Source organism: Colius striatus, chromosome 1, assembly GCF_028858725.1.
Source record: "Colius striatus isolate bColStr4 chromosome 1, bColStr4.1.hap1, whole genome shotgun sequence".
Taxonomy (NCBI): Eukaryota; Metazoa; Chordata; class Aves; order Coliiformes; family Coliidae; genus Colius; species Colius striatus.
This window is the reverse complement of record NC_084759.1, coordinates 10527176-10644655: the sequence shown is the minus strand read 5'-3', so window position 1 is coordinate 10644655 and position 117480 is coordinate 10527176. Positions and strand designations below refer to the sequence as shown.

The 117480-nt window shown below is 43.1% G+C and overlaps 5 protein-coding genes and 9 non-coding genes across 33 annotated transcripts; 10 read left to right on the top strand and 4 right to left on the bottom strand.

The window, feature by feature from the left end:
• Positions 1-8512: 8512 nt before the first annotated feature.
• Positions 8513-28039, top strand: VSTM5 (V-set and transmembrane domain containing 5). Of its 5 annotated transcripts, none has more exons than XR_009818311.1 (6): positions 8513-8852; positions 11975-12304; positions 12407-12547; positions 14755-14881; positions 22511-22650; positions 24854-28039. XR_009818311.1 is itself a non-coding variant. In XM_061991384.1 (4 exons), the coding sequence occupies exons 1-4, from the start codon at positions 8768-8770 to the stop codon at positions 14796-14798; spliced, it is 600 nt and encodes a 199-aa protein (XP_061847368.1). In that variant the 5' UTR covers positions 8513-8767; the 3' UTR covers positions 14799-15682. The 5 variants fall into 5 exon arrangements, 2 of the variants coding, with proteins under 2 accessions (XP_061847368.1, XP_061847359.1); XR_009818310.1 differs by having other exon boundaries at positions 22504-22650; XR_009818312.1 differs by lacking the exons at positions 22511-22650; positions 24854-28039 and adding an exon at positions 15248-15682.
• On the bottom strand, positions 11121-34096 carry MED17 (mediator complex subunit 17). Of its 2 annotated transcripts, XR_009818307.1 has the most exons (13): positions 33818-34096; positions 33356-33522; positions 31644-31863; positions 30191-30327; positions 30005-30089; positions 28672-28824; positions 27744-27874; positions 26561-26745; positions 25888-26025; positions 24888-25005; positions 23490-23649; positions 21361-21684; positions 11121-12960 (listed from the first exon to the last, which is right to left on the bottom strand). XR_009818307.1 is itself a non-coding variant. In XM_061991359.1 (12 exons), the coding sequence occupies exons 1-12, from the start codon at positions 34047-34049 to the stop codon at positions 21479-21481; spliced, it is 1932 nt and encodes a 643-aa protein (XP_061847343.1). In that variant the 5' UTR covers positions 34050-34096; the 3' UTR covers positions 20230-21478. The 2 variants fall into 2 exon arrangements, 1 of the variants encoding a protein (XP_061847343.1); XM_061991359.1 differs by lacking the exon at positions 11121-12960 and having other exon boundaries at positions 20230-21684.
• A 588-nt stretch (positions 34097-34684) lies between these two features.
• Positions 34685-46851, bottom strand: C1H11orf54 (chromosome 1 C11orf54 homolog). Of its 3 annotated transcripts, XM_061991348.1 has the most exons (10): positions 46763-46812; positions 45704-45794; positions 43960-44083; positions 41352-41450; positions 40318-40391; positions 39445-39546; positions 38335-38511; positions 37488-37637; positions 36815-36931; positions 34685-34970 (listed from the first exon to the last, which is right to left on the bottom strand). In XM_061991348.1, exons 3-10 carry the CDS (start codon positions 44015-44017, stop codon positions 34797-34799), a joined length of 951 nt encoding a protein of 316 aa, XP_061847332.1. In that variant the 5' UTR covers positions 44018-44083; positions 45704-45794; positions 46763-46812; the 3' UTR covers positions 34685-34796. The 3 variants fall into 3 exon arrangements, with proteins under 3 accessions (XP_061847332.1, XP_061847326.1, XP_061847318.1); XM_061991342.1 differs by lacking the exon at positions 45704-45794 and having other exon boundaries at positions 46763-46851; XM_061991334.1 differs by lacking the exons at positions 45704-45794; positions 46763-46812 and adding an exon at positions 46579-46750.
• Positions 46852-47781: 930 nt separating this feature from the next.
• TAF1D (TATA-box binding protein associated factor, RNA polymerase I subunit D) lies at positions 47782-62761 on the top strand. 13 transcript variants are annotated; one of them, XM_061991257.1, is made up of 16 exons: positions 47782-47873; positions 48288-48379; positions 49982-50236; positions 50341-50785; positions 51061-51236; positions 52710-52761; positions 53301-53581; positions 55181-55227; positions 56732-56878; positions 57219-57266; positions 58050-58087; positions 58606-58672; positions 59278-59334; positions 60222-60307; positions 61123-61195; positions 62361-62761. In XM_061991257.1, the coding sequence occupies exons 3-7, from the start codon at positions 49995-49997 to the stop codon at positions 53427-53429; spliced, it is 1044 nt and encodes a 347-aa protein (XP_061847241.1). In that variant the 5' UTR covers positions 47782-47873; positions 48288-48379; positions 49982-49994; the 3' UTR covers positions 53430-53581; positions 55181-55227; positions 56732-56878; positions 57219-57266; positions 58050-58087; positions 58606-58672; positions 59278-59334; positions 60222-60307; positions 61123-61195; positions 62361-62761. The 13 variants fall into 13 exon arrangements, with proteins under 13 accessions (XP_061847241.1, XP_061847294.1, XP_061847277.1 ...); XM_061991293.1 differs by lacking the exon at positions 47782-47873 and adding an exon at positions 54857-54925 and having other exon boundaries at positions 48091-48379; positions 56761-56878; XM_061991230.1 differs by lacking the exon at positions 47782-47873 and adding an exon at positions 54857-54925 and having other exon boundaries at positions 48091-48379.
• Positions 54970-55041, top strand: LOC133624745 (small nucleolar RNA SNORD5). The gene has a single exon (XR_009818094.1). It is a non-coding gene; the product is annotated as a small nucleolar RNA SNORD5 (small nucleolar RNA).
• LOC133624736 (small nucleolar RNA SNORA40) lies at positions 56497-56622 on the top strand. Its single transcript, XR_009818086.1, has one exon. It is a non-coding gene; the product is annotated as a small nucleolar RNA SNORA40 (small nucleolar RNA).
• On the top strand, positions 56974-57112 carry LOC133624728 (small nucleolar RNA SNORA8). Its single transcript, XR_009818079.1, has one exon. It is a non-coding gene; the product is annotated as a small nucleolar RNA SNORA8 (small nucleolar RNA).
• On the top strand, positions 57477-57608 carry LOC133624729 (small nucleolar RNA SNORA1). The gene has a single exon (XR_009818080.1). It is a non-coding gene; the product is annotated as a small nucleolar RNA SNORA1 (small nucleolar RNA).
• Positions 58244-58317, top strand: LOC133624726 (small nucleolar RNA Z40). Its single transcript, XR_009818077.1, has one exon. It is a non-coding gene; the product is annotated as a small nucleolar RNA Z40 (small nucleolar RNA).
• On the top strand, positions 59096-59227 carry LOC133624733 (small nucleolar RNA SNORA18). Its single transcript, XR_009818083.1, has one exon. It is a non-coding gene; the product is annotated as a small nucleolar RNA SNORA18 (small nucleolar RNA).
• Positions 59968-60106, top strand: LOC133624727 (small nucleolar RNA SNORA8). The gene has a single exon (XR_009818078.1). It is a non-coding gene; the product is annotated as a small nucleolar RNA SNORA8 (small nucleolar RNA).
• LOC133624730 (small nucleolar RNA SNORA32) lies at positions 60759-60881 on the top strand. The gene has a single exon (XR_009818081.1). It is a non-coding gene; the product is annotated as a small nucleolar RNA SNORA32 (small nucleolar RNA).
• A 584-nt stretch (positions 62762-63345) lies between the features above and the next one.
• On the bottom strand, positions 63346-110786 carry CEP295 (centrosomal protein 295). The gene is made up of 31 exons (XM_061991206.1): positions 110728-110786; positions 110563-110598; positions 110360-110392; positions 108909-109042; positions 107540-107740; positions 106698-106822; positions 105932-106025; positions 100695-100808; positions 98719-98859; positions 97445-97628; positions 96401-96592; positions 95238-95462; positions 93873-93979; positions 92135-92344; positions 91263-91360; positions 90045-91137; positions 88455-88626; positions 88157-88309; positions 85114-85338; positions 78594-78688; positions 76289-76418; positions 74536-74769; positions 73084-73226; positions 72562-72718; positions 69397-70034; positions 68348-68521; positions 67322-67439; positions 66376-66570; positions 65719-65827; positions 65163-65262; positions 63346-63729 (listed from the first exon to the last, which is right to left on the bottom strand). The coding sequence occupies exons 4-31, from the start codon at positions 109014-109016 to the stop codon at positions 63682-63684; spliced, it is 5583 nt and encodes a 1860-aa protein (XP_061847190.1). The 5' UTR covers positions 109017-109042; positions 110360-110392; positions 110563-110598; positions 110728-110786; the 3' UTR covers positions 63346-63681.
• LOC133624735 (small nucleolar RNA U2-19) lies at positions 76668-76751 on the bottom strand. Its single transcript, XR_009818085.1, has one exon. It is a non-coding gene; the product is annotated as a small nucleolar RNA U2-19 (small nucleolar RNA).
• Positions 110787-117480: the final 6694 nt, after the last annotated feature.

The window sequence follows — 117480 nt, the reverse complement described above, 5'->3', positions numbered from 1 at the left end:
CTTTTGATTTCTTGGCCTCACTACTTGGTTCCTAGTTGTAAGCATAAGAACTTTATGGACTGGGAGACACAGGGCACAAAACAGACATTTGCTTTCCAAAAATGAGTTGGTTTATGCACTGCTGGTGTGTAGCTTCTCATTGTATGGACGTGGCTGGTGAGAAACAGCTGTCACACCACTACTCTGGACAAGAGGAGAAGGAATATGGAAAGTAATTGGGTCTGTGGCGAGAATGTAGCTAGGCTGTGTTAACTGTTTCCTCTCTGAGGTGCTCAGACACATTATTCTGACAATTAAGTCTTTAATGTCTATGAGCTTTGGTGGCCACCTGAATGGTAAAGCATAAATGAAAAGATGGCAATGCAAACTCCTGGTGCCAAATCTTGATTTGCATGGCAAGAAAGGAGAAAGAGGTTTCTTGGGAGGCTGGGAGGAATAGGACCAGCAGCAGCCCTTGGTCTGTGAATCTCTAAATATCCCTCTGGTAGGAATCTCAGGCAAAAATTTTTTCATTGGATAAATCTGGAGTGTCTCCTGCTCTTCAAGTTTCGAGAAAGTACTAAAATGCTAATGCCATTTAAGATTGCTTTTCTTTAAACACTGCAGCTCTAGCATGTCCTGTGAGATGTGTCCTACTGAGCGGCGATGAACCCACCCAACTGCCGTTTTCCACACGTTCTAGGGACAAGAGTCGCTGCAGATCCCACCCAGACACCCATATTGCTGAGGTTTAAAATATTTACTCTCTAGCACCACCTAAGCGCAGCCCCGAGTACCACAGAGCAGCGTGTCCCTAGCAGTGTCCCTCCCTGCACCCTGGGCGTGGCTCTCCCAGCACCATCACAAGTGTCTTCACCAGGAGACGCAAGCGGCCACCCAGCACCATGCCACTGGTCAGCCAGTTACACATCGCCTCAAGTGCACCATGGCCTTTGGGCCCCGGCAAGGCACTCACAGCCCATCCCAGGTCACTGTGCCTGGGTGCCTCTGTTAGGGCTGGGAGGCCTTCTGGTGTCAGCAGTCATACCACCACTCAGTTCTGGTGCTGTGTGACCTCCTTCACCAGTCACTCTCCCATAAGGAACTCCTGAAAATTAGAGGCAAAAAAAATCATAGAATCAGTTTTGTTGCAAAAGACTCCTAAGATCATTGAGTCCAACCACTCACCTCACTGCCAAGCCCACCACTACACCATGTCCCTCAGCACCTCAGTTACACAGCTTTTCAGTATCTCCAGGCATGGGGACACCACCACTTCCCTGGGCAGCCTGTGCCAATGTCTAACAACTCTCTCAGGGAAAAAGTTCTTAATATCCAATCTGGTGCAACTGATTGGATATTAAGAACTGGTGCAACTTGAGCACATTTACTCTTGTCCTATCACTCATTAATTAGGAAAAGAGACTGATCCCCATCTCATTACAACCTCTTTTCAGTTAGCTGTAAAGATTAATGGTCTCTTCCCTCAGCCTCCTCCAGTCTAAACGCTTCCAGTTCCCTCAGCTGCTCCTCATCAGACTTGTGCTCTAGACCTTTCACCAGCACCGTTGCTCTTCTTCAGACATACTCCAGCACTTCAGTGTTTCTCATGGAGTGAGGGGCTCAAAACTGAACACAACACTTGAGGTGAGGTCTCACCAGTGCCAGTTACAGGGTCTTGGTCCTGCTGGTCACACTATCTGTGGTACAAGCCAGGATGCCGTTTGCCTTCTTGACCACCTGGGCACACTGCTAGCTCATGTTCAGCTGCTGTTGATCAACAAGCCAAAGTCCTTTTCCAGCAGTTTATAAATGAAGTTTCCATCTCTGATATGTTTGGAGCAGTTCCTAAGTACTCCCCGCATACAGGCTGAGGTGGGGAGTGAAGACAGGTTATAATTGATGTGACGTCTGTGGTGTTCCAGGAGGAAACCACCCATGGTACATGTGGAAGGGTCTGAGCTGTGACTGAATTACCCACACTCCTTTCCACAGGAGACACCATAATTACACCACCATACCTCAATCATGGTTATTATTTGAAAGACAACATGCCTAACATGCCTCAGCAGTCATTCTGCAGGGCCAGATGGGTTTGACTTGATTTACCCAGGTGCTGTGTGTCCCCAGCTGCCCCCCAGGAGCTGTTTCTGGACATGGGAGCCAACATGGGCGGCAAGGCTGCCTGCAGTGAGGAACATCAAGCCTGGCTCTCTGGAGAGAAACTGTGGGCAGCCCTGCTCAGCCCTTCTTCCAACCCAGAGCGAGCCTACATCAGTGGTAGGAAAAAAAAGGGTTCTGGCTTTGGCAGCACAGTTAGACCATGTGAGGACACCTCTGTGCTGACAGAGCAGGTCAAAGTAAATTCTTTGCACCAAATGAGTGAAATGGAGACTTGCTCAGACAATCCACATAAAAAAGCGCTGTTGGACCTAAAGTGCAGATATTTAAATGGTCCATTTCAACTAGACCAGCTTAATCATCCTTAATTATTGCCTTGCTTAATTATTACTCATGTTTAATTCTATTTAAGCTCTCACCCAATCTGTACATATCACTACTGCTGCATCTTAGGACAGTGAAGCAAACTGGAGATGAAAGACAGGTTTGAGTGCCTGGAGCATCCCAAGATTTGAGCTGACAAAAGCTCATGCTATTCTGTTAATGGAAAAGATAAAACTGAACCTCAGAGGGAAAAAATGGAAGACACAAAAGTCCCTTTGTATTTGCCACTTTTTGGCATTGTTCTCATCTGCACACAGCGGACAGATGTGCCATTTGCTCTGCTGAAATCTGCAGCTGAATATATTCACAGTGCTACTGTTCAACAGCAAAAAGTACCACGGGTCAGCAAAGCAGAACTAGAGTAACTTGGAAAACAAATGGTCAGATGTGATAAAAGCTCCTTCTATGCTTTCTTTGTATGACGTAACATTAAGTAAACCCTTTTCTAGACGACAGATATCTTCAGGCCGGTGTGAGGTGAAGGGTTATATGAATGACTGACCTTCTCATGTCCTGGACAAATTGGAACAGAAAGATATTTATTTAATCAGAAGTGCATTATTATTTTGCTATTATTTTGTAACAAACATGTAGTCCAAGGCAATCAAAAGAGACTTCAGAGCCTTGGGATAGTTGTTGAGGGAATCTGGAGCACAGGTTATTTTTCCCTCTCTCCTTCCAGTTGCAGGCAGCAACAATGTAAGAAACAGACAGACCCAGTCTACAAATACATGGCTCTGTGACTGGTACCACTGGCACATTTGGGTTTTTTTTGATGATGGGATAGTCTACATGGCACCAGGCCTGCTGGTGCTGGATGGGATTCACCTTTCTTCAAAGTAGGAAGAGTCTTTGCTCATTGGCAGAGCCTTAAACTAGACTTGAAGGAGGAAGGAGATAGTATCAGGATTGCCCATGACAAGCTGTGGGACAACGTGTCAGGGTTAGAGGGAAGGAGCACAGGAGAGCCTTCAGCCTGCTGCTCTGAGACAGGCTGGCTGCACTGCAGCACACCTGAAGCCTCACAGACATGAGCCAGGGGCTCCTGAGTTATCAGGAGACAACAGGGAAATGCCAGGGAAATACCCCAAAGGAATTAAGGGATGTTCCTCTAAGAAGGGGACACAGCTGACAGCCCAGCTGAAGTGCCCCTACCTCAATGCACACAGCATGGGGAACAAACAGGAGGAGCTGGAAGCCACCATGCTGCTAGAAAGCTACAACCTAGATGTCATTTCTGAAAGTCAGTGGGATGAATCTCGTGACTGGAGTGTGGCTGTCAATGGCTACAGGCTGTTCAGAAGAGACAGGTGAGGAAGCAGGGGCAGAGGTGTTGCTCTCCATGTCAAGAGAGTGTGAAGAGCTACCTCTGAAGAACAGCCACAGCCAGATTGAAAGCTCATGAGTAAGAACTAGAGACCAAGGCAACAAAGGGAACCTTGTGGTTGGTGTCTACTGCAGGCCACCTGATCAAGGGTGATGGATGGATGTTTCCTTCCTTTGGTCTCTGGGAGGATCTTGGTGGCACAGCCATACCAGAGAGCCTTTGCAGCCAACTCTGCAGACTCACTTCTAATTCTGTAGCACCTGAGTATGTTTTCATGGCTGTCATACCTGCCCTCACTGGTGCCATAGCTGCTTCTCTGGGTCAAGCTGCTTTTCTTGGCATTGTGTATGGTACAAGAATTGCAGTTGGTGTTGATAAACAATATCCCAATGTCTTAGGCATCCTCTGCACACATGCACATTAAGCACTGATGAACTGGGCAAAAAAGGAGAAAGGAAGACAGAGAGAGAGAAAATGCTAATGAAGAGCTCAGTGAACTGCAGCACTCATACAATGTGTCCTGCTACCATAGTGCAAGCCTGCTGCCACTGTCCCTATGCTGTGTGTGCCCCATGCTCTTGTCACACCGTTGGGAAGGGATGAAGCCCATCTCAGAGACAGAAGCAGCATGGATTTTTTTTTAATCTATTGACATAAACCTCCTAGCAAAAAGAAACTTCATGCTTTGGTTTCCCATTGAAAGAACATGGGGGTAGTGCACTCTCTGTAAATACAGGAGGAAGCTGGAACATCTTGGAAGAGTTTAACTATCAAATAGCAAAAGCCTGTTTTATTTCTGACACTGACCAGTCCCCTGTGGGCAAATGCAATCACCCAGTTATCCTCACTCTAAGGTGTGCTTTGAGTACCTCCCATTTGATAAAAGCTGTTTCCAAATGCGTCCCTTCTACTAAGCATCTGAGCACCCTCAGATAGACATTTCTGCATCTTTCAAGGTTGAGTTTCACTTCATTTCATTTTTGCTCTATTTTCCTAACCCCTAAAACCACAAGGAGACTCAGACAGTCTGGAGTGCTTAAAAAGTGGAAGAATGCTGACAGACCAGGACTCCCCATGGTCACTCTTCTTACAGCTATTGATTGATCTGGAGTAAGAGAAGAGCTTTTTGTACTGTGCCTCACCCAAAAAAAAAAAGGTAAAAAGAAACCACTGACAAACAAAGTGCAGATTTGGCCAGGTTGGAAGGAATGTTTTTACACATTGAGACCTCCCAATGAATGTTATTTTCACTTCTGGAAGACTAGAATAAGGTAAACCTGAACCACCAACTTCATCTGAAAGAGGATCCAGCAGGATGTTAACTATTTTTCTTCTACTCCTGTGCCTGGTGTACATTTCCATTGCTGGTCTAGAAGCCTGCAGCTCTTCCCTGCTCTCTGCCACTCTTTGCCAGCTCACTGCATCAACCAAAGGCATCTCAATGCAGTGGCGAGCAGCCCCTGCAGCCTTCTGGCCCTGCAGATGCAATGCCCTGCACTCCCTGTCAACATTTCTCTGCTGAATTTTCTCCCGTGGTTTCTCACAGGATGAAATTACCTCTAAGTGTTATTGCAGTCCTGGAAGCTCTGTGAATTTTTAACTCAGAGATATTTTTTCTTTTCTTCGCAAAAGACAAGGTCAAGCACTTTGTTGAGTCCAAAAAGACATCAAAGGGAAAGGGCAAGAAGAAAAAAAAAGCAAACCCTTTGTATAAAGCATTTCAGAGAACTCATGCAGCATATCAGAGAGCAAAAGGAGCTTTCTGGCTCCTATCTGGCTGTTATTGCAATTGTTAATGTGGTTTTGTTCCATTATTAATGACACCAGAAAGAGAAATCAGGCCTTCCAGACAAACTTGAGAGACTCTTAGACAGCAAATAGCAGGAGGGGGTGGGGGGAAACACCCTTAAAATAATGGAAATAAACAGAGAAAGGGGAGAGAAACAATATGCCAAGCATGCAGCAATAAAAATCTGCAGATGTCTCTAGCACTGTAGGGATGGTGAGCTGAATCTTTGACAAAGGTTGTAAATCATTCCCAGACCCTGCTACTTTAAGGACATTTTGTAATTAAACTAGGAAAAATGAATTTGTTTGTTCTCCTGCTTTAGTAGAGGGTTGGTCTAGATGATATCCAGGGGTCTCTTCCAATCCAAATCATTCTGTGATTCTGTGGCCCTATGATTTCTTACAGCCTATGCCATATTGCTTCATACATTCATGTTTCTTAGACCTGCTGTTTGACAAGCAGAGAAAAATAAAACCAGAAAAGCAACATGAATGGATGAAACGTCTGTAACCCAGAGCAGTGTCTCATCAGCCCCATCTGAATGTGGTTGGACAGGATTTCCATAAAAAGCTTTGTTAAGAAAATACATTGGGAATATGCCAAGGGAGGTAATCTCAGGATTAACACTCAGCATCCCTGCAGAAGAGCCAGACAGGGTGCACCCCTGTGCTCCCACCCAGCAGAAACAGCTCTGCTGCTGAAGCCTTGCACTGTGCTTTTAAGTGCAGAAGCCCAGGACCCACCGCCACCCCATCCATAGCATCCCCTCCAAACCTTGTCCCAACAGCAGGAAAGCTCTGCTGAAGCTCATTCCCTGTTGCATTTGGGGTGCTGGGAGGCAGATGGTGTCAGGACTTGGAGAGGCCAAGCATCAAGGATAAATTTGGTTAGGCTGGCTGCTAACCAACAACACTGCTATGATGGCACTCCCTGAAGTCAAGAGATTTACTCTGCACTCACCTGTTGATGGGGACCTTGTGGTCCCCAGCCTGATTGAATGCTTTCTTAATACTAGGCATTTTGTCATAAGTGCCCCTGTATTTCTTGAAGGTGCAGTTTATATTTTAAAAACTCAATCTCCAGACATTTTATAATTTTCCCTTTAGACAGAAGGAAGCTGAAAGCTCTTTGCTCTTAATTATCAATGCTGAAAACAAACACCTGTTTCTTATCCCAGGACTGAACATTTGACCTATACTGCAAAGCCAAAACTGCCAATATCTGGGAAGAAGTCCAGACCTATATTTCAATTTCATGACTAACATCTGTCTTTCCAACAGAGTAGATTAAATCAATGCAGAGAGATACATTTTAAATTCCTCAAAGTTCATTTCATTTTATATGAGTGTATGCCCCATACATTGTGCTGCCAAAATAGGTCACTGGGCCAAGAGTTCAAAAGCAATTTAAAGGTTTAAATAAATGAAAAAGCAAAACAATATAAATTTACATTACCGTGAGACCTTCTTCAATGGTTTAAGAAAGAAAATTGCCACAAAGCAATGGAGTCAGGAAGAAATTTTGCCACTGAGAACTTCATTTTCAGCAGGGACACTCACATATAATGTTGGTCTGATGTAGCAGAGGGTACTTAGCAAGGCACAGGAGCTGTCAGGCAGATGGGATGGAGAAGTATTTTGTAAGCTGCCTCTGCAAATGAAGTGCAGTTATGCTTTTAGGCATCCCCAGTACCATGGCAGGCTGCAAAACCTATGTGAGATCAAATATTTGGGCAGCATGTCTTCACTGATCTGTCCTCCCCCTGTCCCTTCTGCTGATTCTGATGAAGTTTCAGAGATATACCAGAAGTCAAGGAAGTCAGTGATTTTACTACTCTCCAAATAAAAGATCGACTCCTGAATGCATGTAGGCTGCAGCTTCCCTGACCTAAGTCCTAAGAGGACTCCCTCTGAAGTGTGCAAGTAGGAAATCGTAATGTCATGTGGAAGCCTTGTCATGTACCACACTTGGAAAGCCCAGTGGAAGCAGGCCCCCTGCAGCCAAGCCCCAAGCAAGCCCAGCCCTGCTCCAGTCCAGACCTTTGCCCAGGGCTATGCTTTGACCATCCAGAGCCCTGCAGGACTCACTTGACATCCTCACAGACAAAGCAGTGTGTAGGGAAACCTGCAGTAGTCCCTGCAGTGCAGTGAAGACACAGCTGCCCAGTGCAGAGGGCTCCAGCAGACCATGCCTCCTCATGTGGGTTATCCCCCTTCCCTCCCACCCACCCCAGGAAGTCTGTGCTGGCCAGCGGACTGAGATGTTTCTCTTTCAGCCACACTCCAATAAAGAAAATTTGAGAGGGACACACAAGGAAGACGGGTGGTTGATCTGCAAAAGAGCAACCTCAGGCGTGCAGTGCTTTTGCTGGTCAGAGGGGTGGCTCTCCTGGGTGTGCATATGGCTTCTGACAGCATCCCCACTGGCCAGGGATGAGGTTTCAGGATGAGGGCACGTAAATGTTTGCTCATCATGTTTTGTCCTAACTCGTGCTGTTCCATGACTTCTGGAACAAAGGACAAATATTCCTTGGGATCTCCCCTTGAAGACATGGAAGGGAGAGAGGGGCACCGAGCGCTTGTGCTGGGTACGGTGGGGTGTGAGCCCAGCTCCCTTTGCAGCGTGGTCATCCGAGCTGACCCCTGGGGACACAGCCATGCTGCCCAGCCCCCCCATCCCACCCACAGCCGCATCGGGCTCCTCGGGGTGAGTGCTGTAAAATACTCCAAAGGGAAATTTCCCTTGCGAATGCGTGTTTCCTTAGCAATCACACAAAAACACCTCAAACTCAAAGCACCCCGGCCCGAGAGTCCTGACCGTGCGCTCGGTTCCTCCGCCCCGGCCGGGGTCTGGGCAGGACCGCGGCCTCCCGGCCGCCCATTACGGCTCATTTCCTGCCCGGGCCGATGGCAGGCGGCCGGGCAGCACTTTCCTTTCCTCAGCCAATTGTATCTCCCATCCGTATCGGAGGATCGCGGGGTGTGAGGCGCGGGAGAGCCCGCGGCCGGTGCGGAGGGCGCCGGCGGGCAGCGGCCCCCAGCCCCGGCACGGCGGCAGAGGAGGAAGAGGGGCGAGGCGGAGGCCCGGGGCGGGCAGACCCCGGGGTCGGGCCGCGCTGGCCGGCCCAGCCCCTTAAATGCAACCCCTGAGGCGGCGGCTTCTGTCTGATGAGACCGCCCCAGGGCTGCCGGCGGCGGGGCGTCGTCTTGGGGACCGTCACCCTCTGCCTGGCCGCCGGGTGGGCTCTGCAGAGTAAGTGTTTCTTTCTCCTCCCCGCTTCCTTCCCCCGGCGCTTTCCTCCTTCTCTTCCTCGCCGCGCTACCCCGGGCTCGGTCCTAGCGCCCGGTGTCTGCGCGGGGCGGTGCGGAGACCCCGGCTCTCCCCGCCCCGCGGGCTCCGGCCTCCCCTTCCCCGGGCACGGGCCCCGGCCCCGGCCGCAGCCGCTCAGGCTGGGCAGCGGCCGAGCGGCGAGAGCTCTGCCCTGCCTGTCCCAAACCAGGAGCGCCCGCCGAGCTGCCGGGGGTGGAGGCCGGGGCCGGGTCACTGTGGGGCTCCGCAGGCTGGCAGCGGTCTGGGAAGGCTGGTCCCGCTCCTCAGGGGACGCGGAGGGCGCTGACAGGGCCAGCCCCGGGCACGGCCCAGCCCTCAGGGACGAGCCCCGCGGCAGTTCCCGGCTGGGCGGCCCCAAGCAGCCGGCGCTCCGCGATGCGATCCCAGCAACGGGACGAAGGAAGCAAGGGAGAGGGAACAGATCCCTGTTAACCGGCCGCAGAGGGCTCGGGTGGCGCTGGGAAGCGCGGCAGTGAGGGCAGGTGGGCTTTAAGGCGGCAGCCCACGGGGGCGAGCGGGCGGGGGCAGCGGAGCAGGGAGCCGGGCTGCAGGAGGCTGCAGCCAGCCCCGCGCCCGACACTGGCGTGGGCAGTGCCACTCGTGGGCTCGGCCTGGACACCTCACGCCGCCTTCCTTCAGGGTGTCCGCTAGCAGAACACGGCAGGCTGGAGGAACTGCGCCCAGAGTTTCACAGCCCTATTTTAGAGCGGACCTCCCCTCCCCAGCCACCCTTCTGATTGCCTCTGGCCGCCAGCCCGTTGCCACCCGCCCCCGGCACGCTGCGGGCCCGGCCGCGTTGCTACGGCCGCCTCTGGTGCACAGAGCCGTGTTTCCAGCGCTCACTCTCGGCCGGGCGAGTACTTTGGAGCGCAGCAGCGTGCCGGGGACAAGCAAACTCACCGGTCCCCTCTTCCCAGTTTTACTGGGCGCGAAGGATCTGGTTCTGCGAGCGGCAGAGCGCAGGGGCCTCGCGGCGGGTGGGTGTGATGTTTGCTCGCAAGGCCGATGCGGCTCTGTTTGGATTAGCCCCGATGAGGCTCTGTTTGGATTAGACCGGTTCAGGTGATCTAAGCGGCCGGCCCATTAAAAATATTTTTAATGGTGAGGTGATCGCATTGCCTTTTTTGGCTTCGTGTCCTCCATCGGGACAGAACGTGCTTGCAAATAATTTAATAGAAGGGGGTTTGTTTTGGTTTGGTTTTTTTACATTGACTTTGCAATCACATATTCAAAGCAAAGCCAAGCCCCTGTCAAAACAAAAAAGATCACTGTGGTGAGACACTCAGTTCCTCTCTAGTCAGAAACAGTGCAAAAGGTTTCAATAAACACACTGAGCTGAAAACAATTAGAACAGTTTGCAGCGATTACCAGAGGTTCCCATCTGTTCTGTTTCTCGAGCTAGCACAAGTCTCTTTTTCACAGCCCTGGTTAGTCTCTCCTGCATGAATGCTGAAGAGTAGACTACAGTTTAACTGAGGACTTCCCTGAATTGTGTCCCTGCAAGGAGTCTGGCCAGTGCAGACGTGACAGGATGCTCACAGAGGGAGAATCCAAGGAGTGTTGTCGTGGAAAGACCCTAGATCCTATCTGTTAAAAATCAGGGTGACTGGGGCTTTCTCCAGTGCTGGTCCCACTGATGAGGACTTGGGAAACAATCTGGCTTCTGGAGCCTCTCTGCCTTACCCTGACCAGCAGACTTAACTGAATTCTGCTAGAGATCCACAAAAGAGTGAAGTCAGCTTGTAATTCATTGACTCATCTCTCCCCATTGGTGTTTGCTCTGGGAGTTTGTCCATGGAGTGTTCTTATTTTTTTATAAGATCTTTAAAAATAATTCATTTCCCTTGGAGGTCTTTTTTTTCCTGTTGCCTTTTATAACCATTCTTTTCCCTGAAGCCTCCACAGAACCTCCAGGAGCATTCCCAAGGGTGCTGCTTTGCACTCCTTCAGCACAGCTGAGGGTCTTGTCCTGTCTCCCCACTGCTTTACAGACATTTGCAGCTCAGCATTGTTTTTTTCAGTTCTGCTTTTGCAGTCAGGCTGTTCCCACAGTATGAGAGAAGAGCAGATGAGCTGCTCCAAGCCAAACCAGGAAGAGGCATTCGGTGGTGAGGCTTACTCTGTGTTTTATTTGCCTTTTGTCTGGTTTAAGTTTTGCAGGTAGATAACAGGATTTCTGTCTCTGGCCAAGTGTCTCAATCACGCCATTTTAATTATAAAAAGAATGTATGCCAATAAAACTCAGCAGTTTGGTGCTCATCCAAATGTTCATGCAGAAATAGCCACACACACACACGCAAAAATGATTGCAGTTACACATTAAACTAAATGGTCAGTTCAGTTTCACGGTGTTATGAACAGCTCTGTAATCACATCAGTAGGAACTAGGTGAGAATTAAATATTCATTCACATGCATTTTTTGCCTGGAACATGAAGTCTCTAACTTTGCATGACACACTGTACCTTTGATCACATGGAGTTCATCTGCTCTGGCACATCACTGGCTGCCTTAGTGAAGCTATTGTCTCAAATGTTGATTATGCATCCTGAAAACATGATGAAGTCCCTGCCAAATCTTCACATATTTAAGCCTTCTGTGGTTCTTGCTTTTGGAGGATGGTTGTTAATTACTGTTACCTTGGCCATGATGATTACACTTTGCATTTAAATGCTGGATTTTAAAAGAAAGCCAGTTACTGATGAATACAAAACCTGCTCAGTTTTCAGAAAAAATGTTATGCTCCCTTGCCCAAAAAGACTTTTCCAAACTCCCTCTACTTGGGTAACAAAACACTGTTTCATACGCAGTTACTTGTCCTGTGTGGTGGAAGTATTTCTCCCATCACCAATTAAAATGTGTATTTAATATGCCTGTTCCTTTTATGGTCAGCAGAAAGGAAGAGAAGCTGCAAAGCATAATCTATCCTCTCTTAAAGCAAACCACTGAGATAGGTAGGATGAATCACACCCCAGAGGTCCCATCCTGCCCTGGACAGTGAGTGCTGCATCACCTCCACACTCATCACCCTCCTTTGTCTTTCAGCTCCCGGAGGAGTATCATTAGTTGTCCCACAACCCAACATCAATGCAACGGTGGCACAAAACATCCTCCTCTCGGTTGAATACTCTTGCAGAGGCGTCGCCACGGTTGAGTGGAAGCACGTGTCGAGCTGGGGCACCACCAAAATTGTTGAGTGGAGAAGTGGGAATGATGTCAACATATCCACGGTGTACAAGGACAGAGTGACTACCTTTGAAAATGGCTCCATCCAGCTGCTGAACGTGGGCATGAGAGATGCTGGCTACTACTTCGTCACTGTAACGGAGGAGTACGGAACCAACACCTACGGCACCATCGTAGTCAACATCTCCGGTACAAACTAGATGGGAGTTCTTGGCTGTATCCCGTGTTTAAACATTAATCTGCTCATAATCCATTTTGTAACGTTCACTTCCTTTCTGTCCCTCCCTGCAGAGATTATCTATGAAGATTTACATTTTGTAGCAGTTCTCTTTGCATTTCTTGCTGGAGTGTCGGCCATTTTGATCTGCTTCATGTGGCTGTGTAATAAATCTCTGCATCTGTTCCAGAAGACAACGACACCCAAACTAACAGGTATCTCCCTAAGAGTGCAGTCAAGCCACAAAGTCTTGAAGTCTCAATTTTGAGCCTAACATTTGGAGCCTAAATTTTGGCTAGCAGGTCAAGGGAGGTTCTGCTCCCCGTGTCCTCTGCTCTGCTGAGGCCTCATCTGGAGTCCTGTGGCCAGTTCTGGGCTCCCCAGTTCAAGAGTGACAGGGAACTGCTGGAGAGAGTCCAGCACAGGGCCACCAAGATGATCAGGGGACTGAAGCATCTTTCTTATGAGGAAAGGCTGCGGGAACTGGGGCTGTTTAGTCTGGAGAAGAGGAGACTGAGGAGGATCTCGCTGATATTTAGAAATATCTAAATGGTGGATGTTAGGAGGTTGGGGCATCACTTTTTCCTCTGTTGTATCCAGTGACAGGACAAGGGGTAACACCATAAAGCTGGAACACAAAAAGTTCCATTTAAACATAAGGAAAAACTATGTCACTGTTCAGATGTGGGAGCCCTGGCACAGGCTGCCCAGGGAGGGTGTGGAGTCTCCTTCTCTAAAGGTTTTCAAAACCCACCTGGACCGATTCTTGTGTGACCTGACCTAAGTGGATCTGCTTTGGCAGGGGTTCAACTGGATGATCCCTAAAGGTCCCTTCCAACACCTACCATTCTGTGATTCTGTAAGTTCACTTGTGATTTGAGCCATAATGATGCTAAGCAGGGACCAGACTGGAAGGGCTCAGTTCAGTTATCCTGTTCAACCGTTTACCAGCTGAGGCAACTAAATAATAGGTATTTAGTTACAGAACAATCCATAGGACATCTACCTTATACATTTTACATCAGAAACCACCATACACTTCCTGACATTGATAACTGCAAAATTTAAGTAGAAAACCTTTAGCAGAGGGTTGGACTGGATGATCTCTAGAAGTCCCTTCCAATCCCCACCATCCTGTGATTCTGTGAAAAGGCCAGAGCTGCAATAACTCCCCATCAGAGGGCAGGAGACAAAGCTAAGAGCATCAGCAGTGCTCTCAGGGTCTGCACCAGAAGGGTGTCTCCTAGGGGAAAATACTCTAATAGCCCTTGGGAGCTGCCCCCACCTCACTCCATGGAGGACTTGACCTCTCCCTCTCCTCTCAGCCACCCCTGTCATCTGTCCTCATGTTGATCCACTTGTGGACTCCAACAAACGCTGATATCCAACCCAGACTCCCCACAAACACCAGAGAGACCAGGCATGAAAAGCAGACCAAGGGAGCATAAAGCTGCTCTGAAGGGGCCATTCATGTAGTAAAGAACCACCTTCCAAGCCCCAGACAGGGATACAGAGCCTGGGCAGCCAGATAGAGGGTCATGCTACAAGGGGTCTGGGCTCAAGCTCTGGGCACATCCTTGGAACATGAGGTTGCTTTTACTGCTTTAAAACATTGCAGCTGTTTACCTCCCTTCTTTGTAAGTGCAGATACACTAATGGTTTCTTACCCTGTAGGTAGAAGGTCTGCATTTTTTCTCTAATAAGCACTGCTTGAGCTGTTAGATTAAAACAACTGCCTAACCATTGGTATTTCATGAGACCAACACAGATACTCCAGAATCCTAAGCCTCGTGGCTCAGACTTTGTGTCAACTCTGCAAAACCTGACATGAAAAGTGATCAATTTGGCTTGACCTCTCTCTTCCTTTCTGCTGCTCACCTACAGCCCTAAGGGCTGCTGCTGTTTTCATGGTGCACACATTGCTCACAAGCTTCTGTAGCTACTGGAATTTTTCCTATCACACCAGAATATACATGGTTTTGTTTGAATAAAGCCTCTTCTTCCTCCAGTTAAAGCCAATCTTCCTACAGAGCTGAATCAAATACAGTTATTTGACAGAATTCAGGAAAGTCACAGTTCTGGAGATTTTCTCAGTCACCCCTAGTCCAAAGCAGGGACCTAACTTTGTCCCAGTTCCACCTTAGGAGAGCTCTCCTTTCAGAAGAGAGGTATAAGGACAGGCCCTATGGACTTCAGCTTTCCTAGTTCCTTTACTCTTTGGAAGAAACCAGTCACCTTAAAAGACTGTGAGGGACTCCTAATGCAGTTAAAAGATGTATTTAAAACTTCATTGTAGATGAGTAGGCTTGAGCTAATATTAAAAAGTTCAAAATGTCTCAGCTATTAACACAGTGTTGTTAATTTTGGAACACTGTCCTTCCAGTCCATTCACCAATCAATAACAATATCCTTTCATTTGCAGCAAGTACAACTGAAGAGATTGAATTGGAAACCATTGAGTGTTAGCCAAGGACTGTCTCATAACAAAAAAATAACAACTCTACCTCAGGAGAAACTATGGGCACAGAAAGCAAGAAGAAACCTAAAAGGTAAAATGTTTGTGACTACTGCAGAAACATCCTGGCTTGCAGACTAATTAGATATTAAGTCAGCAGTGTCTGATGGAGCTGTTGTGGCCTTTTCAGTTTTGAGCTCAGCTAGCCAAGGCTAGTATGCTTTCCTGCTGAGCACAAACACTTTTTTGTGGGTAATTAATAAAATCTACAGCCTCTGCCACTCTTAAAAACAACCAACCAATCCTTTCAGATCAGCCCATAAGGGAAATGATCCTGGTCTTGAAGGATACCTGTGTTTTGGCTACAGCAAGTCTCCTATTACAGACCAGCCATTAGCATCCTTCCACATAGTAAATTTAATGTCTAATTACAGTATTACATTAAAATATTAATTTCAAGGATTGAATCCTGTTTATTGCACCTCTGCTGCTACTTTTGGGCACAAGGAATGTCCTGAACCTCTGAAGACAAACTGTAATTCTTCATGAGACAAAATTGACTTTGAAACAACACCAAGCTGGTCAAAGTTCCCCAACTTACATTTCCAATTGCTGACACTGCCCCAGGATATTAACACACAGTTTATGACATTTCTATAGAGAAGGCTGGTAAACAAGGAACCCTGCACAGGCATGGAAGAGGACGCTGTCTGTAGTGACTGGAAGGGTTAGTTAGAATACCGACCCACCCCACCACTGCACATCTGCTTGGTGGAAGAACATTGGCTTTTGTGAGTGAGAAAGCACTAAACTTAGCAAGCTTTAAATTATCCTGTTTTGCTTTTGTAACAAGATTACTGTAGTGTGAAATAAATTTTGAGAATGAAAGAGACAATGGACTGGTCTGTGTCTGCAGATTGCCACGTGGCTGCTTGAGCCCAGCTGCTGCTGACGATTCTCTCACACTTCATCTCACGTGTTTGCAAAAAGCTTTTACAGAATGGGCTGACAGAGATTCCCCTTTGGACAGGAACTGCAGTGCTCAGGCATGAGGAGACTATGGGTTAGATTTGGAAAGGCAAAGAACTTCTCAGTCAGTACAGAACGATGCAGGTCACTGCCAAACAGGCTCTGCCCAAAGTTCCCTGGACACAATACCTTTAAAAAGTCATCCCTGGACTGACCTGGCCCTTTCTAGTGAAAAGGGCCTCTCACCTACTTAGAAATTTAGGGACCAAATTCAGCTGGTTGCTTCTTCCTGCATCTAGCAGAACAGGTCAAAAAAAGTGAGAAATTGAAATAAATAAATAAATGGATCCCAGCTATAGCACAGCTCCGAAAGGTAACATCTTGTTCTACTTCTTCAAGAATGTACTACAGTTGAGTGAACTAAGCTTTGACAACATAGAAGTTGCAAATGCATCAGTTTCTAACACCAAGCTCAAAGTACTTCCTAAATTATCCACATAGCCTGTGGAAAAAAGTTACTTTTTTCTGTTGATTTATTCCAGAATTTTTTTATTCCCTAAATATTAGCACTTGAAAGGCTGCAGAACCAGGCAGAGGAGACTGGGGGGAATCTCACTCATATTTACAAATATCTAAATGGTGGGTGTCAGGAGGTTGGGACCTGGATGAGGGGACAGAGTGTACCCTCAGCAAGTTTGCTGATGACAAACTGGGAGGACTGGCTGATTCCCCAGAAGGCTGTGCTGCCATTCAGCGGGATCTCGACTGGCTTGAGAGTTGGGCAGAGAGGAACCTCATGAGGTTCAACAAGGACAAGTGCAGAGTCCTGCATCTGGGAAGGAACAACCCCATGCACCAGCACAGGCTGGGGGTCAAACTGCTGAAGAACAGCTCTGCAGAGACCTGAGAGTCCTGAATGATAATAAGCTAAATATGAGCCAGCAAAGTGCCCTCGTGGCCAAGAAGGCCAATGGCATCCTGGGATGCATCAAGAAGAGTGTGGCCAGCAGGTCAAGGGAGGTTCTTCTCGCCCTCTACTCTGCCCTGGTGAGGTCTCATCTGGAGTCCCGTGTCCAGTTCAGGGCTCCTCAGCTCAAGAGGGACAGGGAAGTGCTGGAGAGAGTCCAGCACAGGGCCACCAAGATGATCAGGGGACTGGAACATCTTTCATATGAGGAAAGGCTGCGGGAACTGGGGCTGTTCAGCCCGGAGAAGACTGAGGGGAGATCTTATTAACATTTATAAATATCTAAAGGGTGTGAGTCAGGAGGTTGAAACATCCTTTTTTTCTATAGTAGCTAGCAACAGGACAAGGGATAATGGGATGAAGCTGGAACACAAAACGTTCCACTTAAATATAAGAAAAAACTATTTCACTGTTGAGGTGAGGGAGCCCTGGCACAGGCTGCCCAGAGGGGTTGTGGAGTCTTCTTCCTTGGAGGTCTTTAAGAGCTGCCTGGACATGTTCCTGTGTGACCTGATCTAGGTGACCCTGCTTCTGCAGGGGGGTTTGACTAGATGATCTCTAAAGGTCCCTTCCAACCCCTACCATTTTATGATTCTATGAGTGTGAAGTTTTTCATTAGGCTGAGCTGAATGAACAGACTTGTTTAGAAAGTATGAAGAGCCCAGCTTGCATTTGAACACCATTGCTACCTGTTAACATTGACCTGAGTACTGTAACTGCCAAAAGAAAAGTCAGGACAGTCTAGACAGTGTAGCTGTAGCGATCAATTACACTTTTAAACTACAATATTTGAAAATTGAGATGGAAAGTAGGAAACGACCACTTAAAATTCTTTCATTTTAGATGCATTATAACAGCAGTGACAAGTTTCCAGCACAGTTGTTCCACCTCTCCCAGCCTGGCTAAAGACAGGACAACTTAAAGCATCAATCCTTGGCTACTGGTGCTGGCACCAGCCTCACTTTTAGGTAGTTATATCCTAGATGAACAAAAGATTCAAACAATATTGAGTGAGGACACACAGAACAGTAAGCGAACAACCGTTCTTACTCCACACGTAAACTCCATACAGAACAGCAGCAAATTGAATATTTAGAGCATTCCAATTGATCAAAGGGATTCAGACATTTTGCTTTTAAACTTTAATTAAAGAGTTGTCCAAGTTCACAAGATTGCTTTGGCAATCAATTGCGAAGGTTTTAATCATCCACTAATGTCTTCATTTCATGTTCAAAGATGCACTACCAAGAATTTCAACACTGTCCCTCTGGCAGAAGCCTAAAATGAAAAAAAATGAGGAATCCCTGTGTATCCAGCACTACAAATACAGACTCCAGCTACCTAATCATTCTTTTTACATTTTTATTATGTTTTTGCAGCTAGGCTTGGAAGTCTTGACAAATGTCTTCACTGCTAACATGCAGTGCTTACACTTTTGCAACACAAGAGAAATCCTCTTGCAGAGAATCATAGAATGGTAAGGGTTGGAAGGGACCTTCAGAGATCATCCAGTCCAACCCCCCTGCAGAAGCAGGTTCACCTAGATCAGGTTGCATCTGTTGTTTCTTTTCAGGAGACAAATCCTGCAACTATGAGAGCCTACACCTTGGTAACAAAGAGCTTGTTTGACCACGAGGCTATCACTACATGCAGACCTATGAATTTAGGTTGACAACAGTGAAGTGTAAAGACACACTCATCTTCTACTTATTAGTAAGAGAAGATTGGTTGTGTTGCCATGAGTCAAAGCAGCCTCATATCACTGGATGCACAAACAGATGCATCAAGCTGTTGGCTGAACATTCACCAAGGAGCAAAACCCCTCTCTGCCTGTAGCCATAAAAAGTCTGCTCACCAAGCAATGCAGGACCTGGCCTCACAGCTGTTCCGTAAGTGTAGTAGTTTTGTCTGGGCCAGGTTTTGGTAGCAGGGGGCTACAGGGATGGCTTTTTTAAACAAAGAGATGCCAGAAGGTTCCCCTGTAGCTGACAAAGCCAATATCAGTCAGCTCCAAGATGGATGTGTTGCTGACCAAGGCCTGGCAATTGGTGTCTGAGGTAACACCTCTGTGAATAATGTATTGGAGAAGGGGAAGAAGTTGCTGTGCAGTTTCTGAACTGCAGCAGCAACACGGAGTGAGAATGTGAAAACATCTCCACAGACACCAAGGTGAGTGAAGGAAGGGGAGGAGGTGCCCAGACACTGCAAGAGAGATTCCCCTGTGACTTGCAGTACCTGAAAGGAACTTGTAGCGAGGTGGGGGTCAGTCTGTTCTCCCTAGTAACAAGCAATAGAACGAGAGGAACCAGCCTCAAGTTGTACCAGGGGAGGTTCAGGCTGGATATGAGAAGGAATTTCTTTCCTGCAAGGGTTGTCAGGTATTGGAATGAGCTGCCCAGGGAGGTGCTGGAGTCACCGTCCCTGAAGATATTTAAGAGACAGGTGGATGTTGCACTTAAGGAAATGGTCTAGTGGTTGATACGGCTGGGACAAGGGCTGGACTCGATGATCTTAAAGGTCTCTTCCAGCTGAAATGGTTCTATGATACTATGGTAAGGCAGCTGTGCCCCTGCAGTCCATGAAGGCCACCAGGGAGCAGAAACCCACTCACAGCCCATGGAGGAGCCCACGCCGGTGGATGCCTGAAGAAGGCTGTGACTCTGTGGAAAGCCAACACTGGAGCAAGTTCCTGGTAGGATCTGGAAGTCCATGGAGAGAGGAGTCCAGGCTGGACCAGGACTTGTGATCCTGTGGAGACTCACATTAGAGCAGTCTGTTCCTGAAGGACTGATTCCCATAGATAAGACTCACACTGGAGCAGTCTGTGAAGAAGTGCATCCCATGGGAAGGACCCATGTTGGGAGAAGTTCATGGAGGACTATCTCCCATAGGAGAAACCCAGCGCTGGAGCAGGGGAAGTGTGAGGCCTAACCCCCATTCCCTGTCCCCCTGCACTGCTAGGAGGGAGGAGGTAGAAACTTGGGAAGAAGGAGGGGTGAGGGGAAGTGTTTTAAGATTCAGTTTTATTTCCCATTTCCTTGCTTTGTTTTGATTGTTCATTAATAAATCAAACCATTTCTCCCCAAGTTGAGCCTGTTTTGCCCATGACACTAATTGCTGAGTGATCGCCCTGTGCTTATCTCCACTTACAAACCTCTCGTTATATTTCTCTCTCTCCCCTGTCCAGTTTAGGAGGAGGAGTGACAGAACAATTTGGTGGGCACCTGGCACCCAGCCAGGGCTAAACCACCACACTATAACTTATCCTTCTTTCAAGATCAAAAGACCATTTTCAACTACTATTTCTTCATTTTCATAAGTTGTCTGGGGTAACTCATCAGACCCTGAAAGAAAAACCCTTTTTCTTACAGTTCAGTTATGCAGAAACAACTACTTCAAGGAATTAAAATGACAAGGTGTTCTACACTGGCAAACACCAACCAAAGAACAGCTGCTTTGGACAGACCCTCAGCAGCAGCTTGCCACAAGCAGTTGTTTAATACATATTTCCTACAAATATTCTTTATTGCTCAAGAATACAACAACATAACAACTGTCACACATATGACGTTCGACTCAAACATCTCCTACGTGCAAGAAATTCATATATATATACACACATTCCCCCCTCCAACACAAAGCATGGACACAGGTCTGAAGTAGTTCATATGGACAGGCTTCTAAAGACCTTTAGCAATTAACCATCAAACAAAAGAAAAGCTTTGTACAATACTTACTAGAAGCATCAAGAAAGCTACAGTTACAGGCAAAAAAGGCAAAACCACGACCTTTTTATTTTAAAAGGACTCAAAAGAGCTGATCTTCAGGAGGATATTCTTGTTTCTCTGGATCATAATTAGTAACAGTGCAGAAAAACAAACAACATACCAAAAAAATCTATAGCACAAATGTGGAGATCCAAAGTTTCCTGTGTAGGTCACATGCTTTTATCCAGACATGAATTTACACACCTTCCCCACAGACTCAACTGGTCAGAATGTAACAAGCATTTACCCTTTCCTCTACCTGCTTGCAAAGAACATGGGCAGAAAACACAAAGTGGCTCCTCTATAGCCATCAGAGAGGAAAAATGTTTGCCACAAGCTGTGACTCCATAACACTCTCAAACAAATTGCTAAGTAAATATATCTCTCAAAAAGAAATGGGTCACCCAGAAGCCACATCAATGTACAAACTCCAACTCAGGAACATCATGCAGTGATAAATGTTCCTTGATTCTTAAGTTCTCTTTAGCCTCAATTCGTGACAAGGGAGCTCAACTTCTCCTCTGTGGTTCCACTTCTTACCAAATAAGCTTCCCCAAAGAGAAGTAATTCCCTGGCCTGTAAACCACTAAAAGGCTTATGAATAGCACAATTCAATCCTACTAATTTTCTTCTTTCAGAAATACTTTCAAAGATCTATTGAGAAAAAGCAAGGGTATAAGGGGAAAAGAAACAACTCTTGGAGTGTAAACTTTTCATGTAGTGAAAGACAACTGAATTTAATTTTATAGAAGACAAACACATGAATTGCTCATCTCTGTTACTGCTGATAGAGCAATGTGCAGGGCTACAGCTGAAAAGAGCTTTCTCCAAAAGTGGTACTGCACATGTCATTGCAAAAAGTTTTCTTACCAACACTACAGTGGACAGATCTGTACAGGATATCACTTTGGGTTTGCCTCCTTGTGCTGCCCCAGGGTTTCCATCTGCCTTTGCTGCAGAGGCAGTGGTGGCTCACAGCAGAGAGACCTCAGCACGGCGTCAGGGCGGCCATCAGCAGTTCCATCTTGTAGACAAAGTTACGCCCTTCCATTTTATTCCACTGCACTTCCTTGAAGGGCCCTCGAAGATGGTTCCACTTGTTGTCTTGCAGCACATCACCTTTGGGGAGATCCTTGCACTGACTGCGTGGAAACTGAACCATGACTTTGCTGCCGCTTTCCGGCCCGTTACGTACTGTGATGAACAGAGATGTTTATGAGCATCTGCACACTGTAGGAATTCCTCACACTGAATATCCTTCCTTGTGTATGTTACACATTACCCCTACTCAATTACAAACTTGCTGAAAACAAACAAGGGAAATTACTTTGCTATTTTTTTAATAGTTTTTCTATTTTGTGTCTCTCATCTCCTGCTTCTCTGGGATTTTGCTGCTTTAGCAATATGCATTCTTGGTTAGGGCAAAGCAGAGAAACATTTGACAAAAAAACCTCCACAAATCAACCCCTAGATGTACACCTTTACAAATCCATTTCTTTCTCCCTAATGATGTCAGGAAGGGCAAAGGTTTTGTTTTCTGATTCTTACCTTGGATGTATTCCCCACCTTTCTGTTGAAAAATGTGATGAAAAATGTATTGTTTCTAGTGCACTTATCTCAAACAGACAGGAATGAAGTCACTCAGGATAGCTGCTGCTTTTAATCACAAATTCTGCAAGACTGGTGGAGCCATGGTGGTGATCTATTGGCCTGAATGGGTTCTCTGTTTTGATTTTGGTTGGTAGTGACACGTGTTTGCTTTTAAATAAGCAGATAGGGAGATAACACTTGGCCTTCTCCTCCCCTACCAATCTAGTCTTCTACAAAGAGATGACCATCAAGCTGAGGGAATGTCATTTCTCCTTCATAAATCCATGCTGACTATTCCCCATCACCTGAAAACTGCTTCCGGGACTGTTTTTTTGCCTCATCATCCCAGTAATTGCAATAAGGCTGACCAGACTGTAGCTCCCCATGTTCTCCTTCCTAAATGTGACATCTGCCTTCTTCCAGTCCTCAGAAACCCTTCCTGATCATCATCACCTTCCAGAGACAATCAGGAGTGACCTTACAATGACATCAATCAGCCTCCTCAGCATTCATGGATACATCCCATGACCGTGTTCAAAGGGTCTTTAACTCAATCCTCTGCTATCCAGGGTAAGTTGTCTTTGGTCCAAAATCCCCCACAGGGCTAAGAGACCTGGGATTCTTGAAGGTCATTGAGTACCTTGACCTTTCTCCATGTCCTGTACCAAGTCTTCTCCCCACTTAACAGTAGGCCCACATTTTCCTTCATCTTCCTTTTGCTGCTAACAGACCTGTTGAAGCTTTTCTTGTCCTGTACATCCCTCACTGGATTGAACTCCAGATGGGCTTTAGCTTTCCTATCCCCCTGTCCCCATGCTTGGACAGCCTCCCTCTCTTTCCCCCAGGTCAACGGATCCTGCTTATAATCTCTTACAACTTCCTTTGTGTGTCAAGTTCAGTCAAGAGCTCCCTGTTCATCCCCACAGATCTGTCACCTTTGCATAGCTTCCTGCACATAGGAATGACCCTTCTTGAGCCTGAAAGAGGTGATCCTTGAAAAAAAAATAATCAACCATCTCTCTTGGACTCCTCTCCATCCCCCAGGTATCCCAGAGGATTCTTCCAAGCAGACCAAAGCCTGTTCTCATCAAGTCCAAAGATACGATACTGTTTGCCTTGATCTCTTCTCTCTTGTTTGCTGTAACCCATTTTTTCTATGCTAATTCTAGGAATATTTTAAAGCCTGTGTAAACTCCATTGGGTTTCTATTAAGTGCCTTATAGGGCTAAGTATTGCTTCTCTTTAAGTGTCAATTCTACACATCAAAGGATTATTTCTAGAATATTTTGCTATAAATTGATGTTATTTTAGAAAAGTCTAGACACCATCTCAGAAAGACACTTGCAAAACCAATACAATTCACTTAAGAATATTAAGATTTTCCATACATTTGCAAGAGACCACAGTACCTGAGATGGCATAGTCCCCATTTGGTGACGCTACAGTTATTGCTGATGCATTGCCAATGCTCTCCACTGGCCCCAGACCAACGTGGTTACTGAAACTCAGCACGTGCCAGCCCATAACTTTGGCAAGCTGCTGAACTGCATGTACTTGGTGCTGTGACATCTGAAAGACAAGAGGTTCATCTTCTGTTCAGTATTTGCACACCACATAAAGAACTGCTTGCTTGTCTTACCAAACATTTAATCTTCTGCTGTACAGTAGTTTTTCACAGTTACTTTGTCTTATAAAGTTTTCTAGCTTCAGAGTAAGGGTTTTTTTAAAAAAACATATATGCTATATGAATGCCAACAGAGCTTTGTGGTGTTTGAATTCAGAACTAGTTCCTCTCCAGATAGAGAAGACCATGGCATTAAGCACACTATGCAGTTAGTTTGATTTTTCACAGCTATATGGGCCTACGCATTTTATTAAGGATTGCTTTCAATTTACAGAAATCTTTATTTAATTCTCAAGAACTAATTCAAGTGGTATGAACAGAACTTTAAAATGATGAGTTTTTTGAATAGAAATAAGACTCCTGCTGTAAAATATATAAAATAGGTAAGGGTATTATCACGGCAAACTCAGGACAAAAAGAAGTTGAGGTTCTCAGATGCATGATTATCTCCACTAACGCTCAAGTGTAGGCATTGAGCTTTAACAGCTTCAAAGTTTAAATGCTAATGTTTTCCTGTATCACAACTGAACAGCAGTTCTCTGTAAACAAGTCTGAAAACACTTGACCACAACCAGAATCTGTTTCAACTTGTTTTCTGTGTCGTGGAGTTTTGTACAACTGTGGCAGACCAACCACTGTTATTACAGACCTGCATTCTGACTACTTATAATGCATAGTAGGGACACTGACACTTCTGAATAAAACTAGCAGCTTGCTCTAAGCAATTAAGAAAACACAGTTCATTCAGGCATCAGCTGATTTAGTAATGGCTGATGCAAAGTGAACATTAACAAGACAATGTTGAAATGGCACTAATTGTAGGCTCATTAAGATCTCTGCTCTAGACAGGACATGGTTACAGTAACACGTTACTGTGTGCTATGACTCTCAGACTTGTTCTGCAGTAAGCAAAAATCTCAGTGCTCTCATAATGAGTAGCATAAAAAAGTATTTTAAATAGAAGGGAAAAAATACTATTACTACTGGTCCTAGTAAAAACTGGCATTAGATTTTAGTAAGAATTGCTAAAGTTACTATACAAACACACTGAAAAATTCAGTCATCCACCTTCCTATTTTCACTATCTTTACTTGAAGTTTTCTAACATTTTCTACACAAAAGTGAGATGCTAACTTCTCTTTCTTGTAGTGTCTGAGAAACAGAAGAACATGTATGAGTCTACCTGAGATAAAAGAAAATCCTGTAGTTCTTGCTCTTGATGGGACAACGTAATAACTCTTCCATCTCTGTGCACAACTCTGATCTGCTCAACTCCAATGTTCAGCTGCAGTTGAATGGATCTTTTAAGACAAGATGCATATTGAATCAAAATGCATTACAACAGTGATGAAAATGAGACTCAGAAAACAAGAAACTAAGAACACAAGATCCCTCCCATTTGTTGACAAGAGCCTTAAGATGAGGATGGTGCAAACCCTACAGAACACAACAGCAACTCCAAACACTTCAGTTTCACCACTCACCACAACAGCTCCCGGCCTGACACTGTGCCCTGCCCAGAGGCAGGGTGTGTGTTCTCAGGACCTGCTCTGTCCTACAGCCAAGATTTGGGCAGCACCTGTACCCTGGAGTGTGACTGCGCGTTGCCCCCGTGACCACAGTGTGCGTCATGCTGTGGGCACAGCCAGAGCACTGCTTGAAGTGGTCATCCACTGTCAAGGCTTCACTTAATTCACTGTGCTGAGCACACAGACGTTTCTGGAATGAAATCTCTTATTTCAATGACAACTAATGGCATGAATGACAAGGCCCACATTTCAGTACCTATGCAGCAAAGCTAGTGCTGAGCACTGACCAGCCTATAGTTTAGAATCCAGCACAAAGATACTTCTATTCAGTGATCTCTGTCCAAAGTGAATCCCTTCTTAAACAGACACTTTCAATTCCTTCTTTGAAGGGAAACTGTGCTAGACTTACTAGGTTTCTCCATTGAAGTATAACATGGATGAAGAGTTTTCTTAGGGTGGCTGTTCTCCCTCCCCAACTCAGAAAAACAAACACACACACACAAATAACAGGCTCCTACTTCTCTTCCTGAAGAGAATATAACACACAACTGAATATACTGTATTCAGTGTAAACCTGTAAAACACAACCTGAATACACTCTGCCATTGCTGAATGTTTCTACAACTAGAAGGGCATGTGGATTTTCATACTTACTTGCATATCTGTTCATATCCTTGAGATGTTATTAGAACTTTAACACTGGATTCATAAACATCATTTATATTGGACCAGTGGGCCTGAATCTGAGGATCCTCAATACGACTGGCCAGACTGTCAATGGTTCGAGCAGTCCTACAAGACAAAGACACATTCTGTGCACAATAATGTAAAGTTTTGGGCTGTGATCTCCTTTAAAGGAAATGAGCAGGTTTAGTTGGGATTTTGGGGATCTTTTTGTGTCACACCAGAAAATAAAAGGCAAATTTAACAGAACCATGTGGATCAAAGTTCTATTTCAGTATCATTCTGGCACTAATGTTTACTCCATACATTTCACATGGATTCTACAGCAGAATTCAAACGGTATTGCCCAGTACCAGCTATTGCACAGCAAAAGATACTAAAAACTATTGAGGCAGTTTAAGAAAAGTGGGGACAATTATCAGCAGCTACATCAAAACTGTTACATAGATCTTGAAATCTGAAGGGGTTTTTCTTACTAGCTGCATGTTGCCTGCTCAATTTCATGATATCAGTAAATACTTAAAGACTATTTTAACAGTGAAGGAAGAAGCAGCTGGTTTTAAGAACAGTGAAAAAAGATCAATGGTATTCTATATAATGGAACATGTTATTGTCCCTTTAACAAGAACAGCTTGTGACCTACCTGCGTCTCAGAAAGATATGCTTTGCCTGCTTTATTATCTTTTCCAGAAGTCCCTCATTGGACTGTAAAGAACTGATATCATTTTTATCAAAAGCCTGAGGTCCTGCAAGTCTCATTCTCTTATGGCCAAAAGGTGCACTAGCTGGATGGGGCATCACTGTTGAGCTCAGGGTTTGTTTGTGACACTGCAACAAACAGATGTTACAAAGAGATCAAAGTATCTGTAAGAAATAACGTGTAAACTACAATCTGCCACTCAGTTCACAACAGGTTTTTTGAAGTGTACACACTTTCAAAAAGCACAACTTTTTTACTCTATAAACTTGACAGCACTTTAAAGCCAGCTTCACATTCATACTTTGCCTCCCGTGTTTATGCAGGTCTTTCAAACCTTAGCGCTGGCTAACAAAAATGTGGTGGCATAGCAACAGCTCCTACTAATAAATCTGCCTGTGGATACACAGACCTCTGGAGGCAGACAGAACAGTCAAACAAAAATAAAGAAAGCATTTATGAGATATGAAGTTGAGCTCCAAAAAAGATTTAGCATCATGTTCAAGGTCAAGACAAGAAATTGACATCTGAGCTGGGCACCGAGCCAAAGCTTCATGTTGAATAACAGCGGACGTGACTGCATGACTTGCAGACCCACGCTCTATGGAGATGAACACTCTCTGGAACATGGTTTCACAACTGCTTAGACATGTAAAATTGTGCTTCTTTCCTGAACAGACACAGCCTCAAACTTCCATCCCTGGTCCTTCTGCTAGGCTACATGAGAATCTAAACACTGAAGCAGAGAAGTGGGCTCCAAAGAAGCAGAGTTATTACTGTAATTTATTGTTCTTCCTTCATGAGAGCACATTCTGAACAGATGCTCACTTGAGGTACTGGACAAGCACTAAGTAGACACAAAGGAGAAAGGGAGGCTGATGGGATGTACAGGAAGAACCTTGCACACCTCTTCTGAAGTGAGCAGCTGGGCGTGAGGTTAAGTAAAGAATTCGTGTCCCACGGAACTAGCACTCCTGGCGCACCTGCACACAACAAAACCGAACGGTCTGTTGCATGACAGATAGAGACTGGCCTCTAGTGGCCCTCTGTAGTTACAACAGGGCTGCACGATAAAGAAGATTTAATGGAGGCCCAAAAATTCTTCAGTACTTGACCATAATTGCATTACCTCTCTGATAAGCTGATGCAAATTATGTTCCAGAACATAGAGATGATCCTCTGGATTCTGTTTTTCAGAAGCAGACTTCTGTGATTTTTTGTCGTTGGAAGAGTGACAGAGGGAAATAGACAACTGCAAACCTGTACACAGCAGATGAAAAAAAACCATTAAAATGAGGATCATTATACTTTTGAAGAAGGCTACTGAGAACTGCTTTTCTTCATGTTTCACAGTCAGTTTTACAATCAGTACTCACCATATGAGAGAAAAATCCAAGACTGATATTGGAAAGCACAGCATCAAAGGTGAGTAACTCACTGCTAACTAACTTCACACCAATTCCTATGACTCCATTCCACACATACAGAAAAAAAAACAAGCCCCCAGGACTCCGCTCCTTCCCCAAAGAAGGAAGGAGTTTTAAGCAATCCAGAAACATATTCTTCACATAAACATATTCTTACTCTTGTAAGAACAAAGGATTCAGCAGCTGACTCTGAGTCATCTTCATGCAGTTTAATTATCCTCACTGAAGACCCTTAGCTTCTGTTCTTCTGAAGCCCCATGAACTCACATCTTACATTTTACCCATGTGCAACCCAGGAGCAGCGACTTATGCACAGCTCCAAACTGCAAAGTGCACACAGCATTACAGTTGACTGTTTTAACTGCTACTGACAAGGAACACAAACAATCCAAAACCCACACACTAATATATGAGTCAATTAGAAATCAAAGTGTGTTAGTTGAATGTTCCTAAAATTAACCAGCACATTTCCAATTCTAGGAAATTCTGGTGTTCAAATCTTTGGAAAGCCAAAGAGAGTGCTCTTTTTAATTTAAGAACAGAAAGTTAAAAAAAAGTCCCATCAAACAGAATTTCAGTTCAAGTTTAAGCAAATAATCATAGCTTAAGAACTCTTTAAAAGTTTGGTACCTGGGAAAGGCTGAGAGATGATCTGATTTTTCACAACAATGTGAGGAATTTGTGATTTAATTTGAACAGCTTCTCGTGATAGTTGGGCAAAAATTTCTTTACATAAGAGAACATTCTGTGCTGTCTCCAACTTTGTCTGCCAGTGTGGAGAACCTGAAAAAACAGAAATCAATGTTTGTTCTGGTACCAGATAGTGTCCAACAGCTGTGAGCAACTGCTAAGACGTAGTAGGGAGTATCTTCTACCCAAATTATTTCCAGAGTTTTATCTCTGTTAAGTAAGCACTTAAAGTAAAATACACTAGTGTTATCTTAGATTTTTACATATATGTATATTGTGAGCTGCAGCTCCCTTCTGCCTATTGCATTCCTAGGCCATTTGGGAACTCTGCTTACCAACCTCTGCTTCTTAAGTTGCAATGACCATCTCTAAAAGTCCCATCCCATCCCTACTATTCTATGATTCTATGAATTTACTTTCAATGATAGCTGTAGCTTTACTAAATTGACTCTACAATTAACTGCCAAATAATGTTAAGTTCATGTATATGCTTTCACAGGATTTATACATTCTTGGGAGATTCTGGTCTGAGTGAACACACAAACTCTATACTATACCCTAGATACCACATGGAACATCTACATAGCACGTATCTACATTCAAAACAGTACAAGCACTGTGCTACAGACCAATGTGGAATCAAATCCTGCCAGTCTCTATGAATTCTAAAGAGTAAAGGATGGAATTTTAATCACAAAGTTTCAGAGTTTCACATACTGGCATGTATCAAATGAATCAATCTACTCTCTGCCAGGTGAGCTGTTGGGAAGGAATGTACATACTGCCAGCATAGTTTCAGATCCAGAGAAAACATACAAGCCACAGAAACAAACGATGCATTTTGGGCAAAGTTAAGAGTGAATGGCCAGCCTCTCAGTTCAGTTGAGCTAAAAGGATGTAACTGGCTGAAACACAGCACCTTGGCTTGCTTTCGGTTCTGCTCTGCAGGGGTTTGGACTAGATGATCCCTAAAGGTCCCTTCCAACCCCTACCATTCTATGATTCTATGACTAAAAGGCGCTCCAGAATACTTCAAACACAGCTCTAGCAATTTTTGTTTCGGAACCTGAGTAAACATATGAAAACTGAAGGAGTATGTTTTGAAAGCAACATATGCACAGCCCAAGCAACGCCTGACAGAAAGTTTCCACGTCAATAAGAATATTCTTGGTTACTCTTGTTTCAAACTGCATGCTAAAGTTTTAAAATAAACATTATATGCAAACTCATTTCTTGAGAACATGCTCAAAAAACAAGATATGGCCAGCTATACCTGGTTTTGATTTTGGCATGGGTCTTTTGAAGAGATTGACTGTCCCAAGGTCACCAATGTCTGGAGCTTGTTTCTGAATAGAAACCTAGGCCAAAGAGAATGTTATTTGATGTTTGTTCTTTGTTGCATTGCATACAAATACCAAAACAAAACCTACACTACATTATTAAAGTGTCTCTGGCAAACCTTGATATAGGCTGATCCTTCTAAATCACTTGGAATTTGAACATCCAAAGGACAGTAGTCCTCGGGTATCTTTTTATCCAGGTCAATGTCAGTGTTCTTTATCACCTCGAATGTGCCATGATGAAGAAAAAGGGAGCCTAAGAAAAGAAGAGCAGAGACATACATACAATATAGAAAGCAGCCTCTGTAAATAATGAAGCTCTTACCTCTGTTTTGGAGGTCGCACTTCACTCAAATTTCTTTAAAAAAAACAGGTGAATTAGAAGGTTCATTGGAGCACATAAGCATCTCAGTTCTCCAGTGTGTGATGTGCAATATTTTACAGTAAGTTAGCAAGTACCATTTGATAATTATGGAAGAAAACCCACTGTTTCAAAATGGTGTTAGTAGATGCAGGGAAGGAGAAAAAAAAAAAGGTATTTGGTTAAAACGAGACAAAAACTTAACTGCCTAAAGTTTTGCAAGCGAAGTAGCTTAAGGTACAAGACCTTCAGTGATTTAAGGGATGATATTTGGCTTGCAGTATCAACACTATGACACTGTTCTGTCTAGAAAAAAACAACTCTTCATGTAGGACTGATATAAACAGATGCCTACAGCTGTCCTAGCTGCATCCCTTCACATCAAGGGCATGGTTCATCTAGTTTACGATAAACCACCTAAAAAGAGATATATACTGGGTTACATCTACAGGTTTTTCATGAACACAAGATGAGTACCCCTAAATCTGTCCTTCTCCTCCTTCACTGATGACAACGTGAGCCCAACATAAGCAGTTCAGGTGCTTGTTTTGTATCTACATCTTAAGTTTCATGAGATTCTGTATTCCCCCTTTCACTCACTAATTGGATCTAGAAGTCTGGGCTGGTTACTGTCTCTTACTGTAATCCATCAAATAATGCATACTCTCAGTATCATTTCTCACAAGTGTAAGAACAACAGGAAAAATGAATCTGTCCTTGACAATGCACTTCAGACATATGGTTTAGTTTTAGGTAGTCCTCAGAGGAGTAGGGAGTACACAATTATGAGTCCCTTCCAACTTGAGATAGTCTATGATTCTATCACCTTTGCTCAGAGGAAAACACAACTCTTCTTCTTTAAATGCTTTACAAATCAACTGTAGACAAAACCCCCAAATTTACAAGGTCTACCTGTCAACTGATCAACTACATCGTCAATGCAGAATGTCTCTGTGTAGCAATATTTACTACAATCCTGCAGAGTTAAGTTTTTAAAATCACTGTTTAGGTTGAAGATGGCAGGGTATTTTTCCTGATAATAAAGCAATTTCCTCTCTTTATAATCCTATCTCATTATTACAATAAACTGTTATTAAATTATATTATTTACTATTTGAGATATTTTATCTCTTTTTCCTGTTACAGCAAAAAAACCCCATAAAAATATCCACTGCTGAGAAAAACAAAAGACAAAACACAAAAGTGTTTACCTGCACTTCTGTAGCTCAAGTCACCAAGAATTTTGTCTCCCACCTTCCTCAGCTTCCAGTGTTGCCTCAGCCTCAGCAGCTCTGAGTTGAAGTCTCTCTGCCGCTTATTTTCCTGGTTTTCTGCAACCGACTTGGATAACCTTTCTGCGCCTTTCAACAGGATTTGAGCTGCTCCAGCTAATGACTTCTTTTTTGAAATCAGTTGGAGAAATTGAGGATTCTAGTAATAATAAAAAAAGAGGAAAAGCTACTTGCACCTTCATGATAAAAACCTTACTATTAGTGGATACGAACTGACAGTGACTTGTAACTCATCTTTTGCTGAATATTCAGCAAATTAAATTATTTACAGTTATTATTACACCAGCATTACATAGCCAGAAGTAGCATTTCTGACTTACAAGTTCAACAAAGAGGCTTTGAAATCATCCTCACCATTCTCAGCGATTCCCTGACCTCTTGTCTGGGGTTTGTGGGGAGCCGCGTTTTTCTTGGTAACAGGGGACAGAGCTGCAGTACATTCCCCACCTCCAGTCCAACTGGGCAATCTGGCACCTCTGCCTTCACTACTTAAGAAGTTATTTATTTACTGCAGCTGGAAGAAGAGGTGCAGGAGTAGTACAAGATGGAAGCAACCATTTGCACCCCACAGTCAGAGGAGGAAGGAAGGAGGAGTGTCAGACCGGAGACCCTCTGCAACCCATGGCGAGAACACAGGCTATACCCCTGCAACCCATGGAGGGCAATGGCAGGACTACCGGTTGCCAGCAGCTCCTGGAGGATCCTGTGCCAGAGGAGATGATAGTCCTCCTGCCCTGAGGCAAGAAACCATCAGGAAAAGACTGACTGAAACCCCCATTCCCTGCCCCCATAAACCATTCAGGGAAGGAGAAGGCAAAGACACCTGGATCAGGGCTCTGAGCCTGGGAATTGGGGAGGGGTGGGGAAAAGTTGGTCTTAAAGGGCTGATTGTGCTCTTCGTCATTGTACTACTCTGTTGTTTTCTGTTTGTTATATTTTGGGGTCTTAAGTTTTCGGCTGGTGGTGGATTAAATGAACCAGCCTTGGGTTTTCTTCCCCAAGTTGAGTAGTCTTGTCTGTTTTGCCTGGGACTATAGGTGGTAACTGATCCCTCCCTGTCCTTAGGACATTTTAAAGGCCCTTGGTACTTGTGGCTTATCATGGTCCTCTGTTCCTAGATGGACCTAAACCTCGACACCCATAAAGCACTCTACCAGCACATCACTGAATGATATAGGTTGAGGGATCTTTAGTCCAACCCCCCTGGCAAAACAGATCCACCTAGGTCAGGTCACACAAGAATGGGTCCAGGCAGGTTCTGAAGACCTCCAAGGAAAGAGACTCCACATCCTCCCTGGGCAGCCTGTGTCAGGGCTCCCTTATCTGAACAGTAAAACAGTTTTTCCTTATGTTTAAATGGAACTTTGTGTTACAGCTTCTTTCCACTACCCCTTGTCCTGTCACTGGATACAACAAAAAAAAGTGCTGCCCCAACCTCCTGACACCCACCATTTAGATATTTGTAAATATTAATAAGATCCTCCCTCAGTCTCCTCTTCTCCAGACTAAGCAGCTAAAATGAACATTTTAGTGAATCCTGTATTTATCATAAACCAATCCCCCCCGCCAGTGAAATAAAAAACCTTATAAAGTATCAAGCCATGTAAACCACACAGCTCAGGACAATGTACCTGCTTTGGAGGAAGAGGATCTTGTACAACTGGATCTAGAGTCATGAACTTTTTATCTTTGACGATGCTAAGGACATCATACAGCACACACATCTCAGTCAAGGCGCTTCTTAAGTTGTTCCTCACTGAATCCCAAGGCCAGAGGGAGGGCTGAAACTTTACCAACCCTGAAAATAACCAAAAAAAGGGAAAAGGGTGATATACACATAGAGTGCAAGGCTCATGCCTAAGACACAGAAAGAGCCTAGTGACGTGAAATCTCGATCTGTCCTTTCCCATTCTGCCGCTGTGAATTGCTGGGACTCGGTCACGAATGCTCGGACCTGACCCACGGGGGCCGGCTGGCCAGGCCTCGGCGCCCGCAGGTCGCGGGCCGGGCTCCACCGCAGTTCGGCAGGCCCCGCCGGCCGCAGCCCGCCGACAGCGCGGAGGCTCCGCGTCCGACCGCGGGCCGCCACTCACCTTCCTCATCCTCCGCCTCGCCCGGCTCGGCCCAGGCGCGGCCCGCCGAGCCCGGCTCGTCCTCCTCGGAGCCGGAGCCCTGGCTGAAGTCGATGCGCTGCGCCAGGCGCGCCAGGTTCTGGGACATGGAGAGCGGCTGCAGGTAGGTCTCGCTGCCATCCAGCCCCACCTCCTGCACCTGCTTCTCGCACGCCGACTCGATGCTGATGCGCACCGCCGGCACTCCCGCCATCTTGGCGCGACCTCCGACCGCGGCGGCCCGGCGTGCGCGCGCACCCGCCCCCGCTACGGGAGCCGCGAGGGGGCGGGGCCGGCGCCGGGCGGGAGCGGCTGCCTCCGGCGCGCGCGCGGCACGGGGCGGCTGAGGGGGCGGCTGAGGGGGCGGCTGAGGGGGCGGCTGAGGGGGCGGCTGAGGGGGCGGCCGGCGGCAGGTGACGGGGCGGCCAGCGGCGGCACCGCAGGGCTGCTTGGAGTTGCCGCTGCGCGGCGATGCCGCGGCCCGTTACCTTACATGGCCGCGTTCTTTCTCCCTCTGGCGTCGCAGGCGAACACCATCGGGTTCGCGCCTTAGAGCTGCTCCGTTTGCTTTTGCACCGTTATGTTTGACCAGAAGTTGGTTTAATTCCTCGTCCTAAACAGGTTCCCTCCTCGTTGCCCATCATCAGCTACGACCACGGAGGAAGCCTGACCGAATAGCAACAAAACCTCACCCAATAATATTGCAACGAAATGAGCGTTTGAATTGAGTCACGACAACTGAGCGGTTGAATTGAGGCACGACAACTGAGCGGTTGAATTGAGGCACGACAACTTCAACCACACGTAGGGTCTGAACGTCTCACTTTCACAAAATCAAGAAGCCAGCACTTCACCGCTGTGATATTTATTATTGATTGATAAATGTGCATAATTAAAAGCATTATAAAAATCATCATTTGCATTGCAGAAGGTCCGAACAGCTCCGTGGAGCCTCCGCGCCTCAGTCCCTGCCGACGAGGTGCGTCTCGGTGGGCCGGTCGATGCGGAAGAGCAGCTCGGCAGGTAGGAAGTAGCCCAGGTACTGCACGCTGTCCGGGCTGGTGTCCTGGTGGTAGTGGCCCCCTTCCCCGTGGTGGCTGAAGCAGTGAGTGTGCTCCACACGAAGGTCAAAGCCCTGTCACCAGAGAAAGGCCCGTCAGCATGCAGTCATGTGGCCCATGGTTAAAAGTCCCTGCCTAGCCTTTCCTTCACCCTGTGTTATTCCCACACTTCTCGGAGCCTGCTCCAACCATTATGCAGTGAAAACTTGCAAGATGCTTGTAAAAGAGGAGCTGTGCAAGACTTCATCATTGGTCATCAAAGAGAAAAAAAATCAGAAACCCTCAGGTTATGGTGTCAAGCTCCTAGAGATTTCCTTTTTAGGATTTTTCTTGGGGGAGGAAGGGGAGGTGGTTGTTTTTTCTTTCCATTGAGGTTAAATAAAGCAGTTACACCAAGGAACCTCTCTGTTAAATCATAACCTCTTTGCACTAAATGGCACAGACCCATATGATAACAGGACAATCTCTACTCCCATTCTAAGAATCAGCTTAGATGCAAATAAGAAGAATAAAATAACAACTAGAGTACTAAACCATGATATCACACCCATCGGTTCTAGCTATCCCAGAATCATGGAATGGTTTGGGTTGGAAGGAAACTTCAAAGGTCATTTAGTCCAACTCCCTGCCATAGGCAGGGGTATCTTCCACTAGACCAGGCTGCTCAAAGCCCTGTCAAGCCTGACTTTAAACACTTCTAGTGATGAGGCATCCACAGCTTTTCTGGGCAACCTGTGCCAGTGCCTCATCACCCTCAGCCTAAAACATTTCCTCCTTCTGTCCAGTTTAAATCTGCTAATTTAAAACTGCTGCCCTTTGTCCTGTCGTTACAGGCCATTGTGAAAAGTCTTGTTTCTTTCTTGTTGGCCTCTTTAGGTACTGGAAGGCTGCTATAAGGGCTCAGCCTTTCTTCATAGGAGAGGTGCTCCAGCCCCTTTGTGTCTCTCCTCTAAACTCTTTCCAACAGGTCCATATTGCAGAATCACAGAGTCCTTCCTGGGGCCCCAGAGCTGGACACAGCACTGCAGGTGGGGTCTCACAAGGCCCAGTGCTGTTGAGCTTACAGTAGACACAGGCAGTAGTAACCCTGCTGCATCCACTGCACAATTTGCATTGGCTCTGGATGGAGCAGCTGTTGATGGCTGTTTTCAAAGTACTTATCAGTTGATTCTGGGAAGATGCACGTGATTTAGCCTTTGGCCAAAGGCTGTCACATAATGACACAATAAAGTCACACCACTGAACATATCCAAGCCTACAGCATGTCTTACTGAACTCTGCAAAAATGGTTCTGATTTTGCTTATGACTGTACTGTTATATAAAATAGCCATTTGCACGTGTGGTTTCCTGGTTACTTTTCCTAATGATGATCATCTTAATGGCTTTTGAAACAGACTGCTTTTTAGCCTAGATTGTCTGCTGTTGAATTTAGTGCTTGTGAATTTAGTGCTTATGGTAGATAACTTTCTAGCATGGGGCTTTGCAGGCTTTAATTTGCATCAGCAGTCCAAGACACGTGCTTCACAGACTTCCACGCAACATCAGCAGAGACAGTTTCTTATGAAATGAACCAGATGAACACATAGCTGAACAAGCTTCCATGCCCTTGATGTTTCTCCTGGTGTGGCCAGCAGGGAATGCAAACTATGCTGTTGGGTTTGAGTCACAAACACGTGTACCCTTCCAAGTGGAACTGAACCAGTAAATTCTACCCACTCTGAACAGCCGTTACGTTTCAGAACACAGGGACTGAGCCTCAACTCAAACTGGTGACAGAAATGAGAAGCTTCTGTTTCATTACACCAACTCTGGAAGGTGTTTTACACAAAATATACCCACTCCTGTTCTTCAAAGGAAATTCAAGACAAAAATTGTTACAAGTGTCAGTTTACACTTAGAAATGAGAAAGAAACTCACTGGGTCTCTGGAAACTATAACTGGCTGACAAATCAGCGGCGCCTTCATTTCAAAGAACTTGAGCCAGTTATTTATATCCTCATCAGTATTCAACGGACAGGTTGAAAATTCTGGAGGCTACAGCAAAAGTAAAAGCTTTAAGTGAAAGGAAGGCATTTGTATCAAGGTACTTTTTCTCTAGCAACTTTCTTTCACTTTTCCTCTCCCCCCTGACCTGTTAACATTCCCTGCTGCCTAAAAGCAGCTCACCAGTGCCCATTACTGTGTTTCTACCAGAAACAAAAGCAACTAGAATATAATTTTTTTCATGGCACAGGTAGTGGGAGAACTACCAAAGTGAGGGTTCCACTTCTTTTACAAGCTCAGTTATTTTAAAGAAGTCTATTGCTTTTTATAAGCATCGTCTCAGTTCATGGATGTTACTCCAAGTCATTTCGCCATAGTTCAACAGTTCTACAGCTGCCTATGGATTTTAAAAGAAAAGGTGACAGTATTAAGGTCAAGTGATACAGCATCTCTAGTTTTGTAACATCAGCTCCTTACTTTAATACACTGCCAAACAGGTTTTTTTATTTAAAAATACAAAGCCAAGCCAAGGCACTAAGATGTTACACCCTGATTTATAGTTCTGTTTTCAGAAGGATGAAGAATGTTGTACAAATTGAGAACTTACCATAATGTGGATCTTTGCCTTCCCCTTCTGAATGATAAACGTACCACCCATCCCTACTGGCTTTTCTCCATAGTGCTTCTCCAAGATTTGTCTCAGACAAGACACAAAGTTAAGTTCCCCAGTTCTTCCATTGGCTTTCACCTCAATGACCTGGAGAATGAAGTTAATTTGCCACTGCTGTCTCCTGCTGCAAAGGTCTGTGAAAGCTGCTCCGAAATTCTCCCAAGCTTATAACCCAAGACTACTTTTCAAAAATGTGAGTTCCATGCAAGTGCTGCTCAGCTTGCATCCTTCCAGTCCCTGACCTTCCCTAACCTCCTGTTCCATGCAAGCTTTGCCTGTGCAGGGAGCAAATCATTTATTCACATATGAGACAATGATACATGCATCCTGTTTCTGTCCACCAGCTGCCTTCTGCTCTGTTCCAAAGAAACTGTTAGAAGTGGAGAAGACTGCTCAGTTTCCACTCAGCAGTCAGGTTTTTGACTCCTCTGCCAATACCTCTGTGCTGTTTTCTACATAAAACTAGGCAAGTGCCCACACCCAATTTACACAAGTGCATTGCACAACCACTACCTTAAATGACTGCTAGTTCAGACTGGATTTGAATGGATGATTTATGATGGAAAAGTTTTAGTAAACTAACACTATCTCTCAAAAATTCAAATGCCTCTGTCTCCACCAATTACCTTCTTCACCCATGTTATTTCCTTATGTTTGGATATTTCTTTCATGCAATTACTACTCATCTATAATCACAGAAAACTGATAGGAAAACATTGAACCATGAGTTTCCCTTCAGTCACAAAGCTCTACAAGCAAAGTCACCTTTGATCCAAGTACGTACCTTCCCCGGTTGGCCCTCACTGGCATAAAGGTTGGCCAACAGCCCAAACTCACAGTCACTATATTTACTGCTGTACTTCTCGAGCAGGCACCCTTTATCTGCAGGATTTATCTGAGCAACGTAGCTCCCATTTACAGCAGCCTTCTTTTCACTCTTAGTTTGAACAATAGGGATAAGCTGAGAAAAAGGACATGTAAGAGTGAGTCAAGTAAGTCAGTAAGAACATGTAAGACTCAGTCAAACAGAACCCATATTAAATGCAATGTAAGCTTTGGACCATGATGCCAAGAAATATTGCCCTTTGTCACACGGCTCTGTCTCAGGATGAGCTCTGTACTGGTAAGAAAAATGCACTATTATTGTAATGTAACTGAAAAGTCCAGAAAGAGGTTTACTTATTTCTAGACAGTTAAATTTAACGTTATGTGAAGATGAATGCTGGTGTTAAAAAGCAAGCCAAACCGCTGAGATCTAAGGCCTGCATGCAGGTATTTGTGTTCTGTGTAATCCTTTCACAGTGTACAGTAACAACCACTATTACAGTGGCCCAAATTTAATGCTGACATGGACTATCCCATCTGCCAATAAATGCATCAAAAGGAGAGACCAGAAGTTTATGGTTGAAAAGACTCTGACCAACTAAAGCCTACACAGACAGTAGTTTTCATCTCCTGCCTCTCCTGCAGATGATCATATTCTATGTGGCATCTTTAAAAATTACAGTAGTAAATCAAAGCCACCCAAGAAGCAAAAGACAGGGAGTATTTCAAATTTACCAGTAACTTTGACATGCATCTCTAAGTCTTGTCATTAAGACCTCTGGTCAGGTTTTTGTCAATCAGTTTCAAAACCTCCTGTTTCTTGCATGCTTCAAAGCAATCACATGCTTCCTGGAGATTTACAAGTTAAACATTAATCTTTGTTATCTCAGTAGCAGGCACCTCACTGGATGGCTCTCACCTGAATTCTTTCTGATGTGTTTTATGTGCTTTTGGCACAAATGGTGTTTATTACATGTTTTATAGTGAATGGGAAATACTCAGCACAATATGCTCTACTATTATGATACTTGCATGAATTCATTGAGGACCATCACATTTATTTACTCACCTCAGCATTTACTCCAAGGACCTTGGATGAAACAGCTCCAGCTCCTAGAATGAAAGCTCCAGGCAGCTCTATGTCTTTTGCAACAGTATTGAGATCATAAACCTGCAAAAGAGAGAAAAATCCTTTGATTTTGGTGGTGCTTTGTTTCAGAACTGTCATTCTGTCACTCCAACCTCTGGATGCATTTAATTCACAACACTTTCACTAATATTTTGGGTAATTAGGTTGAACACAGTTTCTGAACAACACGGTCTTCGGTAGTAACAAAGTGGGTATGTGTCCATTTGTTTCCTGAAAGGTAGAGCCTGCCTGTATGTTCCTCTGCCATTTTACTCAAAAACTGAATTACTGTTCTTATTGAAATTTATATTTGTCTAAGAAAAAAATGAAAGGGAATATCATAGAGACAAAACAGGTGAGGAGTCAGAAAAGAGGCATGATATTGTTGGAACTGGACAGTAATGTGAATTCAGTGTTGACCTGAAGATGCAAATACAGCCAGTTTTCACAAAGAACTGTGTCTCTGACTTGAAATCACAGGCATGCAGCAGGCTACAGGTAAACATGCAGACAAGCCCCTTCTTCAGTAGTTCCTTCCATGGCTGCTGTCACAGCTGGTGTGTTTCAAAAAGACCTTGTATATGAGGGCAGGAGAAGATGATCCATCAACCACGATCTGCTATTTTTACTGCAATATGTAATATTTTCTGACATAGTCTATGTTTAACACATCTCATAAATCACTGAAAAGTCACTTTGACAAGTGGAATCTTAGAGTATCCATCAGCCCTTAGTTTTGTTTATATTTCAACAAGATAATGCTTTTCTTTTAACAAATGTGTTAAACCCCACAGCTACAATAAAAAAACTCACTTTTTCTTTCTGTACAACAGGTATGAGGTAAGGAACACCTCCCACGTCTGCTATTCTAGGTTTCCCACAGATTCCTGCAATAATAAAGCCAGTTAGCTTGGTAAAAGATTTTTTTCCTAATAATCTTAAATGAGCACACAGTCTAACTCATCAAAGAACTGGTTCCTCAAGCTTCTAAAAGCCTTTGAGAACACTAGTTCTCTAGCACACTTAGATGTAGTGTTGTACTTTTAAGAAGTCCAAGGACAGTAAGCTCTAAAATGATTCACAACAGGATTTAATGCTAGGCAGCCTGCTGTAAAATTCACATTCTCATTAACATTCACAAAAAAAGTATTACAGTAGGCAACAACTGCCAGTTGCAAGTTCTCCAGTCAGATGCCCTCACCACACAGTGGATACCTCCCACTCCCACTGGGACTTCGCTTGCAAAATTTCAGCAAAGCTGGATGTCCAAGTCTCAGGATAATTCACCCCACTTCACTGGACATGTATTTTACAAAGGGATGAGTCACCTTCTAGAGGTGCTTCTATCACTACCTTGATGACAGAGATCTGAGTAGCACAGATGATATGTCTGTCTTCCAGACAGCTAATGTCAAAGATGAATCCCACTCAGAATAATCAGTTTCACTTCACTGACACAGAGGAACGGCAGGAATTTAAAACTTAATGGAAGTGCTTCTCCTTAGGTTCAGATAGTGACTGGCATGGATCTAAAATATCTCTCCATCTGGAAGATGACAACCTCATTTCAGGACCTTTTCAGTACACTAAATCAAGCTTATGAAATAAGTGAGTATTGCAATCACAGGGTAAGAAAAACAATTACAAGTATTTGGTAATGACTTGTCCTTGTTCACCCATCAACTAGCAAACAAATCTAGAAATCAAATGTCGCTGTCCTCTCATTCATAGTCTTTACCTGAAAAATTATTTAAGCTCTCCCAACATCTTTAGAAGATCAAAACCAAGAAGGATCAGGTAGAAAGATCTGGAGAAGTCTTAGTGGAAGACAGGTAATGGTAGGTTACCTTTAGCAGGAAACTTGAAGGGTTCCTGAGTCAGATCAGGACAGTCTACAACAGAGACTTGAGCATCAGCAAAGTTTTCTTTAAGCCCTTTCTGCAAAACTGTAACAAACAATAATGGCAGAGTTATTCACAGTGAAAAATTACCAAGTGTTTGACAAGCTACTAACAAGACAAAATATATCTGTTTGGGCTCTGCTTCAGCAAGGTCCATTACAGGACTTATGCTGATCCAAAGTAACTCAATTGATTTAAATGTTACTGTGTGTAGGCACTTGTTTCCTGAGTCAGAGCTTCAGAGAAGATCAAAAGCTTGTTCAGGTAACTGTTATAGCTACCACATTAATTCATTTTAAGAATTTTAAAAACCTTTCAATTGAAGTACAATAACTGACTGCTCCCAGTAGCACCAGGAGCAGCACCATGTGAAGTAACATAGGTAAACCACATTCAGCGATGGTTTTGCTTCACAAGAGCAGACAACTATGATCACAGGCAAATATTTTGTGACAGCAAAGGAGGAAGTTTTAGCTGAAGTGACAATCAGTTCCGTAAATATATTAACTAGGCTGTGTACAAGAGCTTAATTATCATCTGAAACCATCCCTGCTGTCTGGAAACTTCTGCTGTCACAGAATATTGCCTGTTGTGTTTACATTCATGTGCAGTGTGCATGTGCATGTGCCACTGTCAGTACAGGACAGAGAATAAATGGTGCTGATGATAACAAACAACTCCACATCTAAACTTTTGGGTTTGCTTCATATCAATGTTTTTAGGCTCTAAACCTGCAAAGTCACTCAAACAACAAGGAGGATTCTCATTCAGACAAGCACGCTGTTAGGAAACAACCTCCAAACCTTACTCAAGTTGGTGATTGCCTTCACATACACTGTTTCAAATATTGTGTTAAAAGGTCCAAGTTCCTTCATGCCTGGGGGTCTGCTTTGACCGATGTTTTGAACTGAGGAACAGAAAATCCAGTCTGGGACCTAAAACCAGGCAGTTCTTTAATTACTCAGAAGACTTGCCTGTGCCTTTTTTTCCTCCAATCAGGATTTCAGCTGTACCTCACTTCTTGAGAGCAGATTTACCAAGCTGTTGACCACAAGGGTCAGTAGAAAGTACTTGGCAGGTTTCTAAGTACATCTCAGTACCTCCTGGTAAGAGGAATAGGACAAGAAAAGGGTATTCCTCAAAATATTCAAGAGATGAACAGCAACAAAATTCACAGTGTACAGGAGGTCCTCAGGACAAATAGGGAAAAAACAGCAAATTCTGCTTCATGACCCATCTTTTCTGCTACTTCTTTAAGCTGTTGCAATGTGGGCAGCAGGGCGAGGGAGGGGATTCTGTCCCTCTGCTCTGCTGAGACCCTACCTGCAGTGCTGCATCCAGCTCTGGGACCTCCAGCATAAGAAGAACATGGACCTGTTAGAGTGGGTGCAGGGGAGGCCACAAAAATGATCAGAGGGCTGGAGCCTCTCTGCTATGGAGACAGGCTGCGGGAGTTGAGGTTGTTCAGCCTGGAGAAGGCTCGAGGGAGACCTTAGAGCAGACTAAAGGGGTCTAAAGTACCTAAAGGGGCCTATGGGAAAGATGGAGAGGGACTTTTTACAAAAGCATGGACTAATAGGACAAGGGGTAATGGGTTTGAATCGAAAGAAGGTAGATTTGGATTCGGTATTAGGAAGAAATTTTCATTGTGAGAGTGATGATGCACTGGAACACGTTTTCCAGAGAAGCTGTGGATGCCCCATCTCTGGAAGTGCTCAAGGCCACGCTGGATGGGGCTTTGAGCAACCTGGTCTAGTTGAAGGTTTGGAACTAGATGATCTTTAAGGCCCTTTCCAATCCAAACCATTTTATGATTCTATGATTCTTAAAGCATAGAAAAATCAAAATCAGATTTGGGAAAGTGGCAGATTGAACTTGAGGACTTCTATGAAAGAAAAAAAAACCCAAAGAATCTTTAGTACATCTGCTGCAGAAGACAGACTACCAGACTGCCTTGCTACTAGGGCAAGGAAAGAAGCTCATAAGCAGGTGGGCTGCACCAAAACACCTCCAGAGGTCACTTCCAACGTCAGCCATTCTGTTATTCCAAGCACATTTTGTGAAGGCTTTGGAAAGAAACTAAATAAAATGTTTCCTGCAGCCTGGTTCTAAGGCAGTCAACAAAAGAGGAGACAACTAGGTTCAAGCAAGAGGACCTGCCATGCTATACTGCATCTTGTAGGCTGTGTTTTGAGTAGTCCTGAAAAAGAAAGAAATGCTGGAGGGTAGAGGAAAACAGATGATCGCATATGTCAATGAGTTTGTTCTGTCAAACTTTCATAATCCATGCAGAAATCTGGAAATGCAGCAGACAGTTTCAAAGGGTTTGAGAGCCTGTTTGTGTGCTTAAGTATCACTGGGGTGTGAGAGGGAGTCAGTGTTTGCTCTAAGGAAATATTAGTGCATAGAAAAATAGTGCTTTTCTTTACATCTGTGTGCTAAGAGCAGGAACATTCTGCATGTACTAGCCGTAGAAAGGTTTTGATAAGAGCCTTAAGATAAGTTTGAAGAGTACATGATAAGTGTGTATGAAGTTCCACGCTGGGTGACTTACCCCCAGCAAGCTCCTCCAGACTCGGAACGTGAAAAGCAAACCTTTCGACTTTGGCCATTTCCTAAGTGGAGCCAATTCCCTCAGGCGAGAAATGACAATAGATCACGTTGTAGGAGCCACTGACCTGTCAACAGGGATCATAGTTTAATGATTAAAACAGGTTGTTTTCAATATTACTTATTTCAATGTTTCACTCAAGAACACACAGACAACAGCAGAACTGTAGCTCTACAATCCAGGAAGGATCAACAGCTTCAGGACTGTTAATTTTCTTGTGAGCTCTGTCAGAAAAGGTGTCTGTGAGCTCCACAGCTGGCTCAGAGCACTGCATGTGCTAGTCCTCAAGCTTACAACTGGGTGTGGGCAAAACACATCCCATGCTGAATCCAGTTCAAGGGACTGGTCAGGAGATTTATCTGCCCTTTGTACACCTGGAATTACAGTTTGGTTTTGCAAGAAAACTGGGCTGTTCTGAGCACATTAGCTGCCTCCTCAGGTCTTCCCTACCTTAATGTTTACCTTTGCAGCATTAGCTACAATGGACTTTCAGACTCAGCTGGGACATGGGCTCCAATTGATTCTGGGCATGTTTCCTCTTCCAGAGGGAAACAAGCTTGCAGCAAAATAGAAAACAAAAGCAGCAGGTTCTGCAGATGTAATGAAAAGTTTTGTTTCAACATAAGTTAAAGAGCCCCTTTACAAATGAACTGTATTTCAGTCAGCCTGGCAACAGCAAAGCCAGCTACCAGGGCAAACCACTAGCTAGGGGCAGAAACAGTTGGTTACACACTACCTACAAATCAGCCAAAGCAATGATTAACTCCTTAGGCACACACAGCTACAGCATACAGCAGAAAAAGAAGATGGGTCTCAGTTATCTAGATCTCAGGCCTTGGAGGAAAAAGCCAAAACCTTAACTACACTCTCAGAGCTGACAGAGATTTTGTTAGGAAGGACTATGGTGTGAGCTAGCTGTTCATGTATACTTTTAGCTGCTGTTTAAAAAAAATCCTAGCTTTTACCATTGCCAGAAGTAATAACTGTCCTTACACCATCAGACTCTTCAGTCTGCACAAAGGAAAAAAACACAGCACAAAAAAAGACATAAAAATTTTTGTGAGGCCATAGCAGTCACTGTAGTCTTTCAGCTCAAAGTTCAGCCACTCCAAATTACTGCTGTAGCAAGCAGTACAGAAACGGAGAAAGACAGATCCCATGTGCAGTAATTCTCATCCTAGTTGGTCTTATCCACCTCTCTGGTCGACTTCCTCCCTCCTCTGGCTGTGGAGGAAAAAGTTACAGGCTGGGGTTGGTTTCTCCGGTAGAAGACTGTTGTCAGATGGAGTGAACCATAGCCTAAGACTTTAAGCGTGCACCAAGCACAAGAAAGGGACTCAGAGAGAGAAAATGAGAAGATGCCTTTGGCAGCATTGTTTTAGATGATCCTCATCCTCTCAAAAGCCTTTTGTCTTGTCTGGAAGGAGGTTGTGGCAGCACTCAAGACACTGGTTGAGAAAGTCCTGGAACAGCCTGAGAAGATGGGCTAGGACTGTTGTGCAAAAGGCAAAGGCGAGACTTGGACACAGTTTGAATAAGCAGGCTCAGATATAACACCTAGATCATCACTAGCTGTTTAAAGGGCAGTAGTCAGCTTCCCACAATTAAGAAAGGAAGGAAAGACTGTGGGGAAAAAGCTTGATGTAGCATAATAAACCCAATCTGATCACTAGACAGGAGTCCATACCGGATACACACAAAAGAGAAGTAGATCCCTGAGTCACCACTGTGAGGAAAGCACTCACAGGGGAGTTTGTGTGGCACGGGAGAGGGAGAACCTGAAAGGAGACAACAACAGACAATTAAGATCTATTAATGGAGGGGTGGAGAGACATGAAATTACTACAGAAGACTTTCAAAGAAAATCCATAAATGCTGAAGGGATGATAAATTATTAGATCTGGGATGGTGCCACAAGAATGGAGAGAACAAACAACTAAAAAAAGACTTTAAAAATCTGTCTTTTTGAAGCAGGAAGTAAAACATGAGGAGAAGGCAGATAAAATGGGAATCACTATGTTAACGGAGTGGGTGAGTTGTGTAGTATCAAAACCTGAATTAAAACTAGTTTGGAGCATACAAGCTACAAAGGAGAGGTCATAGGCAGGCGACAGGTGATTCAGATTACAGGGAAAAAGAACTATGAGGGGAATAAAGAAGATGGCAGTCAGTGAGAGAAATTTAGCAATGACACCAAGAAGAGCAGTAACATCTACAGATACATCCGCAGAGGTTGCATTCCTCAACTGGGGTGCTGTAAGCAGGTCTGTATGAGGCAAAGGGAGGTGCAGGACAGCAGGGGATCTGCTTGAGTGGCTGGGATTTGAGGAAGGGATGGGTAACAGCAGGACAAGAAAAGCCCGGCAAAGAGAGATTGAGGTCCTTAAGAAAGCATCCAGGCAGGCAGAGGCAGCAAACGAGTGCTGGAGCCAAGAAGCGCCAAAGCTGACGCTGCACTTGGCAGTGCTGCGGCAGGAAAGAACGGACTCAGGCTAGAGCCGCCAGCTCCGAGGAGACTGAGCGGCAGGGGGAGAGGCAGCACAGCAGCAGCGACAGGCCGACCTGGAGCAGCTTCTCGGAGCCCCGAACCGAGCGGGATGGGCGGGATCTGCGCCCTGAGGGGGAGCCCGGACTCCCCGGGCGAAGCGGACAGCGGCTGCAGCGGGACACAGCCGGGAGCTGCTCCGACCCTGCAGCAGCGCGGGCGGACGATCCCTGGCTCCTGCCGACGCCTGACCGCACGTACCTGTCCCCTCGTCCGAGCTGCGCGGCGGCACCGCCTCCGGCTCCGGCACCGCCAGCTCCTGCGGCGAGCCAGCCCGGGGGCCGGCCGGACCGCCCTGCCGCCACCCCCAGCATGGCAGCCGCGGGGCCGGCCGGACCGCCCTGCCGCCACCCCCAGCATGGCAGCCGCGGGGCCGGACCGCTGAGCCCGCCCTGCCGCCACCCCCAGCATGGCAGCCGCGGGGCCGGCCGGACCGCCCTGCCGCCACCCCCAGCATGGCAGCCGCGGGGCCGGCCGGACCGCTGAGCCCGCCCTGCCGCCACCCCCAGCATGGCAGCCGCGGGGCCGGCCGGACCGCTGAGCCCGCCCTGCCGCCACCCCCAGCATGGCAGCCGCGGGGCCGGCCGGACCGCTGCGCCCGCCCTGCCGCCACCCCCAGCATGGCAGCCGCGGGGCCGGACCGCTGCGCCCGCCCTGCCGCCACCCCCAGCATGGCAGCCGCGGGGCCGGCCGGACCGCTGCGCCCGCCCTGCCGCCACCCCCAGCATGGCAGCCGCGGGGCCGGCCGGACCGCTGCGCCCGCCCTGCCGCCACCCCCAGCATGGCAGCCGCGGGGCCGGACCGCTGCGCCCGCCCTGCCGCCACCCCCAGCATGGCAGCCGCGGGGCCGGCCGGACCGCTGCGCCCGCCCTGCCGCCACCCCCAGCATGGCAGCCGCGGGGCCGGACCGCTGCGCCCGCCCTGCCGCCACCCCCAGCATGGCAGCCGCGGGGCCGGACCGCTGCGCCCGCCCTGCCGCCACCCCCAGCATGGCAGCCGCGGGGCCGGCCGGACCGCTGCGCCCGCCCTGCCGCCACCCCCAGCATGGCAGCCGCGGGGCCGGCCGGACCGCTGCGCCCGCCCTGCCGCCACCCCCAGCATGGCAGCCGCGGGGCCGGCCGGACCGCCCTGCCGCCACCCCCAGCATGGCAGCCGCGGGGCCGGACCGCTGCGCCCGCCCTGCCGCCACCCGCAGCGCGGCGGCCCCGGGCCCGCCCTCTCTCCCGTCGCGCTGCGCACCTCTCGCGAGCGCCCGGCGCTATTTAAGCCCGCGGGCGGCCATTTCACGCCCTTTGCGGCAGCGATGCGTGAGGTGAGGTGTGGGAGTGCATGCGCGGGATCCGCCACCATCCGTGGCCCTGGAGCGGTGGCAGCGGGGCCCGGCTGATGGGGGGAGTCGCGGCGGTACCGAGCCGTGCCCGCTCGCCCAGAGCCTCCCCTGGGGAGCCCGGCTGCGGGGAGGGGCCCGGCCCGGCCCGGCCTGGCCTGCCGCGGCGGGGGCTGCCCGGTGGGCGGGCTGCGTGGCGGGCGCTGCTGAGGGCCGCCCGGGAGCGGGGCCGGGGGACACCTGCAGCAGCTTAGTGGGTGCTCACGTACCAAATGCCTGCGGGGCAGCGAGCGGTGTGTCCAGTGCCTTTCGCCTTGAGGTGAATGTTGGCGAAGCAATCGATGTCTCTGTCGGAAGAAGTTTGTGTGAAGTAGTTACATTGGTGGTTTTTTGTCGCAGGGGGTCTGTGTGGCTGGTGAGAACAGAGCTGCAGGCAAAGCGGTGGCTGATGCTGAGCTGCTCACCGTAAGCGCCCGGCGCAGCCTGTGTGAGTAAGTGCCGTCGTTGCACGTGTCCTGCTGCCCCGCTTCTGGGTGCTGTGTTTGTGGGGCATGGGCAAACCACTGCTAACGGTGTGCCCGGGGCTCACTCAGGGAACGGGTGCAGGTTGCTGTCAGAAATCAGCTTTCCTCACAGTTAAGGGCAGATTTGGCTCCTGCTGTTATTTTAAATAGATTCAATGCTTAGTGCAGAATCATTTAGAATTGTAGAATGGTAGAGGTTGGAAGGGACCTTCAGAGATCATCCAGTCCAACCCCCCTGCAGAAGCAGGTTCACCTAGATCAGGTCACATAGGAACATGTCCAGGTGGGTCTTGAAGACCTCCAAGGAAGGAGACTCCACACCCTCCCTGCGCAGCCTGTGCCAGGGCTCCCTCACTTCAGTAGTAACATAGTTATGTTTAAATGGAACTGTTTGTATTCCAGCTTCATCCCATTACCCCTTGTCTTGCTGCTAGCTACTATAGAAAAAAGGGATGTCCCAACCTCCTGACACCCACCCTTTAGATATTTGTAAATATTAATGAGATCCCCCCTCAGTCTCCTCTTCTCCAGACTAAACAGCCCCAATTTAATGCAGTTTTGGGATAAAATGGAAACTAATCTTGTGAGCAGTCGTGGCTACTTGTGTACTGTAGCTGTTTGTTCTGGCCTGTTATCCTTCACTGCCAGTCTGGATACATCTACTCTGTTTTCAGACTTTTGCATACCTTTGTCTTCCTTTGTTTTCGGGAAACCTTATTCCTGAATCTGTGCAGCAGTCTGTGCTCTGAAGCATGAAACACTGTTAACCAGATAATAGCAGATGATCTGAGGATGGTAGATGTCTGCTGTAATGTCTTCAAGTGGTTAGGTGTGTGAAATATCAATGGGTATGATGATGGGGTGTAAAACTAAGAAGCATAGTAAAATTGCAAAGAGAGATCTCCAGGGTTAGTAAGTGACTAACAAGCATGTAAAATATCTTAAGGGTGTTACATAGGAAGGCTGGTGGTGGTTCTCTGCGATATGTTTCAGTCCCTTTTGTATAGACTTGTGCAGCCGAAAATGTAGAAAAATAACATTTAGGGCCAGTTTCCCTGTCAGTTGCTAGAAGTGAATGAAGGGCTGATAAGATTGTCAGAGCTGGAGGCTTTAGGTGTCGTATAGATAGCAAAGGGAAGATGTCATTGCCTCTGAAGGAACCCTATCTTAGTTTAAAAAGGCTGTAAATGATAGTGATAAATGATAGTGTTCTGTGTGTCACTTAAAGCTGTTGGCTACATGTATGTGTGCTTATTGAAGGGAAAAGTTATTCCTAGTAGGGAGAGGATTAAAACATGAACTCGTTTGATACAAATTTCTGAGTAATCTGAAGCAGGAGTTGGACCAAAAGAGCTGTAAAAATCGTTTTTGTCCAAAATCATGCTGTGAGTATGCTCAGGCCAGTGCCTGCAACGTAATTGTTACACTGCAGGGTAATACATTTGCTCGCAGTTCATAGGAAAATCTGTTGCTCAAAATTGTTCTTGTAAGTTTACCCTGTTAGCTGGAGTGGTGGAAGGATTGACATAGATTTTTCTTTTAATTTCTTGAATTCTGATTGACTTTTAGGGCAGAGTGAACCATGACTGACACAGATGAATCCCAGGCTTCTGGCTCTGATGACTCTGATGCCCAAGAGCTCATACACAGTCGTCAGGAAGCACTGTGTAAGGTACCTGTGAGAGAATCAAACACACAAATGGAGTGTTCGCGTTCAAGACAGAAGGATGCAGCTCCTGAGGGGTCTTCAGATGAGCCTAACATTGTGTGTATGTCATCAGTTGCTTCAGCTGAGGTTGTACTGGACAGCAGTGATTCAGAAATGTGAGTTTTTCTCCAGTTTAGACTTTTTCCACGTGAAGCACATGTGTCATATAGCATAAAAGTATATATTCTTTTGAAAGTAAGTAGTTTTTTTTCTCCTTCAGTGACATTCCTGCTGGCAGTGGCAGTGAGCAACATCCCAAGTGCTCCGCTGCACAGCAACAAAGGAGATCTCGGTCCTTGAGGCAGCAAGCTCAGTCTGCTGCACAACTGCCTGACACTGAAAGCTCTTCAGACTCTTCTCTGTCCCCTCAAAGTCCAGTGAAATCATCAGAACCTTCAAAGAAAAAGTCAAAACTCAATTTGAAGGCCATTTTTGCCTATCACTTCCGAGGAAGGAAGTTTAAGGCTGCTGCACACCGCAGATACCAATGGCACTCCAGGAAGAGAAAGTATGTGAGCACACAGATGCCCACGGGCAGGCCGCCGCTCACAGCCTCGCCTCAGGAGAGAAAGAGGAGGCTGCTCCACAGAGGGGTTCCCTTCCCTTTTGTTGAAAAACATTATGGGAAGAAACATATTCCCTTAAAGATGGTCCTTGGCTATGAGGTGAGCCCACTTTTGTGGGGTGAATGTGGGAGGTTTTGTTTTCGATCTAAGAACAGTGAATTTAAAGTGATGATGTTGGGCTTGGATGTGATGTGCTGCAGTGAAACAGTCTTCACTTCCGTTAAACAGGACGTGTGATGTTGCCTGTTGGTGTAGTACCTTTAAGGCAAATGTGGCTAAAGTGCTGGTGTCAGTATAATACCACAATTCAGTTTGTAATATAAATGCCTCACAGTGGTATTTTAAGATCTCACCTAATGTGTCATCTTCTTTAGCAAGCAGCTGCAAAGGGGTATTTCCAGTATGTTGAAAAGCTTAAATATGAAGAACATCTTAAAAAAGCTTTAAAAGCCCTTCAGGCTAGTGAAGACTTGGAAAAAGAATGTCTGGCTGTACGGAAACACAAATATTTGGATGATGAAGGCCCCATTTCCCCTATTCAAGAGACAAAGTAAGTCCCTCTTTGTGTTTTTAGGTGGTATAAAGCTTTTTAAACCAAAATACAAATTTATGTGCATAGAAATAGATGCATGACACCCTACCCCTCCAGCTCTTGGTCACCTCCAGCCTTTGTGCTGATGTGGGGAAAGCATCCAACACTGCTTTAGTTGCAAACCCAAACCACCATACAGGATGTTGCAAAGAATGCAAACTCCAGACCAGCTGCTCTTACAGTTCAATTCAGGAGGCAGTACAGATGCTTTGTAGCAGCATATGATATTGTGACAGTTGTAGGCATATTAAGTTCAGTTCCCATCTTGTCCTTTTATCCTGTTCTGCATGGTGCAGTCCAAATGTGAATTTCTGGTTATGCAAGTGGTGTTTATTTGTGGAACAAAGCTTCCAGCCACTGGATTCTGTGCTTGCAAATGGGATTTGGAAGTTCACATAGACTCAGGAGACTTTTAATCTGAAGACTGATAATTGCTCCAAGTGTTGATTTGCACTGTCTCAGTAAAATGTCAGAGGGGGAAAACCCCTTATTTCCTGAAATTAGTAGCTCTGTGGCTATCCCAAAGAAAGAGGGGTCGTGGATTAGGGCAAAGATTAAAGGATACTTTAAAATTGTCTTTTTTAAGCATTGAAATAGAACCTTAGTTCTTTATGGTCAGATAACTTAGATGCAGTAAAGGGATCAGTAAGTCAGCAAGAATACTTTCATCACCTTCATCCTAGAAAGCCTAAAACCCAACGCAAAAGTACAAAGCTGTCTTTCAGCTACTGTTCACTTCAGTAAGAACAATGCTAATTTATATGAGTGGAAGTATTCAGGTGAGCCTGTAAAATAACTGATGGTAATTAGTTGACTCTCTTGCAAAAGAGCAGAAGCAGCAAACAAGTTCTGTAGAAAAAAGCAAGTTGGCTCATGTAGATGCTCAGTTTCTTACATGGCAGGAGTGCTACAATGCTTTCTAGGCTTTGGTAACAGTCCTGTGCTGCTTGCTGAAACCATCATACATACTACAGTGGTTTTGTCTCCCTTGGGAGTCATTTCTGTCTTCAGAGAAACCTGCAGACAATAGTGGAATAAAATTCCATACTTGTGCTTCGTGGCAGTATGGAGGGAATTTCTCTGTTAGAGTACTGGGGTGGAAGCTGAAGCCTGTCCTTATTTTATTGATTGTGTTCTGCTTGAAAAAAATTTTCAACTTGCTTTCCAGCTTGTTTGCTAGTGCAGTCTAAGTATCTCAATACTATGACTGAGGTATTGCTACTCAATCTTTGTTCTGCTGCTAAACACGGCTTCTGTCCTGCCAGTGTTGCTAGTTAGGGTGTAATTCTGCAGTCTGAAACTATAATTTCAGAACAACCTTATATAGTAGTGCTGTCTTACACCTACAGGCTGTAGCATGTGAGAAAATATTTGACACATTTTTAGGCCAATAACAAAGTACACAGCTTGATGGAGATTTTTGTATTCCAGTGATGAGGATGACAGCTTGAACAACCAAGAGGACCTTGATGCCAGAGTAGTGGTGAGTAAATATTCCTTAAAAAAACATAACCTTTGTCTTCTGAGATTACAGAATTAGTAGGTAATGTGCCAGAGCTAACTGTGATACCTGATCTGTAATACAGAAGGAAGTTGTTCTGAGAGTCCATATTCTTTGAAATAATGCTGGAATATATACGAATTCTGGAGTTCCCTGAAAAGCTCTTAAGAGTTTGTAAAGGTTCAAGAAGATGGAGCCAAGCTCTTCTCATTGATGTCCACTTATTGGACAAGGGGCAATGGGTACAAGCTGGAACACAAAGAGGTTCCAAAGAAACATAAGGAAAAATTTCTTCACTGTGAGGGTGAGGGAGCAGTGGAACAGGCTGCCCAGGTGGGTTGTGGAGTCTCCTTCTCTGGAGACATTCAAAACCCACCTGGACAAGCTCTGGTAGGGGGGTTGGACTGGATGATTTTTCAAGGTCCCTTCCAACCCTTAAGATTCTGTGATTCTGTGAAAATCTAACCATTTAAGTTTCTCAAAAGCAGTCTTGTGACTATTTCTGTCTTCTATTTTCTTAGGACAACAGCTCTTTCATTATAAGCAGCAAAATTCCTAGTAAGAAGAAATCAAAGGCAGAAACAAAACGTGCAAAATCAATTGAAGTTATTGAAATAGAGGATGAAGATGACTGTGCTGCTGAGGACTGAGCTGCTGCAAGGTTCACCTCAGAGAACAGAAAGCTAACTGAAAACTAACAGTCACTCTTCAGAGACCTTCTTCATGGTTTACTTGCTTTAAAACATGGGTCTGAAGTCAACGTTGAGCTACCAACGACCAGCCTAGTCGGATTTGGTTTCAGGTGGGTGTACTGGGGTTGTGTCAGAGGTGATTACAAAACAAGTGTAATCTTTCTGCAAAGCTTTTCAGTGTGTTCTTTGCTGTCCTATGTCCTTGATTCAGTGTCTGATAGTCTTGCTGAACTGCTGGCTTCTGCAACTTAACCTCTGTTAATGAGCAAATCATAGAATTTATGTAACTAGGAAAACCAGTTCCAAATACTGCACTGGGACAGTATAGGGAAATGTATGCATTTCCATTTGTCCATACACATCTATATATACTCAAGTTACCAAGGGCCATTTGGATGCTTTTGTCTTTAATAACTGACTTTTTTGTGAATGGTACTAGAGCTGATTTTTCTGTCTCAAGGAAATAGAGGTTATGCTTTGATATACTTCAACAAGTGAGTAAGGGTTGAAGACAGAATTGAAGCTTAGTGCAAATCAAGTGCTAACAGTAAAAATGCAAAGATTGGTTGGCTTAGACAAAAATCTAATCCAAAAGCTGGTGATCATTTGGGTGATCAATACAATTTCTATGACTGAGCTCTACTCCACGCAGAAAAACTTCTCTGAAAACCAATTCTCTGCTGCTGAATCTAGTAGAACGATCTAAACTTACAAGTTATCTTAAAATAACTGTGACAGCATAGTGAATTTTAGATTAAAAGATCTCTTTTCCCCTCTTGCCCTCATCTGTCCAGAATGTGACTAAGCAGAAGGTGAAAGCTAATGACAAGTATTGCCCCAGTTGCAAATACCTTTCTCAAGGTGTTACAGAGAGTTGGAAACATGACTGGTGGATGTTTAGAAATGGTCAGAATATGGCTTGCTCCTAGATGATAAGAGTGTCTTGGTAGTAGTATAAATACAAACTGGTTTAGAAAGTTGACTCATGAATTAACAAAATGTGATTTGCCTCAGTCAAATGCTCTGGTAACCCAATTGCCATCCAGCAACGAGCTTAACAGCTGTTCAGCAGGTAGAAGTGGTCTGTGGAACAGCAATGTTGTCAGAGAGATTTAATATCTAACTGGTGTAAGTTTCTTCAAAATGGAATTGACAGTCTGAGGAGATTGACAGTAACTGCTGGGTATAAAGAGAGCCAGTCAAGTTGTTGCATTCCTTAGATGCTTGGAGTTAAGGTCCCAAATCTCTGTAAAGGAAGCTGGGGGCTTCCCAGTTGCAACTTGGTAGCTCTAGGGAGTAAGACTACAGAAAACCCCGGTCTTCAGTAGTTGAAGATCACCTCTTTATATTGGTCAAAAAGTAATGGCTAAATGTAATTCTTCTAGGCACCTACCTGAGAAATACTCTATGGCTTGAAAGACTCATCCTGGATCTAGGAGTGGGGTGCTTGCTTGGTAAGGCATAGCGAGGTGATCTGTGGAGTCCTGCTCATTCTGCAGTTCGTGTGATGAATTACTCTGTTCAACTGCTGAGTGACTCAGAAATGAACTAAATTTCAATTCTGATTAGAACTGGATAAATACACCTGAAAATGAAGCTTTATACAGATGGCTACAATTGATTGCTGAAACCTAGCTTTGCACTTTAGGAATTTCCGGTTATTTGACCATATCTGAGAGTTCTTATGCCTTTCCTTTTCTTTCTTGTAGTTTATGTTGCTTTTGGAAGATGAAGCTCAGCTTTCTTGATGTGCAAGGTAAATTGTTGCTTGAGTTTGAGTTCTGTTTTCTTTGTTCAGGTAGCTTTTTTGCTTTACTTTGCTTAATGTGTCAAAAAGCCCCAGTATTTCGTAGTGTAAGGGAATTCATCTCAGCTGTGCAGATTTCTGTGTGAAGCTTCGAAACTACAGACTTCAGTGCAATGTCTTTCATAAGTCTGACTGAAATAAAATCCTGTAACCTCATCTTGAATTAAATCTAAAACTTCTGATTTAATACTGTATATTAAATGCAGGTTTTGTTAGAAGTTATACCAGAAAGTTTTATAGCAGTTTACCAGAAGGCTGTGCTGCCGTTCAGCAGGATCTTGACCAGCTTGAGAGTTGAGCAGAGAGGAACCTCATGAGATTCAACAAGGAAAAGTGCAGAGTCCTGTATCTGTGGAAGGAACAACCCCATGCACCAGCACAGGCTGGGGATTGACCTGCTGAAGAGCAGCTCTGCAGAGAGAGACCTGGGAGTGCTGGTTGATAATAAATTAAATATGAGCCAGCAATGTGCCCTCATGGCCAAGAAGGCCAATGGCATCCTGGGATGCATCAAGAAGAGTGTGGCCAGCAGGTCAAGGGAGGTTCTTCTCTCCCCTCTACTCTGCCCTGGTGAGGCCTCATCTGGAGTCCTGTGTCCAGTTCTGAGCTCCTCAGCTCAAGAGGGACAGAGAACTGCTGGAGAGAGTCCAGCGCAGGGACACCAAGATCAAGATGATCAGGGGAATGGAACATCTTCCTTAGGAGGAAAGGCTGAACCTGCTTCTGCAGGGGGGTTGGACTAGATGATCTCTGAAGGTCCCTTCTAACCCTACCATTCTATGATTCTATGATATGTAGTAATACTTTGTTTTTACCTGATATTGGATGCTACAGGGCAGCTTAATGTATCAGATTTGGTTTGGACGCTGCCTCAGGTTGTCTTTGCTGAAGATGCTGAAGAACCACTGTGTACTGCAGTCTCCTGGCAGTGCCTCCCCCCAGTTTCTGTACTGGGCTGTATCAGACAGCTACAGCTTCTGATCACTTCCCTCTGGTACAATTTCATCTTAAAGCATGCAAGAATGGGGAGGCAGCACAAAGAAGCTGGTAGTCTTGCCAGTATTCCTTTAGTCCAAACTACACCTGTCTCTAAAACTAGAAGACATAGTAGTGGAAGGTGACAGTTACTAAGGTAAGTGTATAATAAGCTGAGAAACAGCTTCAAACACTGTTGTAAAATGAGTGGAAAAACGAAAGCTGATGCATTCAGTCTGTTCCAGCACGTGTTCAGTTTTTGTCTGTCACTGTAGACAAAAACCTGGAACCTAGTGCTTAGAAAAACCCTTCTTTTGCAACCCACAGCTGATGAACATATTGGTTGTGTTACTTATATGAAGGGACAACATTTGCACATATTCAAACAGCAATTCATTGAAATGCTAATGAATCCAGGGCACGAGTTCCCTGTTCCCTGCTGCAGGAGTGCACTTCAGTTGTCCTGGTTTCTTTCCAGACCTTGCAGATAATTCTCCATCTCTGCAGCAGCAAGCGGGTGGAACTCTCTTGGACTGCTGGACTTCTTACAGCTGTTTGCTGCTGGTCTTGTGGTGTACAAATCTCTTACTTCAGTGGACCTTTGTGGAACAGCTTGGCAGAAGAGGTAAAGCTTGTGTTCCTTCTGATCTTTCTTGCATTATAGTGTTGATTTCTTTAAAAGAAGTAACTTTTTCCTTGGCAAGTAATCAGACTAACTTGTGCACTGGATGGTATCTGCACCCAGCAGTATCTTCCTGATGGGCTGTTCAAAAAGCAGTGCTACAGCAGTTCAGCAGCTGGCATCGTTGGTTTTCATGCACTTGTGCAGGTTAAACTTGGTATTTCTGTTGAAACATGTTTCTAATTGGGAAGCATGCTAAATGTAGAGTTTGAAGAACTGTTGAACTGTTACAGAACAAAAGGATAAAGTTAATGACTTTGTTCCAAAATATTTCTTCTTAAAGGGGCATTCCTGTGGTGTCTCAGATTCAGTGGAAAGCTTCTACTTCTGGGTAAGTAGTGAGGAAATAGTGTTTTTTCCTAGGTGGAGGTGTTTGGATGAGGATATAAAAGCTCAAGTCTTAGTTTTTGTGTTGCCTTTTGACAAAGCAGCAGTATTTTATTTGTACCACATAGCAGCTGGTGACAAGCTTCTCTTTCAAGTTAACTGGCTAGGCTTCAAAGCTGGAAGCTATTCAGACATTGTGAAGAATTGCTTGTTGTGCCTCGTTATTCAGGAAATGGACACAACTGACTGTGTGTCTGAATTGAAAAACGTGGCTAGAAGAGTAACAGGTTATGCTTTCCCCACTGCACACTTCATTGCAGTGGTGACAATGAGACCTGTGACAGATTCAATGAGTGGGACAGTTCAGAATGCAGCTACTGTAAAATCCCAAGGATTAGCTGGCTTTTGGGTTTGAATTCTGCTTCCTGCCTGCTAAAGGAGGGGGGAAATGACTTCAGTGCTGCATTCTTGTATGTGGTTTATTGGAGCATATCTGTAAGCTGTCTTAAAAGTGGTGTCTCACATGTTTTCTTGCCCATTGCACAACAGGTGTCTCCCTTACTTGTACCTTTGGTGCCATAGTCCTCTAATTAGATAGTTTTCTTGATAGTTATGTCACAGGCTGGGCCACGGCTCTCATGTCAACACCTTGGTTTTGTGTTAGCATTCAGTGTCACTGGGCTGCCTGCTTCATATGGAGTACAGAAGTACTTGAGTCTTAAAAAATTCTGGGATACTGAAGGAATTTGGAACTATTACTGAGCTGCAGTGATTTCCTTTTTCTCAGGAAGTCGTCCCAGGAGTCCAGTCTGAACGAGCGCCTCGGTAAGTTGGTGTGATGTGTTTTAACTCTTGCCTGTTGTAGGTTAGCTGTGTGTCTTAACTTGGTGAGCAGGTTCTGTTGCTGTGTTTGCTCACCGAGATGTAGTATTGCTTTAGAAAACATAAGACCTCTTCCCCAACTTGAGAAGGCTGTGAGGAAATTGTTGTGATGATTGGCAAAATGTTCAACTGCTCTGAAGAGAGTGAGTGAGAAAGAGCCTTTCTGAACAAATCTACTGCATCAGTGTCCCTTTCATGTCACTGTATTGTGGGCATCTGAGTATTTAACACAGTGTTTTCTTTTAGTGAGCAAAGATGTGACTGTGTGACTTAGTTTTAAACATAAATGGGAACTTAAGAAGAGCCATCAAATGAAATGGTATAATACTCAGACCTTAATGTAGTCCTACACGATCCCAAAGAGAGGCTATCAGGGAATGCCCTACTACTGAAGTAATAGGTACTGCTCTAGGTTCTGCTGCTTTGTATGTGTCAGTTTTAACCTTATGTTGTGTTTTCAGGTGGCCTGTAATTAGACAAGATAAGAAATGCAAGGCACTGACACAGAACTCTGGAGCCCCAGTGAGGGTTAGTATGACATCTGAGGTTCTGCATGTTCCTTAATGATTGACAAGCTCTGGTTTTCAGTGGCTGCAAGTCTGTGATCCTAACTTTGATTTGTGCAAAGAGCACCTGTACAAACCTAGCAGTCAAAAAGGAGATTCCAGCTCAGCTGCTGCAACTGATAGGTTTGCTTCCAGCAGTAAGTTAGGCTTGGCAGGGAAGGTAGAGTGACTGTGTTTTGAGTACAATTTTCTGGTTAATTACCTTTGTGTTTGCCTTTTGGTAATGTTAACTTTTAACATAACTGCTGCTGTTGCGAGGGAGTAACTTCCTCTTTCCCAAATGTTAGTGGATCACCCTCCTCCTTCCCCCAAATGTCTCAAAACAAAAAGACAGTAGGATCTGTATGAGAGCTTTCCTGTTGCAGGAACTCCTAGTGCCAGAAGTGCTGAGGTCTATCCCGATGGGATCTTTTCTGTAGGTTCGTGTCGTTGGAAATGCCTCACAGAATAAACTTGTGGTTTCGCTTTACCCATGGAACTACCTGTTAGCTCTGTGGGATAAAACTGCAAGACAAATCTTCCTGTAGCATCCCAGGAACTGTAACAGTGCATTGTGTTCTCCTTTAGGTACTGACTTAGGCTTTTGACACAAATGAAAAAAATGACTCGAGTTGGAAAAGCTTGGTAAGAGTCACAAATGGTGTGTTCTGGGCCTTCACGTGTGACTAATGTGTAGAACTGCATGGGTTGAACTTACACAAAAACCTGCCTGAAGAGTATGTGCCTCATTTATAACGTTTCTTGAGGTTTGAGTTTTCTGAATGGCTTGAAACAGTCTGTTCCCCCTTTGACACAGAGGGATTCCTGTTTCTTTGGTGCCTGTAGGTAAGATAGAGCACTATGGTGTCTGTCTGAATTTAAATAACTTCATAGACGTGCTGCATTTGTGTTCTGTGTCAATAGATGCTGGAAAGTTTCATACTGAGGGAGCAGTATTTGGGTTGTTAAGTCTGGGTTTTAACGAGTTAATTTCTGAGCAGCATGGCCAGTTCAGTACTTCACAGTGAAAATCTCTGGCTTCTGTTCTGTGCAATGCAGAGTTTAAAGTAAAACAAGCAGGATATTCTGGAAGAGGTTTCAGTTCTTCCCGGTAGGAGTGTGTAAAGAGTTGGAAGAATTCTGCAGCTGCTCTTCTGTGAGGTGGGGTCTGAGGGCCTGTTTTCCCTCAGAGATGCATTGGGGAGATGAAGAACTGGTGATGGCTGAGCACCAGAGGGTGCAAACAAGCAGCTGTGGGTGAAGAGCTGCTGTGGCTGTTGCACTGTGTGGTATCTGCACCCAGCAGCACACTCCTGATGGGATGTTCAAAGAACAGTGCTACAGTAGTTCAGCGTTTGGCATCGTTGGTTTGCAGTCTGCTGTGCCTGGTAAACCTGGTATTTTTGCTGATACAGCCTTTGTCCTCTTCAGGGATTTCCTTCTATCTGTTGCCTGTTTTCATGTTCCTATGTGAGAGCTGGCTCCTGGCCTCTGGAACTCAGCAAATGCACTCACTTTGTTCTTTTTAACAGGTGCTGTAGGATACAGAATGAAGTGTGAAAGACTTTGTTGTGCTTAAAGGATGAGCTCTAGAAGAGGAGAATAACCTGTTTGACAGGTAAGGACTGAGTTACTAGTTCAGCTGTTTTCATGGTTCTATAAAGTTTGTGTTTACTTGGTACAACTGGAACACTGGAGCCTCAGCAGACTGTTGTACAGAAGCGTAGCAATGGCTGCACTAGCAGAGAGCAGGCAGTGAGCACCTCAGGTTTGTGGCAGTACCTGAGCAGGTCCCTTCTCCGCGACTCAGTAGTGTGTGTGGATATACACACTTTAAATGGATATCAGAGCTCTGCAGCCATTGGTAGTTGTTTCTGCACCAGACTGCTGTCAGCTGGGAGGAATTCCTCTGCACTTGGAGCTTTTAACAGATTTCAGGCTTGTTGGTACACAGCTTGGCTGGTGCACAGGCTGGATTGAGGGGTCCTTAACAAGAGAGGATGAGCAACTCAAATGAGCAGTGGTAGAAGTCCCAGGTTTATGTTGGTGATAACAGCAGTGAGAGTACCTGGTCATTACCAAGGCTGCTAGGATGTTGCTGTTTCTGGTGAGCTGTGGACATGACCATAAAACAATCCCATCAGACCCTTAAGTTGCCACACAATGTGGCACCAAGTCTGCTGGGAACAAAGCTGTCACATAGGTCAGACAGCGCCAGTTCATCCTATGGATTAGGCATGTGGCTGGCTGTACACTGGGACATCTCCAGCACACCAGAGGAACAGAAGTTCTAGCTAAAACCTTTCCCTTGAACTCCTGAAGCTCCTTGAGAGGATGATGGTTGTGCACACAGAAGCAAAAATGGGGGGACAACGTGATTAACATCCAGTTCACTCTCTGTACTGTGACTAACCAAATCTCTGTAACCTACAGTGTGTGCCAGCAGCTCACTGGGTGTTGGAGGGCGGAGAGGACACCATCTGAATGCCACCAAAGTGGTTCTGAGGTAAGAGCACTCATAGTGCTGGCCTTAGAATGAAGCTGAAGGTCACTTCAAAGAGGGTTTGCATGGCTGAAAACCCGGCAGCTCTTAACGCGGTGACCGCACAGTGACGTCCTCTGCAGGATGCCGTGGCCACCGCCTGTGTGCCACGGTCTATGAATGAGGAGACACACCTTAAGGACTGAGGGGGGCCTCTGGGAGTGAAAAAGGCTGTTTACTGCCCTCAGATGTTTTTGAATGCTGATGTGGGGAAGAGACTGCTCAGTTTGAGAATCAAACACTTCTGCAGCATGTGAAGTTGGTGAACAGCACCTTGATAGTTGTGGCACAAACAAGCTATGTAACTTAATTATTGCTTGTGTGTCCAGAGAAGAGCAATGGAGCTGGGGAAGGGGCTGTAGCACAAGTTTGATGAGGTGCAGCTGAGGGAACTGGGAGTGTTTATTCTGGAGGCTCAGAGACCTTACTGTGCTCTGCAACTACCTCAAAGGATGCAGTGGCAGGGTGGGGCTTGGTCTCTTCTCCCAAAGGACAATAATACAGAGAGGAAATAATACCCTCAAGTTGTGCCAGGGTCAGGCTGGGTATCAGGAAAAATTTCTTCATGAAAAGAGTTGTCAAGCATGGCACAGGCTGCCCAGGGAGGTGGTGGAGGTACCCACCTGCAGATATTTAAAAGACTTGTAGATGAGGTGCTGAGGGACATGGTTCAGTGGTGGAGTTTAGTGGTCAGTTAATGTTTGCATTTTATCATGTTAGAAGCATTTAGGTTGGAAAAGGCCTTTGTGATTCCTTTTCTTTTGGGAATGATACACTCCTAGAGCTCCACAGAAGTTCTGAGTGGATAATACTGGAACAACCAGCTGAGGAAGGAGGAAGGCTCAGGGTGGGATGGCAGTGGGCACTAATGAATAATTACAGGAAATAAAAAAAGGTTGTACTTGGAGAACCAGCTCTGGAAGTTGTGGTTTTGCCCTGGAACAGGTTAGGGGGGTGTGCATATATCCTTTGCCTTACTGGCTTTTATACCACCACCACTACCTCCTGAAGTCAAATTGCTCCAGCCTAGAGGATGCCATGCTAAGTGTGAGGAAGAATTCAAGCAGCTTTTCTTTTGAGTAAAAGGGCTTAAGAGATGTTTTTTTCTCTTGTTATTTTCTCTTGTTAGGTCCTGGGGGGTGTGTCTGCACATCTGCTGCAAAGAAGTGCACAGCTCTTCCACCTACGGAAAGAATCTTCTCTAGAGTGTTCCCTGGAATTCAACATTCATTGTGACTCCCCTTATTGCTTTGGAAATGGAGCAGTGCATGTTATCTGGGAACAGTTCAGAAGCTCGGGGAGCCTTAGCACCATCTCCCCAGGGGCACCACAGCAGAAAGGGTGAGGATGGAGACGTGGGTGCTCACAGCTGTTGTAGAAGAGCAAACTAAGCCCAAGTGTGCATCAAGTTGGAATGTGACTGGAAAAGGTTGTATCAGCTGTTCTACCTCACTATGCTGTCACTGCTCTGCAGAGGTTATTTCTGCTGTACACAATGTCACAGCATTTAAATAAAACTAGTGTCTGAAAGCTGCAGCCTGGGACTGCTTATTGAGGGGAGAGTGAGTCAGGGCAGATGCCCTTCTGGTCAGGAATGGTCAGGGACAGGAGCCCCTGTAGACAGGCCAGTACCTACTCTCCCCCATCTTTGCAGTGCAAAAAGGCTCCGCTTCACTTGACAAGCCACTCTGTGGAATGGGAGGGGGAAGAAAAATAGCTCCTGGAGCTGCAGCATGGACTGAAAACAAACCTGTGCACGCTGGCCTCAACTGCAGTTATCACTTCTTATAAAGCCAATTTTTTAAGACTTTTCTGCATTTTAAACAGGACCAGATGTAATGAAAGGGCCCTGCTCTTCCAGCTGCTGGTAACCTCATCCTGATAGCAAAAACTGAGATTCCATCACAGCTCTGGGCTGCAGCTCAGGAAGCTTAGACAGAAAAACTGCCTTTGGCAGTAGTAACTGTGTAAGGTTTTTATTCTCTTCCTACCCTCAGGTGCTTTAAGATGCAGCTCAGCTGCAGGAACCCACTTACCTAAAATGACACAGTGCAAACAACACACAAAACATTCAGCTGTGCAGAACAAATGGTCTTGGATCCTGAGGACTGAAGTAGTCTTAAAACCCACCTTTATTGGAAACTTATACATGTATGGAATGAGTCAGTATGATGCCCCTTGAGACAACACCAGTGCAGGTAAAGCAGCTTTTCCCCACACCAGCCTGCTCCCTTGGAGACAAGCCCTGCTTAAAGCAGTGGTTGATCTGCTTCTGCCATGGTCTCCACAGAAAATGGGAGTACTGCACCCACAACTCTGTTTAGTTTCACTTTTCCTACAGCTTAAAGCTGAGGCTCTCCCAGGGCTCCAAACTTTGACACCTGCACTGTGCAGCACTGTCTGGGACTGCACCCACACAGGAGTGTTCCTTCCTCAAAGGCTTCTGCCAGTCATGGTGCTTTCCTTGTCTTCTTGGCTCGGAGTTTTTCCAGCATTTTCTGCAAATCAAACAAACCATGAGCTAGGGCTGCAGCTGAAGTGATTGTCTTAAGGGCAGTGGCAATAAGTGAGCAAAACTATGCTCCCACCACTGTAGAACCTCAGCATCAGGGAAGAGCTGTGCAAGTCTGGGCTCTAGAATGGACAGCTGTCAGGGGCAAGCTGTGCTCATTCCTGTTTCTGTTAGCTCTGGACTCTGTGAAACAATGTGAGAAAGTGGTAATTTATTCCACCAGAAAAAAATGAGGGGTGGTCAGTGCTCAAACCCCAGTGGCAGTCCCAGCCTGTGGGGATGAGTGAACATTTCCTTCCCTGCAGCAGCCTGAGGCCAGGAGGAACAGCTCCAGCCAGTCCTGTCCACCACTCCTCAGTCCAGAGCAACTGTGAGCACACCCAGGCAGGACTGCAGCAGCCACAAGTCCAGGTGTGCTTAGCTTGGCAGAATCTTCAACTACCTCCAGCAGCCAAAGCCAAACCTCTGTGCCCCAAACTGCCTTATAATCAGATGCATCAAGAAGAGTGTGGGCAGCAGGTCAAGGGAGGTTCTGGTCCCCCTCTACTCTGCCCTGGTGAGGCCTCATCTGGAGTCCTGTGTCCAGTTCTGGGCTCCCAAGCTCAAGAGGGACAGGGAAGTGCTGGAGAGAGTCCAGCACAGGGCCACCAAGATGATCAGGGGACTGGAGCACCTTCCTTACAAGGAAAGGCTGCAGGAACTGGGGCTGTTTAGTCTGGAGGAGACTGAGGGGAGATCTTCTTAACCTTTATAAATATCTAAATGGTGGGTGTCAGGAGGTTGGGACATCTCTTTTTTCTGTAGTGTCTAGCAACAGGCCACGGGGTAATGGGATGAAGCTGGAACACAAAAAGTTCCATTTAAACATAAAAAAGTCTATGTCACTGTTGAGGTGAGGGAGCCCTGGCACAGGCTGCCCAGAGGGGTTGTGGAGTCTCCTTCCTTGGAGATCTTCAAGACCCACCTGGACATGTTCCTATGCAACCTGATCTAGGTGGCCCTGCTTCTGCAGGGGGGTTGGACTAGATGATCTCTAAAGGTCCCTTCCAATCCTACCATCTGTGATTCTATGATAATGGAAACTCAAGTTTGGGCTCCTGAAAAGCCCAGCCTGCCTTCAGCCAAGCAGCCTGGCCAGCAGCTGAGTCCCTCAGGGCTTTTTTGCTCAAGTCAAGGCAGCAGAATTGTGCCTGAGGCAGGCTTTTGCAGGAGAACTTCAGCTCCATGCCAGTGTTCACAAGGAAACCTTTCAGTGGGACACACTGACAGCATCACTTCACATCCAGGCAGGGTGATGGTCTCTGCTGCACTCACATCACAGAATTATGCCTCAATTGGTCTGACTAGAAGCTCAATGAAATGAGAATTGGGACAGACAGTGTCTGGTCCCAGACAATGACGCCAGTCACAGCCTGTTACCTTTTGGAACTCTTGAGCCTTCTCTTTGTTTTTAGCATAAGTTTCTTGACTTGTTTTTTCTTCCTTTCTCATTTTCACTTCTTTGAGTTGATGATAAAGTCTGTCACAACAGGAAAAATATGAAGTCAAGAAGGAAATGGCAAAGCCGGAATAAATAAGCTTAAGCATTTATACTGTCTCAAGTGCTAGAAATTACAATTATTGGCACAGCTCTCCAGTAATTAGAATCAGTTCAGCTTCCTACTGGGCTGCAGTAACAAACACCCCTTCAGGAACTGTACTGGCTGTGTTACCATTCAGCAGTGCCCAAGTTGCTTCCAGTGGCACCTGGTGTTACCTGGCACAACTCCCAGACGGGTTTATTCCTGCCAGCTCTGCAGGAGCCTGTCCTGCAGGGGCCTGTGCCAAGCCCTCCCCTACTTCCCTCTGCTCTCTTGAGCAGCTTTGGGTCCAGCTGGAAGACAATGAACTGCTCTGACTGACCAGCAACTGCCACAAGACAGATGAGCTACTTTGGGTTTTAATCCAAACTTCTCCCCCTTGTGTCTCTGCACACCTTAAAGTATGCTGTTGTTTCTCCATTGCTGCAGAGCTTCTGTCCTCTGGTGAAGACACTTTCACTTCTCCTACTTTCTTCAGCTGATTGGCAACTGCACCTTTTTTTCCTTAAAAAAAACAAACCAAACCATCTTAAACTTCAGTCTCTTGTCCAGCTCCCTCAGAAGCTTTCACAGATTTTTTACATGACATTACCAAAATAGAAATAAGCTCACAGAATGGACAACAGTGTCCATTATACACATTAAACACACTTTAACAGCGTGTTAAAGATATATCTTCAGTCCCACTCGGGTTCATCACCTGCCTGTACCTGGAGCCAGACATGCTTCTGGACAGCCCATGTGCAACTCCCTACCAACAGCCCCAGATACCATCAGCTCACTTAGCATGGAGGCTCTCTCTGCTATGCAGAACCACATTGAGACGTCAGCTGTGTGGTGGGTAGTGACTGTGAAAATATAGAGGACCCAAAAGGGCCCTGGCCATGCCAAGAGGGAGCCAGGCAGGGGAAAAAAACTCCCTGCATCCCTGAGAAAAAGGAAACATCCCAGTCTGTAACAGCAGAGATGCAGCAACAGTGAATTCTATTCTTCAGTATAAAACAGCAACTGAAGGGGCACCTAATGCTACACCTGCCTCTAGAGAAACCTACCAGAGAGAAGGCATGACTCCTGCTTGCTCAGCTTCTCAGACTTCCCTCTTTGAAACTGTCTGGCTTCTGGCTTTTCCTTTTCTCTATTTTTTATCTCTTCTACTCTTTTCAGAGACTTCTGGATGAAGTTCTTCTTCCTTTTTAAAAAAGAGTCTTGCAAACTTCTGGGTGTAGCTGCAAACTCCAGCAGCATCACTGTGAAAGAAAACAACCAGCCAGCAGTGGGCAACATCAGCCCCACTCTATGGTACATTTCCATGTGACTCTCCTACAAACTTCACTCCTTTTGTTAGTTGCCCAAGGAGAATGACATGGCAATTGCCAAACTCTCAGCAACACAGAACTAAGGAACTGAGTAACCATAAGCAGCTCTGCCTCAACAAATGCTCTGATAAATACTTATCAAAAGCAGTTTGATGCCTCAAAATGTATCAGAAAGCTGAGAAGTCCCTAACAGGGGAAAGTTCTGTCAGTTCCTGTCTTTTACATCACTGCTCTTTTGGAGAAAAAGAAATTTCAATACTTTGGTGTCATCCCACATCCCTCAGAATCCAAAATAGACATTCTTTGGCTATAGGGCCTGGGGACTAAAAGGCAATAAAACCCAAGTGAAGCTGCACAAACTACATGACAACAATCCACAAACCACCACAGAACTTGTCAAAATTAAGTAATTACAAAACTCTCCAGTGTACTGCACAGATCATGAACCTTCATGAAAGACATTCTGGGACAAGAAACAATTAGTCTGTCCTTGTCAGTAAGACAAAGGTTAAACCTGGGTCAGACAAGCCACGAGCAAACCCTCAACAGCCAGCTGCACTTGCCTCAGTAAACGGAGCTCTTATGTTATCCAAAGGACAGGTGTGTTTCAATAATGATTTTGTACTATGAATAAAGCCCTTCTCAAGCTCAACCTCAGTATATCGAGGTTACAGATCATTACCTGCAGTCTGATGTGATGGGAAGTGGCTGTCATGGGGACTCTGGCCTTTGGGAGAACTGTTAGATCTTACCAATGCTGAGTAATCTGCTTCTGGAGCCAGCGGTAAAAATTCTCTCCCCTGTTTCAAAAGGAATTGGGTGATTGGAAATGCTTAGAATACACCACAGATTAGAGTGGTAGTACTGTACCACTAGCACTGACCTGATGCAAATAAACTCTCTTGCCTTTATGGCAAAAGCGAGAAAGCCATCAGAAATGGATCTCAGTACTAAGCGTTAAAAAGCTACTTTCTAAAACCATTTTAAAACTCAAAACCATTTAAAGACCTTTTGCCCACTGGATTTCCATTGCTTGTTCTTACTACAGGGCTACTTAAGGTCTCTACAAGTACCTGAAACAAGGTTGTGGTGAGGTGGGGGTTGATCTCTTCTCCCAAGAAACAAGTGATAGGACAAGAGGAAGTGGGCTCAAGTTGCACCAGGTTCAGATTGGAGATTAGGAAAAATATCTTCACTTGTTAGACACTGGCACAGGCTGCCCAGTGGTGAGGTATTTAGAAGATATGTAGATGTGGAGCGGAGGCACGTGGTTAACTGGTGGGCTTGGCAGTGTGAGGTTAGTGGTTGGACTTGAAGACTCAAAAGGTCTTTTCCAAAGTAAGCAATGACTCTGTAATTTCACCTCAACAGATCCGTGTTTCTTGCCTCCTGTTCGCTAGTTCTCCCTCATCACTCACTGCTCTGTCTCCTGCCCCTACTCCCAGCTGGAAGGAACACTCAGTGCACACATACAGCTACCAGCCTTCAACTTACCCACATCTCAATTACTCTGTAAAGACTCATCCTTAGACACTTTTAGGATCTTCTCCAGCTGCCAGCAATTACTAAACTCTGACAACGCTAAACATTCCTTTTGCAACAGTGAAGCCTCTCCTTATCATAGAATCACAGAATGGTAGGGGTTGGAAGGGACCTTAAGATGAAGGCTAACTTAAACTCAGAATTACACTAGATAATAAAGACTCACCTCAGTAAAAACATTGAATTCAGACTGATCCACACACTCTGGGTTATGGATTTTATCATCTTTGATTTTGTCTCTGTCAGAATGTTCAATGTCTGATTCTGCAATGCTGATGTCACTTGAGCTGATCAGAGTGAGTTCAGGCTCTTCCATAATACCATGCCCTAACTCTGCCTCCTAGAAAAGAAGTGACACAAGACATCAATGCAAAAAACAAAAGAACAAAAGTTTACTATTTCCAGCTGCTGTCTTAGCACACGGAAGAAAGAAGATCTGCCACCAAGAAACAAATGAAATGAGGGTGAGGGAGCCCTGGCACAGGCTGCCCAGAGGGGTTGTGGAGTCTCCTTCCTTGGAGGTCTTTAAGACCCACCTGGACGTGTTCCTATGCAACCTGATCTAGGTGAACCTGCTTCTGCAGGGGGACTGGACTAGATGATCTCTAAAGGTCCCTTCCAACCCCTACCATTCTGTGATTCAATAAATGCAGAGAAGAGCACTTGGCCTGAGGTTTTTGATGTATGCAAACCCTGAAACCTAAGTTTTACACACACCAGTGTTAAAAAGCCCCCCAAAAATAACCCAAAGCCAGCAACCAACAATAGAAACTCCACCTCTCCTCCATTCAGCAAGTTTCATTTACTTAGTTCTAGGGCAAGCACCAAACCAATTTCCTTGTTTTCTTATGCTTTGGCTGAATTATTTACCTCCTCCAAGCTGTCCAATTCAGTAATGGTGCCCTACAGTACAGATACATGGGCTGCACCAACCAATGCTGAGAGAGGGGGATACCACAGAGATGCTGCAGCTCCTCCAACAATTGTGGCAGCTCATTTCAGCTGCTGGTCATTATTTCAGTGCTATGACCTGAACAAAGTCACAGGGCAGATGTCCAGGAGATGTGCAAGTCTTACACTAGAATGGGAAAATTAACACTTGCTAAGCTCTCAGATACTAAAGGTCTACAATAACTTGCTCCAATGGCAAAGAAAAATCCCAATTGAAAAAGAAGCCTGCACAAATTAGTGCTTTGGGAAATGTGTTTTACTCACCCAGACTGGAACACGGGACAGGCTTCTGGGCCCAGAATTCAAATGGCTTTCACATCTTTCCAGGGAAGAACCATCCTGTTGTATGACAGCCTGTGAATGGGTGTCTGAGCCTTTCAAGCTGCCTTCTCTGGGAACCCTCAAAGATTCCTGTACTTCTAGAAAGCCTTGATGTGCCTCCTTTATATCTGTATTGCACTGAGAATCCAGCTCCACAGCTTTATTTACTTCATGGACATGAACTGATTTTTCAGGAAGCTTCACATACTTCTTATCAAGTGCCTCCACAGGTGATTCTTCAGAAGACAGAGTCTCTTTTAATAAGTGCTGGGGAAAAGTTTCATCCACTGTAACTGGAGTGGTATTTAGCTGATAAAATGACTTTTGCTCTTCCGGTGGATTCACACTTTCATTTCGCAGCTCTTCCACTGCACACTGGAGATTAATACATTCCATATTTCTTGCCAGTTCTTCATATTCTCTGGCAACTGAATTACAGTTTTCATTGCTCCAGTTTTTAACTCCAGGGGGTTGCTGAAGAGGGCTCTGTAATGTAGCATTAAGGTCTACTGGTTGAGCAGCCTTCTGATCGTGATCACTCAGTGATTCGAATTGCAGTGAGTGAAAAGATTCTTCAGATCCTGTTTCAGACATTATCAAGAGTCAAAATTCTAGCTAATGCAACAGAATATCAGCTTTAAAAAGCCCCTCCATAAAGACAATTTTCAGTCATTTATAATAAGGAGTGCAGTAAATAGGAAGGAGCATTTTGTTTAAAAAAGTTTGTCGTCAAACACAATACCATTAACTTTACACAAACTCTCCCTTCACTGTACACAAAACAACTGCAAGAAACACCTTCTGTCGCTTCTTAGAATATGTTTAGGGACAGAGGCTGTGATGGTGCTGACACAACTACATGGAAAGTTAATGGACTTTATAGACTGTAAATGCAAGTTCTTCAAGTCCCTTTTCAGGCCTCCAACAAAGCCTCCAGAACAGGAAGAAAACAACCCAAACCACCATTATTTGTGCAGCAGCTCTTAAGCAAAGATCCAAATTGGAACATCCTACAAGTTACACCTATTGCACTCTAAATTATCTGTCCCTTGATCTACACATACAAATTCAGGTATTATTTTCTCCCAGAAGAGACTGGGAAAAGGGACAAAATTGGTATCAACAGTTTAGTACAGAGAAGTGATTTCAGCAGCACAGCATGTGCCAAACAAACACCAGGGCTATTAATGTTTATATTTTGTAATATGCCTCTGCCCCGAGTTAGATAAAATTGGTTACACAGACTCCAGCATCATGCTATCAACAGGCTGTTTATACAGATGTGTATCACATAAGCATTCCAAGGTTTCCTTTGAAGTTCTTTTCCTTCCTTGACATAGATAAAATCTCTAGCTTTAGGTTGTCTCCCGGTAAACAGCTGCAAACAGGGAGGGAGGAATTACAGGAATTACACTGCAACATAGAATGGAAGGGGTTGGAAGGGAACTTTAGAGACCATCCAGTCCAATCCCCCTGCAGAAGCAGGTCCCACCTTGATCAGGTCACACAGGAATCTGTCCAGGTGGGTCTTGAATAACTCCAAAGGAGCCTCCACACCCTCCCTGGGCAGCCTGTGCCAGGGCTCCCTCACCTCAACAGTGAAATAGTTTTTTCTTATGTTTAAATGGAACTTTTGTGTTCCAGCTTCATCCTATTACCCCTTGCTCATCAGCCAGCAATGAAGAATTCTCCGGGTGATGGACCCACACATCAACTGACAGCCCCAAACAGTTTTCACTTGCTTACCCTGTTGCTTAATGACTTTCCCCCCTCCTACAATAACTGGTTTAGGATTTTTTCTAACAGTACTTGAGAATGGGGAGATGTTGCAATTGCATTAAAGCATAAAGATTGTTTTCACAACCAATTTAGAAATAGAATACTTTGAAGACAGAAGAGTTTACTTTTTTTGGTACCTGTATCTGCCAGCTAAAGAGAAGTGAAACAGACACAGAGCAGTTGCTTGCAGCTTTAAAAATGAATAACATGTCTTTCCAAATACTATGTGTATCTATATGTACAAATGATTAGGATAACTGCCTAGGAATGTTTATGTTGTAAATACATCCGTTACTTAAAATATTGTGCTGTTTCCTGTTACTGGTCAGCTTTCCATTAGAGCACCTTAAAACACTAAAACATCTTATTCTTGGCCAATAAGAGCTTCAGAAATACTTAGATTACTATTAGCTGCATTTGGGATTTCAGATTTGTCCTTAAGTATAAGAAATACCAAGTTAATTCACATGCAAAACATTAAAAAATACTTCTCCTGCTATGAGCAGTCTAAAAGTTTATTCCTTCCCCTCTCTTCTCCACCCTTCCTTTTGTAGAAAGACAAATCAATCTCATACTCAGATCGAATAGCACAGTGTGCAGCACATAGCAGTGACAGGTGTGACTTAAGAGTGGAAAAGGAAAATGCAATCGTTTCTTGAAGGATACATAAAAGATAAATGAATAAGATCAGAGATATTCACAGTCACAGAATGCTAGGGGTTGGAAGGGACCTCTAGAGACCATCCATTCCAACCCCCTGCTAAAGCAAGTTCCCCTAGATCAGGTCACACAGGAATGCATTCAGGAGGGTTTGGAAACCTCCAGAGAAGGAGACTCCACACCTTCCCTGGGCAGCCTGTGCCAGGGCTCCCTCATCTCAAAAGGAAAGAAGTTTCTCCTCATGTTCAAGTAGAGCTTCCTGTGTTCCAGCTTGTGCCCATTACCCCTTGTCCTGTCACTGCATGCTACAGAAAAAAAGATTCATCCCATCCTCTCCTCATCTGCCCTCTAGGTATTTTTAAGTGTTGATAAGATCCCCCTCTTCAGTCTGCTCCAGACTAAACAGCCCCAGGTCCTGGCAGCCTTTCCTCATAAGGAAGATGTTCCAGTCCCCTGATCATCTTGATAGCCTTGCGCTGAACCCTCTCCAGCAGTTCCCAGTCTCTCTTGAACTAGGAAGCTCAGAATTGAACCCACATATTCTAATACATATACCTCAAAAAAACTTTCATCAATTGTTCCTTCCCAGTTTCAGCACACCAAACCCACAGGTGTTGGTATTTACCTATTAGCAATAGATTGATTTTGAGAGCATTGATCCCTACATACCTACGGTGGTGTCTTTCACTGACTCTTCTGATGTAATATTGTTCTTCCCATTTGTTTTGAGACTAGAAGCCAGACTGCTGCTTTGTATATTCAACCTGGAGTTTCCCACTTCTAGAAATGCTGATGTGTCTTGACTTCTTGTTGAAAATTTTGAAGTCTGGTGGCAGGAAAAAAATAATCTTGACTTAAGATCAATTTTCTCAGAAATATGAAAGATAAATCTAAATGTAATATATGGTTTTTGGATCACAGTTCTGCTACAAGCAGCTAAAATGCTTCCAGTCCTAAGTATATAAAAATTATTCTTCACAGAATCACAGAATATTAAGGGTTGGAAGGGACTCTGGAAGATCATCTAGTGCAACCCCCCTGCCAGAGCAGGGCCACCTTCTCAAAAAAATTCTTATACTGCTCTGTATTTTCACTGCTCCTCCTGTGTTTCATCTAAAGAGAAGACAGGAGAGGGATTATACAGAAACCTTAAGCCAAAGTATTTCTTCCATCAAAGTTTTTCCACGGTACCTTGCTAAATTCTCTGATGTCCTGTAGGGAACAGGATGATGAAGCATCAGAGTCAAGACTCGGTTCCAAAGGCTGAAAGAGCTGGTGATGGAAGTTCAGAACAGGTCTCTCCTTTTCTGGAAAATCAAGTTCAGCTGCTAGAGCTGAAAGAAAAGAGGTTACTTTAAAACAAACAATCAAACTCCCCCTTCCCCAACCCCCTCCCCTTCAGAAAATCAACAAACATAGCACACCTATATGCAGCAAATAAAGCACGTAGAATTCTGCATGTTTACACATACTGGCTTACTAAAAACTCAAAACCTTTACAACATCCAATTCTTTCACCCAGCTATAACAGGTTCAAAAAGCACCACAAAAGTGCATTTTTCTTTTCTTTTTTTTTTAAATGAGAATCTCAAGTCCATAACCTGTGACTGATCAGAAGTTGTGTGGGCTTCCCAGTGCCAAATACAGTGAGACAGGGAGGCAAGCCCGATGAAGAGCCACAAGGACAACTAAAGGAAGGATGAAGCATATGAGGTGTTCAAACAGAAGCTAAAAAACTGAGTCTGTTCAATCTTCAGAAAAGGCTTGAGTGTGTGGGAGAAAGGGCACAGAAATCTCTGTCTACTACATCCTAACAGACAGCATAGAGAAGATGCAGTCAGTCTTCTTGACCGTGCTCAAAGGCAACAGATACAAAATGGAACACAGAAAACTCTAGTTGGATACCATAAAAAAGAAGAAAGGGGAAAAGTTATAACATCGCCCAGGGCTTTGTGGAATCTCTGTCCTTGCAGATACTCAGAACTTGCCTGCCCAAGGCCTAAAGCAATGGGGTCTACATTCATTCTGCTGTGAAAAGAAATCTGGATCCTGTAATTAGAAATCCTTCCTAGTCCAGAGTAATCTATAATTCTACAACTCTAGGATTTCAAATATTCCAGGAGGAAGTGGCTCAAATTAAAACACTGGCAATCTGCATGGCAGCTAATAAAGAAGTTCTCATTTTCATGACCTGTTACATTTTTCTAGAGAGCACAGAACTCCCACCACTCTGCTACTCAGCATTTCATCAACTATGGGGCTCTATGTGAATAATAAAGTATTCTATATGATTGTCTCTACCTTCCTGAAGGGAAAGCCACATATAAACAAGGGATACAAGTGGCAGAGATAACAGTTTTGCCATGGTGGCAGGAAGCTGCACAGAATGAGACTATGATTAGACAGGTATCTGATCAGACTACCCCTTCTGGGGCTTTTTGCATTCCAGTATGTTGTGTGGACATGTACATAAAGCAAAGCATGAAGAACAACAAAGCATTCAAGTTATTGCATAGAGTCCTTATGGACTCTGGAATGTAAGCTGACAATAAATAATCCATATTAACACACAGCACTGTGTGAACTCCTCATTCTGTATGAGCATGCTGCACAGAAAAAAAAATGCTTTAAGATGGTAAATACCTTGGAAATGTGTATTGCCCTCTGAGTGAGAGTTCAAGTCTCCAGGACATTTCCCCAGGATCTGCTGTATCTGACTTGATTTATGAAAGTACATCCTTCCTTCAGGCAATTGAGTTTCAGATACTCCAGACAAATTCTCTTGCCTCTGCTGCAAGGTAAAAGGCAGCCAGGAGTTCAGAGGGCAGCTTGCTGTTTCCCTCAGCATTCCATCTTCCATGCTATCAGAAGACATTCCTGAAACAGCAAGATACGTGTTCACAGTTTGGCATATAAACCACTAACATGAAATCATCTGAAAAGTCATTGCTTAGTATCCTGAAGTACTCATAAAGAGCTCTGCGGTTTTGTTTCTTCAATTGTCTCCTGTCAACACTCCCACAAACCTTAACAACAAATTGCCACAAATGCAAGTCAATAATATCTAATTAGGTTGCAGTCAGTTCAGCTTGGCACTTTTACAGTGTGTACACTTAAATATTGAAACAATAAAATCAGAAAAGAATTGAACAGTTATTTTATACTGGCTAGCATACTTTTGCCTCTCATTGCATATAAACATGTCAGTGAGATCCTGAGTATCTTTATGACATCAGGCAGTAGTTGTATTCCTGCTTTCATAGAAACTGTCTAATACCAAAATAAGAAATCTGTGGGAATCAAGGAAGCCAAAGTCATGTTGCTAGTTAGCACACCAACCTCTCTTTGTCTACATGCTTACAGAACTGCACAAGGCTACCAGGAAAGGGCCTTAAAAAGTACTGAGTGTGTCCTGAAGACACAACTAGACTTGACAAATTTTTCCATGTAGCTGAGTAACCAAAAACTTTGGCATTTTTATCCAACTAAAAAAAAACAATAGAAAAGTCTACACAGGATCTCAGAATTTTACTGCCGTAAGAAAGCTGAAGCACAGATTTGTCATAGGAGTTCATTACTTAAAATAACAGTAGTTTAGAACATTAGGGTTTAAATGAGCCACTGAAATCTCAGGCTGTAAAAACTGTACTCTTCAAAAAAGTATAGACATGGAATAACTAATGTACACATATGGCTGTTTATGAGATGTGTCAGATTAACACAGTATTAAGCTTTAAAGTAAATAAACCCACAGACCACTACCTAATCACTTCCTAACTCAGTTCCCATGTTCACAAGTGATAATGTCAGCATACAGAGGAGCAATTATGCATTTATTATAAAGGGATTATTTTTCATTTTATGAAAAGCTAACTGAAGATCAGGAAGCAGACTGCAAGCAAAAAAGATACCAACGTGTATTTCCCAGAAAACTATTAGAAGTCAATATGGCACTGAAATAACATTTTCACAAGTAAGTTCTTAAGAATTACTGTGGTGACAAGCAGATATTGGAACAATTCTCTTAAGAGCAAGACAACAATCACAGCTATGTAACAATCCATGATATCTATCGATTAGGAAAATACATCAGTGTGTCATTTGGGGATCAGTTCAGTAAAACTTTCGCCACTTGCAAACTGACAGTGTTATGGCTGCTTCAGAAAGCTCAAAATATTTTTTGCCAAAGCTGATAAAAATAAGTTAACATAAAGGAAAAGAAATCATGAGCACATTACAAAACCTTCAACTCTAAGAAATATTCATCATTCTTAAGTGAAGCTCCACGTCAGCCTGTCTCAAGAAGTTCAGTCCAGTGAGAAAGACACATTTCACTATAAAATAAAGAGAAAATCCAATTTTCCTTTTACAAGAACAACAAAATCCAAGCACTTACCAGTATCAACAGGGCTTACATCCAATGTTTGACTAGTCAAAAAACTTCCAGTGGAAATTGTTGGAGATACATCACAGGGGCCTCCTTGTATGAAACCCTCTGGATCCAAGTTTACTTTAGGAAGTCCTTCCTAGGATGAAATAACACACCTATTGCCATGTATTCAGATAGCCACAATGAAAGCTTTTAACCCACCTTTTATTCTGAGCTCAGTTCAAGTGTAGAAGCCTTCACGTTTGACAGTCAGGCAAGTACAGATTCATCACTGCTCAGCACACAACATTCACACACAAGGTCCCAGACACAGCATTCCCCACAGCCCCCTCCCCTGAACACACACACATGCGCACACACCCACACGGCACACTGTCAGAAAGCCTCTCAGAACGGCATTTAAATCATGACACCTGGAAGATTATTTTATCTTCTGGTGGTCAGATTTGGCTATTTCTCATCACAGACCCACGTCAGTAGCATAGCAGGTCTCAGAGGGACATGCATGCAATACATGAAATACTCAGGAGCTTCACAGTACTTGCAATACTGAGCCTTTTGCACACAGGAGATCAACTTAAAAATTCAGTTCTATGAAGCAAAATAAAGAATATGAAAATTATCCTAAATCATTACCTTCATTAATTCTGAGATAAATAAGCTCTACAAAAATCACAAGACAGAGTGAGGGCTCTTGTTCTTCCAAATGAGGAAGAATTAGATGTAAACATTTCTTCCTAAACTCTGAATTCAAATGTGTACTAAGAAAATAAGAGATCAAAATCTAAGAAACGCTTCCCCTACATTGCTCATTACATACTACCTTAAATGAATATCTGTAATATTAACAGATAAAACACACACATTTAAAGTCTATTTTATATACACATATATATGTCATACATAGACTCTTGTAAATTCTGTTTTTATCTCCTGACAAAACAATAGGATCTTTGGGTGAGGAAAAAGCAGGGATATCATTGATTTTGACAAGGCTTTTGACACTGACTCCCACAATGTCCTTGTATCCCAGCTTGGATGGCACAACCTGCATGGATGGACCAGATAGGTAAAAAATCTGCTGCATATTCTGGCTCCAAGGACAGGGTTAAAAGGTTCCACTCTACCTGGAGGTGGAAAACAAGGACACGGTAGAGCCAGCAGTATGCCCAGCTAACCAAGAAGGCCACTGGCATCCTGGCTTGTGTCAGGAATAGTGGACCAGGGAAGTGATTGTTCCCCTGTACTCAGCACTGGTGAGGCCACACCTCGAGTGCTGTGTTCAGTTCTGTGCCCCTCACTGCCAGAGGGACACTGAGGTGCCCATCCAGAGACAGGCAACAAAGTTGGTAAACGGTCTGGAGCACAAGTCTGATGAGAAGTGGCTGAAGGAACTGCGGTTGTTCAGTCCAGAGAAGAGGAGGCTGAGGGGAGACACAATCACTCACTACAACTACCTGAAAAGAGGTTGTGGCAAGGTGGGGGTTGGATTGATCTCTTTTTCCCAAGTAACAAGTGATGAGAGAAGAGCAAATGGCCTCAAGATGCACCAGGGGAGGTTTAGTTTGTTTAGCTATGAGGAAGAACTTTTTCACTGAGAAGGTTGTTAGACGCTGGCACAGGCTGCCCAGAGAGGTGGTAGATTCACCATCCCTTGAGGTATTCAAAAGATATATAGCTGTGGCACTGAGGGATGTAATTTAGTGGTGGGCTAATGGTCAAATCTGATGACCTTAAAAGGTCTTTCCAACCTAAATGATTCTATGACAGGGCTCTGTCCTAGGACCTGTCCTCTCTGACACCTCTGGCAAGGACTCAGAGAAGGTGACACCCTACATTTACCAAGTTTGCAGATATCACTAAGCTGGGAGGACCATCCAACAGACTAAATCTAGCAGGGCTGAGGTGCAGTAGGACCTCATGGGGCTTGTCCTACAGCAATGTTATGAAACTCAGCAGGAATAACTGTTAAGTCCAGTACCTGGGAAGGAAGAACCTCCTGCATCAGTCCAAGCTGGCACCTGCCTGGGGAGCAGCCCTGTGAAAAGACTCAGGAGTGTCACCAACAGTGAGCTGAGCTAAGGCCATAGTGTGCCCTGGCAGCAAAGAGGGGTGACTGCATCTTGTGCTGTATGAACAGGACTACAGTCAGTAGATCCACCACAGTGAATTGTGATTGTCTCTTTAGTGCTTGTTATTCTGCTGCAGCAAGTATACCACACACCCAGTCATAGCCCCTCAACATGATACAGAAAGATTTAATCACAAAACGGAGCAAGTTACACGGCGTAGCTGTTCTGCTATGACTAACCGTCTTATCGAGCCGCAACGATGGTGCAGAACGTGCTGAAACTCCAGCAGCAACACCGGGGGAATCTTGAGCCACTTGAGAATCCTGGGACTGGGCTGAGCACAAACGTGACAGAAACAATATGGAACAGAAAGCAGCTTTTGAGTTCACAGTAATTTTTAAACACTAGATGGCAGTGATACTCTACTCCCGCGGCCCTCACGACTGGGGCACTGATTTTGCCTTTCTGTACGACTTTCTCCTCACCTACACATACTTTCTGCTTCACTGTACCAGCAATTTAATTGGCAACCAGTGGTTCTTGGCCAGCCTCCCTAGAATTTCTAACAAGCTTGACCACTCTCTGCAGAGTGAGCTAGAAATTCATGCTTTGGCTTTGCAGAATCAAATATGGATTTGCTAGTATTGCCACAATCTTTTAATTGGGTGGGGGGAATCTTTTGCTCCCTACCATTACAAGGATTGCAAAAAAAAGCAGATCAGGGAAATTAGAAACACTGAATTACTTAACTATAGCATGACTACTAGCATGGAACTGAATCATCCTTTGCCATAATGCTCCTACACATAAAAATAAATAAGACTAGTATCGGTGCAAAAGAAGCATCACCAAAAAAAAAGGGCAATTTCTGCATTTGGTGCTGATAAGCACTTTCAAAGTCTGACAATTCTAAGACTGCAAATTAATTGCCAACAAATAACTCTAAAATAAGTATTCTTATTTCCAGGAGTAATTTTCAAGGAAGAAGTGCTACATATCCAAGTGGGATTAAACAGTAGAAGCAAGGGCTGCTGGAGAGACACATTTCAAATCCCCAGCACTTCTAAGACTCTATACTTAGGCTGATCTTGCAACATTCTGTGAATCCTAACACTAGTCAGTATCTTGTATAAGCTGAAACCCAATTTCTTACTGGAAGGTACAAGTCTAGCTGTTCAATTTTTCCTACTGTCCAAAAATTGGGGAAGTTTATGAGGCAACATGAGTGAAGTATCTGTATGTGATAGCCACTTATCTCAATAAATGTGAAACAGTTTGAAACTCATTTAATGGGAGGAGAATCTAAGGTTTCTTATAGTAACTATCACCCTATAATCTTTTAAGAGAAAGTACAAGATATGAAAGAAACTAATCCAAATAAATATATTTTTGCTGTAAGACAGAAGTTACTATGTTCTTAATTCATTTACTATGTTATTACATTAAATTCTGATTGATCTCAAAATAAAGGGCAAAGAAATTCTCAAATAGCTTCCGTGGTAAATTCTCCAGAAATTTGTACCGGGCTTGATCCTGATGGTTTGTGACATTTTGATCAGTGATCAAACAGAGCTGCTGGCAGAGAATTTGCAAATAATACACAGGGTGCAAGAACAGTAAAGAAGCAAGGCAGCACAGCAATGGTAACAGCTACCTCAGCCTCCTGCAAATCTGCATCTGCTAAACACCACTACTCCAATACAGATCAAACTGTAAATCTATGAGCACAGAACACCAGTTTCTGATCCCTTTTCTGCAAAATGTGACAAAGGTCTTGAGGTTCACAGGAGAGAACTTTGCAGGTTTGAGTAGAACAAGGTGGAAATGAGCTTCTTGGTTGGATGTGGCAATAATGTGACTGAGTCTATATACACTGCAGCACTCTGCTCATCTTCTTTGGAGTATAATATGGGATACAGAGAATCGTGAAAATGAGCAAGGCTGTGAAGAAAATTCCTTGAATCAGCATGAAAACTGCAATCATATCATCTTCTGGTATCTAAATATCTCCATAGGAGAAAAAGTACACAGTACAAAAGACTTCTAAACCCAAAGTAGTAACAAGTAGCAATGCTAGAAATAGCTGTTAGAGATTCAGAAACTGGAAATAGACCATTTATTTTATAATTTGATAAAAGTTTGAAAGATAGAACAAGCTACCAGAGAATTCTGCACATCCTGACATCTTTACATTGAGAATAGATATTTTTCTAAAATAAATTCATCTTCTAAAGGATATCAGTGTGACAGGTAGTAATTTAGTATGTGTCTCTATGTGTGTGTATATGTATATATGATTCAAGTGTTTAATACTCTTATATATCATTACTATGGGGAGCTATGCTACAAGTGCTTGCTAAGCTGCTCTCCACCAATGGAGGACAGGTGAGGTGCCTGAGTACTGGAGAAAGGCCAATGTCACTCCAGTCTTCAAAAAGGGCAGAAAGACCCAGGAAACTACAGGCTAGTCAGCCTCACCTCCATCCCTGGAACAACTCATCCTGAATGTTATCACTAACATATGAATGAAAAGATGTTATCAGGGGGAGTCAACATGGATTCACCGAGGGGAAATCCTGATATCCTTCTACGAGCGCATAACCAGCTGGCTAGATGAGGGGAGTGCAGCGGATGTCATCTACCTTGACTTCAGCAAGGCTTTTGACACTGTTTCCCACATCCTCATCAGAAAGCTCAGGCAGTGTGGCTTGGATGAGTGGTCAGTGAGGTGGATCGAGAGCTGGATGAATGACAGAGCCCAGAGGGTGGTGATCAATGGCACAGAGTCAAGTTGGAGACCTGTGGCCAGTGGAGTTCCACAGGGATTGGTTCTGGGGCCAGTCTTGTTCAACATCATCAATGACCTGGATGAGGGCACAGAGTGAACCCTCAGCAAGTTGGCTGATGGCACCAAACTGGGAGGACTGGCTGATTCCCCAGAGGCTGTGCTGCCATTCAGCGGGATCTCGACCAGCTTGAGAGTTGGGCAGAGAGGAACCTCATGAGGTTCAACAAGGACAAGTGCAGAGTCCTGCATCTCGGAAGAAACAACCCCATGTACCAGTACAGGCTGGGGATTGACCTGCTGAAGAGCAGCTCAGCAGAAAGGGACCTAGGAGTCCTGGTTGATAATAAACTGAACACAAGCCAGCAATGTGCCCTTGTGGCGAAGAAGGCCAATGGCATCCTGGGATGCATCAAGAAGAGTGTGGCCAGCAGGCTGAGGGAGGTTCTTCTCCCTCTCTATTCTGCCCTAGCAAGGCATCATCTAGAGTCCTGTGTCCAGTTCTGGGCTCCTCAGCTCAAGAGGGACAGGGAACTGCTGGAGAGAGTCCAGTGCAGGACCACCAAGATGATCAGGGGACTGGAATGTCTTCCTGATGAAGAAAGGCTGTGGGAACTGGAGCTGTTTAGTCTGGAGGGGAGGTTCTCATTAATATTAATTAATATTTTTAAGTATGTAAATTATGAGTGTCAGGAAGTCGGGACATCACTTCTTTGTGTTGTATCTAGCAAAAGGACAAGAGGTAATGGGATGAAGTTGGAACACAAAAGGTTCCATTTAAATGTAAGAAAAAACTATGTTACTGTTCAGGTGAGAGAGTCCTGGCACAGGCTGCCCAGAGAAGGTGTGGAGTCTCCTTCTCTGGAAGTATTCAAAACCCATCTGGACATGTTCCTGTGTGACCTTATCCAGGTGGACCTGCTTCTGCAGGGAGGTTGGACTAGATCTATAAAGGGCTTCCAACCCCTACCATTCTGTGATTCTATGAAGTGGTTCATTACTATATTGTAATAACCTGCACTGTTCATGTGACACTAATACAAGGGATGAATAGTGGCAATTTTGTACTATAAACCAAATGACTTAATTAAAAATACAACATTCTCAAATCTCATGACTTTACAACATTAATATCCTTATAAACTATATTTGGTCACTCTAAAGGAAGGGTTTTCTTCCCTCAATCCTCCCTTCAAAACAATAGTGCAAGGTTCTTGCTCCTTATAAGCTTCCTGACATTGACATGGGACTTTTAATGTTTTAACCTCCTGGCCACTACACTGTGACAAAGAATTTTTATTTACCAATGGAGTCTATTATATCCAGAATACATTTTTCTTTTCAATATAAATTGCAGTATAATAGCAGCAATTATTTCAGGGTGCAATTTGAAAGATGAAAGACTGAACAGCAAATCACTGAGTTAAAACAATATAAAAACAGGGATTAGTCAAATCCAAATATGTAGCCTAATAACAAAAAAAGTTGTACTCCACGCTAGTTTGCTAAATTGGTGATGGATAAGACAAATCTGTGACAATAATGCTAAACTGGTGATGGATAAGACAAATTTGTGACAATAATGATTTATGGACAAATATTTAGGAGTACTAAAACTAAACTGAAATCTTAGGTTTGCTTGGATGACACAATCATGTTTGGAATAACATCTCTGTATAGAGTAGCAATACATGAAGACAACACTGCTCAAGGGGACTAATGCAGATGCAGGTGAATAGAGACAAACCAGTTGATAGGTAATGAAGAACTGTAAAAGAGATGTATCTATCAGATCTAGTCACTATTTTCAGGCTGACTTCCTAAGGAAATTAGGTTTATGTCATCACACTGCCTGTCTCATCTGTAGGGTTACTCTGCAATTCCTTATTAACAGTTTGCATTCTACTAACCCATTTTAATCATATTGGATTGGAAAGAATGAATGAGTGTCCAAGTTCTTAACTCATCTTGTCATACATCAGTGGCACGGTAAAAGAGAGCAACTTTACTCTTACCCTCACTGATGGCACTTCCTGCAACATCATATTACCAGTTACCTGGGCTCTCGGGCTGCCAACCAGATCAGTTTATGCAGCACTTGCAGTCGCTCAGCACTGAGCACAGAAACAAGGAGGACACTGAGGTGCTGGAGAGGATCCAGAGGTTGGCTACCAAGCTACTAAAAGATTTGGATCATGTCTGATATGAGTAACAGCTGAGGGATCTGGAGCTGTTTAGTCTGGAGAAAAGAAGTCTCAGAGGAGACCTTATTGCTCTCTACAATTACTTGAAAGGAAGTTGTAGTGAAGTGGGGGTCAGCCTGTTTCCCCTAGTAACAAGCAATAGAACAAGAAGAAACAGTCTCAAGCTGTGCCAGTGGTCTGAAAGGGTTCTCAGGCATTTGAATGGGCTGCCCAGGGAGGTGCTGGAGGTGTTCAAGAGATGGGTGGATGCTGCGCTTAGGGAAATGGTCTAGTGGTTGATAGAGCTGGGAAAAAGGCTGGACTCGATGACCTTAAAGGTCTCTTCCAGCTGAAATGATTGTAATAACTTGAATTCATCCTCCTCCAACCAGACACAGTGCTTAACACTCATTTTAAGTTCTGACATGCCTGCCTCTACATTTGAGACAGTTAATTTTCTTATTGTAATACTTGGTCACATAGAGTTTCCCAATCCTTTTCCATAAACTTTTGCAGTGTTCATATCTAACACTCCTATGATATACTCACATATAATGCATGTTATAGATGTAAAATGACACGACACTACACTAAGATATTTTCTATTGATTTGGTAATGGCTGATCTAGCAATGTTTCTAGCAATTTATTCACAAAAGTACAAGCTTTTTCTTCAAATATTGTTAAAAAGACAATATTTTAGTCATAATTAAAGTTTTAATACAAGTAATATTACAGAAAGAGTATTCTGAAAATTAAAGGCAGCAGTTGAAAGACAATTAGCATATATGTACTTATTCAAAACAACTTCAATTCCCAGTAAACCCTGATTGAAAGGATGACTCAACACAAACGAAATAAAAAGTCATCCTAAGATCTGAGTAGTGGAGAAATTTCTAGCAAAACAAGGAGGTACATAATACACAGCTGTATTGCTCATAAGGATGTACCATGAGGCAGTAAAGTTACTGAAAACTCCTCTGCAGCTCTAGTAACGTATTTTAGACGGACACTGAATACTGTTCTGGACCATGAGATGCTGTCATCTCATAATAAGCTTCAAATTGCTTTAATCAATGTTTTGCAAACTTTGTGTAACAGTTCCCAGCAAGGCAGACATAGCATTTCTCAATTCTACTGATGCATTTCAATCTGCAGGAAATCTGAAGAGAACCTGTAACTCTAAGCACTAAAGCCTGTGAGTCACAATTAATCCATGACTGGACAGAGAAGATAAATTTGTATAGACAGGGAAAAAATAGCAGGAATTAGAAACCTCCTTCCTTGGAGGTCTTCCAAGACTAGCCTGGACACATTCCTATGCGGCCTCATCTAGGCTGACCTGCTTCTGCAAGGGGGTTGGACTAGATGATCTCTAAAGGTTCCTTCCAATCCCTACCGTTCTATGATTCTATGCATGCATGGGATTCTGCTGGCAAGGGCAAGGCAATCAGGTAATACACAAGAAGTTTCTTCACAGACAGCTCTACGAGGTACAGATCCCAAGCACATGCCTTAGATGAGAAACTGTTGGCTTGCAACGAAGCTTACTGCTTTGTGGACTTGTTACTAGATTGGTAATGGATCACAAAAAAACCCTAACTCAAGTCATTCTGAGACACATGTTTATTGAAACACCCTTTTTCTGTATGTCAAATTAATCAGAATTTAAATAGCACTGCACAGTCTTTATCAAGTCAGATCACACACCACAAATAAATAGCAGTCAAGTCAACAGTAGCAAAGGTACTCTAAGGAAGTAGCAGTTCTCTAAGGAAGAAGATTTCCTTACCTGTACCATATGAATTCTCAGCAGTCATCATCAGCATCTCTTGTAATAATTTGCTTGGCTGTTCATTTTGCCTTGGACTTCCGTTAGAGGTCTGCCCCTCATAGTCTGTGGTGCTGGAAGGTAGCCTGCCTTCCGCACCAAGAGCATGACTGTAACGTTTCGCAGGTGCAAACACCCGACTGGTTGAGAAGGGAGAAGATCCTCCACCAATAGAATCTCTTTTCTCTGAATTTTAAACATTTGTAATCAGCTCAAGTACAGAAATGTAGAGTTTTGCACTTCATGAAAAACATTAAGATGCACGTTTTATTCTCCAGCAGTAACTGCTGAATTCATACAGTGCTCATTTTAACAGTCACATGTACCAGGTCAGTAACAACCTTTGCATTATGGCTTATTACAGGTTATTATACAGGTTGAAAGACTATACAGGTCAAACTTCTCAAAAAATAATTCCTAACTAAATATTTGTTTTAAAAATTCAAATGAACTTTTCCACACAGCAATTTCAGTGGATTTCAGTGGGTTTCACTGGGTGTTTCAGACAGCTTTTTGGATGCATTTTGATTTTTTAAGATGCACAAGACTAAGCCAAGTGCTTTTGAGAATAGAAATGTGTTCTTCAATCAAAACCTTCACCAACAAACCTTGCTGTCTGATCCACATACCAAATTGGTCCAACAAGAATTACTCTGTAGGAACTGATGCTGAGTAGCACTAATCACTTTTCTTTAATTAAAATGTGTCCTGTATCAGCTGTTTCATTATTTCCATAGAATCACAGAATCAAACAAGTTGGAAAAGACTTAAGATCATTGAGTTCAATCATTAACCTAATACTGCGAAGCCCACCACTAAACCATGCCCCTCAGTACCTCATCTATGCATCTTTTCAGTATCTCCAGGGATGGGGACTCCACCACCTTCCTGGGTGAGGGAAATTTTGCTCAAGATAAACACCAGTCTGACAGGCTGTACTAGTTTTGGATGGGACAGAGTTAACTTTCTTCATAGTATCCAGTACTATATTTTGTTATTTGTGCAAACATCAGGCACATTTTAGCTATTGCTGAGCAGTGCATATACAGTCTTTTCTGTTCCTCACCCCACCAGCAAGGAGGCTCAGGGTGCGCAAGCATCTGGGAGGATGACCATGAGACAGCAATGTGCCATTACAGCCAAGAAGGCCAAGGGCATCCTAGGGTCTATTAGGAGAGCTGTGGGCAGTAGGTTGAGAGAGGTTTTCTTCCCTCTCTACTCTGCCCTTGTGAGACCACATCTGGAATATTGTGTCCAGTCTGGACCCCTCAGTTCAAGGACAGTGAGCTGCTAGAGAGAGTTCAGCACACAGCCACAAAGATGGTGAAGGGACTGGAGTATCTCCCTTATGATGAAAGGCTGAGGTAGATGGGGCTCTTCAGCTTAGCGGAGACAGAGGAGTGACCTCATTTATGTTTATAAATATGTAACGAGTGGGTGTCAGGAGGATGGAGCCAGGCTGTTCTCAGTGATGGCCAATGATAGGACAAGGGGCAATGCATACAAGCTGGAACATAAGAGGTTCCAAAGAAACATAAGGAAAAACTTCTTCACTGTGAAGGTGAGGGAGCACTGGAACAGGCTGCCCAGAAGGGTTGTGGAGTCTCTTTCTCTGGAGACATTCAAAACCTACCTGGGTGAGTGACCAGGTCCCCAACTGACCCACGGGTAACAAACATACCTACAAAAAAATTATTGCTTTGTGTAGTTCATAGAATCATAGAATGGTAGGGGCTGGAAGGGACCTTTAGAGATCATCTAGTCCAGCCCTCCCGCAGAAGCAGGGTCATCTAGATCAGGTCACATAGGAACATGTCCAGGGGGGTCTTGAAGACCTCCAAGGAAGGAGACTCCACAACCCCTCTGGGCAGCCTGTGCCAGGGCTCCCTCACCTCAACAGTGAAATAGTTTTTTCTTATATTTAAGTGGAACGTTTTGTGTTCCAGCTTCATCCCATTACCCCTTGTCCTGTTGCAGCTACAATAGAAAAAAGGGATGTCCCAACCTCCTGACACTCACCCTTTAGATGTTTATAAATGTTAATAAGATCTCCCCTCAGTCTCCTCTTCTCCAGACTAAATAGCCCCAGTTCCCACAGCTTTTCCTCATATGAAAGATGTTCCGTTCCTCTGATCATCTTGGTGGCCCTGCGCTGGACTCTCTCCAGCAGTTCCTTGTCCCTCTTGAGCTGAAGAGCCCAGAACTGGACACAGGACTCCAGATGAGGCCTCACCAGGGTAGAGGTGAGAGGGAGAAGAACCTCCCTTGACCTGCTGGCCACACTCTTCTTGATGCATCCCAGGATGCCATTGGCCTTCTTGGCCACGAGGGCACATTGATGGCTCATGGTTAGTTTATTATCAATCAGGACTCCCAGGTCTCTCTCTGCTGAGCTGCTCTTCAGTAGTTTGACTCCCAGCCTGTCCTGGTGCATGGGGTTGTTCCTTCCCAGATGTAGGACTCTGCACTTGTCCTTGTTGAACCAAAACAAGGTAGTTGTAGTTGCTCTCCAAAGTGTTTTTAATTGTCAAAAACAAACCCAAACTAAAAAGCACTGCATAAACATTTCTGTAGAAACTTGATTTTAACTCTTTTAAAAAGACTTCACACTCACTTTACTGGTATGCTCAAAAACTAAATCTTTAAACATCATCCATCAACTCTCACAGTTTTCTTTACAACTGTCGATTAACACAGATCCTGTCCATCAGAAAAATCAACAGGGAACTTAAGTCATGAAATTACAATGAATTTTCTATACTTGGTGAAATTTTGCTTCTATTATGTTTTTCTAGACAGATACTCCCAGGATAAGCTTTTCTCATTTACAGCTCACTCTGCAGGTGTACAGATTATACCTTAAAAAGGCAACAGTATCACCTATTATTTCATAATCAATCATTTCAAAAACCCTTCAGAAAATATTACCTTCCTCCAATCTGTATTTCTGAGAAGCAGGAGCATTTATTACATATTTTATATCCACATATATATATCTATTTACCTGCCAAAGAAATGTTGCTACTCTTTGGTGTGTCTACCTCTGGTATGATACTAAGTTCATGTTGTTCCAAATCAAATCCTAATTTGACTTTTGCCACAGGTGGTCTGGAAGGCCTCCATTTCTGCTCTCTACATAAAGTGTTCTCAGACTGTTCTGTAAAACAAAGTTTTGCATGTTGAGATTATATATATATATATATATATATACAAAAATCAAATGAACTTTGGGAAAACCAAGAGAACTCCACCTCAGCTACAAAATGAGAAAAATTAAAGTGAAAAATACTATACAGTCTTACCAGTGTGTTCGGCTGTAACGATGCTCTGTGAACATACTTGACTTCTGTGAAATTTACTCCAGCCACAATTATCCTGCTGGCAATTTCCTGAGACTTGGAAAAACTCAGTTCTATTAATCCAGTCAGGCATTTGTGCCTCTGTCATTTCCTCATCTGTGCTGATATGTCTTACCTTAGAAGAAGAGGGAGGGGGAAGCAACTGTGTAAGATTATATTTATACTTATTTATGAAAATACCATTTTCTTCTGTACATTCCATGCAGAACAGTACTGAGCACTTTGAGAAAGTACTTAAAGTATGTAAGATGATAGGGAGCTGCTGGAGAGTTCAAAGCAAGGCTACAAAGATGACGGAGTGGAGCATCTCCCTTATGATGAAAGGCTGAGGGAGCTGGGGCTCTTCAGCTTGGAGAAAAGGAGACTGAGAGGTGACCTCATTAATGTTTACAAATATATAATGAGTGGGTGTCAGGAGGATGGAGCCAGGCTGTTCTCAGTGATGGCCAATGATAGGACAAGGGGCAATGCGTACAAACTGGAACATAAGAGGTTCCAAAGAAACATAAGGAAAAACTTCTTCACTGTGAGGGTGATGGAGCACTGGAACAGGCTGCCCAGATGGGTTGTGGAGTCTCTTTCTCTGGAGACATTCAAAACCCACCTGGGTGAGTTCCTGTGTGACCTACTCTAGGTGGTCTGGCTCTGGCAGGGGGGTTGGACTGGATGATCTTTCAAGGTCTCTTCCAGCCCTTAAGATTCTGTAGATTCTGTGACTTGCATAGCTTACAAAAACATTTGGACATACAGGTATTTTATTATTTAGGCTCTACAAGCCTAACAAGCTAAAACGTAATTATTTACATTTGCAAGGCCTTTGTTGGATTAGATCAGAATGCTCAACATTTTTAATAGGAAAATTCCTGAAAAGTCTGCTTTTAGTTTTTCAGCTCTTGAAAATTCAGGAATTTTAGCTGCTTGGAGACTGCAAAAGCAAGAGACAGGGACTCTAGGCATAATTATTTTTCTAAGATGGTTTCTGTCAAAAACAAAAGAAAAAGCAAACTTCCTATGGAAACTCAGAAACAGATTTGGATTTTTCTTCAGTTACCCAGAAACAAGTGAAATTACAAGTCAGGAGTGCAGCTGCAAAACCATTTCCCTAATGGGTACAAACAAAAGATACACTTTAAAACCCAATCTATTCAAAATGCTACGACATCCTTTGAGGTACTGCTTAGGAATTTTTAATATACAAGCTGTTTTACACATACAGCTGCATTTCTAGAGTTAAAGAAAACTGTACCCACATATAATTCAGACAATATAAATAACTCTTTCAACAGGCATTCTGTTCAGAGACTAGGCACAGAAGTTCATACTGTTTCTGCTAGATTGAACAAAACGTCACTCTTGAGGCTTACAGGAAAGAGCTACTGATTACAAAACACGAGTCCTAATTAAAATTTTCATTATGGCAAATCACCTAAAACTACCAACACTCCATGGGATACTTCACTAATTGGTAGCATTCACTCTTAAGTTTAATCACCTACGAGATGACTCACCATGCAAAGTATTTCTAAAGCTTACCTGCTTGTTCAGAACTTCTTTCAAAGCCTCTTGCTGTCTCTGCATCTGTTCTTTCAATTTTTCTTGCTTCTGTAAAAGTAGCTGTTCTTGTATTCTCTGTCTAGAAAGAAGAGCTTCTCTTCGTGCATCTATCTGCTCTTGCAATTCTTTCAAATACTTTTGCTGAGCTTGGATGCTTTCTGTTGAGGCCACTACTCTGTCCCTTAAATTCTGTATGCTAGAATAATTTAAGAAAGATGCATCTCCTGTTTTTGACATCAACAATTCCGCAACACCCTGGGCTTTATGTTCTTCCTGAGATAAAGTCATAGGTTCAGAAAGATTATGGGGATGATGAGGGCTTGTTTTGGTGGTGCTCTCTGTAGATCCCTGCTGACATGTCAAAGAATCAACTGAGGCTGCCTGAACTACACAAGATCCACAAGATCCCCTTGTTGCTGGCATGAGTGGTGTCTCAAGAGGAGGCTCTTCTCCAGCTTCTGTCTCTGTTTGATGGTTAGACATCTTCCAAGATAAGTCTTTGAAGTGCACTGTTTCTGAAGGCTCAGAGGAAATGCCTGCAGGTAAAACAAACCTAACGTGCTGTACACGTGCTTCTGGTTCTGTTGTTACTCTAGTGACAGCCTTCATGACTAACCCTGATGGGAACTGGAACTGAGATGGCTCTCTGACGTGATTATTGGAGTTTTCCAACATTCCCTCCTGTTCCCGTGAAGGACAGCCACACAGCAAGCAAAATTCTCCATGCTTCAACTTTGATGCTTCTACAGACTGCACACATCTGCCAGGACAAGCGTTGTGCATTTGCTCTTCATGCTTCTGTAAAGATGGTTTTCCCAACATATGCAACGGTCCTGAAAACACCTGTGGCAACTGTGCACATTCCTGTGCATGAACTCCTTCAGATGACTGGTATTGTGTTGGCTGCACCCCTTGCCTCTGTAGAAGCGGTTCTGAGACGGGTTTTACGCCAGTTGATTTTGTCTCCACAAAGCTCAGAGGTGCTGCAGAAGCAGACAAGTGCCTTCGCCTCAATTTATTCTGATACTCTCGTAGATGCTTTCTCGCCTCTTCAACGGTTTGTTTGTGCAGCCTGAGCAGAACAAAAACATGAATCTTTCCAGAGTAGTGCAAAGATAAACCTAAATTTCAATAATCAAAGCAATTAAAATTATTTTGAACAGGCAACTCAGGCTTCCATTTCATAAAGGAATTTACCTGCTTTGCTGTAGAAGGCGTTGTTGGTAATTATGAATCATCTGTAAATGGCTGTGTTCTCTAGGGCTCCTGGCTTCTGATACACCACTATTTCCAGTCTAATCAAAACAAAATAAATTTGAAGTGCACACATCCAAACAGCTCACAGGAAACTATTAAAGCAACAACCTTAAGCTGTTCTTTCTCGTAAGTTTACAGAAGCCACCATGTACCACCAATTGAAGTCTGAGATGTCAGCCCCAGGCAATTAAGCTAAAGCAGCTTCTGGAACAGATGGCCTACAGCTAGTGTCTCTCTTGGCCAGTTGAGCATACACCGTCGGAGTCAACGGTGCTTACAGGAGCTTAGCTCAAAGAGGTAAATGTACCCAATAGCACACTCAGGGAGCAATGATCCATTAGAGATGCATTTCCAAGGCAATCAAAGAGTATGGGTTGTGCAAATGACTCAAGGTGTTAAAAAAAGATCACTTTCCTTCAATATCCTCTATAAATTTCTCTCCTTTAAGTAGCTGTTTTGAGATTCAGACATACAAAAAGACAGAGGTGGGGGGTTTCTGCCTTCTTTTTTTTTCCCTCCAGGTTCTTTTCTTCCTTGATAAAGGATCCATGTACATGCATAACCACAATCTGATTAGATTTTACAAACAGGTACTTTTAACATATGTACTGCTCCTGCGACTATGCAAAGCCAAATCAATATTCAGTGTCCAGTGATATGTGAAACACAAGCTTCTACATTAGACATTCTACATTCTGATTCATAGCCTAAGAAATAAAAATTGATTGATATAATTTACAATTGACAAACAGTGCTCTTGATTTTCATAAGGATCATTTTAAAAGTACACACAATTTTCTACAGTTCTTCACCTCATGTTCCACTTCGTTCTGCAGATCTGTAGAAGGAACACAGTGGCTTTGTACTAGCTGACCTTGCTCTTCCTCTTGTTTTTTCCTTGCCTCATCCAAACAAGTTTGCATTTGGATCTTGAGAAATTCTGCCTCCAAACGTGCTCTCTCTTCTTCAATTTGTTTAAGTAGGGCCAGCTGTTCCTGTTTCTGTTGCTCTATTTGCTCATTCTATTGAGAAGAAAAAATGAGGGTGAAACTGCAGAACTGAATGACTAAGAAATCAAAGATCCCTCAACTCATAACACCACTCAAAAAACTGTTCTAACTTACAGCAGAAATTTTATTGTTGTGACAGGCATTTCAAAATTCTAAGAGGCCTTTAAAAACAGTTCCTAAGGTTATAACAATAATTTTGTTTTACTGGCTACATATTTCCAAGTCCCTGAATTAATTTACTATTGCACTATTATCTATTCTCAAATTAACAGAACGGATGAGATCAGAATCTAACCATTCCAGATACATTATCATTTGCCAGAGACTACAAAAGAAATCTCTCTCTTAAATTGAATTCAGAAATCTACTTTGCATTTTATAGAGCTTTTCATCAAGAGTTCACTACATTTAAATGTTAATTCAGGCCTTACAGATTTTCTGAAATAGCTAATGTATAACCACTTTAAGAGCACTCCATAAATCTCTGAAGTGGTTTGTTTATTTTAATTCTCTTTCAATGTACCTAATCAGCTACAAATTACTTAGACCCCCATGTAGCAACAGCATATATACTTTGAAATTTTTCTTCACTTCCAAATCTAAAAGTACTGGCAAAGATGAAGTGGATCAAAGTCTTTAGTGGGAGAGTCTGAATGGGGATGTCAGGCACTCTGAGAAGTTAGACGTGAGAACAGTTAATGTGGCCATAGCAATACATACACCTGGGCAGGTGCCAAATGGGAGAAAATGAATGTTAAAGCAAGCAACCACATCTTCACAGATAACCTGCTGCTTTTTGTTTTCCATCCTAAAACAATACTATTTTACCAAGTGTTTGTTTGCTGAATTTCTGAACTGTAGCTCTACAAATTAAGGCTGCACTATGACCTGAATTTCAACTTTCTTTAAAAATTGATATATCACCACGTAATAGCTGGTAGGTCTCTAAGGATACAACAAAAATGAGGACATACTGGAACATATACATAATACATATAATAAAACAATAGACAAAGTTGTTAATTTCTAATTATAAATGTTGCATTCCCATAGATACAAAAGATTTTCTGCATGTTTCCTAGTTTAAAAAAACCAAAACAACCACAACAAAAATTACTCAAGGTTTGTAAGCTTTTCCTGTCACTCTAAACACAATCCCACAGACCTCCCTGTGTTATTACACAGAGTTAAGAAAGTTTTTAGAGTTGGGTATTGTTACATCCTCCCTAATGCAAAAGGCTTTAATCATCAGTTAGGACTCTCATTTAATCACAAAGTGTCATCCCCTGCCTACACCATTTGTCAGATTTGAAGAAACTGGGTATTTCCACTCTATTTTACATTCCAGTTGGAGTTTAGTCATTTTTCAAAAATACACAGGGACTATATATAGAAAATGTTACAGTAAAAGTTTATTTAATTGTTACACACATGTTAAAAGGGTCTACAGGTGCTGTATAACCTGAAGGATTTAAAAGTCTTCTGTAAATGGCCTTTGTTACACTATAACCGAGACAGGAATAAGTACACAGACGCTTACCCACTTTTGTCTCTCTACATCCCTTCTGATTTTAGCTGCTTGTTCTTGAGGGTGGATTAGAACTGAATTTTCAGCTGCAACTGCATTTTCCAACATCTTCACAGAGTCTGAAACATACAGGTTATTTAGCTGTAAATGCAGTCAGAAAGAGCCTCAGATCTTCCTTACATCTTTAGTTTCCCAGCCTCTTTAAACAAAACGCATAAGCTGCTTTTGAAAAGATTACCCTTTCCATCTACACTACTCTGCCTGTCTCCATAACCCAGAAAATCACCTTTTTTGATTATTTAAGCCTTTAATGGCCCTTTATCTTGTGCCTGTCTTGAATACACAGTAATGGTTCAGCTCCAATGAAGGAATAAAAGGCAATGAAGATTGCTTTTACCCAGATTACTTGGTAGTCTAACAGCAAGATCATTCTGAGGAATAAAAAGCCACACATTAACCTCTCAGAACAAAGAGGGTCTAAAACTGCCACTCTTGGGGCAAATGATCTAACATTTGGCTACTGCACATAAACCAAATCTTCACCTTGCACTACCCGCTTCAAGTAGCGCCACATTTTCCTCAGAGGTATGTTTGCACTCATGCTGCACTCTCCAGTCCCCAGGAATTTATCCTGCTATGTCCATGTACACGACTGAACTAAATCACTTAATCATGTTTTAAAACCAAACACCCTATGAAAACAAAAACCCCACAAACCTGCCACAACTTGATCATTTTAACACTTCATAAAATATCACTTAGCGTACAGGTTCACCAATTCAGCACCAGTGTAACCAAAGGATGTAACAAAGGGTAGAAATGGGAATCTCAAAACGGTATGGCTACCAAACATGGAACATCTAATTACTTTAAGTGTCAGTTTTACAAAGCCACTCCTCAGAATGGTGCCTAGAAGCAGGAATCCCCACCACGATTTCAGACACATCGGGTCATGTTTGTCCTGTGCATTTCTAGCTGTGAATCTTTGAAACACGTAGCTTTTCCATTACACCAGGTAAAAAACTTCTGTGCCCAATTTTGCACTCAGAATTCTACTCCTGGAGACAAGCAATTATTAAAGCATAGCAACACCAAGTGCTACAACAATTTAGGTGACATTTAAAAGACACACGGAGATGTTTGATGTCTTTCTCCACAGAATCTTAATGGACAAGCTGGACATAAGAGCAAAAACCTCTCTGATTTGTGGTCTCAACAAATTGACAATGCACTGCGGGCAAAGACAGGAGAATTGTACTTTCCAACAACACGACAGAACACCACCACTGAAAATTCATTAAATAGTTTTGTTACATTCCACTCTTACAGAAATTCTCTCCTACACAATGAATTTTGATGCAACTATATATTACATACCTTTGGCTTCACATACTGTATCTTTCTGTGGCTCATGGTTAAGTTCTAAGTCACATAATGGCCTCTCTTCACTAGCAATTGTGCCTGATTCAATAGTCTCCATTTCACTTTGAACATCTTTCTCACTTTTTGATGTCCACTCCTCTTTTTGGCTCCTAATTTTGTTCAGCAATTTCTTTAAGGCAAGTTTTGACTGAGGCTGGTGAGCTTTTGCTTCTTCATGATCTATAAAGATGACATAGCGTTAAGAGTTGTGGGTACTGAATATCTTCACATAGAAAAACAAAACTCTCTTTTCTTTTAGTTGTTTATACAGTTGGACAAATAGCTGAGGTGAACTACCAAGTTTTAAAAGCTTAACAATATTTTCTCGTATCTGCAAGAGAAGTAATTTGTCTCTGCATGCCACAGAATGAGTGGCAAGCTCGTTGCAGTTTCACAGTCAGACTAGCTCTAAACTGTATTGTTGGAGAAATAAGCAGTATCATCCCCTTGCCTGCCAGCATGTTCCTGCCCTCTCCTTTGCACTAGCACTGGCAAAACAATGCACACAGGCCAAAAAACGGACTGTGCCAGCAAAGAGATGTGGCAGAAACGGTTGGCCAACCAGCAAAGCTCAGTAACATACTTCTTGTTCACACCCCATGTATGTGCCACGTGAAGAGTGCACACACACACACAAACTGTTGCAGCCCACTTGCAATATGGAGCAACTCAATCACAAACCTAACATTAAGGACATGTAGTAAGCAGACTTTCATACAAAGTCAAGCTTTAACTTTGAAATATTTCAAGATACAAACCAGAAAATATTTAAGATCAAACACCGATATCATCTCATAATTTACTCTAACTACACAGCAATAGTTATGGCAACTAACAGTGTAGTTCTTACAACAATTAAAAATTACTGTGAGTATACTAATGAACTGAAGTATATTAGAAAAAGAAGTCACATTTTCATTTTAAAATTCATAATAATTAAGAGTATTAACATCCATGATAGATAACCACTTGATACTGAAATACTTCATATGCATTATGGCATTTTGGTACTCAAGACAATTTAGTTAATACTACAGTTAATTTATTTGATCTATTCAACTAAATCTCTTTTATACAAGCCAAAATTCAACTTAAATAGAAAAGTTAAAAAGCTTTACTTTCTGACTCATTGGGGACTTCCTCTTCTATCATCTGTCCTGATTCTTTCTCAGTATCACAAGCAGATTCTGGTTGAGTGCCACAAGCAGATTCTTGCTCCAAAGAGATATCGAGATCATTATCTTGAGATCTATCAGAAGACACTGGTAAAGGTTGTGGTTCAAACTGTAAAATCAGGTCTCCTTTCATTTCTAATTAGAAGAACACAACCACATAAAACCATCAATTGGAATAAACAGCAAAACATCATCATACAAATCCCTAAGAAGTTCAAGTATCAGTAGCTTGTTTCACAACAGATTTAATTCAAGTACTTTCTTTTTCCAAAATGGATGATTCAAAATTGTTTAGGTCATTAGCCATCTACTAATGCAGAAATGCTTCAGAATTCCCCTAGAATTGGCTATGCCTTCCAAAACTAAAGTTTACATGATAAAAGGCTCCTCTTTACACAAGAAGCAGCACACAATCAATTACATGCAGGAGGATCCCAATAACTTCATCAGGGAAAGGATGCACCCTGTCCTGGCTGCTCAAAAGGCTGTCCCAGGAGAGTGACTGATCCCAGAGTCCACGAAGACAAGTTAACAGTTCTGCCAGGATCACCTTACCAAAGGGGCTACTGACTACACTGGTGTGGGACACATCAGAAAATCATTGTGGGATTGTAAGCTTATTATATGTGAGTTAACCAGGATGAGTTACTGAGTAAATTGGGCTGGGGATCCACAGTGTGATGAGTGGAGACCTGGGACAGAGGGGACTGCAACTGGGTGCACTGAGTGTCTAAAACTGTATATCCCAACAACATGCCTTCACTCTGATCAGCCAGAGCAGTGAATAGATTGAGGCCATTTGTGTTGTGTTTAACGCCAGAGCTGTGTCTTCTGTGTTTGCCTGTGTGGCCAGCTGTTTGTATGTGCACTGAAAGCCTGTTAATGTGTGTGCCTACTGTGAATACACAGCCTTACTGCCTGTGGACTTGGGAACAGGCAGCTGCAGCAGCCTCTCCTCTGCTGGGCAACCTCCAACAAATTACTTACTCCTGTATTCACTATACATATCTTCAAATGCAAACTCCAGCTCTCTCTGCCACTCCTCTTTTCTCTCCATGCGTTTGTATGTGGGCACAAAAAGCTGAGGCGGCATCTGCGCTACAGCCTGTCGCCTGCGCATCCGATCCACGCTCTGCATTTGCTCCAGTTCTTTCAGTAGCTTTTCCCTGTCCTTCAGGAATAAAGGGAAAAGATAAACATTTTGTGTTCACATTCAGACAGCTATAGGCGAAGAGAGATAAAAGATTTCCATTTGGCTACCATGAAGTTTGTTTAATCCTTTGTGTTTGAAGTCAGTTTTATTCTACAGGGAAAGTGTTTCCTTGGGAAAAGGCTGTATCTGACCTTTAAACACCAGAGTCATCAATATGACCCAGACGATCTGATATTAAATAAAGGATCACGCTGTACACCTGCACATCAACTTTTCTCAAACAGAATTAAATCTTCTATTTATAACATAAATGAGTACTTCCTTTGGCAAGTTTCTTCTGTTAGTACATACTTCATCAATCGCTACTTTTTAAGATGTGAACTAAACACTGTTGGCATACTGCAGTTATACATGAAAGCTAATAAACCAATCAAACAAAAGCTTTATTTGAAGTTGAGTTTTGTCCCTGTTAAAGAGTATCAGTAATATTTCCGCAGTTCCTCATTTCAGTTAGGTTACTCATTCAGGGCCAAACATACCTCAGCTAAAAACCAGGAAGCTTTTGCTATTGCTTGCCTCCAAAAATATTTGTGAAGGTAACAGAGAGTAAAACAAATCTCAAGGCATACCTCTAGGTACAAAGACTTTTCACTCTTTAAAGGAAACAATTTCAATATTTCCAGACTTATACACTAACAGAACCTCTTTAAGTAAAAACTTCTTAAAGTTTACCAAAAAAATCCCAAACTTGTTGCCTTCTTAACGAACCGAATGTTTTCCCCTGAAGTACATAATTCTCAACTCCAATTAAAGCTGACATGGAACAGTAGAGCTCATTACCTATTAGAAAGTTTAGCCTGACTATTACTGATGGGTTAATAGCTGGTTAAACATTAAGACAACAAATATTAAAGAACTTTCTTTCATTCTCCCTCCTTTCAGGTAGCCAAAATAAGCAGACTTTGACTTTTTAAAACACATTCTGAAAACTCCACTTAGTCCATCTATTTCCCTCCTGTAACTGTAATTCCTTTTCTAATCACTTACCTATAACTTTGCTAACACTAGTTATTTTGACATTAAAACCAGCCACAGTTACTTTGTCTACCTGAGCCAAATGGACCTTCTTCAACGCATGACTTCCTCTGAGATGTGCCTTTTCAAGTTGCTCTCTTCTCTCCTTCTCTGCTTCTCTGTGTAGTACCTCCAAACGTTTCCCTTCTTCTTCAGCAGCTAACCGAGCATCTGGCTGGCAGTCAATCAACAGTTTAGTCTATGAAGTTCTTTGTGGCAATTTAAAGCATATGTAACAATAAAGAAATGAACAGTTCTGCAGCAAAACCACTTTAAATAAAACCTCCATACAGATTCACAGAATCACAGAATCTCAAGGGCTGGAAGGAACCTCGAAAGATCATCTAGCCCAATCCCCCTGCCACAGCAGGACCACCTAGAGTAGGTCACACAGGAACTCATCCAGGTGGGTTTTGCATGTCCCCAGAGAAGGAGACTCCACAAACCATCTGGGCAGCCTGTTCCAGTGCTCCATCACCCTCACAGTGAATAAATTCTTCCTTGTATTTCTTTGGAACCTCTTGTGTTCCAGTTTATACCCATTGTCCCCTTGTCCTTTCATTGGCCATCACTGAGAACAGCCTGGCTTCATCCTCCTGACATCCACCCTTTATGTATTTGTAAACATTAATGAGGTCACCTCTCAGTCTCCTTTTCTCCAAGTTGAAGAGCCCCAGCTCCCTTAGCCTTTCATCATAAGGGAGATTCTCCAGTCCCTTCATCATCTTTGTGGCCCTTTGCAAGGCCATATAAACAGCCTTGAAGGTTTATAATCCTTGGTTGCAAGCAGGACCAAATAATTTTTTACTTTTGAAAAAAGCCAATCTGTATTTATAAATCCTGTAAGTGTAGAAATCAAAACGTTCTAGTTTCAAGGTGTCCCAGGCACAATCATTTGTATGATTTACTTGTAGTAGCAGAGTGGTTATTTTTCCTACAGTACAAAGTAAAATTACTAATACAGTCAATATTAACAGACTGGAAACGTTTCTGGGGTTTTTTTATTTCTTTTTTTTAAAGCCATGAAGAGAGTAACAGTCACTCTCATTTGGGAAACTACAAACAATCTGCAATTTTGAAAATAAGAAAAATCTTACTAACACACGAAAACTAAAAATATTTGGGTAAAATAAAAAAAATTACTGCACATAAGCAAGGCTATAAAAAATAACATTTTGGAACTTTCCAGGACAAAGCTGAACAAACTAGAGTGTGCCCTGTTATTGTTTAGGCCCAGTCTTTCAAATGTGAAGCAAACTAAAGCTTCAGGAATTAAAACTTCATGAATGTACTGAAGAAAATATTCATCAAAAAGAATTTACTAAAAGCTCCTAGTCTAAAAGAGGCTGATCCAGAACAGGAACTTAGGTTGTGGTTTCAAATTACCAATAAACCAAATTAATGTTTAGTTCACTTTTCAATGGCATGACTTTAATTCAAAAAAACACCTCTAAAAGCTAAGCTTTTGCTTCACGTCTCACTCTTCCAGGTCCTCCCCTTCTGATCTGACTTTGGCTTTTGTCTGAGTGTACTGTAAATGCCAATAAACTTTCCCATTTGGCAAAAATATATTCATTGTTCTTTTTCCCAAATTGAACTTCTGCCATTTTTGCAAAGCTGAAACCACTGACTGCATGAAAGGATGAACACAAATACAAGGTAAAGACTGGGAGCACATCACTGAGAAGAGAAAAAGCAAAGCAACCACAATTACCAATTTAGCTTAAGTCACAAACCAGAAGACTTGAATGTCCTAACATTATGTGAGTCTTATGAACTCACAGAGGTCTGTTCATGTGGGCCTGCGAGCTGTGACCCAACAAGACTGTGTATAAGAGGCCTTACAAGTCTCCCCATCCATAATTGACTGGGAAGTTGTGTAATGGTTGGTTTATAAGAGTTTATATTTTTAAATGAGTTCTAGAAAACTCAATTGCTGATACTCAGACACTGAATGCAACATAAAACAACATATATGGAAGCATGTATCAAACACTTGATGTTAATCACCTGCTGTTCATCCACTTCTCTGTCCACATAAGGTTCAGAAATATGGTAACGTGTAACAGAAAAGTTGTCAGCAGTATAGGGCTTCACAGAAGGAGTCTTTTTCACTTCAAGATTCTAGGAAGAAATGTACAAGTACAGCTGTATTAGAGAAGAGTAACTATAGTAGAGCAACTAAACAGTACAGAAGTGATCTGTACACTTAAATTAGTATTAAAAGAAAGCCACCAGCCCCCTCATTCTCTCCTAAAAATACTGTTGTTTAAAACTTTCCACACATCTAATAATTCATAAATGACATTAGCACAAGGCAGATCTAGAAGGCTTAACAACTGAAAGTACCTAACACCCTAAGGCAAACTCCTCCACACAAATTTACATTCATACCTACACGTTTCAAAAGCACTGCCATAATTTAAAAGCACTTGAGGTTAATGTACTAACACAAATCCAACTTGGAACAGCTGTCACACTCACCTCAAAGCAGAGCAACTGTAGATCCACAACCCAATTACACCTCAGAGCAAAACAACAGTTAAGTACAAACTTTCTTTACAGAACTCAGAACCGTTACATACAGTTTATTAGCTGACTGCAAAACACAGCATTTTCTGTAACTTCACTAAAAAGTATCTGTTCATATAATGCAAAGTTAGTTGTTTTTTTTTAAGTTTTGGGTAAAGTATCACATTTCAATCCTTGTCTGAGCCTTGTCTGAAAGGGTCTGAATTCTGAGAGACCAGACCTTCCCTTTTCTCTGGCTCAGCCTCATGTTCTCAGTGGTGAGGTGCCAGGTTAGGTAGCTCAGCACTCTATAGGACCTGCTTTTGTATTTCTAACAACTCCTCCATTAATTTTCTCTCAGCTTCATCTTGCCTAGACTTTCTCCTAAAAGGAGAATTCTTGTCCACATGAACTAAAACAGCAAGTTTCATAGTCTGAGTGTTTTAAAACTAACATGGCTGTAAACAAAGGCAGAAAGAGCAGCATTAAGTTTCTACTAATCTCTGTGTAAGATGAGGCAATTCTTAATTTCAGCATTGATTATCTCTTGCTACTGTAGAAAGTGAATTCTTCAAATTGAAATCCTATGATACGCAACTAGTTTTAGCCTTACCAACAGAACTTGATTTATTTATGGCTCTTAAGCAAATGCATGCTACTCTAGTAGAAAGGAAAAAGTACAAATAAACGCACAACACCAAGAATTTCACTTTTATTTGTACATAATGCTAGAAAGACTTTATAAATGAATAAATTGGTAACTGTAATGGATATACATTAACCAAAACTCTTGCAATTCTGATTACAGCTCTGAAAACATACAAGACCCATGCCTAAACCTCATTAGCCAGATCACCAACTGCTTGACCTACCCTGTGTTACTTTCAGAATGTATCATTAAACATTAGTCATCTGAATTATTTAAAATATGTAAAACTAACAAATTAGTAATTAATAATCACATTTAATCAATCAAATATTCAGAATTTTATTCAAGCTGCATAGATGTGAGAATTATGTTGGTGGCTGCAATCTTCCAATTAATGTCAAAAGCAATTTAGGTTGAAATAAGTAACACTTGCAACATTATCACACCTCATGCTGGAACCACTGCAGTTACGTATCTGTCTACCATCAAGAGGTTTTGTAACTTCCCTCCTCTTTTCTCTTCTGTGCCCCCCCACCCCCAAATGTAAATACTAAAACCTGGAAAAACGGGAGCAACAATACATCATGAAATGAACAAAAGCCAAACAACTCCAACTCTACAAACATTAGGAATACTCAAGAGAAGATTAACATTTTCAGGTTTTATTTCCATTACATAAAAATCTTACAGGTCACCCAAATTTCTTAAGAACTGTAATGCTTGTCAATAAAAGTGTTTACAGTTTAACTTCAATTAAATAACCTAACAGTTGCTTTAACAAAGGACTCAATTCCTAAAAGCTGTCTTTCTGAGAATTACACTTGATTATGACAATATATATATAGAATAAAAACACTTTCTATGTAACTGGCTAAAGAAATAATAATTGGAGTCTCTTCAGAAAATGATTCTTATATTCTAAGTAATCCTGCAATGAACACCACTGCCCTAGCTCCATTTTATGAGATTTTATTTAACTGTTATTGAAACAGGGCATCAGATTATGATTACAGTTATGTTTAATAAGCTCTTTATGCCAACTGATTCAAGAAAATAAGCGTGCTTATGCAGATAACCTTGTAATTTGCTGCAATTCACACAATTTGAAGCTAAGCAATTCACATTCAATGCCTTTGCATTCAGAGTAATGCAAAGCCCCAGATTCCTCCTCCCTGAAATTGACAATATCTTTTGATTTCCTCCTCTCTACAGATCAGAGGTGGTGGAGCTGTGATCTTTCAATTACTTAGCATTCACCTCATGCCATACATGGCATCCAGTTACTATTCTATTCAAAAAAATAACTTTACTCTTCACCTTGTGCCCTCCCACCAACACAGGCCAATGAATGACAAAAAGATTAAAATCCATAAGATATGAAAACTGGGAAGAAGGCCCAAAGTCAGCTAGTCTTTATATGGATCAAATTGACACACTGCACTATACTCAAACAATGCAGCCTCTTTCCCCAACAAAACCCCAACCTATCTGACAAACTGCTGATTCAATTGGCCATTATCAGAGTATGCACTTCTTAAAAGAAATGAACTACAATCTAGAAACATATTGTAGATAATCCAGATCTTTTCAAATACTCCTAAAATCATGTTTGCTGAAAAGGTGAGTAAAGGACATTTGTTCATGGGGGGAAATGCATTAAACTGTAGAATTCCAGTAAAAGGAAGTCAAGATTCTGCAACACTTACACAGGGTACTGACCCAGACTTGGCAGCCAACATAATTGGAAATTCAATTGTACCTAACCTGGGGAAATCTGAACAAAGTTTTCTTGCCTGTCCTGGTGAAAAAAAGATTTAAGAATAAGAAGGAAATTCTGCATTTGTAAAATGGAAAGAGAGATGTATTACTGAGGTTTTTAGACGAAAAATACTACATAGTAGTACTATGTCTTCAGCTGTTACATCACTTACAAACATGCCATGTCAACTGCAGCTGACTTTCAGCCACCAATTGGGAACTTGCTGGTGTTTGCTGGGTATTTTTTTTTTTCAACAAAGCAAGAGAAAACACAAAACATCCTAAACTGCAAAAGTTACTGGAAAGCAATGCTGCAGCACCTCATGCTTTTCCAACACTGCCAAACTGAGCAACGCAAGCATCTGAAACAAGGAAGAGGAGCCGGAGTTTTAACAGATACAGGCTTCATCTTCTTACAGCAGATACACTGGGAACGTCACATGGAACAATGCAGAGAACAGCAGCACAAAAGGGTGCTTGAATTTAACAGTACCATATAGGATCTTATTCCACCTGTTCTAAATTCCAATACTGCATATATTTCATCAGAAATAAGCCCATGCTTTATCACTCCCTTAGAATTCTTGATTTAATCCTTACTCATACCCAACTTCCACAACAAGAAAACTCTTGGGTAGACAGTGAGGACACCTACAGAGAAGCAGGTACTAAAGGATATGAATGCAAGTCATTCTGAAAATGGTGAGGCTCAAACCTTGCTCACATTTTTCCAGATACACCAGTACCAAACCCCTATCACCCAACACAAACCTAGACAGGATCCGCTGAATATAGCTGGGAAAAGCTTTGATAACATCACTGGCTCCAAGAGTGACTAGTATTATAGAATCATTTCTGTTGGAAAAGAACTTTAAGACCATCAGGTCTAACCACTAACATAACACTGCCACTACTAAACCACGTCCCTCAGCACCTCAGCTAGATGACTTCGAGGTATCTCCAGGGAAGGTGACTCCACTATCTCTCTGGGCATCCTGTGCCAGTGTCTAACAATCCCCTCGGTGAACAAGTTCTTCCTGTCTCCTTTCAGCTTCCTCCAGGCTAAACGCTCCCAGTTCCCTCAGCTGCTCCTCATTAGACTTGTGCTTAAGACCCTTCCCCAGCCCTATTGCCTGTCTCTGGACACCAGCACCTCAATGTCTTTCTTGTATTTGACATGTGGCCTCACCAGCTCCACGTACAAGGGGACAATCACTTCCTTGGTCTTACTGGTCACACTATTTCTGATGCAGGCCAGGATGCCACTGGTCTTCTTGGGCACCTGAGCACACTGCTGGCTCATATTAGGCCTGCTGTCAATTACCACCCCCAAGTCCTTTTCTGTTGGGAAAATACACACAACTTAATCCTTACTTTTCTTGTCAGTAGTCTGAATATACCTGAACCTGATGGTCTGAAAGGGCACAACACCACATAAGGCAACTTATCAACTTCACATTAATGAAGTTCCATTAAATTTAGTAAAAGTTAATCCCAAAGTAAAAATGCACATAATGTTCTTCCTGCAGTTCAAATCTGCAAATCTACAGTGACTTCTATATCACAGAATCATACAACTGTTTCAGCTGGAAGAGACTTTTAAGATCATCGAGCCCAGCCTTTGTCCCAGCCCTATCAACAACTAGACTGTTTCCCTAAGTGCAATATCCACCCGTCTCTTCAACATCTGCAGTGAAAGCATGAAGGAGGTACAAAGTCACCTCCTAAGCAGCATCCAGCATAGAATTAAAAATATGGGATTTACCTACTTTCCTCCCCAAGAGCCTTAGGTACCAGGTTCCTATCAAATATTAGATAGCTTACCCTATATTTAGTATTCTCTACAAGAAACAAAGAAATTGGAGAAAAAAAACCCAACCAAGCCAGATTAAAATAAACCAAACCACCACAGCTAAAAAGGCAAGACTGTCTATATTACAGAACTATCAACAAAATGCTACTGCTGTATAATTATTACAAAAAGCATGCTGAGAAAGATCACTGTAGAGTTTAATGCCACTGCAGCTACTAAATGAAAATACGACCATGACAAAGTTTAAAAGACACATTAACCACAAAAACATCACTTCAGATGACAAGAAATGAAATTCACATGTAACAAGAGATCAGAAATAAATACCAAAGCTCAGCAGAAGCCTGCTAATACATAATGCATTTCTTTTATTGATTTTTGTTGAACCATTCTCCTTATAGTATGCAAAAGCAGTTTCAGATATCCTGTTGTGAGGAGTCAGACCAATAAATAAATCAATCATTACATTATATAGTACCCTGAAATCATGATCACTATTGCATTATGGACACATACCTCAAGCGGATGTGGTGGAGGACGTGGCAAGCTTGCAACTTTGGCTGCTCTTTGTCTTTCCACTTCCAGAGCATGTTTACGTGCATTTGTTCGTCTTCGGGGAAAAAAATAAAACCCAAGAAAAAAATCCAAGAAAAAAACAGACACACACAAAACACAAAAGGTAAGAGTACAAAAATAATTCAAGCAACAAGGACAGCACTGCGCAAAATAAAAGAGAAATCTAAAAATAAACAGATACAGATGTGCCTAAAACTGAATGCTTGGGAGACAGGGATGGGCAAACACGCTGAGAAGTCAACAGAATTTATACTGGAAGATAGCACTGAAAAACTAATTTCTTGAAGTAATGCAAAAAAGTACACACAGAAGCTTATAAAGAACAAAGCAAAAGCCCTGCTTTTCACTTAAGTTTTCAGAAAGCACTGCATCACTTCAATATATTTTAATTGCTTAAGTGCAGATGAAACAAAGTATTTAAACACAGGTCTCAGCTCTACACAAGCACAACTGTCCCCAAGTTCATTTCTCCCAGCTCACTGACAGTCTGTAAGGCCAGTTCCTACACTTGACATTTTTGTCTTGGTTTCAGAACTACAGTTCTTATCAAAATCCACCACCTTTGTCCAGGAGCATCAATTCGCTAACCCATAAAATTTCAAGATTAAAAAAGCTCCAAGCAAGAAGCATCAAGACTTTTGCCTTTCACCTTGTGACATTTTATTAAGCACAGACTGCATTTTACAATTGGGTAACTATTGCATACCGGGCTTGCTCATGAAGTAATTTTTCTTTTTGGTACTTCTGCTCCTTCAGGGCTTTCTTATGTCTCTTTTCTGCTCTTTGTTTCCTTTCCTCTGCTTGCTTTGCCAGAGCTTCTAAGTCAGGTTCCTTAACAATAAAATATTGCAAGCACTTAACATAGGATTTTACTCACTTCTTATAGTATCAGTGTGATAATTCAAATTAAGTACTGCTGGTAAGAATAGCAAGCTTAAAATTACTTCCTATTTATTAAGAAATAAAACACTCTTAATTACTAAATAACAGCTTCTCCTTCTCAGACATTCTCTTTATTCTCTTCTTCTCTAGGATCAACAGCAGCAAATTCTCCACATTCCACATAACTAAATATCAATGTGGAAACCTTAGTTTCTCTCTGCAACCCTGATAAAGGTGGGAATATACTTACATATTTTAGCAAATGCACAGAGAAAGCATGTTACTACCTTTAAGTCATTAAATACAACAATTGTGTAAGAGACCAAAAGTTACTATGCTATTGGCATGCTTGAGATAATGATGCACTATGGACAATTTTGTCAAGTACAAACAGACACTATTATAGATGTGTACAATCTAATATCAACACAATAACTTTAAGAGTTTGCCCTGTAAAAGCCTAACAGACTGGCCTGATAGACCATTTAATCCTGGTCTTGAAGAAGGACATCTGCATAAACACTTCTAAGAAGTTTCCAGTCCTAAAAATTCAGTTTAAGTATTAGGATTGCAAGATCAAGGACAGAAGAAAACCCAAACAATAATCTTGCTATTTCTATAACATTAAGAATTTATCTGACAATAACATCAAGCTGTTTCACTTACGTTCTCCTTGGCTTGTCGGTGACCCTCACCAATCGCTCTTAAGCTTGATAAATACAGTTCTTCTAAGGCTTTCATCTTTTGGTCCTGTGCCTTCTGCCATTCAGCTCTCAGTGCCTCCTCTAAGCGATGCAGCTGTTGTTCTCTCCTCTGCTTTACCTTCTGTCTTATTTGCAAGGCGATGTACTTTTGTTGCTCTCTAACCTGTAGAAATAAGTTATGTTTAGTCAGCTACTTAAAAAGCACTATATTTATGCAGCAAGCTTTTCCACAACATACCCTACCCTCCTTTCAGCTTTCCATCTCATGTTCTGTTCCATTAATCTGTCCAGAAAATGCTTCTTTTCCATCTTTTTCTCCAAAATTTATACATTAAATAATAAATTTAATCTTAGTTAAATGTTCCAGTTCAAGTCCCAAGAGCAACATATGATTACTAAACAAAGTGTAAAAACTGCTTGGAATATCCCTCCCTCCAGAAGCACAATACAATAATTTATTAGATTCCTATTACAATGCAATATGGTTTTAAAGAAAACCTGCAAGTATACTGATAATTGAAGTGTGTTTACTAAGTTTTTGTTTTCAACTTTTGTCATTAAAATTCTCTTCACTAAAAACATATCAAGAAAAAAGCCCAAAAGGAGTGAAACATTAGTACAAAGTCTTAACAATATTTTTTTCAAGATGTGAAAGACCTGAACAGCTTGTGTAGTTGTGATAAAGCAGAGGAAGGCTAAGAAAAGAGTATGAAGAGAAACAGAGAAAAAGCTTTGTGGTGTAACAGCAGGACAGAAATGGAAGACAGATGAGATGATCAACAGATCTGTTCTGAAGAACATAAAGGTTCACTGCTCAGACATTGTAAAAGTCTGCTCATACTTAAAAGCATTTAGAGCTATGACATATTGGTGGCTGGACTAGATGTTCTCTAAAGGTCCTTTCCAGCCCCTACCACAATATGATATTGCAGCAACTCAGTTCGTCTAGTGGAAGGCTGTGAAGCTCTGTATTAGCAGCAGTTGTTCTCCCTGATCAGTGAGGAAACATCTGGAAGACTCTAAGAGGTAAGAATCCTTACACAAGCGACACAAAAGCAGAGGAGAGAATTGCATGTTCACAGCAAAATAAAAATGGCAGATACTGAGAAGGTGGCTGAGAAGAGATCCTGGAACAGATCCTGAATTGAATCTAACAACCAGAGAAGGTATCACAAGGGAAATACCCACTCAGCAGTACGTAAACACATGAAAAGGAAAATAATTTGCAAACTGAATAGAAAACCTAATATACAACATTATAAACATGAAATTTAGTTTACAAGAAACAAACTTTTTCAGTCAATTCAGTCAACATGCAAAAACAGGCATACTTGCTGCAGCCTCAGTTTTCTTCTTCTTTCATATTCTTCTTTCAGAAGCATAGTTTCTTCATTAGGACTAAGCCTCAATTTCCCAACTTTTACAAGTTTCCTCTTCATCTTTGGAAACACCAAATAATTAACTTCTGCGAGAACAACATGGAAATCATAAATTGTTAATAAATTATATAAGCAAACCAGTTACAAAAACAGATATTACTATCTATGATGCTATCAATGAGTACAAGCTATGACTGTTCATGTCTATACCAACTACACTCAACAACACTGGCATTGCCTTTGTCACAGCCACTACATGTACTGCTTCTCAACTACTATGCTAGATGGCAAAAGCAGCAACTCTATTACATTCGCATTCTACACTGTGGACTAGACAGGTACATCTGCAAAGTGAGTATCCAACATTATTCCACTCCTGGGAAGATTAAAAAAAAACCCTAAACAACTTAGTGAAAACCACACATGAAAGCAGGCTGGGCACTTAGGTGGCTTGTACTGAAATGTTCTCAAAACAGTCGATAAGATACTGAGATTGTTAACATTTTTTACTATAGTCCAAGGTTTTCTGCCTTGAAGACTGTGAAACTCCAACAGCAGTCTGCATGCCAACCATTTCACTACTGCTCACCGACAAGTCTGCATTTGAGTTTTCTTAAGCAGTCAAGTGATACTTCCTTGGAGATTTTATTGTGGAATCAGAGCCTGACAATTCTATAGATTGTATTTTATTTTCCCTGCAATCATAATTTTCATCTGCACTGCAAAAAAGACTTTGGCCTGATAATGCAGCCAATGCTGCCCCATCCCCAAATCTTTATGTTGTCTTTAAATATTTATACATCTGAAAATACCCACCCACAAGAAACCAATACAGACTTTTTAAAGACACTGTTTAGTTCTAAAAATAAAAATCTTATTATTAGTGAATATCCCACATAGTACTGACAATTTAACTGACACATTGCATGTGGAAAGATTTCTTTTCAGTATCATAAATCAAAAAATAACTAAACTCTAAAGAAATCAGCTGAGGTGTAGAAATTACATGATTATACCTAAGATACCTTTGGTAAAGGGTTATTAAGCTAGTAAATCCCAGGTTCATTACAGAAGTACACAATTTCAAGGTTCCTGCTAGCTTTCCCCTCACTCAGCTGTTGAGGTGCAAACTAGAAGTTTACCAACAGACATAACTAAGGACAAAATTACTGACTTCTCGTCCTCCTAAGGCAGAAAAAAATTAGAGGACGCAAAAAAAATTCTAGTTCTGTCTAATCCTTAAAGGATAAAGGAAAAAGCAGATAATGCAAATGCCACAGAAAGGTAGTCAACCTTTTCACAGATTCATTTGTAGCACAAAGCTCTGCAACTAAGCCAGGCTTCCACGGAACACCACGCTACAATGTTCCTGTAAGCAACGCTGACACCTCGTGCTAACCTACCCAAGTCGGGCAGCAAAGCGCCCTTCTCCACAGCTGGAAAGAGAAGTTGCGGAGTTAGAAGGTAACGAAGATGGACGGGCTGTGGCCTGAGGCGGCTGGCTCGGGTCGCGGTGGCCTCGGGGCCAGCGAGCAGTACGGAACAAGTAGGAGCACATGCAGGGCCCGGGGACCCAGGGCCCTGCGATTCGCTCTCGGTCACTCACCGGCAGCCGCGGCTGCTGCCGCTCGGCCAGCCCGAGCTGAAGAGGGACAAAGTAGAAGGAAAAGAAAGTAAAGTATGGCCTCACCCAGCCTCAGGCGCGGAAAAGCGGGAAGGGGGAGAAGGGAAAAGAAAGGAGGGCCCGCGTAGCGAGGCTACTCGCACTCACCCCTCCACTCCCGCCGCCGCTCGCGCCGACGCCAACGGCCGCCTCCCCTGCGCGCGCGACCGCGGCGGGAGCCTGAGTCCCGCGGCGCGATTCGCGCCTGCGCATGCGCAGCGTTCCCCGCGCGGGCCGCCCCGCCCCGCGCTCACCTCAGCGCGCATGCGCCAAGCACCCACCTCCCCGCGGCCTGAACCCCACCCCTGGCCCCTGCTGGCCAATGGGGACCGAGAGAAGCCGTGACTGGCCCGTGAGGCCCAGCGCGGCCGGTATAAAAGGCACTGAAGGGAGAGGAACGGACAGGCTGTGTCAGACTCGTTCTGAGGGTTGATTTGGTGAGCTGATTTTAGTACGTGTTGAAGGGATTTATCACCATGGTTTTCCCACAGTACTGCATCAGTAGGCTCTGCTAGAGGCTTCTAAGTCCTGGTGTGGGAGGAGATAGAGGGGTATTTGCTGAACTAGAAGTGGTGCGAGGGCAGAAGGAAGCTCGCTGCTGATGTTACCTCAGGAGTGCCTCTTTGTAGCTCTTTTGTTCAGTGCTCTTTTTGGATGCTTGTGTAATTTCGAGTAAACTCAGACTATGATATCACTTCCAGACTTAGAGTGCTGCTCTGCCTCTCTCCTAAGCTGGCACACAGCTGGGTGAACTGCTTCTGCAATAAGATCAGTGCTACTCCTTCAACCTCCTAGCTCATGGTTATTTTTCTTTTATAGACTTCTTTTTCTAACTAGTTGCTGCTCCTTGCAAGCTTGATGCAACACTTGTTTGCTTCTTTTTGCCCTCAAGTTTTAGTCTTCTTTCTAAAAGAGACCATTTATTATATTTGTGACATGCAGCAGTTGGGATTTGAAAGTCATCTGATATTCTTGAGTTGTGAAGAACATCAAACTTGGCTGCTCATGTTGGGAGAAACAGTCCTGCTGCACATACAGATGAAGTAAGAGGGGCTGCAGTAGAATGTTCCTTTACATTATGTTCCTAAAGTCTGAGCAGCTCTTGCAAAAATGGAAGAAATGTTTGTGACTTTTAGCCAGGCATAAAGGAGAGAGTTGGCTGTGTCATACTGAAATATGTGGGCAAAATGTACCTGTGTTCCATGGCAGTTTCTTCTAGAAAAAATAGAAAACAATTTTGTACTAGGAGCCTAGCTATCATAGTACTCCCCTCTATTGAACCCTGCAGGACTGGAACTGGGAGGGCTGAGGTTACTCCATAGAATTTAGCAGTTTGGTGCATAGCCACACAGGAAACACACCCAAAGTTACAGGACTGCAAAATGGGAGACATGAGCATAGGCAGAAGAGGTAACACAGAAGCTGAATGTGCTGTCTTCTCTCCCTTCTGCCTTTTACTAAGATACCACCATTGTCACAGACTTCTGTGCTGTGGGATGAGTTTGGGAGATAATTTCCTTTCTGTCAAGTGCTTGCGATTTGCTGCAGACTGCTGTTGTAATAGCTGGCACCAAGTTAATACCTGATTGTATGTTAAAGACACCCAGATGTTTCACAGTATGCATATTGAATAAATTAAGTGTGAGCAGTGTGCTTCCAAATGTGTTTCCCAGTCTCCTTATTGGATTTTTTTGTCCTTCAGCATTTTCATTATGGTACTGCTCTCACAATAATATCTCTTCTAAATAGCTTTATCCTGCAGGTCAACAGGTGAAAAAAAAATGGAGACAGTCTATTAGGAGAGTAATTGAGATTATAGATTTTAGAATCCTCTACTTAAAAGGTGAAAGAGATCAAATATATGCTCCTCAATTACACTATTATAAAAAAAAAAGAGACCCATGGTGCTGGGTAAGAGTTTTGTTTCAAGGGTGTTTTCTAGTCAATACATTGCAGAATTTTCTGCTACTGCTTAGTTTACAGACATGTACTAAAACCCAAGGATTTAGCAGTCATTTTAGTACTGTACTGTTTTAAACTTTTACTACACCTGTTTGTACTACGGTGTTACAGACCTGCATTTGCACTTGTGAAGTAGATGATGTTCCTTTTATATAAGGTGAGTGGTGATGCAGCAGTATCGTTACATCTAGCTAGGCATACGTGAACTGGAGATAATGGCTCCCTGTGCTTCCCTTACTGGTTCTTTTTTTCCTGGGAGAAAAGATGGATACTTGGAGGAATTATCTACAAATTCCCAAGATAGTTGGGGGAAAAAAAAATCTGAATTTCTTCTCAGGAACAGAATGCTTAAAAAAAAAAAACCAAGTCTTTCAGTGTGAATCTATGAAACCACAGCTGTGAAAGACATCGGTTTTGTTTCATGTGTTTGAAGAGGGATTGCATGACTGAAGTCTGCTGCTCAGTGTGCAGTCAGGAGCTCAAATCATAGTATAGGTCTTCTGCTGTCCAAGAAGATGAATCATAAGAGTGGGATTGTCTGTAATTCCCTGTCACAGAGGTTGTTTATCCTATCGCAGATGAACCACTGCTGGAGATGTTGGCACAGGTGTGTTGCCTTGGCATGCCCTGTGGGATGCAGAAGTCTGGATATAACCTTAGTGAGACTGGAGTTGCCTTTGTGTAATCTGAGAGGACAGATTAATTGTCCTGTAGACAGGTCTTGTAGACTAGCATACACAGCCTATACCTCTCACTGACACACAGAAGCACTTTCTCCTTTCTTCATTAGAAATTCTGAACTGGCTGCTTCTTACTCTCACAGAGGAAGGATGACCTTGCAGGCTTTTCTGATCTTCAGCATAGAAGCACTGATTGTAAAGGTGTTCTGAGATCCAGCACAGCTGCCTGACAGCTCATCCTTGTGCAGGACTTGGCACACTGCAAGAATTAAGTATTCTCCTTGGAAACCTCTGAAGGAAGAGCTTTAAAGTGTCATATTCAGACATTACACCCCTTGACCCAAGTCCTCTAACACCTCATTAGACAGTAATCCAGTTTTCTGTTTCTGGTCTCCTTGCTGATTCCTGAATTATCAGAATAAAATGAGAACTTGTCTTGGTTTGATTTGGCCTTTCTCTGCATTCAGTGTTCCTCAATGCAACATGCCACATTATCCTGTGTTCTTAAATGTTTCCTTCTGTCATTTTGTTTTGATCTGTGATTAATTCTCCCATGTCGTTTTATCTCTTTTAGCACTTGACTCTGGACATCTAATGATCACCAGGAATTATCAGGATGTGGTTTTACAAAGGTTTGTAATCCTCCAGTTCATATGTTTCAAATCTGCAATATGCTTTCATTAAATAGCTTGCATTAAGTGTGCTTTTTACATGTAAGCTTTGCAAACATAGGTGTTTGCAAACATATTTTTGAGACTGACTAATCTACTATGGTCAGCCTGTGCAAGCAGAGCTTATAACAGTCTTTGCCTGAGACTAAATTGGAGATGCATTTTCTTGACAGATGTGGCAGGGTAGCTTTTGTTATTATACTGTATGCCATGTAATATAAGGCTACAAAGCTGCTCTTTCCAGTACCAAAGCAACTGTATAGAGAGCTGTGTTTGTGTAGATTCTCAACATACAGATTCTATTCATTAAAAAGATGCTGTAGTTAAAAAAAGGCAAAAATGAGGCATATAAAGCTAAGTAGCTGATAATGACATGTAATTAAATTAAATACAATGTACATGCTAAAATTATGGTCATAGAAAGATGAAGAAACAGCTGTAAATTCAGGTCTGGTTATAGATATAAATGGTGTTGTCCTACAGAAAAAATAAATAGCATACTTTTGCATGACATACGTTGAGAAGCTCTGATTAGGGAGCCAACGAGAACCTCAAGCAATGCCCATTCTCTGTCACAAATGCCTCTGAGACTTCACCCAGCATCCTTAGCCAACCTTGATGGTTTGGGTCTCTGGAAAACAGCCAGCCTTGAGATGGTAACAAAGTGCTTCAGAACTTCTTATTCATGCACACAAGCCACAGTGCCACATAAAGTCACTTTGAAATGAACTCTTTCAACAGAATTGAGTTGAATTCAGGTTTTTACAAACAAAAAGGAGCCCTGTTTAGCTACACTGCTCCACGTCCTCACAACTGGTCTGCCGAATTACATGCTGATGCCAGCATATGCAGAATTATACAGCACAAACTTGGAGTGTGCACATTCATTTACTAAACTTCTCTTCAACTCTGTTCAGCCTTCTAAAATATTAGAACCATACATACAATTTTCTCAAATAGTCGTAATATACCTAGTAACTGTGTGCACAAATAGACCAATTATGCTCAGTCCAGTGAGTTTACAGCTGATATTTGCCAGCTTGTCTCAACTACTGTGCCATACCTTGTTTGGCTAACCTTCCTTTGTTAATTTTGTAATATCTGTTTCTATTAAATTTCAGAAACTGTGTAGAACATTACTTGCTTTTTCGCAGGTAGTTTCAAGCAGAAAATAAAATTATGCTGGATTTTTTGGTATTTCCTTTAAATAACAGATTCTACACCAGCAAGATCTCTTAAATGGCTCAAAATTTTACCTGGTAGAAAAAGACCTCCTTGTGTGTTTAAAAATGCTTTTTTAGTTTAGTCTTGCATTAGCAGTAAGCATCATATTTTCAGCATATAGTACAGATGAGACTGGGAGAAAACATTTTTTTTTTTTCCCCCCTTATTTTAAGATGATTACTTTTTCTCCAACCTAAATTGGCTTGTTTGGGATTGTTTGCCTCCTCCTTTTTATTGATTGTTTTTATTACATTGTATACAGGAGCTGTTGGAGTTTTCACAAGCTTCAGTTTCCCTTGGATGTTCATACAAATGCAGTGCTGTATGAAATAAAATTAATGCAAGAACATATTGAAAAATAGCTTAAGGCTTTGAGTCTACAAATTGCCAAAGGAGAAGTTAAAGGTCCTGGCTGAAATCATAAGGAACAAGGAAATGGTCAGGTCCTACCAGCTTAATGACTAATTCAATCAGAACCCCTTTTGATGTCTTACATATTTGTTTATACTTAAAACATATAAAATGTGTACTAGGTATTTCCCTACTGCTGGCTTCTGCCATCTCTGACAACATCTAAGTGGATGACATACAGGACAAGATACAGAACGCAGATCTTTTCTCAGGAGAGTATATGTCATTATCCTTGAATATGTGTTCTAATAACTTAATATTTTTTATGAAATACTGGCAAAATGTTCACAGTGTAAAAGAGTGGATCTTGATTTGATCAAGACCATCACAGTCTAAATCAAACAGACTATATGATCAGACAGATCTGTGATATACCAGATTACACTTCTACCACAAATTAGCTTTGATGTTTTCATTAGTAGAATGAAACTGATTATATAGATGGAGTCATTCAAAGACTTTCTGGGAGGAAATATATTTCAAAGAGAAACTTATGAAAGGAATGGATGGTGAAGAAAAATTTACAAGGATTGACAGTGAATTTGCACCAAGAGAAAGAACTTGGTAAAAGCTGCAGAGTGAACAAAATGTATGTTTAGAAGAAAGCATTGAACATAAGGCAGTGATGTACCGGTTCTTATCACTCCCATTTTACTCTTTTTAACAGAAACCATTTATCTACAGACATGGAGACATTTTCTGTTGTAATTTTGTTAAATATTATAGAAACCAAGGAGAGATGAAAGAACAAAAGGTCTTTAATGATTGGAAACAGATAAATTTAGAGTAAAATCTGAGAGAAGAAAATGGGGAAGGGAAGCTGAATAGTAACTTAGATGTTAGTTTGGTAAACTGGAGCCTGGATTTCAGTTTTGTCTGAGATGTGGATTTTTAGTCTAGTCTCTTTGAGATTGGTCGAAACTAAGAAGTTAAGTCCCAAAATCCAGAACCTGAAAATTCTTGCTAAGCTACTAAATTCTAGAAGTAGTTACCAGTTTTTAATCCTAAAGATCCCATAGCTTATAAATCTGTTGATCTCTACATGCTAAAGCACTTCTAATGTTGACAGGACCAAATGGCTCAATCTAAATCTGAATAAGATTCAGGAATAGCATTTTTTAATGTAGGTCAACATCTAAGTGTACTTAAAGTACATGCAACACAACAATGGCACAAGGTTCCACACAGAACACCCTCCTGCCTTCTTTTGTGATTGGAGAAAAGAGGCAATTGGAGACTAGGCCTCCAGTTTTCCATGGTTTTGTCTGAGCATTTTCATTCAGTCATCTGGTCACCGAGGCCAAATTAACAGTGAATTGTTTTACATGGTGGCCTGGCTTCATATGAAGAGGCAGATGATGCCATCTTCCTAGAAAGAGCTATGCCTGGTGGTTAGAACATCTCTATGAAAGTTGACTCTGACTTGCATGAAAAAACATTGAATCTTTCCCACTTCCTCCACAAGTACTGTGACCACCAAACTGCTGTGAAGTCAATGCAGCTCCTGCTGCCTGCTTCTGATGAAGAGCAGCAACAAAAAAAAGAACTTTGCCCACCTTTTTTTTTTTTTTAAATATGGGCTCCTAAATTTAGTGGAGGTTTGTGGCAAAGTATTTTCTGAAAAGCATATCTCTGCAAGTCTGAGATGTAGAATTCAACATCAATTCATTGTCTCGGCATTTCCTATAAGCTGGTGCTAGATAGCTGCACCTTTGTCTTCAGATGTTTCCCTGCTGGTGTGCTCACATCCTTAGATCATACCTTGAGGTTCCAACAATGCCCAGCTGATGTACCCACCAGTATGAGCCTATATTAGCCCTAAAATCAGAGGCATCTAGTGAGCTGGCCCTTTGCAGCAGAGATTAAAGTAATACTGAAGTCATCAAAGGGGACAGCAGCGGCAGTGGAGAAAG

Excerpts from the sequence above, each read along its gene's own strand:
- MED17 (XM_061991359.1), bottom strand. The coding sequence starts at position 34,049 with ATGGCGGGAGTGCCGGCGGTGCGCATCAGCATCGAGTCGGCGTGCGAG. Across the intron at positions 30,328-31,643 it reads CTTGAGCTACAGAAGTGCAG|GCTCCCTTTTTCTTCATCAT; the intron begins GTAAACACTTTT and ends TTCTTTTCTTAG. Across the intron at positions 26,026-26,560 it reads CATATCTTTCTGAGACGCAG|GACTGCTCGAACCATTGACA; the intron begins GTAGGTCACAAG and ends TTTGTCTTGTAG.
- C1H11orf54 (XM_061991342.1), bottom strand. The coding sequence starts at position 44,017 with ATGGCCAAAGTCGAAAGGTTTGCTTTTCACGTTCCGAGTCTGGAGGAG. Across the intron at positions 36,932-37,487 it reads AGGCAAAGATCCACATTATG|CCTCCAGAATTTTCAACCTG; the intron begins GTAAGTTCTCAA and ends CTTTTGCTGTAG. Across the intron at positions 34,971-36,814 it reads TTATAGTTTCCAGAGACCCA|GGCTTTGACCTTCGTGTGGA; the intron begins GTGAGTTTCTTT and ends CTCTGGTGACAG.
- TAF1D (XM_061991257.1), top strand. The coding sequence starts at position 49,995 with ATGACTGACACAGATGAATCCCAGGCTTCTGGCTCTGATGACTCTGAT. Across the intron at positions 51,237-52,709 it reads TCCCCTATTCAAGAGACAAA|TGATGAGGATGACAGCTTGA; the intron begins GTAAGTCCCTCT and ends TTTGTATTCCAG. Across the intron at positions 52,762-53,300 it reads ACCTTGATGCCAGAGTAGTG|GACAACAGCTCTTTCATTAT; the intron begins GTGAGTAAATAT and ends CTATTTTCTTAG.
- CEP295 (XM_061991206.1), bottom strand. The coding sequence starts at position 109,016 with ATGAAGAGGAAACTTGTAAAAGTTGGGAAATTGAGGCTTAGTCCTAAT. Across the intron at positions 98,860-100,694 it reads GAGAAGTGGATGAACAGCAG|CCAGATGCTCGGTTAGCTGC; the intron begins GTGATTAACATC and ends ATTGACTGCCAG. Across the intron at positions 66,571-67,321 it reads CCCATCACATCAGACTGCAG|TGATGCTGCTGGAGTTTGCA; the intron begins GTAATGATCTGT and ends TTTCTTTCACAG.
- VSTM5 (XM_061991375.1), top strand. The coding sequence starts at position 8,768 with ATGAGACCGCCCCAGGGCTGCCGGCGGCGGGGCGTCGTCTTGGGGACC. Across the intron at positions 8,853-11,974 it reads CGCCGGGTGGGCTCTGCAGA|CTCCCGGAGGAGTATCATTA; the intron begins GTAAGTGTTTCT and ends TTTGTCTTTCAG. Across the intron at positions 12,305-12,406 it reads CATCGTAGTCAACATCTCCG|AGATTATCTATGAAGATTTA; the intron begins GTACAAACTAGA and ends CCCTCCCTGCAG.